The 144,179-nt window shown below is 37.7% G+C and overlaps 4 protein-coding genes and 1 pseudogene across 6 annotated transcripts; 2 read left to right on the top strand and 3 right to left on the bottom strand.

Annotated features, from left to right (window-relative positions):
- Positions 1 to 1,810: 1,810 nt before the first annotated feature.
- LOC138869403 (uncharacterized) lies at positions 1,811 to 3,370 on the bottom strand. Its single transcript, XM_070147019.1, has 2 exons — positions 3,292 to 3,370; positions 1,811 to 3,231 (listed from the first exon to the last, which is right to left on the bottom strand). The coding sequence occupies exons 1-2, from the start codon at positions 3,368 to 3,370 to the stop codon at positions 1,811 to 1,813; spliced, it is 1,500 nt and encodes a 499-aa protein (XP_070003120.1).
- Positions 3,371 to 40,898: 37,528 nt separating this feature from the next.
- LOC104214492 (putative late blight resistance protein homolog R1B-23) lies at positions 40,899 to 46,933 on the top strand (annotated as a pseudogene).
- A 10,036-nt stretch (positions 46,934 to 56,969) lies between these two features.
- Positions 56,970 to 64,900, bottom strand: LOC104214490 (shikimate kinase, chloroplastic). 3 transcript variants are annotated; one of them, XM_009764159.2, is made up of 11 exons: positions 64,761 to 64,900; positions 63,837 to 64,145; positions 61,045 to 61,103; positions 60,056 to 60,110; positions 59,829 to 59,901; positions 59,513 to 59,600; positions 58,162 to 58,244; positions 57,925 to 58,054; positions 57,753 to 57,831; positions 57,519 to 57,580; positions 56,970 to 57,282 (listed from the first exon to the last, which is right to left on the bottom strand). In XM_009764159.2, the coding sequence occupies exons 2-11, from the start codon at positions 64,042 to 64,044 to the stop codon at positions 57,229 to 57,231; spliced, it is 891 nt and encodes a 296-aa protein (XP_009762461.1). In that variant the 5' UTR covers positions 64,045 to 64,145; positions 64,761 to 64,900; the 3' UTR covers positions 56,970 to 57,228. The 3 variants fall into 3 exon arrangements, with proteins under 3 accessions (XP_009762461.1, XP_009762463.1, XP_070030756.1); XM_009764161.2 differs by having other exon boundaries at positions 64,803 to 64,893; XM_070174655.1 differs by having other exon boundaries at positions 61,045 to 61,097; positions 64,803 to 64,892.
- A 5,098-nt stretch (positions 64,901 to 69,998) lies between these two features.
- On the bottom strand, positions 69,999 to 76,055 carry LOC104214489 (protein YELLOW LEAF 1, choloroplastic-like). Its single transcript, XM_009764158.2, has 5 exons — positions 75,815 to 76,055; positions 73,162 to 73,257; positions 71,414 to 71,565; positions 70,727 to 70,802; positions 69,999 to 70,456 (listed from the first exon to the last, which is right to left on the bottom strand). The coding sequence occupies exons 2-5, from the start codon at positions 73,208 to 73,210 to the stop codon at positions 70,260 to 70,262; spliced, it is 474 nt and encodes a 157-aa protein (XP_009762460.1). The 5' UTR covers positions 73,211 to 73,257; positions 75,815 to 76,055; the 3' UTR covers positions 69,999 to 70,259.
- A 16,282-nt stretch (positions 76,056 to 92,337) lies between these two features.
- On the top strand, positions 92,338 to 92,793 carry LOC104214493 (auxin-responsive protein SAUR68-like). The gene has a single exon (XM_009764163.1). It carries the CDS (start codon positions 92,338 to 92,340, stop codon positions 92,791 to 92,793), a length of 456 nt encoding a protein of 151 aa, XP_009762465.1.
- Positions 92,794 to 144,179: the final 51,386 nt, after the last annotated feature.

Raw genomic sequence — 144,179 nt, forward strand, 5'->3', positions numbered from 1 at the left:
AGGCTTACAAAAGGAAGTCTGAAATCAGTCCCAAAATCAGAGGTTATTCTGAGTGGGAAATTCTACCTATAAAGAGTGCATAAGCTTTAAACATGTGAGGCTGGATTTCAATCAAAAATCAGTGAGTAGTGGACTATAGGCAAGAGGGAATATCAGAGAGCATGCAGAAGGTCAAGCAAAGATGAAACAACTTCAGGAACTCAGAAATTAGGGATTTGAAACCAAACAAGTTCAGAGATGGGAAGCAAACAAGTCACGTAACAAGTGGCCTCAAGAACTCGAATGAAACCCCCAAATTCTAGGGTTTTTACCATTAATCGAGTTGTAGAGACGAAAGCAAGTAAATCAGGCAGGAATAACAACAAAATAAGTTCAGAAAACCCAAAGGAACTTAAGACCTTACACATTTCATGAAAACATAATAAAAGAACAAGATACAGTAAAAGAAATCATAAGGAAACGGTAGAAGAAAGTATAGTCAAAGAAAAACACACAAGAATCACAGTAGAACAAATACAGTAAAAACACATGAGAGTCACAGTAGAGCAAGTAAAGCTAAAGAAACCCTAAGTCGAAGAAGATGAACGGTTTTGAAAGCAAAGTTTTGAAAGAAACTTCCAGAAATCGTTTGAAAACCTTAAAATAAACATAGATCTAGAATAGATCTAGAGAAATTAGGAGAATCTCAAAAGGCTAGGGTTTCAGAAGAACCCTAGAGGCGAGAAAAGCCTGGAAAAGGTCTGATCTGAGTCGGATGAGTCAGAGATAAGATCAGGACATGCCGGAGCAAAGCCGGAGATGGTCGTGAAACTTGAATCGGCGGAGATCTGAGCGAAAACCTTCAAGGTCAGACCTCGATTCTTCAAGCAGCAAGTACACAAGAGCACATAGAGGTGAGTACAGGTCACCCAGGGCTTGGGATTCCATGGGTTCTGGTGAAACAGGGTAGAAACCGGTGGGGAAGATTAGGGTTTTGGAGAAGGCTTAGAGAGAGTTTAAGAGGACGAGGGTTTAGAGGTGGCGTATCTAATAGAAGTGATTTAGGGTTAGTGTGTAAGTGGGAATTAAAAAGGAAAGAACTTATCGTGGCCGTTGATCAGAATGATCAACGGCCTGGATTAAAAGGGGAGGTCGGGCGGGTTAGGTTAGTTGGGTCAGGGGAGGGCTAAATTGAAATTGGATCGTTTGATTTGGTGATTGAAATTGGGTCGAATTGGGGTGCAATTTGGGTTGTAATTGAAATGCAACTGGGGCTAGGTTTTAAATAGCCACTTTTCCCCTTTCTATTTTATAAAAATAGTAATAACGATTTTAAAAGTAAATTAAAAATACTAGGTAGGCAAATATTATATAAATATTAATTTAAAAATATTGGAGCAAATTTTATTGTTATAAAATGCTATTAATTACAAAATAGGCTATAATATCAATTATGTGCAATTTAGCTTTTAAAATGCCAAATAAATTGGTAGAAATATGAAAAAATCACCTTAATTATATTTTGGTGTAAATATGAGAATGAAATAAGTTATTCATCAAAAATGATAATTTTGGGAATGATTTTAGATTTTTGTGGTATTAAAATAAACAGTAAATTGGTTTAAAAATCACAAAAATACCAAAACTCTTGGGTGTGCTTATATATGCACATCTATGCTATTTTGAAAATATTTTCGGTATAAAATACATAGGAAAAAATTGGGTATCAACACTCGTATCCGGTGGTGGCATTAATCATAAGCTCTAGAATGGGGAGCGGAAATTCGTCCTTAGGGCATGCATTATTGAGGTCTCTAAAATCGACACAAACTCAAATTTGGCCATTCTTCTTCTTCACAGGAACAATGCTTGAAATCCATGAAGGATATTTAACCTCCCGAATGAAACCAGCTTCGATAAGTTTATTGACCTCGGCTTCGATTGATGGGATCAATTCTGGCCTGAAGCGTCTTTGGGCTTGCTTAACAGGACGAGCTCCTTTCTTGGCTGCGAGATGATGAACTGCTACCTTAGGATCTAAACCAGGCATCTCTTTGTAGCTCCAAGAAAAGACATCTCTATATTCTTTGAGTAGCTCCACATAAGTGTTTTCTCCGTCTGTGGTTAATAGGGCACTTACATAGGTGGGCCTGGAGTCTTCTGCAGTGCCAAGGTTGACTTCTTTCAATGCATCAACAGTCATTTTAATTCCTTCTTCTAGTTTTGCAGGAGCGTCCTCGACATCTTCGTCTTTTTTAGGATCATCATCATTAAAAGATATATGGCCACACCAAGAGGCATCTCCCAAATATTCGTCAAATTTACTTAGGGATGAAGTGTGTTGCTCCTCATTCGTAGTAATGTGATATGAAGCTCCTACACTTTCTTCATCTTCGTTATGCTCTCTAGTGTGGACCACTGTGTGAGTCTTTACTTTGAGTACCTCTCCGCATGAAATCAAAAGTTCTGATTGTCGCCTCATTCTGGAAGGGACTAGGCTTTGACACTCTTTGGAGATACTTTGGACTCTAGATGGCAAAGGTTTTCTTATTTTTTCATAATTTCTTTGGGACTTGTTCTTCTTCCTTTTCAATGGCACAAACCTCTCAAATACAGAAATTCTTGTAGTTGGTTCTCCAAGTCGATCAAAGACAGAAGGCCTTTTATTAGGACCAGCGGGTTCATCTTCCGTCGTGATATAGTTAATACTTGCTCTTCTAATGGAGATGCGAATTGGTGGGGGTTGTTTGTAACCTAGACCCTCACGTGATTGCTTCACCACATGCTCATTATCCTTCATCGTGTTTGCTTTCCTAGTAGCTTCAAGTGGGAGCTTCCCTAGCTTAGATAGTTCATTGGGATCATATTCAGCCTTTGCGAACAACCTGTAAGCATTCGGATCAAAACCTTCATTTGTGCGTTTCGTAGGGAGTGCCTTATTTTGAGGCATATGAGGGGCCACAAAATTTTCCAGTAGCTTTGAAGATAACTTTATGGTATCAATCTGCTTGATAGGAAGGGTTAATTCTCTTAGTGCACCTTTTTGGAGGCTTGATGATTCTCCTTCATCTTTCTTCACTTTTGGGACGTAACGAAATAAAGGAGCTATTTTCTTGCCTTTGGCCTTCGTGATGTCATCAACTTTTACTCCCTTCATGATGTGGTTCTTCAAGTATAACTTTGCATCAGCGAAGTATGCCTCGGCTTCAGAGAACGGCTTGTCGTCAGCAACTATCTTCTTTTCGACTCTATCTTTATTATATTTCAAACATTAGTAGTAAGTTGATGGGACAACTTTGTTCTCGTGTATACACAGCATGCCAAGCAACAAATTGTATGAAGTCTTTGCATCGATCACATGCATCCATGCAGTTGATTGCATATCTCCCATGGTGATTTCTAGCTTGATAGCTCCATGGCCCTTTGTCCTCCTTGATTGAATCCTTGAATCATCAATCGGCTTTCAGAAAGTTCTTTAGTTGAGATGCTGAGTTCTTTCATTATGCGAATGGGAAGAATGTTAACTGCAGATCCGTCATCTATCAAGATTCTGTTTATCCTCCTCTCGAGTACATAACCCACCATAAACGAAGGGCGATTGTGTGGTGCCTTACCAAGTAGGAGATCGTCTTCAGTGAAGGTTATTTTTGTATTACAGACATCTTCTTCTTGGAAGGAAGACTCAACAAGACTATTAGACAGTGATGGTGAGAGTGTTGACTTGACTTCATTCTTTTCCTCTTCTTCTTTATCAGCATTACAGCACAAGGCCTTGTCATCATCATCAGAAATCCTCGAGCGAAACCAACTCGGCAAAAATTCTCCCAAAGTCATGGGTGGCGTGGCTTTTGGTGATGGTGTGTCTCTATCTCCACCTTCTTTGGGTTCTTAACAATTTGTAACTTCTTTAGTCTTCTCACCATCTTATTCCTCGTAGGTTGCTTCGTTGATCCTTTTTGCAGACTCAATTTACGGCGTCTTCGACGAGTCACCAGGGTCCATCCTTCTTCATCAGGTTGATCAACTCGGACTTTGTCATCCTCCAATAATTCTTCATCTTCATTCCCTTCACAGGTGCATATCTCAATCGGATCGAATGAGCCAAAGGTAATGGACACATGGTTTGTGCTTGCTTTTTCGTCTTCGAGCTCGATCTTCTTTTGACGAGCCAAATCCATAACTTTGTACTTGAAAACAAAGCACTTCTCAAAAGGGTGACCTACAAGCCGATGGTATTTGCAGTAATTCGGGTCATTGCTTTTTCCAGCTTTATCTGGTCGCTTCTTCTCTGGCAGCTCAATAAGCTTTAACTCAAGGAGTTCTTCAAATATTGCATGCACATCGGAGTCTAGAAATGGGTACTCCTTTTCTTGCATCTCTTTGAGAGTCAACTTCTGATTTGCATTGTCTTGAGAGGAAGTTGTTTTTATACTCTGTTTCTTGCTCGCCTTGGTAGTAAACTTCAAAGGAGAGTCATTGACGTTCATGGATTCTTTGCTTTCATTTTTGGGTACGAACTTGTTCCATTTCTTGACTTCTTGCTTATCTCTTCCCTTGTGAGGTTCGTAGATGGGCAGCCCTTCGTTTCCCGCAAAAGCCATGCTCAACTCCATATCATGAGCACGGGTGCCAAGTTCTTCAAATGTCATGGGCTTAATTCCTTGCAAGATGTAACGAAGTCCCCATGCACTCCTTGGATGCACATCTCTATGCCAGAAGCTTCGCTTAGCCTATCTTTGCAGTTAAGGCTGGCATTCCTCCATCGATTGATGAAGTCAATAACTGGTTCACCTTTTCGTTGGCGAGTGTTCGTAAGTTCTACCATGCTCACAGTACGCCTCGTGCTATAAAAGCGATTGAGAAACTCTTGCTCCAATTGGTCCCAACTATCAATGGATCCAGCCTCGAGGTCGGTGTACCAATCAAAAGCATTCCCCTTTAGTGAGTGGACGAACTACTTGACAAGGTAATCTCTATAAGTCCCTTCATTGTTGCATGTCTCAACAAAGTGCGCAATATGTTGCTTTGGATTTCCCTTGCCGTCGAACTGTTGAAAATTGGGAGGTTGATAGCCGCCAGGCATCTTCAGGCTATCGATTCTTGCAGTATACGGCTTTGCGTACGTGAGAGAAGACTTTGAAGCGACCTCATACTTATCCTTGATAGTTCCCATAATGAATTCCTTCAATTGTTTTATGGGAATTGATCCTTCATAGGAGACATGAAGTTCTTTGGCGGATGGCACTTGTTTTGTTGGAGGATCAGCCTTCTCGTGGACTTCAGGAAACTTTCCAGGTGCATGACTTGATTCTCCATCCATCATGCTTTCAACTATGCCTGTCAATTTTGCGATACAGACATCTTGATCTTGAGCATACTTTGTTAACCCATCAATCGCCTTTGTCAGGTTTGCAAGTTGCTCCTCCATTGTCGAAGTGTTAGTCATCATTGCCTCCATGATTATTGCAGATGATGAAGAATAACCGAGACCTCCCATGGATTGAACTCAGTTTGGAACATGTCATGTGGCGAGATTGGCGTAAAGCCAACACTTAAGACTTCATCATCAGGTTGGGTAAGCTGACTCTTGGTATTGTATAAAGTAAGTTGAGCAAGAGCTTTCTCCACAACTTCTGCAATATTATCCTCTCTCTCTGACTTGCTAGCAGAGGACCTTTCTTCTTCGAATGATGAAGATCTCAAAGCATGTATTGGTGCAGACGAACACTTGGAGTGCTTGTTGCCCCAAGACGGTCGCCTTGCTCCTGGTGATTGGCCCAAGACTCCCCATAGTAACGTTCAGGATACTTTCAACGTCAGAAGAAAACTTGGAGTCAGCAACTTCGATCTTCTTTGAAGCCATCTTAGTGATCTTGAATGTTGAGAGTTGAGAAGAGATGAGAGGTAGAGATGGTCCCACTGGGCGTGCCAAAATTTGTAACAACTAAATTTTGCTCCTGAAAAATAATAATCAAGACAAGAAATATAGCGACAAATATTATATTTAATTTCAAGTGATGGGGTTACAATTACTAAAATATTTCTAAATCTAAAGAGATGTAGTCCTCTGATTCTTCTCATCACGGATGATGGTTCAAGAGCTTGAAAGCTTGATCTTGAACTTGACGGATTTCAGATTTGTAGTACGTCATGAACGATTTGAAGCTCGTCACGAACCAGGATTTGGTGTTGGGTTATCACGAACGGAAGATTTGAAGCCGTTCGCCTATGACTTGAGTTCACCTTTGGAATTTGACCAAAGACGACGATTGCAGATATGGATGGAGACCTTGATGCTATTCTTCAGAGTCTCTTTAGCCTTTCCTTCTGCTTACTTGCTTGTTTCTTAGTCTTCTCCTTTGACCCCTTTATATAGGTGTGGGGTGGAGTAATCTCCAAGAAAACCCTAGTGGATCATTGGGCTTGAGGCTTATGGGCCGACTCATTTGATAGAAGACCAATTTGCATGCTAGCCCAATAATATATTGGACTTTTGTTTAAATCAATTCATTTTAGATTTAAATAATCGACCCGATTATACTAGCTCATAGTATCATTTGGACTAATATATATTTAATACATGATTAAATCCAAATTACTTGTGGATTTAATTTTAATAAAATTTTATTTGTCTACAAGTATATGTTTCATCATGCATATACACATTGCATTTTATTTTTTGTAAAATCAAAAGGAACAATACAATAAACACACATGAAAATTGAAACATAGTGTATATACAAATGAATCGAGCAAGCTTTGCTACTTGACAACTAAAACTACAATATCATCAGATCTAGTCCATTTATTAATCTTATTATTTCACTAAGAAATTAATGAAGTTCCTTATAAATAATGATAATATTTACACAACAAATTATTAATGTTTATATAGATTCGATGTTCATCAAAATTAAACGTACAAAATATATTGACAATATGGAATTAGTTACGAAATTACATTAATTTTTTTTCTTAGTTAAATTGGAACATTACTTTACAAAATAGAGCTACTAAAGCTTCAATAACCGAATAAACAATGTCTTAACCCTTTTTGTTAAGAGCATACAACGTGGACATCATGCACAAGAAATAGTAAGACTATGCTAGTGATGACACATCAAATAAGGTATAGATATGAAGCTAAAAGTGTAATGTGGGACCCACTTTTTAGCAAGTGCTAAGGGATAGGAATGGAATTAATGGAAATTGCTAAAAAAAATTGAAGGACATAACCGTCTGCACGGGTAAGATTTTATGTAGCAGCTACAGTAACACCAGTGTAGTAACCAATGAAAAAGGAAAGCACAAATGAAATTACTAAAGCACCCTTCAAAGCTTACACGACGACCAAGAGGAGCTTGGCTTTCCTTTATGTATAGTAGTAAAAGTATATCTGTCACCACCCGGATTTCCCATCCTCGGGAGTCGTGACGGCGCCTACTAGTGAAAGCTAGGCAAGCCAACTATTCCGATTAATTTACCTTTTTCATTTTTAATCTCTTAACAATTGTAAGTTAACATATTATAAACAGCGGAACTAATAATGCGGAATAACGAAATTTAATGATTAAGCTAATACCAATACGAATTCATAAACATAAACCATTCAGAACTGGTGTCACAATACCACGGACTATCTAAGAATACACAAATAGAGTCTGAACAAAATAAATACATGTATGTCTCTGAAATAGAAAAGAATAGAAAGAAACAAGATAGGAAGGGGACGACAAGGCCTGCAGACACCTGCAGGACTACCTCGGGTCTCCGATGGACTAAAGGCAGCAACTCCTAGCTAAAGTCTGTATGCTCCAGTACCGGGATCTATACAAAAGAGTGTAGAGTGTAGCATCAGTACAACCGACCCCATGTACTGAGTAAGTGTCGAGCCTAACCTCAGCGAAGTGGTGATGAGGCTAGGACACAACAAAGCAAATAACTTGCAGTTAAACAGTACCTAGCAGAATAACAGTAATAGAAGCAATTCAAAAGTAACGGGGAGGGATAACATGCTATAGGGGAATACCAACATAAAAAATCACAGTAATAACGGAAATAAACAATTAAGGTACTTGAACCGATAACAATGAGAAATCATAACAAACAGGCAATAAGTGCACGACATCACCCTTCGTGCTTTTATTCTCAATTCTCACCAATGCAAATCAAACAATGAAAATGTGCACGGCATCACCCTTCGTGCTTTATCTCTCTTCCTAACCATGTAAATATTAGAAATGTGCACGGCATCACCCTTCGTGCTTTATCTCTCTTCCTCACCATATGCATCAATATCAATGTAAATGTACACGGCATCACCATTCATGTTTTATCACTCTTTCCTAACCATATGCATAAGTATGAATGTGCACGGCATCACTCTTCGTGCTTTATCTCTCTTTCCTCGCCCAAACAATAGCAACAACAACATTCCGGCAAGGGAATCACAACAAGAATAAATACATCCCGGCAAAGGAATCAACAATAAGAATTAAATACGTCCCAACAAGGGAATCAACTATAACCAAACTTGTACCAACAATTAATTTCACAAATGAACCTCAATTGGAGCCAATGCTCAACAATAAACAAATACCAAGAAGATATTCATAAGTCTTGCTCAACATGGATAATCAACAATTTAGGCATTTGTAGTAATTATTAAGAAACACAACGATCACAATTTTAGACTCACGGGCATGCTTGACACCAACGTATAGATACTCATCACCGCACCTATACGTCATACACTACACTAGCACATAGCAAATAAGGCATAATACATATTCCCTCAAGCTAAGGTTAGACCAATCACTTACCTCGAACTTTCACAACCAACTCAAGCCTCAAACACCGCTTTCCCTTTAGAATTCGCCTCCAATTTACTTGTATCTAACCCAAATTAATTTAACAACATCAATAAATGCTAAAGAATTCATATCCAATGCTTAATTATAGATTTTCTATCATTTTTCCCAAAAAGTCAAAAATCGACCTCGGGCCCGCTTGATCAAAACTCGAAGTTCGGATCAAAACCCGATCACCCATTCACCCACGAGCCTGAATGTGTAATTAGTTTCGAAATTCGACCCCAAAACGAGGTCTAAATTCCAATTATTCAAAAGGCTCTAACTCTACCCAAATTCCCAATTTCTACCATAAAAGCCCTAGATTTTTGGATGAAGATTGATAAAATGCAAAGAGAAATCGAAAAAAAAAGGTTTAGAATAATATACCAATACTTTGGGGAAGAACTTGCTTCTTGAAAATCGCCTCAATGCTCTCTAGTTTTGAAAATATAAAAATGTGGGCTACATCCCGATTTTGCTACTGTTTTAAGTGTTGGGCGACAATGTTCATCGCGTTCGCGAAGAGCTGCTGGTTGTCGACTTACGTGAGCGCGAGTTCCTCTACGCGTTTGCGAAGGGTAAGCACCCCTGACCTTCGCGTTCGCAGACAAACGTACGCGTTCACGTAGAAGAATGATAAATTCCTAGTCCACCCCTATTTACTATACGCATTCGCGTGCCTCAGGTCGCGTTCGCGTAGAGCAACCCCCAGTGCTCCGCGTTCGCGATTCGGGTTTCGCGTTCGCATAGAACAAATTCCATCCCCAGCCTAGTTCCCTTCCGCAATCGCGATGCATAATGCATCAGACACCAGAAGCAGCAAAACCTGAAACTTTTCTAAGTATAAAAACATCTCGTGGCCTATCCGAAACTCACCCGAGCTCTCGGGGCTCCAAACCAAACGTGCACACAATCCTAAAAAATCATACGGACTTACTCGTAAAATCAAATCGCCAAAATAACGCCTCGAACTACGAGTTTAGCATCAAAATCAAAGAAAAATCTCAATAACTCTTAAGTTCAAATTTTCACAATCGAGGGTCCGATTCACGTCATATGAAGTCCGTTCCTTACAAAATTTTACAGGCATAACTTAAACACCATATAAGATACCAGGCTTCGGAACCAAAATACGGGCCTGATACCATCAAATTCAAACACATTTAAATTTCCAAAAACTCTTATAATTTCAGTTAAACAATTTTCTTCAAAAATTTATTTCTTGGGCTTGGGACCTCGGAATTCGATTCCGGGCATACGCCCGAGTCCCATATTTTTCTATAGACCCTTCGGGACCGTCAAATCACGGGTCCGGGTCTGTTTACCCAAAATATTGACCGAAGTCAACTTAAATTCAATTTTAAATGCAAAATTAGCATTTTTATCAAATTTTCACATAAAAGCTTTCTGGATTTACGCCCGGACCGCGCATGCAAATCGAGGTGAGACAAAAGGAGATTTTCAAGGCCTCGGAATACAGAATTGACTTTTAAAACAAGTGATGACCTTTTGGGTCATCACAATATGCTTAAGCAACTAAATTAATAGAGAAAAATAATAATTAGATAAATGAGGCAGATTAGATCATTAGAGTAAAACAACAAGGCTGGTAAGAACAAACCATGAAAAATAAGTTAATCTTTCCATCTGTTTGCAATAATAAACGGATTAAATTTCGAGAAAATCTACTCTCTTTTTTTAAATTTTATTTTCCATTTGACAAAAATAGTATTTAATTATTTTTCCAATACTTATAAAAAAATAAAATTTAGCTTACAAAATTATGTTTCATTAAATTATACTTAAGAATTCCTAACGTTTATGACTTAGAAATCATTTATATTTTATTTGTGTAAATTCTTTTCTCATTGAACACTTTAAGAATAAATTTTTTATTAACTAAAATTACAATTTGCTTATTAAATATGTTCTTATTTGAACGAATATGTAGGATTCCCTAACCTTTAATAGATTAAATATTATTTAATATTTCATGTTATATAAATTTTCTTATTTGAATACATTGAACATAAAAGTTTTTTTTTATAAAATTATAAATACACTTTAATATTTAAAATCTGAGATGATTTAAAGCTAAAGGTTTCAAAAATAAAATTTATTTTATAAAAGTACAAAACTACAATACAAAATATTTATCATCGACAAAATATGAGTGAAATCAATCCGAGAAAAGGACAAAGAATGAAAGTAAAGAGTAGAGCATGTTTTTAAACTTTTAATCTCTTTTGTTATAAAAGTAGCTTAACTTCATATTATATAAAATATTTATTATAGAATATTGATAAATTAAAATTAAATATAATTTTTTTATTTTCAGAAAAGTGAAATATGAATTTATTCCTTACACTATTTAATTAGCACAAAGTTTTTATACTCCATTTTATATCAACTGAAGAGATAGCTCTTAGTTCTGTTAAAAGATCGATTGCCCAAAATTTACAATTAATATTAAATTCTTCATTATTTTCTTATATTCATTAGTTGCCTTTTTAATTAATAAGAAATTAAATATCTTCTTATGTAATAACATGATGAATGTAGCCTTTTTGAAGAAATGTTACGCGAAATATAACAACAAACATATTTATTTTTGATATAATAAATTATTTATAATTACAAATACTATCTTTGCATGTTCAAAAGATATTGAAAGTAACAATCGTGTAATTATAAATTAATTTTTATTATTTTAACATATATTGCAAAAAGGACTAAAACCTTATATTTGTAACAATAATTTTTGGGGCCTAAATTTTGCTGGGCCTAAAACTAAGACAAATGCTTCAATTACTTAGGTTCAGTCGTCCCTGAAGGAATTTTTACCTCCTGTAGCAAAGGTTAACACCTTATTTATTTTAAATAAATACAATTTTAAAAAATTATATTCTATAGCTACCTTTTAATGTTTATAGCAAAATATCTATTTATGGTTACCTCCTACCCTTAAGCCAATATATACGCTATTTATTATTTTTCTCTCTCCTTTTTTAGATTTTTCTCTCATATAATTACCGTTTTTGATGTAAACTTCTCTCTCCACATTTTATCTCTCTCTAATTTGATACACGTCATTCTCTTCCCCCATTCCCATAAACCACGATTCTGCAACTGAAAATCTTTGTCACCCACATCGCCTAGCTCTTCCCCATTCTCAGTCACCACGCTAATTTCATACACGCCATCTGCATTGTCTCTCTCATCTTTCGTTATTTTTTGCTACAAATTGTTGTGGTAAGTATTTAACTTCTTAGAATTTTGCTTGTAATTTGTTTATTATGTTTATCTCTACTAATTTTTTATAAACAATAACAATTGTTATTGTATTCAATAGAAAACTTGAGATTTTCTCTCCAATGTCTGATTCAACATCCCAGAAGAGGGTTACCAGAGGTATGCCCACCAAAGTACTCAATTTCGATGGGTCCTCTTTCTCTTTGCAAATCACTCAAGCGGAATTGGAATTTGTAGGTTCAGCAGCAAATACAGCTGCAGAGAGGAGAACAAAAATACACAATGACACATTGAAAGAAGCCCAAGTTGAGAAATCTTTGAAAGAATCAATACTTTTCGTTGCGGAAAAGAGAAAAAAAACTATGGATGATGCTTCATATGTCAAGGGAAAGGAGGTCGATGCAAGAAATAGCTCGGATACACTGGACGAAAAGGTAATTGTTGATGTATCAATATGTATTTGAGTCCTCATACATTGAGTATTACCTTCTCCAATGGATTTCTATTATTGTATGTTATTGTATTTATATGTGTGCAATAGTGGATACATAGCTTCCTCTTCTTATTTTTGATTTGATTTATATGTATGTTGATGTATTCATAAGTATTCAAAATTGCCTTCATTATATTTATACTTATTACAATGACTTTTGTATATCGTATTTAGATGTATTCATAAGTATTCAAAAATTCCATCACTGATTTGTACTTGTTACAATGACTTTTGCATGTGTGTACGTAGATGTATTCATATGTATACAAAATTTGGCTTCACTGATTTGTACTTATTTAGTCTAGTATCTTTTGCAAGGCATAGATTGGTCTCATGACTTAGCATACCGTGACAAGGCACAAACTGATCCTTTTGATGTTGTTTTCATTTCAAATCTGTCTCAACAAAATCCAGGAGCATGTATATATTTAATCATATTGCTTGTATCATTTATAAATCTAATAATATGAATTGTTTTTAATTGTTTCAATCTACATTTTCAGGGATTGTGGGTTGCATATCGCGGCATATGCAGAGTTTCTGAGCACTTTTAGTTTGGTTCCACAAATAATATTTGATGCCAATTTACTCTGTCAAAGATATGGTGTCCTCATTTGGGACTATGCTATGCGGAAGATAGACGTTGATGCCATAAGCGAGAATGAAGCACCCTTAAAGATTGTTAGGCAAATCATGTATTCAGATACGTCGGTGAAGATAGTGTTAGAATAGTTTTAGGTGAATGTAGTTTTGGAAGGTAGTTTTATGTGAATACTGTTTTTTGAATATTGTTTTGGTAAAGATGGTGTTCAGTTAAGAAAAAATCATGTTTTCATTTTAATCACTGTATCCACAGTGTTTATATATGATCATTTCAAGTATTCAATCAATGTTTCAATGTTTTGTGCATCAGTATTCATACGTATTGTATTCGTATGTATTCAACAGGTTGTATTCATATGTATTCAACATGTTGTATTCGTAAGTATTCAACATATTGTATTCATATGTATTTAACAGGTTGTATTCGTATGCATACATATGTATTCGGTTGGATTGTATATTCAAGTCAGAAACAGTATTTAAACATATTTCACATTTATAAACAATATACAATTTCCCATCCAAACATGTTTTGTATTAGATTTATTTAGATGTATTCAAAAACATGAATGAGTTATGTATTGCTGAATGACATATGAATCTTTTTATATTATACTCATATTCATATGTATACAATAGGTTGTATTCGTATGTATTCAGATGTATTCGAATATATTCATATTATCCATAAGTATTCAAATGTTTCCAGATGGTATTGTTTGTGTAAGACATTTTGTATTGATATATATTCAGCATATTGTAATTATGTATTCATATTTAACTGCATATGTTAAATATTCATATTTATTCAAAATATAAATGCAATATGTATTCAGCAGTTTACTAAATTATACCCTGCATAATGTATTCACACAATAATCTAATACACCAACTAACTATATCCAGAATGTATTCACGTAAAAATCCAAAATGTATTATTTTAAAATGTCACTGGAATCTATGCCACATCGTTAAAACATTAATACAAGTCAGAATGTGAACTAAATACTACGTGGAGAATTTCTACAGCAAGAGTCTCCTAAAAAACTGGAGTAGTGGTAGTAGGCGTATCAGGTGCATGTGCTCTGGCTGGAACTGCCGGCGGTTCCTCTGTAACAGCTCGGGCGGGTGCTCTGGCTGCACCACGTGCGCGTCCTCGACCTCTATCCCTGCTCCGGCCTCTAGCGGCTCTGTAGGGGGTGCGGGTGCCTAGTCATCTCCGGTAGCACGTGTCTTCACCATCTGTGAGAGAATAGAAGACAAAAGTTTAGAATTTCAAAGTCAATAATCTCGCATGACAAGGAATCAAATGAAATGAAATTTTCTTAACAATTCCATAGCCTCTCGAAGATAAGTACAGACGTCTCTGTACTGATCCGTGAGACTAATAAACAGGCTTGTGATTCATGACTCCTATGAACCTAGAGCTCTGATACCAACTTTTCACGACCCAAGTCCTCCCTCCGTGAACTGTCGTGATGGCACCTAGTCTCTACGACTAGGTAAGCCTATCAACTTGCGGAATAATGAATTTAAGGATACAAACTAGCCAACTAACAAATAAGTATGATAAAAGAGTTTAAAATGCCGCTCGGCACATGCGATAATAACACTATCAACTGAACATAGCACTCCCAAAACCCGAAAATCTCATAAATTACAAGCTAAAGAAATACATAGTGCTCTAACTCTAGAAGTCTAAACAAAAGGAAATAAAAGAAGTCTACAACTGAAGGGAGAATAAAGAGGGACTTCTAGGTCTGCGGACGCGGCAGATATACCTCGAAGTCTCCTCGCTTCACGGATAGTATGGCTGAGCAGAAGAACCTGGATCTGCACATGAAAAGTATCGGTAGGAAAGGGCATGAGTACACTATAGCGGTACCCAGTAAGTACCAAGCCTAACATCGGTCGAGTAATGGCGAGATTAGGTCGAGGCCCTAGTGGTTTTAATATGATAAAATTTAACAGAAAGAAATATCGCAGTACAGAAGTAAATACCGAAGTTTAGAACAGGAAATAAGTATTGATGATCAACAACACAAAAACCCAGCAATAGCAGCAAGGGATCTCCCGGGACACCGTCCCATAGTCCCAAACGTAAATATGCAGTACAGGGGGGATCTCCCAGAATACCAATCTGTAGTCCCAAAGTAAATATGCAGTACAGGGGGATCTCTCGGAATATCGATCTGTAGTCCCAAAGTAAATATGCAGTACAAGGGGATCTCCCGGAATACCAAATCGTAGTCCCAAACTAAATATGTAGTACAGGGGAATCTTCCGGAATACCGATCCGTAGTCCCAAAATAAATATGCAGTACATGAGGATCTCCCGGAATATCGATCCGTAATCCCAAAGTAAATATCAATGCAACAGTGGAAGCATAATTTACAACTAGAAAATCTTACAGTTTTAAACTAAGTGCAAGTCAAGAAGGAAGCATAGAGTTCACTAAACATGCTGCATAGAATTCAAATAGACAGTTAAGGCAAATAAGACAGTTAAGTCACGTAAACATGCTTTCCTAACTAAACAAGATAGTTATATGTACATATAAATGTTGCTAAATTAAAGGAAAATAGATATTTGAGTAATGAAAACGGAGTTTCTCAAAAATTATAGTCCGTGTACGTACTCGTCACCTCACATACACGGCGCTCAGATAACAAACAGTACCAAATCCTAAGGGGGTCCCCCCCACAAGGTTTGGCAAGCCACTTACCTCGACTTGCTCCGATTTAATCCACTAGTAGGCCTTTTCCTCGATTATTTCAACTCTGAATGGATCGAATCTAGCCAAAAATAATTCAATACAGTCAACAAAGATTATAGAATCAATTTCATAAGAAAATACTACATTTTTCAATACAAATCCAAAATTAACTAAAAATTTGCCTGCGGGGCCCACGTCTCGGAATCCGACAAAAGTCGCGAAATATAAAAGCCCATCAAACCACGGGTCTATCCATACCAAAATTATTAAATTCCGACAACAACTCGGTCCCCAAATCATCAAATCTTATTTTCAAATCCCTAGGCCCAAATTCCATATTACACCTCAAAAACATGTAATCTACATGGGATATTCAATGATAATTCAATAATATTGACTGACAATGATCACAAGGGAGTTACCTCAAGTTTTCCCGTGATTTTTCGCTCAAAATCACCTCAACCCGTGTTTGGAAGTGCCAAAAATGGCTAAAATCTCGGACCCTTTTGTTTTTGTACACAGACCAGCGTGTTCGCACCTACGACCCACTTGGCCGCATATGCGGTCTCGCAGGTGCGAGAGGCTTAACGCTTCTACGGTACGCGTGTCGCTTCTGCAGTCGCGCTTCTGCGATGCCTGGTCCGCTTCTGCGGTCCTTGTGCTTCTGCGAGCTCGCACCCGCGAGCCAAGTTCCGTAGGTGCGGTTGCACCAGAAGGCAGGAGCTTCAGCTTGGCCTAAGTACAAATTTGATCTATTTAACCATCTAAAACTCACCCGAGGCCCTCGGGACCTCAACCAAATGCACCAACCAATCCTAAAACATCATACGAACTTAGTCGAACCCTCAAATTATATCAAACAACACTAAAATCACGAATCACTCTCCAATCCAAACTTAATGAACTTGAAATTTCCAAATTCTACAACCGATGCCGAAACTAACCAAATCATGTTCGATTGACCCCAAATTTTGCACACAAGTCATATTCAACACTACGGACCTACTCGAACTTCCGGAATCGGATTCTAACCCCGATATCAAAATTTCACTATCGGCTCGAAACTTCAAAAATTCAACTTTTGCCAATTCAAGCCTAAATGAGCTACGGACCTCCAAAACACAATCCGAACACGCCCCTAAGCCCAAAATCACCCAGCGGAGCTAACAGAATTGACAAAATTCCATTCCAGAGCCGTCTCCATACTGTTCCGACTACGGTCCAAATTTTAAGACTTAAACTCTCATTTAGAGACTAAGGGGTTGTTTGGTAGGGTGCATAAGAATAATACTGAATAGGGTGTATTAGTAATGCTGGTATTAGTTATGCTTGCATTAGTTATGCTGGTATTAGTTATGCTGACATATTTCTTATCCATTATTTGGTTTGATGTATTAAAGCATTGTACAATTTCTAAAAGAATTGTTTGTTTACAAAAATGCCCTCAGAACTAGTCCACACTCTAACTTTTTAAAAGAAACATATGTTGAGAAATGTTTTTATATGAAAAAGTTTTAAAAAAATTATTTTATTTGTCTACCTATATTGTAAATAAAATTAAATATTTATTTATAAAAAAGAAAATATGCTAAGTATTTATTTATTTACTAGGGATATAAATTTATTTCTCACTATTTGGATTATTTTGAATTTGCATTAATATACTAACTAGTATATTTTACTCAAGCATAAATTTTGAAGGACAATTTTATCTTTAACTAAGCTAATGCATGCATTAAAACCCATTGCATTACTAATACCATTGTTTTCTATGCATTAGTTATGCATAGGATAATATCAAATAGGATGTATAACTAATGCATAGGTTCAAAATGTCTACCAAACAATGTATTATTAATACACAAAGGGGTCGTTTGGTAGGATGTATAAGAATAGTGCGGAATAATGTGTATTAGTAATGCATATATTAGTAATGCGTGTATTAGTAATGCAAGCATTAGTTATGCAAATATTATTTCTTATCTATTGTTTGGTGTGGTGTATTAAAATTATAATGCATTGCATAACTTTTTTTTTAAAAATAGTTGCTTACAAAAATGCCCTCTATATTCTCTAGCTTTAAGGGACTTTAAGGACAATTTTGTCTTTAACCATGCTAATGCATGCATTAAAGCCTTGGTATTACTAATGCCATAGTTTTTTATGCATTACTTATGCATAAGATAATGCCAAGTATGATGTATAACTAATACAAGTATTAGTTATACACAAGTTGAAAAAAGGTACCAAACAAGGTATTAATAATGCATAGAGCTAATGCTTGCATTATTTTCTCTAATACCTCATACCAAACGACCCCAAAGTTAATGCATGCATTAGCTTATCTAATGAATCCTACCAAATGACCCATAAGTGTCTCAAAACACTCCGAAACTCAAGGTGAACCATCCCGGCAATTCACAATAACAGAAATAGACAAGGGAAAAACAGTTAATAGGGGATCGAGGCGTAAATTTTCAAAATGACCGGCTGGGTCGTTACAACCTCACAGTTACAAGACCAGACATCAGTAATGCATTGCAAACTCTAAGTCAGTTTATGCAGACATTAAAGAAGTCTCATATGGATGTAGCCATTCGTGTAGTGAGATATCTCAAATATGCACCAGGAATGGGGGTGATTATGAGATGAGGGTCAGTGGATGCCTTAGTTGGTTTTTGTGATTCAAAATGGGCGGCATGTCCTATAAGCAGAATGTCCGTTAGTGGTTATCTTGTTAAGTTTGGTGACTCTTTAATCTCTTGGAAGTCCAAGAACAACACACAATATCTTGTAGCAGTGCTAAAGTTGAATATAGAAGCATGGCATCTACTGTAGTTGAGATAGTATAGCTGCGAGGCTTATTTGCAGAGCTAGGGACTCCAATTCATCAGCTAGTTACTTTGTTCTCAGACAACAAAGCACTAATGCAAATAGCTGCTAATCCTATCTTTCATGAGCGTACAAAGCACATCGAGATAGACTGCCCCATCATTCGGGAGAAACTCAAACAAGGGATCTTGCAGACACAGTATGTTTCTGCTAAAAATCAGCAAGCTGACATCCTCACTAAAGGCTTGGTATCACCTCAACATCAGTTCCTCCTTGGCAAGTTGGGCGTGTTAAACATCCTACACCCTCCAGCTTGAGAGGGAGTATTGGTGTTTACAAATGTTATTTAGTTAGTTAGTAGTATGGACCTTAGTGTACGTATTGAAAGTTGTGGTATATTATATTTATTTCATAAAGTTAGTATCTAATTGTTAGTTAGGACTATATATAGTCAGTTTTTATGTTTTAGACAAATTTGTTGAGCTAATTCCAAATTACTGATTCTTGTCACACCTCCTTTTTCCGTGCCCGCGAGGGTACAAGGGAGTTTTTCCAATTAAAGGACAATCGAAACGGGATTGGTTTAATTATTTCAGAGTCACCACTTGGGAGATTTAGGGTGTCCCAAGTCACCAATTTTAATCCCGAATCGAGGAAAATAATGACTCTATATTATAGTCTGCGTACCAGAAATCCGGATAAGGAATTCTGTTAACCCGGGAGAAGGTGTTAGGCATTCCCGAGTTCCGTGGTTCTAGCACGGTCGCTCAACTGTTATATTCGGCTTGATTATCTGATTTTATACAAGTATGAACTTATGTGCAAATTTTAACTTTTAACCGCTTTATTATTATTGTTTTTTTTTACAAGAATGTGAACATCGCTTAAAACACGTCTTTGGACTGCGTCACATGAAATGCACCCACAATCCGGAACGCATTTTATTTGATGTTTTGGGATCGGATTTGGGTCGCATGAAATGCACACCCGAGCTTAAGAAAGTAAATTATTAAACACGCGCCTAAAGAGACTATCGCGTTATTATTTTGGGAAGGCCACGAAATTCACTAAGCGGCCCTCCTGAATTCTAAGTAATTTAAAACAAGTATTTACTGAGGGCCCCGCAATTTGTATTTTTATTCGGCGAGGCTCATCTCATTCTTATTTTTAAAAGGAATTTGCAACGTCATGGAAATGCATCTCGGGCCACGCCACAATCAATGCGCCCGTGACTAGAGACACATTTCGACTCCGTTGAGATTTGGATTTGGGTCACATAAATGTGCACCCGAGTTTAGGGAGATAACATTATTAAAGGCGCGCCTAAAGCAACTAGCGCATTATTATTTTAGGTGGGGCCGTGAAATTTTCTAAACGGCCCGTCCCGAAATCTAAGTGTTTAATACATACATTTTGTGAGGGCCCCGCAATTTGTCACTTTTATTCGGTGAGGCTCGTCTCATTTTATTTTTTATTATCATTTATTTTTTATTTATTTTATTATTATTATTATTTTTATATATATTTTAAAAGGATGCCATTTTTACGCCTTAAGCAGTACTAAATCTTACGGCTTCTTTACAATTAAAATCTTATAGCTTGTCAAAATTTAATAAAATGAGTCTAGTGAATGGGTGTTTCGGGCGTAGTAACAACATGTACTAATACTAATTTTGTCCAAATAAACTGAGACAACGAAGGGACGAGCGAATCAACGTCAAACTGTGTCTTAGGACTACTAATACAACTAAATCAAATGATATCGAGCAAACAACAATAACATAACACAAAAATGAACTAAAAATGCATACGGTGAAACATAAGCAAAAAATCATCATATCAATTTATATATTGCATCTTCGAACATTTAATGTAAAGTTCTTTTATCTAATACATCGAGGTTTACTAACCTTTGAACCTCGGCCAACTCAGGGCGACAAACACGATTCCGACGGAACTCAAGCGGACCTCTCTGAACGAAGAACAACGATGGAACCTCGGACAGCAACTCAACGTACCGGACCTCGACGAACCAAAGTCGACCTCGACGGAAAACAGAAAACTCGACCAAGGCCGAATTGCAGCCACCAACAGCTGCTCACGATAAGATGAACAATGTCGACAGTAGTAAGGTCGACGCAAGGAGGCTGCTGACGGGCTTGTTGTGCCAGCGGTCGAGGGCTGTTTGTTGGTGGTTTCGCGACGGGGGAGCAGCTGTGGGGGCTGTGACGAGCTGTTTAGGCAGTGGCTCAGGTTGGTCGTGGGTAGGGGAGCTGGGAAGCTGGTTTTTTGGTTTCGTTGATGGAGGTGTCTATGGAGGGGTCGTTTGGTAATGGTGAGACGGAGAGGGAGCAGTCCGGGGCGGGTTGAAGGTGGAACGATGGTGGGTTTCCTGTTTGCTAGGGTTTTCGTTGGTTTTGGTGGTGGTTTTACGGTAGGTGACGGGGTGGTCGACGGGGTTAGGAGGAGCCAGGGTGGACAACAATGGTGGTTTGTTGATGGTTTTGGACGTGAGGCTGGTGGCGTTAATGGAGGTGGGCGTTTTGGTGCTGGGGGAAGTCCGGAAATGGAGTCTCTTTTGGGTAGGGCTTTCTGCTTCTTCTTCTAAAGAAGAAGGAGCGTGAACAGTGTTCCCCTCCAAAATTCCAAAAATCCCCCCCTAAAAGTCCTGTCCGTTCCTCTTCTCTGCAAGTTTCCTTTCTTTCTTCTTTATGAAGAAGAAAGAGGAACAGTACCCTTTTTGCCAATTTTTTAAAAGTCCCCCTGCCTTTGTCTTTCATCCGTGCATTTAGCATGGGTTTTTCCCCAGAAAAATGAGCCCACGCGTGGTGGGGTTCGAGGCATATGTCCCCCACGCGTGGTGGGGTTCCCCACGTGTCCTGGACACGGTTTATTATGGGCTAGGTCCGAAAATTAGGCCTAGAACCGGGTAGTTTGAACCCGAATATTATTCTTTTGCCCGGACCCGAGAAATAGGAACACGTTGTTTAACTAGTCTTATGTAAGCAAAATAACTACCAAAAATAAGACTAGTATTTAAACAAAATTACATATTTTTAAATATTTTCAAGATTTTAAAATAGCTACAAAAATATTAATAAAACTATTTTTTTGTAATTTTCGTTTTTAAATATTAAGATAAAATATGAGGTAATATTTTTGTATTTTTCAAAGTTAAAAATGACTATAAAACCTTAATAGAACTATATTTTTTTTGTAATTTTCGAAATTACATAAAGTACAAAAATAAAGTGCAATTTTTGTATTTTTCAAGTTTATGAGAAATACATAAACTAAAATTTATATATATATTTTTTGAAATTTTCTTTTTGCAACGAAATAAAGTAAAATAGTTAAAATAGCTATACTAGACCCAATTTCACATATTCACGCTAAAAATGTGAAAATTCTCGGGGAGGGTCAAAAATCACGTGCTTACAGCTGCCCCTCTTTGACTGGAAACACGAAGAGTTTTCCGACAAAGAACGACTAGACGTGTTTTTGACCCGACCATTACTTGGACGGACTACACTTAAGGAAAGGGAGGGAATGTGACCGAGCCCTGGTATCTGAGCTGCCTACATATCCTTGGTTATACAGGAATCAGGCCACGTGTAGTTCGGAAATGAGAGAGATAGTGAAGTGTACCGAGGTGAAGAGCCGATCGAGGTGCCGTTCCGTTGAGGTTCCGGTCCGCGGTCCTGTCATTACAACAAAAATGAAAACTGAAAAAGACTAACTAAGCCTATCAGCTACTAGTTACAAGGATTCCTATCTCTTAAGTCTTCTGAAACTTGGTCTTGAGTCTTGAATGGTGCTTCATACAGACTTTGGATCTGAACCTTGATACTTGCTAGTTGTAGGTGCTAGTTCTTGAGCAGACCACATTTGTTCTCCACTTCCGTATTTTGGATTCATTCATTTTTCTTCTTTTCTTTTTTTTTTCTTTTTTTTTTTGTTTTTGTGACTAGCTCTTGTTGACCCTCTCAGACTGTTGACTCGCATTCTTGGGGCGAGCTTCTTGTTGCTTCTATCTTGGATTGAGTGCTGGGGATTTTTGTTGTAGCCTTCTGCCTTCCAATGGGTTACGGCTTGACTTTGAACGATCCCGCTGTTCTACAGGCGGACCCCTAACTTCTTCAATCTTTGACATATAACAATCTTCTGCTCTACAGGCAGGCCCCTGACAATCAAAACAAACAAAACAAACAAAATTTCCTAACCCAGTTTGCACTGGGAAGGTTTGTGAGTCGTTAGCAAAATCGTAGCCCACTGATACTACTGATGCAGTGTTGAGAGTGAACTAAATACTAGATTAGGATGTATTCCCTTGTTATACAGGTGGGCGCCTAACTTCAATGCTTGAAATGTAAGGACTGAAATGTATTCCTCTGTTCTATGGGCGGGCTCCCAATTTCAACACTTGAAAGTAAGAACTGAATGTATGCCTCTGTTATTATGGGCGGGCTCCCAATTTCAACACTTGAAAGTAAAAACTGGAATGTATTCCTCTCGTTATACAGGTGGGCGCCTGGGTTTAGGAAAATGACTCTTTTTTTCTTTCTTTCTTTTTTTTTTTTTTTTATTAGCATCTTAGGAGAAAGATTCATCGGACTAAGATTTGGATCCTAGGAGAAGGTTCGTCAGACTAGGTCTTTATCTTAGGAGAAAAATTCGTCAGACTAAGATTTTGATCCTAGGAGAAGGTTCATCAGACTAGGTCTTTTCTTTTTGGTATCTCAGGAGAAAGATTCATCAGACTGAGATTTTGATCCTAGGAGAAGGTTCGTCAGACTAGGTCTCTATCTCAGGAGAAAAATTCGTCGGACTAAGATTTTGATCCTAGGAGAAAGGTTCATCAGACTAGGTCATTTTTCATTTTTTTTTTTTGGTTATCTTAGGAGAAAGATTCATCAGACTAAGATTTTTATCCTAGGAGAAGGTTCGTCAGACTAGGTCTCTATCTCAGAAGAAAAATTCATCGGACTAAGATTTTGATCCTAGGAGAAGGTTCATCAGACTAGGTCATTTTCATTTTTTGTTTGTTATCTTTAACAACCACTTAGGAGGAAATGCGTCTCCTACGGGTGAAACTAAAACTTAAACTTAGGAGGAAATGCGTCTCCTATGGGTAAAACTTAAACTTAGGAGGAAATGCGTCTCCTATGGGTAAACTTAAACTTAGGAGGAAATGCATCTCCTATGGGTAAACTTAAACTTAGGAGGAAATGCATCTCCTATGGGTAAAACTAAAACAAAACGAGGAGGAAATGCGTCTCCTATGGGTGAACTCTAACGATTTCAAACTAGGAAGTGCGTCTTCTATTAATGAAACCTTTGCTTTCTCTTTTTTTTATTTTTTATTTTGAATTATTTACTTACGTGTGTTGTCCTCCCTCGAAACTGTTGGGGATTATTTAGATGGGGATGGCTTTTACCTTTTTAACTTTTTTCATTATTATCTTTTTATTCCTCTTTTTCTTTGATTTTTTTTTTTTTTAACAACCACTTAGGAGGAAATGCATCTCCTACGGGTGAAACTAAAATGAACTTAGGAGGAAATGCGTCTCCTAGGGGGTAAACTTAAACTTAGGAGGAAATGCGTCTCCTATGGGTAAAACTAAAACAAACTTAGGAGGAAATGCATCTCCTATGGGTAAAGACACAAAATGTATTCCCTTATTATACAGGTGGGCGCCTAATGGTAAAGACACAAAATGTATTCCCTTATTATACAGGTGGGTGCCTAAAATATGAAATGCGCAGACAAAAGTATTCCTCTCGTTATTCAGGTGGGCGCCTGTCAAAAAATTTAAAGACTGAAATGTATTCCTCTCGTTATTCAGGTGGGCGCCTGTCAAGAAATTTAAAGACTGAAATGTATTCCTCTCGTTATTCAGGTGGGCGCCTGTCTTTAACAATAACTTTGAAAATAAAATCCTATTCGAGGGCGGATGAACCCAAAATATCCTATTCGAGGGCGGATGAACCCGACAGATCCTATTTGAGGGCGGATGAACCCAACAGATCCTATTTGAGGGCGGATGAACCCAACATATCCTATTTGAGGGCGGATGAACCCGACATATCCTATTTGAGGGCGGATGAACCCAACATATCCTATTTGAGGGCGGATGAACCCGACATATCCTATTTGAGGGCGGATGAACCCAAAATATCCATAAGACTTGAAGATGTCTTACCTCGAATACTTGCTGGGGATTGGGATGAATTTTCATTTTCTACCTTCCCCATTTTTTATTATTTATTCTTTTTTTTATTTATTTATTATTATTATTATTATTATTATTAGCTTCCTCCTTTGAAGTCTAACCGCTGAGGATACCGACTTTCCAACCTTGTGTTGGACCCCTCGCAACCGCTAGGGATAACACTGTTGAGGAATTATTTACTTACCTGCTAGGGATAACACTGTTGGGTAAAATGTTATCAGCTGGGGGTACCTGACTTCCAGAAAATTTTCTAAATGGAAGGAAAATTTTCTGCCCCAGTTTGATAATATCCCTTGTGGCATGCAGTTCTGGCATCAATGCCATTTCCTTTACCTGTTTCAAATCAAACAAAATTGTTAGTTTAAAACATGGTGGTTGGTTGTGATACTCCCAACGGGATGGCTTTTCCTCTTTTCCTTCCTTGCTTTGCGTTGCACAACTTGTTGGGGACGATTTTATTTGCTGGGTACAATCCCTTTCTGATGGGGATATCCCTCTTCTTTTGTGGCATAGCTCGGAAACTGGCATTTCCCCGACCTTTTAGTCTAGTATGGATTTCGCCAAATCATGCTCACTGCTTTCCTTGCTTTGTCCATGGGCCTTGGCCTTGAGGTTTATAACGCTTGTCAATCCTTCTGTCAATTCCCTTTTGCTGGGGATATCTGTATTGACACTGGCCTCGCGTTTGTTCCCTGCTGACTATACCATTTGGATATACTAGTCAGATCTCATCTTGGAAAGCTGATGGCATATTTTGAAGTCATTTCATACTTGTTCTGACCGGACAGACTCTATTGGGGAAATTTTTTATGAAAGGAGAAAGATAACAGAAACAAAATAAAAGACAAAGGAAACGATGACTCTTTTACAAAAGAAACTATAAATAAAAACCTATCAAACGCAGATACCGACTCTAATGGCCATGACATGCGTATGTGGCCTATCCTCTGCCGTCAATCATCTTTTAAGATCTTCCATTGGCGATTCCCCCTCTGATTCTCAATCTTATTCGACTTGTAGTGCCCGAAGGGTTTTCACTATCAAGTCTCTCTCATTTTGGTTTTCTCTCAGCTTTCATCGCCTTATGGTGCCTGTGAAGGTTTTCACCAATAAGACTCTCTCGTTTTATATCTCTCTCCAGCTGGGGATTTTGGAGTGTTTCTGGTATGACTCTTTCTGTTGGAGATTAGAGTCCTTTCTGCTGTGGAACAGAATGTTATGTTCGCCGGTAAGACTCTTCATTTGTCTGACTTGGCATCTTTTGAAGACTGATCGGAAGGTCTTTCTTTGGACCGTAATGTGGGTTTTGGATAGGCTAGAAAGAAAAGGGTATTAAAAGGCTCAAAAATACATTAATTTTTTGGGTTATTAGTTACAACCTTCGGAATTAGATTTATTTACAACGACCGCAACCTCTGCCCCAGTTTCTTGCTTGGGGATATTTTAATTGATTTTTTTTTCATTTTTCAAAACTATGACCGAGCCGTGAAGCGCCTACGTATCCTCTTTGAGGAATCAGGTCAAACGTAGTTCCCAATTCCTCTTCTCCATTTGACTTTCTTTTTTTCTTTTTTTTTGAATCACTTTGCTTTTCTTTTCTCTTTTCTTTTCCCATTTCTCCTTTCTTTTTGTCGTTTTTCTTTCTCTCTTTTTCTTTTATTTTTCTTTTTCCATTTTGTTGTTTTCTTTTCTTTCTTTTCTCTTACCCGCCATGCTTGCGTATTTTATTCGTTGCTCTTAATTCCGAACGAGGGGTATGAAAGAAAATAAATAAGGCTCAAAAGGGGTAACAAAGGATAAAATGTTTGGGTAGCAGAACAAAATGCCTTCGTCATTCCAGTCTTCAAAACATGCAAGTGCAAACAACACACTTTAAATTTGTGTCTCTTCTGATGGTGCTGGACTTGACAATTATGTTAAACATTTTATTTTCCTTTGTCATTTCTAAGTACCGTTGGGCGACACTCTCATTATCATGACCGACCCTCATGCCAATTTGGCGAATTTTGCTTTTAACGGTTTTCTTTGTGCTTAACTTGCCCCAGTTCCACATGACTCGAGCTCTGAATAATCTCAAACCGTCCTTATTTTCTTTAAATGGTCTGATCACCTTTTCGGGGTTTTATGATTAACTTTAAATGCTAGGCCCAAACTGTGTGCACATGTCATGTCCCTAGAATCGGCATTGAACGAAATGATAAAAGGACTAAACAAAAAGACAACTGGAACTATCAAAAGACCGGCTTTGTATTAGACTACCGGCGAAATGGTTTGAATAACAAAACAAACAAAACAACCAGAATAAAATCTTAACACAAGCTAGACAAAATTTAAACAAACTGCTATGACAAAATGGAAAGATAAGGAGGTTTGACACAGGACAAAATCCAAATTACAACCTTAATAATCCGGACAACAGAAATGACAACAAAATAAGCCACCAACTGCTTCTTTCTTGTTAACCAAGGAACGGAGCGTCCTCCCATTTTATCAAACTTGGCATCGTAGCCACTGAGCTTTGCCTTAGTATTGCAATGACCATCGCCAACTTCCTTATCATTACCCTTAGTCAACAAGTTCCCAATAGGACTCGAATGCTTCCGTCATCAGGCCTGATCCCCGCAGAGTGTGCATCAGGAGGTGCAAGTAAAGGATTCTAGGTGTCATTGTCCGGCTTACCACAAACCAACCACCTTAACTTATTTGCAAAACAAACAGGTTAGAATGGACTCAGTCGGTCCTCATTATTGACAACATCTTTTCTTTCTTTTTTTTTCTTCTTTCTTTTTTTTCGTTTTTCCATTCCATTTTTTCATTTTTTTTATTTCGTTTTTTTCATTCTTTTTTTTTCATTCTCTTTTTTTTTTTCATTCTTTTTTCTTTTGTTGTGGTCGAATCTTATGGAGATTGCCTACGTATCATGACCCCGCATGAATCAGACCTTGCGTAGTTCGTGCAATAAAAGATAAACAATAATGAACACATTTTCTTTTTAAGATTTAAAACAAACTGGGTTTCAAGGATTTAAAGATTACCCACAAGCTTGAAAATTAAACAACCCGCATGTTCTAATCAAAAGATTGGTAGACTTAAAAACAAAATTCCAGCTCCCTTTCTCTGTTCGACAAATGCAACCAAATGGTTATTTTTTGCAAATGTGGCCCCTTCCAATTTTCACATGAATTTTGAGGCCGGGGAGGATTATTTTGACACTTTAAAACTTGTCCATTCTTTTACGAAAATAACCTTTCGACAACTGAAAGATACTCTAAGGCTATTTCGGCAAGAACGGTTTAAGACGCGGCCGAAGCTGGCTCGGCTTATTATGGCAAAAGACGGTATTCACATGACCGCTGACTCTTTGATTTTTTTCTTTTCAAATTACAATAAAAGACTTGGCGTTGTAAACACGGCCTTCAGCGCCTCGGGGACGAAGATTTATAAGGCTGTGTGGGTCCACATCTCAAAATGACCCAAAGGTGGCTGTTTATGCCAAGTCAGCCTTCCGGCGTTCCTTTCGGGAACATTCGACCCCTTTTATGACAAAACAGCATCACCTGACTTATTTATAACTCTTTTTATCGTTTTTCAAATGAGAAAAGTCAATATTGCAAACACGGCCTTTCAACGTCTCGGGGACGAAGATTTTTAGGCCGTGGGGGTCAACTGGACCAAGTCTTAAAAATGACCCAAAAGTGGCTGTTTATGCAAGTCAGCCTTCCGGCGTTCCTTTCGGGAACATTCGGCTATGTCTTGATAAAACACCGTCACCTGACTTTCTTTATGACAAAATTAAAATTTGACATACATTTTTTATTTATTTGTTTTTTTGGCTATTTTAGCAAAAGGTGGGTTGGACATCACCCGACTTATTTATGACAAGATTAAATTTTTTGATTTTAGCTATTTTAGCAAAAGGTGGGGTTGGACCCGATGAGGGTTGCCTACGTATCTCACATCCGGTGAGAATCAAACCCGCGTAGTTCGGGCAAATAAACTATTATTGAGAAGACCCTTTTCCATTTTCTATATATATATTTTTTTTATTATTTTCACAACAATCAAATAGACTATTATTCTATTATTTTTCATTTATAACAAACAAACGAATTAACGAAAAACATAAAACATTCCTTCTTTTTGAGAAGGTGGGGTTGGACCCGATGAGGGCTGCCTACGTATCTCACATCCGGTGAGAATCAAACCCGCGTAGTTCGGTCAATCAAGGATAAGTAGATGAACTAACTTTTTTTTTTGAATTTTCGTTTAAAAGAACTACTTTAAAAGAAGCAAGGAAATATTATTTTTTGATTGATTTTCTTTTTAAAAGAAAGACTAATATTTTTGAATTTTCATTTGCTCTTTTTTCTTTATTCTAGAGAAGAAGAGGAAAATATTTTTCGGAATTTTTCTTTTAATAAAAGAAATGCTTCTCAAAATGTTTTTTTTTGAATTTTGAATTTTCTTTTCAATTTCGAAAAAAGAATCAAAATATTTTCGGATTTGTTTTTCTATTTTATTTTTTGAATTTTGAACTTTCTTTTGATTTTTTTTTTGGATTATATATATACTTATTTTTGGAACAAATAATAAAATCACATTCAACGCCGGACTCTTTTTTATTTTACTATTTTCATTTTTATTTTGACATTTTCATAAACAGATAAACAAATAAAAACCCATTTTAAAACAAAACCTTTTTTTTTCATTTTTATGGCAAAACAAATATTTTCTTTTCTATATTTTTTTTTTAAAAACAAGACAGAACAATGATGATTTTTTTTCCTTTTCTTTAAATATAACAAACTAACAAGACATTTTTTCATTTTCAAAATTTCGGCAGAGTTTCGACTCTACTTGGACTTCTATGCTGTTATTTTCTCCTTTTTTCACGATTTTCTTATATGCGGAAAATGATGACAACATACAAAATCTTTTTGAATTTTCATGCTTTGTTTTTTATTTGTATTTTTATTTTTTATATTTATTATTTCTTTCAAAAATGTGGCATGGGAGACATAATGATTTCCAAGACTTCTTGGACTCCGCAAATGCTCCCCATGCGCTTTTCCCAACATATGAAGCGTGGGGGACATATGGGAATTCCAAGACTTCTTGGATTCCACAAATGTTCCCCATGTGCTTTCCCAAAAAGCAAGCGTGGGGGACATAGGGAATTCCAAGGCTTCTTGGATTCCACAAATGTTCCCCATGCTTTGATTAAAATAACATCATGCTGGAAATGACCAAATGACCCATACGCCCTTGACTAAATACAACATGTAGCACATAGGATGCCGAAAGATTGTCTATTATTTTCAGGTTGCTTGTCCTAGACGGACCCAACCCCTATGTTGAGTCCCCTAAGTCAAATGCACATGATGCAAATAAACGTTCCTACTAGGGATCCGGCATGAGGCTTTGTTATACTAGGTTCAAAAACCTGGGTCGGTGTTCTAGACAGTGTACCCGAGCGGACAACTCGAGCTGAGGAAGGAGCTCCTTTCCGGGAACCAAAAGGCCAGCCGGCTTAGAAACTTTCCGAGCCTCTTTTATTTAGGGTATGACACTAACAGAATAGGGAGTCTCAACCAGTAAGCACATCCCCGGAGGTAAGAAGAGAAAGGTTTAGGCACAGTTTATATACAGTTCAAATAATATCAAAGCGGTAAAAGCAGCATTTAGCACATTAGGCTCAAAACATGTAATAATCAGATAATAAATAAAGCCAAATAATAATAATTACTCTGAGCTCGAATTCTTAACCCTGAACCAGTGGTTCTGGGTTTTTATTCCCCAGCAGAGTCACCAGAGCTGTCACACCTCCTTTTTCCGTGCCCGCGAGGGTACAAGGGAGTTTTTCCAATTAAAGGACAATCGAAACGGGATTGGTTTAATTATTTCAGAGTCGCCACTTGGGAGATTTAGGGTGTCCCAAGTCACCAATTTTAATCCCGAATCGAGGAAAATAATGACTCTATATTATAGTCTGCGTACCAGAAATCCGGATAAGGAATTCTGTTAACCCGGGAGAAGGTGTTAGGCATTCCCGAGTTCCGTGGTTCTAGCACGGTCGCTCAACTGTTATATTCGGCTTGATTATCTGATTTTATACAAGTATGAACTTATGTGCAAATTTTAACTTTTAACCGCTTTATTATTATTGTTTTTTTTACAAGAATGTGAACATCGCTTAAAACACGTCTTTGGACTGCGTCACATGAAATGCACCCACAATCCGGAACGCATTTTATTTGATGTTTTGGGATCGGATTTGGGTCGCATGAAATGCACACCCGAGCTTAAGAAAGTAAATTATTAAACACGCGCCTAAAGAGACTATCGCGTTATTATTTTGGGAAGGCCACGAAATTCACTAAGCGGCCCTCCTGAATTCTAAGTAATTTAAAACAAGTATTTACTGAGGGCCCCGCAATTTGTATTTTTATTCGGCGAGGCTCATCTCATTCTTATTTTTAAAAGGAATTTGCAACGTCATGGAAATGCATCTCGGGCCACGCCACAATCAATGCGCCCGTGACTAGAGACACATTTCGACTCCGTTGAGATTTGGATTTGGGTCACATAAATGTGCACCCGAGTTTAGGGAGATAACATTATTAAAGGCGCGCCTAAAGCAACTAGCGCATTATTATTTTAGGTGGGGCCGTGAAATTTTCTAAACGGCCCGTCCCGGAATCTAAGTGTTTAATACATACATTTTGTGAGGGCCCCGCAATTTTTCACTTTTATTCGGCGAGGCTCGTCTCATTTTATTTTTTATTATCATTTATTTTTTATTTATTTTATTATTATTATTTTTTTTATATATATTTTAAAAGGATGCCATTTTTACGCCTTTAGCAGTACTAAATCTTACGGCTTCTTTACAATTAAAATCTTATAGCTTGTCAAAATTTAATAAAATGAGTCTAGTGAATGGGTGTTTCGGGCGTAGTAACAACATGTACTAATACTAATTTTGTCCAAATAAACTGAGACAACGAAGGGACGAGCGAATCAACGTCAAACTGTGTCTTAGGACTACTAATACAACTAAATCAAATGATATCGAGCAAACAACAATAACATAACACAAAAATGAACTAAAAATGCATACGGTGAAACATAAGCAAAAAATCATTATATCAATTTATATATTGCATCTTCGAACATTTAATGTAAAGTTCCTTTATCTAATACATCGAGGTTTACTAACCTTTGAACCTCGGCCAACTCAGGGCGACAAACACGATTCCGACGGAACTCAAGCGGACCTCTCTGAACGAAGAACAACGATGGAACCTCGGACAGCAACTCGACGTACCGGACCTCGACGAACCAAAGTCGACCTCGACGGAAAACAGAAAACTCGGCCAAGGCCGAATTACAGCCACCAACAGCTGCTCACGATAAGATGAACAATGTCGACAGTAGTAAGGTCGACGCAAGGAGGCTGCTGACGGGCTTGTTGTGCCAGCGGTCGAGGGCTGTTTGTTGGTGGTTTCGCGACGGGGGAGCAGCTGTGGGGGCTGTGACGAGCTGTTTAGGCAGTGGCTCAGGTTGGTCGTGGGTAGGGGAGCTGGGAAGCTGGTTTTTTGGTTTCGTTGATGGAGGTGTCTATGGAGGGGTCGTTTGGTAATGGTGAGACGGAGAGGGAGCAGTCCGGGGCGGGTTGAAGGTGGAACGATGGTGGGTTTCCTGTTTGCTAGGGTTTTCGTTGGTTTTGGTGGTGGTTTTACGGTAGGTGACGGGGTGGTCGACGGGGTTAGGAGGAGCCGGGGTGGACAACAATGGTGGTTTGTTGATGGTTTTGGACGTGAGGCTGGTGGCGTTAATGGAGGTGGGCGTTTTGGTGCTGGGGGAAGTCCGGAAATGGAGTCTCTTTTGGGTAGGGCTTTCTGCTTCTTCTTCTAAAGAAGAAGGAGCGTGAACAGTGTTCCCCTCCAAAATTCCAAAAATCCCCCCCCCAAAAGTCCTGTCCGTTCCTCTTCTCTGCAAGTTTCCTTTCTTTCTTCTTTATGAAGAAGAAAGAGGAACAGTACCCTTTTTGCCAATTTTTTAAAAGTCCCCCTGCCTTTGTCTTTCATCAGTGCATTTAGCATGGGTTTTTCCCCAGAAAAATGAGCCCACGCGTGGTGGGGTTCGAGGCATATGTCCCCCACGCGTGGTGGGGTTCCCCACGTGTCCTGGACACGGTTTATTATGGGCTAGGTCCGAAAATTAGGCCTAGAACCGGGTAGTTTGAACCCGAATATTATTCTTTTGCCCGGACCCGAGAAATAGGAACACGTTGTTTAACTAGTCTTATGTAAGCAAAATAACTACCAAAAATAAGACTAGTATTTAAACAAAATTACATATTTTTAAATATTTTCAAGATTTTAAAATAGCTACAAAAATATTAATAAAACTATTTTTTTGTAATTTTCGTTTTTAAATATTAAGATAAAATATGAGGTAATATTTTTGTATTTTTCAAAGTTAAAAATGACTATAAAACCTTAATAGAACTATATTTTTTTTTGTAATTTTCGAAATTACATAAAGTACAAAAATAAAGTGCAATTTTTGTATTTTTCAAGTTTATGAGATTCATAAACTAAAATTTATATATATATTTTTTGAAATTTTCTTTTTGCAACGAAATAAAGTAAAATAGTTAAAATAGCTATACTAGACCCAATTTCACATATTCACGCTAAAAATGTGAAAATTCTCGGGGAGGGTCAAAAATCACGTGCTTACAGCTGCCCCTCTTTGACTGGAAACACGAAGAGTTTTCCGACAAAGAACGACTAGACGTGTTTTTGACCCATTTGTGTAAAGAATAGAAGAAGAAGAAGAAGAGTATTATTCGGAGACCTTCTGCTAGCCCAAGATCGTTAACCAAGATTGGAGGATTCAACTAAAGAAGAGGAAGCTTGAAAAAAGAAGAGAGATTTTAGATAGGAGAACTTATTTAGGAAAGAAGGATTTCTTGATTTTTTGGCTTCACTACAAATGCCTAAGGCTACTCCTATTTATACTTGTCTAGAGATGATTCTAGATACAAAAATAATTTAAATAATTCTATCACATTCTACTAATATCTTCCTTAAATATCCAAGACTCTAGAATATCTAGATATTTCTTAAGTACAACAAATATCCATGATATTACTCCATAACTTTCTAGAAACTTCTTCTAATTATAATTTTACTCTTCCAAAAAATCAACTTTATTTTTTCACACTCCCCCTTAAAGTAATTTTTTGGAAGCTATCCCAAGCTTGTCGCGGAAGAACTCAACCGATGCTTTAGAATGTGTCTTGATGAAGATCTCAATACTATTTTTCTGGATCGTCTTACTTTCCCAAATACTGAAGGTTCTTCAATTGGTCTTGCAAAGGAACATGAGTATGTGCTGACGAAATTTTCATCTCTGAAACGAGCTGGCTTGACAATAGTTCGTTTTGGCCTTCCCGAACCACTTGAATCATCTTCTTGTTGAGTTTCATGTTGTTGAGGTCCAGGACTCCCCCTTTCTCTTAACTCCTCGGCAACTGTATTATCTAGAGTAGCACCTGCAATGGGCAAGCTTGAATCTCCATTATTTAAGGTTTTTGAACTCGCTCCATCCAATGCAGCTCCATAATACAAAGACAATTCGTCAAATATGACATCCCTTGAGACAACAAAGAGATGAGTTTTAGGTTCCATGCACTTCCATCCCTTTTTCCTTTTATCATATCTGACAAAGATGCACTTCCTTGCCTTGGCATCTAACTTGCTCCTTTGAGAATCCGGAATGTGAACATAACAAATAGAGCCAAAAACCCTGAGGTGTTTCACGCTAGGCTTTTCTCCAAACATTAATTCATACGGAGACTTCATATTATTTGGATAAAGCGGCATCCTGTTAATCACGTACGCTACACATTTCATACCTTCAACCCACAAGGCTCTAGGTAAATTCTTGGCATGAAGCCAACTCTTACATGTCTCAGTTAAGTGTCGGATCTTCCTTTCAACCACTCCATTTTGTTGTGGCGTATCAGCGCATGTCAGCTCTCTTTTAATGCCATGCTGGCGACAAAAGGAAAGAAACTCATCTGATGTAAACTCACCGCTATTATCAGTTCGCAACCGCCTTATTCTGGAATCGAGTTCACCTTCAACTGTTTCTTTGAACTCCACAAACTTACTGAAAACTTCTGACTTGTGCTTCACAAAATAAACCCAAGTGAATCTAGTAATATCATCAATGAAAATTAGCATATAAGAGTAGCCTGAAAATGAAGGAGTTCTCGTTGGCCCCATCAAATCCCTGTGAATAAGTTCTAGTGGGGCATTGCACCTTGACAAGGATCTGTCAAATGGAAGACGATGTGCCTTTCTATATTGACATCCTTCACAAACCTCTCCTCCATCAAAATTTCTTAAGTTAGGCAAACCTTTTACTAGATTCAACTTTATTATGGCTTTTAATTTATCCATGCTTAGATGTCCAAGTCTAGCATGCCAAATATGTGTATTGTCATTGCTACTCATCTTCTCAATATATGAATTAGAGGCAGATAAGACATATAAATCGTTAACTCTCTTACCTGAGTGAACGATATCTGCCTTGAGTACCTTGATATTTCAGAGGAACTTCACATCACGTGGGCCAAATAGCAAATAGTTTCCAGCATCTACAATATTTGCAACTGAAAATAGATTTTTCTTCATACCTGAAACGTGAAAAACACTGTTGACGGTGATAATGTCTTTTTCCTTCTCGTTGATCATAATAGTGCCTTCCTTCTCCACATTATGGACTGTATTATCTGTTGTAACAATGACATCATGTCCGTTGTATTCGCGAAACGTGGAGAATTTGGATTGATCTCCAGTGAGATGGTGCCCACATACTGAATCCACGATCCAGTCTCTTTCAAAGTTTATGGAAGCTATGGAATTTATTGCTCAAGTCTCCGCTATGAAGCACTTTCCCCAGTCTTCTTCTTTTTCTTCTTCTTCAGCAACTTTCTTGATTTGAGCTATATTGCTCTCTTTGGCTCGACAGTATCTTTTTATGTGCCCGACTTTGCCACAACGGTAACATTTTAAAGGCTTTTTACCGTTGCTGGAAGACTCCGCCTTCTTTCCTGGCGAGCTCGAACCACTTGAGGATTGAAAGTGCATGTTATCTCTTTATTTCCCCTTAAAGTTCCTCTTATCGGCGACACAAGCATTTCCTTCCCCTTCTTTGATAGATACACCAGCCATCTGTTTGGCTAATAGCTCTTGTGACGATAGCAAATTCTCAAATTCTTCCAAAGATGGTTGTTGAACCCATCCTTGAATCGATGTAACAAAGGGAATATATTCTGGCTTTAAGCCACGAATAATAATTCTTCTTATTCGTGCTTCAGAGATAGCCTCGTCCGGATTCAATAGAGAAATTTCAGAACACAGATTTTTAACCTTCAAAAAATACTCGGCGATCGAGAGATTACCTTGAGTGGTGTTAGCTAACTCATTCTCCAAAATCTGTAGCCGAGCTTCATCCTTCTTGTTGAACAATTGATCGAAGGTCCTCCATATTAAATGAGATGATTTACACCTTATAATATGATCAAATAAATTAGGAGAGATGGACCTCTTTAGGATAAACTCCGCTTTAGCATTAATCTGCTTCCACTTCTTCCGTGCATTGCTATTTTTCGATGCGTCAATAGGAGGACTTGTGTTACTCTCATTGACAACTTCTCACAAATCCTCACCAACAAGGTATGACTCCATACAAGTCTTCCATACCTTGTAGTTGGACTGGTTCAATAACTCAATCCCAGTCCATTAGCACGACCACCCTAATCCATTTAGAGAAATCAGTTGAATCAACCACTAACCCGACCTTGAAATCCAGAAGCCGACTTGAGGCTCTGATACCATGTAAAGAATAGAAGAAGAAGAGTATTATTCGGAGACCTTCTGCTAGCCCAAGATCGTTAACTAAGATTGGAGGATTCAACTAAAGAAGTGGAAGCTTGAAAAGAGAACAGAGATTTTAGATAGGAGAACTTATTTAGGAAAGAAGGCTTTCTTGATTTTTTGGCTTCACTACAAATGCCTAAGGCTACTCTTATTTATACTTGTCTAGAGATGATTCTAGATACAAAAATAATCTAGATAATTCTATCACATTCTACTAATATCTTCCTTAAATATCCAAAACTCTAGAGTATCTAGATATTTCTTAAGTACAACAAATATCCATGATATTACTCTATAACTTTCTAAAAACTTCTTCTAATTATAATTTTACTCTTCCGAAAAATCAACTTTATTTTTTCACAATTTGTACTTTGAAGCTCCAGGAGAAGGCGGCGTTATATAACAGCTCCCCATTTCATGTATAAATATCTAAGGTGGCTCTTCTCTATCAAAGGTAATTGAATATTTTAAAGGGGTTATATAAGGGAGAGTGACCAAGACACCCGACCCACTATAAGAAAATGATTAAAGAAGTTTGTCTTACATTTCATTAGCTTCTTGGTATGCATAACTGGATGCAACTGCTCAGAGTAATCAATTATGACTATTATTTACTCGTAAAACGGTACAATTGAATTTGTAATGTGATTAATAGACACATGAATTAATTTGATCCAAGAATATCAAATAATCAAGAACAAAAATAAGTTAATGAAAATAAATTAAAAAGAAACACAAGCCTGATTATGGGCATTACATCTCCTAAAGCAATAACAAGAACAATATGAAGAACAAAGTAAAGAATATTATTTTCAGTAAGAGCTTGTTTTGCCTTTTTGTATACAGAATATTTCGTGTCATTCAATGAATATGAATTCTCCTATTTATAATTTAATTCAAGAAGACAAGATCCCCAAATCAAACTTTTCTTTAATATGAATAAAACCTCTCTTTATGATTCAATAACGGCTGAGTATTAATGCAAAGATTCTTTGTAACGACTGCTCATTAAATGTTGTATTTTCCAACCGATATCTTCCTTCAAATCTTCGTCCTCGATTTCAATGTCTTCGGAACTTATTCAGCAACGATCACATATTTATATCTGGTGCCAACTATTTGATGACTCATACTTACCTGTCTTTACTTATATAACAAATGTTAATGTTACATAAATTTTCAACTTTACCGAAATTACCGCAATTACTTATGTAACAAATGTTAATGTTACATACATTTGTAATGTGATTAACAAATATTAGAGAGGGGTTGTTCTGATGGTAAGCAACCTCCACTTTCAATCAAGAGGTTGTGAGTTCGAGTCACCCCAAAAACAAAGCGGGGAGTTCGTGGAGGGAATTATCCGCGCTTCGCGCGGTCCTAAAACATCAGCCAATCTACAGTTAGATGATGAAAAATTGTGAAACTTTCACGTAATAGATAATTGAGTAGCAATATATCGGATGAAATTGCACCATAAGAATTAACTCGAATAGCCGCACATCTAACTGCTTAAACTACTGCTTAAATTAAGAATAGCCAGTGGAGATATAATATATATATAATTTATGTATTATATGTGTACAATTATATATAATTGATGTATATGGCTAGAAAAAGTAAATAATAAATATGACCGACTGTTTATGTAAGGATCTTCTCTTCTCTTCTCCTCTTTCTATCAAGATCTTCGTCGCAAAACAGAATGGTTAAGAGAATGGCGTTTGCTTCTTAAAGCCAACTTTTAAGTTAGAATTAAAACAAAGGTTAGGAATACAATTACTTTATTACTTTTTCTTTTCTTTTATTTCTCTTCCTCCCTCCCTCTCTCCCTCCCTCCTACAGTTAGTCCAAAAAATAAAAAACTTTATTCCCTTCTTCATGGTAACAAATTTTTATGTTATTAACCTAATTCTCTGTCAAATATATAATTAATTTTACTTCTATGTCAGCATTTCTGTTTCTCCGTTTAAAGCATCAACCAAAGCACCAATTAAACTCCAATAGTTTATTATGTGTCCATATAATATAGATATGCAAATCCATCATAAGATCGCATGAACAATAACTTAATGAAATAAAGATGAAATTGTTTTAAGAAATTAGCAAGCAAAAAGTACCTGCACTGCATCAGATTGGCTGCATTGCGGCCCTCATTTTTTATCTGGATAAACAGCCGCATAAATCATCATGAAGTTTGTAACAAATTAAGGCCATGCCTGAAAGTGGAAATTTTTATATCCGTTTCATCCTAAAAAATTGATAACTTCTTTTGTTCTTGCATAGCGAAATACAAGATCCTGCTTTAATTTATTAAGCTCTCCGCCGGCAATCTGACCAGCCATGTGATGAGATGAACATTGAAAGACAGAATAAGGTGTCATATAATTACATATTAAGCATTTGGGAGTTATAAACATGAAAAGCCATGAGAGTTATGAATAATATTAATTAGAAAAGTTAAGGACATTAAGATATGTGAGTTATGGAAAACATATATCCAAGGGACGGTTCTTTTATAATGTCTTGGACTTCCCAATAAAAGACATAACGATCGTTTATTATTTAATACAGAATTTTAGACATTTTAATAGTATTAATAATTGAATGAAAAAGAAAGTAAAATGCAAAAAAGGGAGAAAAAAGATAATTATAATTGCTGGGCGGATAGAGGTGCCACATCACCTTACTAATTCCCAACTTTATATTTATATATAGATAACTGAGAGGTAAATACTTATCAACACCGGGTGTTTACACCAAACTATATTAACTTACTATGGTTAATTAATTTAATTAGATGAGAATGCATGTAATTTACAATGGTTAAATGATTGAAGTCCATATGCAAGACACATGTTATATATCTATTGGTTTGGTGTAAACACCCAGTGCGGGTAAGTTTTTACCTAACTTGAGAAATACAAACTTGTTCGAACACTGTCTTTACAGAAAAAGAAAAAAGAGTTAAACATAATCTGAAATATCTTTATTTTATAATCAGTTATGCGTTATGGCAATTCATAACCTTATTATTAGCAAATATCAAATGATTTTATATTTGTCCTTGACTTTAACGAGCTTCAGCCTGGACCTTAACCAAAGTATACAGGAGAGTAATTTTAAATCATAGTTAAAATCACAAATGTAACTTTAGATAATTTTGTAAAATATTTTGGCACGTAAATTCGCATAATTGGGGGTGTGCATTCGATTTTGACCCTTATCGATAATTACATATCGATTATCGATTTGTACATATGTTTATCGTTATTGTTTCAATAAGGTTTCGATTTTTTCGATTTCGATTTATCGATTTTTGGGGTTTATCGATTCGGTTATCGATTACACCAATAAGAAAATTTCCGGGATCCCACGAAAAGTATATCGCTATAAATACGCCTAATTAATATGGACAAAAAGAAGCTAAAATAAGACGAACACCGTTTATAACATAAAAATTGTGTCAACAAGCACATGCAACGAAACTAAAGTAAGGGATCAAACGTATGTCACCAACACTCCAATGGTATAAAAAGAACATCATCATGGCTGAGTTTGCAGTTCGCGAGAGAGAGGGAGAAAGGTAAAAGCGGCGCTGAAAAATGAGTAGACGAAATAATAGGGCTAGGGACTGAGGGTAAAGGAAATGGTATTATAAAATAAGGGTATATTTGTCTTTTTAGTATATCTTATCGGTTTATCGATAAACCGATAATTGAAGAGGACAAAATCGAAATCGAAATCGAAAACTCGAAAAATTTCAAAATCGAAAAAATAATTGATTCGATTTATCGATAAATCGATTCGAACGCGCACGCCAGCCATAATCCACGCCAAAACTTCGTTTAGCTCAAGAAATAAATACAAAACGAGTTACTAATAGCTAAAAGAATATACAGTATTTGGCCATCTCCTGGAAAAAGAAATTGCTCTTTTTGGTCCACCAACCCAGTAAGTCAACTGCAGCCCCCCCCCCCCCCTCCCAATTGATCTCTCTGCCATCTCCTCAAGCTCATTGTTCAGACAGAAGAATCCACTAGACCCATGATTTCAATTTATGTACTTTTTGGAGGAGGGAGAAATGAATCTGGAAAATCGCAGATACGTCCCTGAGCTGCACCAATTCAACCTTCTCCTCAACTGTTAAAAGCTTTTTTTCTGGTTTGTTCCCTATTCCTTTGTATTTTCACTCTCATTAATTTCTTTCCTGTAAGTCTCACTCACTTGGTCATAGAAATTCAATGAGGATCTCAATGACTTGATCAGATTTGAACTAAAATAAATCATATATAGAAATTCATTTAGGGTCTCTATAACTTTTCCTTGCTGTGTGTTTATTGGAAATAGTCTCTCTACATTCATTGTAGGGGTAATATCTGCATACACTCTATTCTTCTCGCAGAACACTTATGGGGTTATAATGGGTTTGCTGTTGTTGTTGATCTCTATAACTTGGAAAAGTCAAATATCTCATCCGGAATCATGCATGATCTTGTCATTAATTGGCCGATAAAATAATGAAGGAACTGAGGAGACCATCTTAATTTTGGTGTTGTTTCTATCAGAAAATGACTTGGTCAAATTTTGAAGTAACTACATATGGAGTAGTTAGATGACAGACTGAAACCATTAGTTTCCAGTTTACAACAGCTGTTGTTATCATAGGCGGACCTACGTGTATCGTAGGAGGGTCACCGGACCCGTAAACCTCAGAATTTTTTTTTGCATATTATATGTATATACTGTATATATACCTTGAGAGTCTCTTTATATTTTGTTAGGCACCCTGAAACACAAAGGTCAAGTGGGGGCACTGGTCAAAACCGTCGCTTAGCTTTGCTTTTGTGTGGGATGTCTTGGGTTCGAATCACGATTGCCTCTCCTTCTTCCCGGCATCCGGCAAGACCCAACAACTACCGGTAAAGTCCACACCTCTGAGGTATATTAAAGATAGTGGTGCCCCCGCCATCTTTAAATCCTGGGTCCGCCTCTAGCTAGTTATCACATTATTTGCAATGAGAAGAGGAGCTATGTCTTCAGACATACCTAATCCCCTTGAAATGCTGCAGCGTATTACACAGAAATGGAATTCCTATGCTCATATTCCTACAACTCTGAAACGGATTGCAGAGGAATGTCATTCATTCCGTATGGTTTTAGACGGATATCATTTTTCAGAGGGATCTTGTTCCCTTGACACACTGCACGGGATTGAAGAGGACTGGGGCTCATTCCTTGAGTTCTCAGATGAGTATCTGTCAAAGTTATCTCATCTACGTGAAACTCTGACGCAAACCGAAGATGAATGCAGCTCATTCCATATATTTCTTTCAGAGGAATCTGATTCCCTTGACACTCTGCAGTACAAGATACGTCGTCTCCAAGACAATCTTTGGCGGACTGTAGAGGAATGCGGTTCTTTACTTATATTTTCAGAGAAATATTTGGAATATTTCCCCTTTGAAACTCTGCAGAGGATCAAAGATGAATGTGATTATCTCGATCGGGACCTCTTTGCATTTGATGAATTTAAGCTCCTTGAAAGGAATTTCAACTTCCTTAAAAGGGATTTCAAGTTTTTGGATATCATTCTCAACTTGCAGATCTTCAGAGTTCAATCAGATCTCTTAAGAGAAGTCCGAGATCTGTTTAAAGTTGCTGTAGCTGATCTCATCCAGGTCTACAGAAGACAAGGGATCCACCAATTTTATGGCCGTGTCTCCGAATTGCAAAATAAGTTTTGGCAGACTAAGTTGGAAATCAGAAAAGCTAAATACTCTTTTTCCGAAGTATCATATGAACTTTTAGACGACAACGATGCTACTCTTATTTTCAATTTTGTTTTGGAATTCATTGATACCGTGATAGAGAATCTCAGTGATCTACTGAAACTTGATAATCCAAGTTCACCCCTTCATGTTGGGGGACTCGTGGATCAAGTTGAAAAGGCTTTAAAGGAGTTGAAGTTCATTAGAAGTTTTTTCTGCTTTGTTTCAGACAGATGCGTAGAGCCTCGTGTCAAGTATTTATTCTTTTCTCATTCTTTAGAAGTAGCGTTGCACACAACAATGGTTACTTGGTTGTATCTTCCAAGCAATGAAAAGATCTATCGAGACTTTGCTGCAGATAAAGGGTATCCCTTGTTTTCTGATCTAATGCGGAAAAAAATTCAACATATTGGGCCAAGCATCTATATTGAAGTCCTCCAAGCTATAAAGTTAGTGCAGTCACAATGGTATCCTGTTATCCAAATTAAGTATGCGGTAGATTGTGAAGTTGGATTTTTGAGGCTCTCCTACACATTTTGGAGGAGCTACAAATTTCTGGTTATTGCATAGCAAAAAAAGTAACCCTTCAGGAGACACTCAACTTCTTGAGAACCAATCTCATAGATCTACCAACAACGGTGCTTGAATTTCATCTTCAAGATATAGACTCTGTGATTGCTGATGCAGGAATTCTGGTTTACTCTGTGTTTGTTGATGCAGAAATTCTGCTTTACTTATTAAACGAAAAGGAGTAGGGTGATCTTGATTTCCGAGTCAAAATTCATAATCTCCTAGCAATGATTTATCTCATCACAAGAAAGACATTTCTCCTTCAGTCCAACTTGCCTGGAATTGACAGAGTGGGCTCTGCTGATTTTATTTTAGACAACAGGGAGAAGTTTCTAAGCCTCTATTCAAATTCAGTTGATTCTGTCAAGAGCCAACTTCAGACAATTCAGCAAGAACTCAAGTGCTTTCAAGCTGTTGTAGAAACACAAGACATACTTCAACATTTTGTAACACATACAAATGGTTTGGTGTATGAAGTAGAATATGTTTTGGATGCTTGTAAGAAAAAAGATTTTCCTGATTGGTGTCTTTTTCTCTGGATCTTGAACATTGGAGAGGATATTAGAGTGCTCATGGCAGAGGTAGCAGAGGTTCCAGAAATTACTGCGTTTGACTTGGTATTGCATAACATCACAGATGCTGCCCCTACACATACTTCTTCGCGATTTGCCAGCAATCCAAGCACAAATGAAGAGATGGTGGGCTTCAAGGATGTGATGAACGATCTAAGAGTCAAACTAATCAAAGGATCAGTAAATCTTGATGTCGTTTCAATTGTTGGAATGCCTGGATTAGGCAAGACAACTCGGGCAAACGAACTATATTTTGATGAGTTAGTTGTCTCTTATTTTGATATCTGTGCTCACTGCTGTGTCTCTCAAGAATATAAACGGAAGGACTTGTTACTATCCCTTCTACGTGATGTTACTGATGATACAACAAAACTTGATAGAGAGGCTGAAAATGAATTAGCAGACAAGTTTCAGAAACTTTTAAAGCCCAAGAGATACCTTATCCTCGTTAATGATGTCTGGAAAATGAGTGCATGGGATGATTTACTGTCATGCTTCCCTAAAAATAACAAAGGAAGTAGAATTATTCTAACAACTCGGCATTATGAAGTTGCATCTTATGCTAAACACGTTAGTGATCCCCATAAGCTTCGATTTTTCAATATTGATGAAAGTTGGACGCTATTACAAAACAAGGTGTTCAACAAAGAAAGATGTCCCCTGGTCTTAGAGGTTGTCGGCAAAAGCATAGCACAAAAGTGTGGAGGGCTTCCTCTTTCAATGGTTCTGGTAGCAGGTATCCTCACTAGAATGAAGAAGGAAAAACATTGCTGGGAACAAGTATCAACAAATTTAAGTCCAAATATTCAGGCTCAATCGGAGGGCACACTAGATCTGAGTTATCAGAATCTACCACATTATTTGAAACTGTGTTTTATATATATGGGAGTATTTTCCAGAGGACAGAGAGATTCAAGTCTCAAAATTAACATGGTTGTGGATAGCTGAGGGTTTCATTAACACGCACATGGAGAAGCTTTCTGAGGATATAGCAAAATTTTACTTGGAAAATCTTATAGGGAGAAACCTAGTGATGGTTGCTAAAAAGAGCTCTGATGGAAGGATCAAGACATGTCGCATTCATGACCTGGTGCTTGAATTTTGCAGGAAGAAAGCGAAGTTGGAGAACTTTTTAGAAAGGATAAGGTAATAAAAAACATTAATTAATTTTATCTTTTCAATCTATAAGGCTTCTTCTAATTATACCTATTTCTCCATTAACAGGGACAGAGGTTCAGATCCTTCTCAATTTTTCCCTCCAATGTGTAATACTTCACGCCGCTTATACCTTTATTCTCAAAGTGAAAATCTTCCAAAATGGTGTTTATTTTTCTCTCATGTGAAATCTTTCCAGTTCAGGGAGGCTAGAAATATTGCATTCTCTTCAATAGACTGTGTTTCAAACACTTTTAAAAATTTCAAATTTCTAAGGGTATTAGACTTTGAACTCACCATGATTGATTCTATTCCACAAGAATTAACCCTTTTGAAGTATCTTGCTTTTCGGACTGCAGAAGATGAATTATCACTCCCGGACAATCTTCGTAACCTTGAAACATTGATAGTTCAAGGACTTAAGAGGACGAGTATCATTATCAGATACCATTTGGAAGATGGTTAAGTTGCGGCATCTTCACATCTATGATCGAGCATTCTTCACTTTGAACAGTGGAGAAAAATTCTCAGAATGCCAATCGACAATGGTTAATTTGCAAACTGTTTCCTGAGCATGTTTTTTTTTGTGTGGACAATGCCGATAAGATCTTGGAGAAGACACCAAATCTTCGGAAACTGAGATGTGAAGTTTCCAAATTTGATGGCTCGTTTCCTTCATTTAGCAATATTACAAATCTTGAAATGCTCAAGGTTTCTCCCGGCACTACATTGACTTGGATCAATCAGTTGAAGTTACCATCAAGCTTGAAGAAGTTGACACTGTCCAATTTTCACATACGTCTTACTGAAGTTGCAAACCATCCAAAACTCGAGGTACTCAAGGTTGTTAGGAGTTACCCTTAGCTCCAATGTATGGGAAGTGAATGATGAGCAGTTCCTTCAACTCAAATTCTTGAAACTAGAAAATCATTCTTTTTCAGAATGGGATGCCTCAGATAATGCCTTTCCATGCCTTGAACACTTGGTATTAAGAAGATGTCGACATCTTAAGGCGATTGCTTCTTATTTTGGGAATGTCTCCTCCCTGAAATTAGTTGAGATAATATCGTGCAATGAAGAACTTGTCAAGTCAGCCGAGGCCATCAGGGAAGAATTAGAGGGAATGTCGGGAAATTCTGGTTTCGAGCTCTTCATCCCCAAGCAGCAAAAAAACAGGTGTGTTGTTGATCTAGTGCAACTGAAGTTAAACATGTTTATTTGTACACTAGCTCATTGAGTATTCGCTTTGACACCCTGTTACACGAACTTACGTTTTACTTTGAAATGGTAGAACCGTAGAACTATCAATCAAATTGTGATGATACTTTCAGCTCTACCTGTCAAAGGTAGAATAAATTTAAGAGTCCTTTTGTCAAATCTAAAACTAGGAAGCCCACGTTGCTATTAACTATTCTCTGCTCACGGCAGATCACAGATAATTTGATAATTTTATATAACGATATCCCAAATTAATCAACTTCATATATTCAATTCATGACAGAATACTGATGGTTGGAAGCTGAAATTCTAATGGTCATCTTTATAGTCCAGTCTTTCAAGAATAATGAATGTTTGTGTTTGTTATTATAGATAAAGAATAAGCAACTTCATTTCAACTCGAATTGAAATAGTATCAGTTTGTGCCATGAAGTTATGCTTTTTTTGAATGATCATATTTTCGTTTAAACCGTAACTTACGAGGTCGCCGCCTACTAATTTATTTATTTCCTTTACATATTTGAAGGAGTTTTATAAGCTGATCATGCAGTTGGTGAAACGGAGAAGCTTATATATTAGTTGAATTATTAGTGGTATCCTTACGGTATTCTGCAACTGATTTTAGTGCTTATTTAACATTCATGGATTGAATTTGTGTGAATGGGTGATAGATATTGTAATCTGTCAATTTGTCAATGTCAAGGTCTTTCACGGTATTTTTTATAATCGTCCATTATTCGTTTTCTTACGTGATTTATTTCTTCCTTATCATGTTGTGGCTAGTTTTGAGTTTCTTCAGACTCGAGTATTCACTAATAAAACCAAATCCATGTATAAGAGATTAGGTTCATTTAAATAAACATCAGAAAAGATACCAAATTACTATTCTTCCTTTATCTTTCTTCTTCCCACATTAATCAAATGAATGAATGCAATCACCAACCCAGATGTAGATGGCCCAGTTTAATAAGATGTTGCTTCTGTCTGGTTTCGAGGTCCAATTACAGGTACATCGTTGATCAATGCAACTGAAGTTAAATGTGTTTCTTTATACCCTAGCTTATTAAGTAATGGTTTCATCACCCTGTCTGAGCTTAAAACTTCTTCTTCAGTTGCACTCATTTACTCTTCAATGTGAAAAGGAAGAACTATTAATGAAATTGATGATGCGTTCAGCTTTACCAATCAAAAGTGGACTAAAGCAAATTCTTTCTAAATATAAAAACTAGGAAGCCGACATTGTTCATGACTGTTCCAAGGCAGATCACAGATAACTTTTAACGACGACATCCCAAATTAATTAGCTTCATATATTCAATTAGGCAAAGGACTGATGGTTGCAAGCTGAAATGCTGATATTCCATCCCCTGATCTTCATAGTCCACCCTTCGGGATAACTGAATGTATGTTATGATAGATAAAGAATAAAGGGCGGTGCACTAAGCTCCCGCTATGCGCGGGGTCTGGGGAAGGGCCGGACCACAAGGGTCTATTGTACGCAGCCTTACCCTGCATTTCTGCAAGAAGCACTAGATAAAAAATAAGAAACATTATTTGAAATGGGTGGTAAGACAACTTCCTCTGATATATGTGTTGGTATATTCCATTCATTTCGGTCCGGCAGCGGATACACGATACCTCGTATGTCATTGCAACAGACTTTGGTTTGTAATAGTCAGAGCAATAATCTTCCGGCATTAAAAACTTGCTCTTCAAGACAACCCAAGCGTGTGGGAATGGTAATTCGTCAACTTGGAACCACCCACAACTGCATTTTCTCTCTAAGAGGCACACGGTGTAATGCCTTCCTTCATCGTTCACCGTATGCAAGTATTCAGTCGATGGTACCACCTACATTTAAACATAGACCTATAAGTTTTAAACATTTTCAAAAAAAATCATTTATATACCAAAGAATAGACGTATTAATTACAATATCTATATACAATTAAAATATAATTTAAATATACAGCAGTATACTTTTATTTATCTTTCAGAATCATCATATATATTGAATTCAAACAAATATGTATTAAATACAAACAAATATGTATTAAATACAAACATATATGTATATATAAAATATAAAGACATAGAGCTGTATACAATGAAATATATTGAATACAATGGAATACATTCTATATGTAGGCTGGCAGAATATTAAAGATGATGACATCTTAACTGATGAATACAGTGATATACAGTAACTATCTGCTTATGAAATGCATATGGTTAGAAACAAAACCATTAAATTCAACTAACCATACAATGAGCATATGGACTGTATTTCGAATAGTAAAAATTGTATCAGAAATAAATACACCTTGTACTAGGGCTAAAAATTAAAATACACCTTTTTGTGTCATACTGTATGACATTAGAGTGTTACTCAGTGGTATCAACATGTTATCATGCTCAACCTGGGGACATTCTAGTGTTACATGGGCTTATAAACACAAGGCAGTTGGAATCTTCAAGCCTGGCTTTTGCCTTGCAAAGCCTGCTTAAAGCCAGCCCCAGCTACAATGTCGCTTTGAATTAAACTATCTCCTGCTACAACTTCTTTGTCAATTGTTGTTACGCATAAAGGATACATCCCGAATTCTCTGTTCATTTTTTTCAACTCTACATACACCCTATAACTCATGTCGTTATGTATTTCCATTGGCGTGTAAATTTCATCTACGTTGTATTCAATTTTGATTGACTTTGAGCGCAAATCTATGTCGAGTTGTTTAGAAATTTAAGCAACCAAATCATTGTACTACACATACTCCTTTCTTAGTATCACCTCAATCAAATAATCGACATAGTTGCTCTCACTGTCCCACTTGCCAGAATGACGCAGTAGCACGGTTAAACTTGTCATATGTATAATCGAATTATACCGATTTCTTTATATAATTATATGAAATCTGGAGTTTTATTGGTTGAAAATAGAAACACCCACGAACGATATCAACAGAAAAGGGAAGGATTAGAAACTCGGTGATTACTCTGTTTTGTTGTATTTATCGTCTGGAAAAAATATTCAGCATATTCGCGTCAAATACAGATTATGGGTGATGTAATTGAGTTATTTGAGTTATATTAGGAGTCTATTATGTTAATTGATTCACTTTCCGTTTAAAAACAGCTGAATAGACCATGAATTGTGATATTTACGTTACTGTATTCACAAATACGTACACTTTAAAAAATCTGGAAACATAACTATAGGAAGTAATATAGTAAATGATAGCTACAACTAGCTAACAACCACTAAACAATAGTGGTGTGTGAAAATTTCTCTATAAAATAATTTCTGAGTATAAAAGGACAGGAGGCAATTGGAATACATACATCATAACTTGATAGTTGGCCTGACCAGTAGTAACTCGAGGGGTAGTAATCTTTTATAGCAAGCCCAAGGTTCAGCAGTAATCTTTTACCACATAACAATTCATTTTTACAAGTGTGGTGATCTTCATTAGACATATACTTAACTTGTTGCTTTAATATATTGATTATATTACTTCAAATGAACCCTGGGCTAGCTATAAAATGTTCCATAAATAGAGCATATAAGACTTAATTAATATACAACAAGTAGATATAGCGATGGATTACTAAAACCCGTGTCTAAACCCTTTCGGGCAAGTTTCAGCAATGGATTAGCTACAGAAAAATTAACTAAGAAACGGGTTTCGTATTTAATTTCTTGTCAATTTCATTGTAAATAAAAATTAAACTGACCGTTTAAAAGTTCTTGTCGTTAATCGCTAGTATATGTTGTAAGTCTTTTCCACAAAAAATTCTGTCGAAAAATTGTTGTTATTTTCTAAATATTCCATAAAATAAACTTCCCTGCCCGAATGGGAAGAGGGTCCACCAAATTACGGTAGGATGCCCTTTAACGCCAATAAAAATTTGCGCAAAAACTTTTACCGTGTTATATAAATATCACATTATGGTGGATGTCTACTCTTCTTCCATGATCTTGATCTCAAGTGCTTAATGACATATTCAATGACATATTTTGTATGTTTAATGACATATTACATGACATATTTTCTTCACTTTTTATACCTATATAAAGGCCTTGTAATAGATAGAAAAATACACACAATTGAAGAAGAAAATCTCTTCCTTCTCTCTATCTCTATTTCTTGTTCATGTTTTACTAAATTGCTTTTATTTAATAACACGTTATCAGCACGAGTCTCTAACCAATTGTATATATATCTACAAAATATTTCCTACATCCGGAAAGATTGCAATTAGAAGTCATACATATCATCTCATGGTTAGATGTAAAGAGAAACTACATATGGTAAGTAATGGAACGTAAGAAGGTATAATTATGTTATACTTGTCATCCTTTAATATCTCATATGCACACAACTTCGTACCATACATGTATTGCATAAGCACATATTAATATTACATCATTCATATCACATGAATGGAATAAAATTTTCGAAGTTCTATATGTGAAAATCATAGTAGCAGTTACTTGTTGATATGAGGCATGTTATGGTAACCAAGGATATGTTATATAAGTTGTCTTATGCATATTTGTGTGTTAACTATCTTAAATCTGTCCTACCGCTTTTAACATTTTCTTTTACTTGGATGAATATTTTTTCCTTTTGGATTTTTGCACTTGCATATAGTAAAAAAAAAGGAGAATAAAAAAATTGTCCTACTGATTAGAAGAATAAATCATCTTGAAGAAAACAAGAAATACTTCACATCTTTATCTAGGTTGATTAATTACTTCTTTGAAATTTGAAAAACAAATCAGCTACTGAGAAAGTATACTTCATAATTTATGGTCGTATCATTTGAAAGCAAACAATGATTAGTATAACTACTAGAAGAGGTATTTTCGAGTATCCATGACCTACTTGATGCTTGCTACTGACTTACCATTTTCAAGTATTTTATATGAATGATGCAGAAGCTACAACTGGTAAGTTGTTACCTATAATGTCACTTTTCAAGTAATATAAATGCTGAATTTATGTATTAGTACTATATATGTGTTGTTACCTATATGATATACTTTTGATAAATTTATTCACTAATTGCTTGGTTGAATTGAGTGAAGGAAAGTCATGGCGTTAAATCAAATCCAAGAGGTAGGGTATACCCCGAAAACAACAATATTTTTGAGAGAGAGTCAATAAATATTATGACAATGATTTTATAATCCATTTAAACTCTAATAGAATTTAGAAGAAATATTCTGACTACAAAAGGTTGTATTTCATATAGATGCTACAAATAATTAATAAAGTTTTACGCTGATTTGAGATTTGTACACTTATTTAAGAAAGCAAATTTGATTTGCTAAGTTGCAAATTAGTTGTGTATAACTTTCTTGGCATGTGTTTGAAATTAAGGCTTGAGAATGAACCTCAATATTGTTTAGCCTATTATGCCACTGATTGAGGGTAAGACATCGAGATGCTCCATAATGATAAGAGTTGGGTTCTAGTCCCAATTTATTATGGCCTAACATGTCTTTATATTGGTAAGACATTGGGTTTGAGTCCCACTATACCATATTGACGATATAATGATGACTAAAGAAAAATAATATATTTTTCATTAAAGGCATGAAGATTGTCCCACTTGATTTGCTCCATTCTTGAAGTGAATGTGGTAGCAGTGCATAATAAGTTTAAATGAAGACAAGTGGTTGAACAACGAACGTGGGCATTCCAAAGATCAAAATAATAACAATCATCACTATGATTATAAAAGGAGAACAATAAGAGTTCTCAAAATAGTCCTTCAAAATGTGAAGGCAATGTTTACCATCAAATTGGTATGAAAATAATAAGCACGTTCCTGATTATGATCCATTCCTTGAAAAGAATGTGACTTGTGATAAACATTGAGAATGCAAACCCATTCCTAAAGTTGAATGTGACAACATGTGATAAAAGCAATGAATAAAGACATGAATTCATGATTATATGAATACAACACAACTCACCTCTAAGGGAGGTTTGAGTGAAATAAAGAGAATAAATATTATTGTGTGGTTACATGAATATGTCATTGGTCGCGTACATGTGATACGCCAAATATTATTTTGTCATGCCTTATAAAAGTTATTAATGGCAAAATTAAAGCAAGAAATGATTTTGCTTATGATAATTCTGACCATGACAATTTATTATGATATAAGTTTCTCCGTGAAGGAGACATTTACCATATGAATGGTATGATAAAGATCTTGTAGTACAAAAGTTGTTAAGAGCTCCGAAAAAACTAATTTGTTACTATCCGGATGAATAAAATTATTCATGATATTGATATTGTAAAGTCTCAAAAGAAACTTTTTGAATTTCAAATGTATAAGTCAAAGTGATTGGCCTATTGAGACTATAAATGAAAGGAAGATTGAATATCTTCATATTTCTATAATCATACCGGGTAAATATGAAAGATTACCCGATTTTCTTTCTATTTGTACTACACAAATATAAGCATGATGCTGGAATCATATGCCACAAGTAAACTAGAGGCTTACTAAAATAAATACTAGTTGGCATGACCGGTTGACCATCCCGGTTCAATTATGATGCGAAAAATTAATTAAGAATTATATTGACATATATTGAAGAATAGAAGATTCTTCAAGAATTCTCTTGTGCTGCTTATTCTCATGATATACCAGTTAAGGTTGGGATTGAATCCCTTGATTTATGGAACGAATAAAAGGTGATAAATATATGGGCCTAGTCACCTGCCATGTGGACCGTTTACTAATATATAATTTTTAATAGATGCATCTATTCTATGGTCACATGTGCATTTGTTATCAACTTGCAGTTTGGCTTTTGCAAGATTGCTTGCTCAAATTATTAGAGCACAATTCCAGAATATAAATGGTGATGATTTATCTTGATAATACTGGTTTAAATCCAAGTTGGTTTAGCAGAAATTGTATGCCTCCAATTATAGCTAAATCATTGGTTATGAGAACAAAACTCCAAAAAAAAAAAAATGAATTTTGGTATGAGATGTATTATTTAATATACAACAGCACTTGTACGCATCTAGCCAAGTTATGAAAATTTCTCCCTATCACAATCGGTTCAGGGTCAGAAACCAAATAATTTCTATATAGAAATATGGATGTGCTATATGATTTAATTATGCCACCATAATGCAAAGACATGGGTTCCCAAAGAAGGTTGGGAAATGTGTTGGTGATCCCAACATTAGGGGGAAAAATGGGCAGCTGAGAAAGTGATACGTCAAATGAATTATTATGAATACATATAAATCCTCGTACAAGAAAATATGAACTTGAAGTTCAAGTGATAATTCATTTACAAATTATTGTCCGACGCATTTGCTGACCCAAAGCTAAATGTCATATTTCAACTGCTAATGTTCCAAATAGAATAAAGTCCAGGGACAGAGTCTATGGCACGCATGAAGCGTAATAGACCAATTGGTTCCAAAGATAAAACTCCTTGAAGAAGGAGAGGGGCAAATGTTCAAGATGGTCATAATAAGGAGGCAAGTGCTCTAGAAGAGCACCACGACATAACACTTCGTAAGACCTCATGTGAGAGGCTCAGGTACCTGAAAATAATGAGATAAAGATATCTCACTAAGTTATGTTTTTATTAGGTAATAATGGAACCGACGTAGAGTGATCATCGATGATATTGTTAACATAATGTCGCGTTCAATATTATTAATATTGACGAGGATCTTGAGCTCAAATCTGTCATGAAATTTGAACCGATAAATGATTGGCCAAATGAAAAATACGCAATAAAAATTGAATTCACTTGAAAAAATGTGAAGTTGGGCGGATAGTCCCAACACCTGAAAGTATAAAGCCAATGGAGGTATAAATGTGTTCTTGTGCAAAAAGTTCAAGTCGATAGACATAAAGACGACTTGTGACACAAGAAAATTAGTAAATATCCTCACATTGATTATATGGAGACACGTGTCTCTTATGGTGGATATAATCATTTCAGGTTTTAATCTGGCAATACATGAAAACTTGATATGCGTATAATGGAAATCATTGAAGGATTAAAATTGTTCTGAAGTATATTAATGTTTCCAAGAAATTTATTAAATAAAGCTTCAAAAATCCTTATACGGATTGAAACAATCAGGGCGCATGTGGTATAAACGCCTGTGTGAGTACCTATTGAAAGAATGGTACAAGAATGATTCAATTTGTCCTTGTATCTTTATAAAAAGATCTGGATTTGAATTTGTTATAATCTCTGTGTATGTTGATGATTCAAATATCATTACAACTCCGAGACAACTTTCTAAAGCAGTAGACTGTTTAAAGAAAGAATTTGAAATAAAAGATCTTGGAAAGACTTTTTGTCTTGGTCTACAAATTGAGTATATGAAAGATAAATTTTTTATTAATCAATCAGCATACACTAAAAAGATTTTAAAGAGCTTCTATGTGGATAAAGCACATCCATTAAGTACCCCGATGGTTGTAAGATTACTCGATATAAATAAATATCCACTCCGACCTCATGAAAATAATGAAGAGCTTCTTAGTCCTAAAGTACCATATCTTAATGCAATTGGTGCGCTAATATATCTTGCTAACACTACAAGGCCTGACATAACTTTTTCAGCTAATGTCTTAGCAAGATATAGCTCCGCTCAAGGAAACCTTGGAATGAAATCAAGCACATATTGCGTTATCTAAGGGGGATTACCGATATAGGCTTATTTTATGGCAATGATTGCAATACCGATCTTGTTGATTATGCTGATGTGGGGTATTTATCTGACACACACACAAGGCTTGATCTCAAACATGCTATGTGTTTACATGTGGAGACACTGTCATATCTTGGCGATCGACTAAGCAATCAATTATGACTACTTCTTCTAATCATGCTGAGATAATTGCTATTCATGAAGCAAGTCGAGAATGTATTTGGTTGAGGTCTATAACATTTCACCAAAGTTATTTTTCACATATGATCTTCAAAAGAATGGTGATATCAATGTGCAACAGATTCGTTCAAGTGATAATATGGTTGATTTGTTCACCAAATCTCTACCGACGTCAACCTTCAGGAAACTAGTGTACAAGATTGAGATGTGAATGATCAAGGATGTGAATTGATGCTCTCATCAGGGGGGGTTAATACGCGTTGTACTCTTTTTCCCTTACAAGGTTTTGTCCCACTAGGTTTTTCCTTGCAAGGTTTTTAACGAGGCAACCAAAAGGCTATTTCTAAACATGTGTACTCTTTTTCCTTCACTAGGATTTTGTCCCATAGGGTTTTTTCCTAGTAAGGTTTTAACGTGGCACATTATCTATGGACATCCAAGGGGGAATGTTATGATAAATATCACATTATGGTGGATGTCTACTCTTCTTCCATGATCTTGATCTCAAATGTCTAATGACATATTCAATGACATATTTTGTATGTTCAATGACATATTCCATAACATATTTTTTTTCACTTTTTATGCCTATATAAAGGCCTTGTAATAGATAGGAAAATACACACAATTGAAGAAGAAAATCTCTTCCTTCTCTCTATCTCTATTTTTTGTTTATGTTTTACTAAATTGCTTTTATTTCTTATTCATGTTTTACTAAATTGCTTTTATTTCTTGTTCATGTTTTACTAAATTGCTTTTATTTCATAACATACCGGTAATAGTCGTTTGCTATACTACTGGTTGTGTTCGAATTGAGAACACTCTACTGGTTTCTTCCATTTGAATTTTGCATTTTATTACTTGTACCTTTTTTATTTTTGTTGAGAAAATAAATGGACTATAGACTTCCTTTTCTTTCTTTTTCTATTTTTCTGCTGCTTCATCCTAAAATTACGCATCAAACCTTGCTTATGAGGTATATGTTGAATAATTTTTACAATTTAGTATTACTCCTCCCCCTCCCTCACTCCAATATTTAGATCATTTAGTTTTATTATCACCTGGAAAAGAAACGGTTTCCAAGTTTTCTTAGTTTTTATGAGATAAATAATGTTAAGCATTATTACTAAGATAGTAGGAATAACTCATCTTATTTTTATATAATAATAATAATAATAATAATAATAATAATAATAATAATAATAATAATAATAATAATAATAATAATAATAAATAGTCACCATTCTAGTTCCACTTCACCTACCTCTTTTCTGGAATGAAAATTAAAAGTCGAAACTGCTGATTGATGAAATCCATTAGTTTAGATTATAAGTTTATAACAAATATAGTATTTTAGATAAGCGCAACTCTGATACAACGCATGGAGAACCACACCCCAAAAACTAGCTATTAAAGTGGGAGAGCCCAAGACTATTTAAACCCCACATCAGCACATTACAATACCGATATAGGACTCAAGTCTCATACGTTACAATGGACCATAGCAAGTTCATATTCATCACTCCAGCACATTATCCCCACCCAAAAGGAAAAAAAAAGGACTTTGTGCTCTAGTATAACGTGTAGGGTTTGCATTTCCAGCTCAGAGTAAATAAAGAAGAAATTAAAATGCCAAGGGAAAAGGAAAAAAGACAGAAAAAAAAGATTCTTTCAATAAAAAAATTTGCAGGAAAAAAAACTAAAAAAGAAACTAACATTTCCTTTACGAAGCCATGGTGTAAGCTGCAAAATGTAATAAAAATTAGTTCATTCAGCATTACGTCCTGCAAAATACACTTAAATGTGCTCATTCTCCCTATATATCGTGAATTATGGATACTTAATTCTGTTAGACACTTTAAAATAACAAATAAATTACTGCATTCTCGTTTTTAGTATACAACAATTGAAGGTTTAAGATACACTACAGTTCCACCTTCCAACAAATGGTTTTTGATTATGTACAATTAGATATCCAGTGCATAATAGAAAAACATTACTAATTCCTCAAAGTGTTTCAAACACCAAAAAACTTGGCCTTGTCTCCTCGTCAAGAAAGCAAACATCAAAGCAGAGCACCAAACCGCCTGCCTGGCTCGCCCCCATTTGGGAGGTAAAAAATCTTATAGCACAACTACGCTCTCTTGTTTCTTTAAGTTCTCAATTTGTATAAGAACCTGCACACGTGCATACTGGATATTGTTAGCAAGATGAATATCGAGTTTGGTCTGATATTTAGGTTTATTGGCAGTGTACATGAAGCAACGAGCACAGAATATCACCGGAAGAGGGAGGAAAATGTAAGTAGACAAGTATTGAAAATCACTTTAAGTATATCACGAAATACGTATTAGCATAAACATATATGCATGCAAAGAGATGCAGAGGCGGAGAGCCAAGAGAGAGTAGGGACCTCTAGAGTAATTTCAGTAGGTGTAATATGGCAGACATCTTTTCCCTTTTTCACTGCAATATCTGCAAAATTGAAACATCTATACTTCAACATACAGGCCACGAAAATGTATGATCAGTGTGTTTAATAGGTAACTATAGCATTAGGAAGAAGGATGTGTGATGCTTGGTCAGAAAACTGAATTCTCAAAATGTAGAAGTTATGGACAAGAAGCAGAGCACGAGGAGTTCATACTTTCTAGTGAAACCCTGGCACTTGCATTGGCATAATTTGCACCCCTTGTCTCCATTAAAGTAGTTAACCGCTTCAAAGTCTAACCAAAGTCAAAGAGGTATCAGCAGGACGAACACTACATGTCTGCGTCAAAACAGGAAATGATAAAACTAACTATTGGAAGGAAAACTACCTTATCATAAATGTCTCCTGATTCTTCATGTAATAGGGGGCGAGATTTAGTTCCTTCAGCAGTAATTCTCTTGGCCAAAGCATCTAAAGGAACATCTAACCAAACACTAATACCCTTGTGCATATGTCTCCTGAGAAAAGCATTAATAGCAGCCAAATAAGCATATGTCACCAGAAAACCACAGCGTACGATCCAGGAGTTACAAAAATGTTCATTAATCTAATCTGATTCACGTACCAATTAATGGGACGAACAACTGCACCTCCACCTGTTGAAACAACAAGCCGATGCATCGCAGACAACTTGTGCAATACCTCCGTCTAAATAGAAGATATGGAATGAAAAACCATTTAATATCAGGAATGAGAGGAAAGAAATTATCAGCACAATGATAACACCAATTAAAATTGCTCACCACACGGAGTAGCAGAGTGTTAGTATCAGCTAGACTTGGTAAAGTGATATAGAACTAAGACGTATTGTATCTCATGTGCCGATGAGACAGTCTAGAGCTTATGTATATACTTAGGTGCATCAGATCAATAAAATCTAAACCACAGAAGTTTTGGCATATCAGTAGATCGATATGACTGGTAATTTGGCCTGTAACTTATCTTTCAATGAAGACCTGAAGTGCACTTCAAACTCGGTGCAACTAATTGTTAGGGGAACTAGATCAATAGCCTATTGAAGTTATTCTCATAGAATTTGCCTCATTTGTAATTTAAAACACAAGATCCCTTTTTTCACAAAAATAGAAGTGGATACATTAAAATAAACACAAAACGTAATCAACAACAAGTGAGCACAATTTAGGTACAAACCTAAATAGAAAGAATTCTTCATACTGACAAATGGTAGTTCAGAATCCAGGCGAAACATCTCCCAATATGCCCTCTGTATTTATAAAAGCTTTAGATTTATTTTGGACAAATCTGATATGCACTAGATACTTTAGAATTCAATGAATTTGCCCACTCCTTCATTTTCCACAAATATGACCCAGTTCACATCCCCCACTTTCCCCATCTAACCAACACGCTATCAACTTCCTTCACCCCTGAAAGCTCATGTAGTTTTTCCATGTCCATTTTCCAAAAGGGAGAGAATTTCGTTTACTCAGCAATTTGCACTTTCTCACTTCAAAAATAGAAGGTACAGCAACTTGCAATCTTACTGGATATTTCACCAATTCTTTTTGCATTTATACAAGCATCACAAAAAAGATAAGAACACACACTTATTTGGCAAGAAAGCTAATATGAGAGTTTACATGCTCAATTTCACCTGACATGTCAAAGATGGAGGCTCACTCATCACTTAGTTCAATCTGGTCAAAGTTTCACTTCCCGTTCCCCTATCCGTAACACGTCATACTTAAGAGGTTAATCTAGCAATTTTCCGGCAATTCAATCTGTACTGAACGAGCATGTTACTAGACGGAAACAACGGCTACAAGAAATACTTCAAATTTTTAACACAATTGTAACACCTCCCGTCATGAATCAAGCACTTCGAGCACCTTCATTTCAATGTGTGGCAGCAAGAACAAGAAAAAACAAAAGAAGAAAGTTGCTTAGCTCCTAACCTCATTGTCCCTAAAGAAGCTCTCTCCATGGAGCTTGAAGATTTCAGCTACAGTAGTTCCACCAACAGCCTGCTCTATCAGCCTATCACTGAAAGATGGACAAAAGAGAATGACTCGCCTTTATTAGACGAAACAACAACCGCAATTGGAGTAGAGGGTGTCAAATGATAGTTAACGACAAGATTGGCAGCTGGTTATCGAGCTTCACTACTCATGCCAGTTACTTAGCCCTCAGAAACTGATGGAATGATATTTCTCATGAATCTACAATTTCCAGGGAACAGAAATAAAGAAAAAATATGCTACTTAAGCTCACCAGTCAAAAAAGGAATATCCCAGTGTTTCTGCCAAAATCCGGCCCACAGTTGTTTTGCCTGAGCCCATCATTCCTATATTTAGGAAAAAGCGTCGTATTACCATATCTAACAGGATAACCAGAAATGGTTAAGGATTTAAATAAAAGGCTGGCAAACAAACAAGCTCTAACAGGATTTGCATAAGTCGTAAGTATCTATTTAAACAGAAAAGTCATAGTCAACTGACCAACGAGGTAAATACATCGTCCATCTAGATATTCTTCAACCTCTTCTGATTTATTCTGCAATCAAAATGAAAACTGATACTATTAGAAGCCAGTCTAATAATACACAACGCAACTTCTTATTTATCCTTAACAATTTTCTTTGAAAACTGGAATGGAGGAAAAAAGAGGCGACCATACGTTTCCCTTCCCTTCTTTGGTAAAGCCAAAGGGGAAAGAGAATGAGAGAGATGAAAATGCATCCCTTAACTTGTTCTTATTCTCTATAGCAACTAAACGATAAGTTTTCTCCAACTATCACTTAAGGCCTGTTTGAAAGGTCATCTTGTAATTGGATTTGGGTGTAATTACGTAGTTTGACATGTTTTGTCTGGCCAAGTAATTACTTGGTCAGCCTGAAATAGGGTGTAATTGAGGAGCAAAGAATAGGTGGTAATTACATGTATGATTCCCAGTGACTTCTCAAATTCTTTCCTTTTTCATTTTTAAGTTCTTATATACACACATATTTGTCACGCATTAAAATTTATTGACAAGTTCATCTGAAAAATGTTTATTAATTTTTTTATACTTGGCTTTTATTTAAAACAAAGAATATCAAACTATCTAATTACACTTGTGAAACTAAACATTACACTAAGAATTACACTGTAATTACGTTATGACAAACAACAGATCATCGTAATAGCCATAGTGTGTAATTACTTGACCATAATTACTACCTTAGTAATTACACAGTGGTTTCCAAATAGGCCCTTAATCTTCTCTGTATTTACATTCCCCTTATTTCTTTCATTTCTTTTAGTTTGCTAGTTTCCAACTAAGGTAGACTTCCTACCGCAAGACTTCCAAATAAAATAAAAAAGGATTTCCTACCACAAGAGACATTGACTAGATAGGCAACATGAAAATTCTATGAACAGACATGAGAGTCCGTTACAAAGATAATATGAATGAAAAGGTAAGGAGGTGAAAGGACATATTATCATACCTTCAATGTCTCGATTTCATCAGTTGATGCAGTAATACATTCAGACTCCAGAACTGAAGCTATCAAACAAACATCGCAGTTCAATAAGAAATGGAATAACATATTATGTTTTAGTGCTAAATTTTCCTATCCTGCTCCTCATTTTTTGTGTGAATGGGGAGCTGTGGAAGAAACAACATCAGTTCTAATCTCGTGTTAACCATGCACATCGCTAGTAACAAAGTATACATGTGGTGGCCTCAATGTCAGTTTCCAGCTATTTAGAGCGGATATAATTTTAGGTGCATCCAGAAAACACCCATGTATGAAAGGTATATTAATGGTCATACAAATAAAAGCATGTAAATATTTCCTTCAACAACTAATATGGAGAGAAATAATGAATTTCTCTCTCGCTCTCTCTCCCTCCCTCCCTCTCCCTCGGTAGTCAAGATTTTGTAGGGAAGAAAACGAAGAGTAAAAGGTGCTGACCGCTTTGGTAGACAGCATAATGCTGCACTTTGCTGACCAACTATATAGGAAAAACAGAACTATCCACATGTTTAACTATGTAATGGCAGGTATCAAAAGTCTACTCAACTCCTCGTGGAGCCATATAATATAATTAAAGTTCAGAACCTCATCAAAAGCATGAGATCAAGATTCATGGCCCTTTTATTAAAAATTACACGCACGATTGTAGAAACAGAATCATCCTTGGTGAAAATTAATTCATATATTTGCTACCCACGAGGCAACTGGAACTTCATAGATGTAAAAATTATATATAAAAAATAAAATAAAAAAATAACTCATATTTTACTGACCAGGAAAAAAAGGAATAACACCAATGTGAGATTAGATCCTAATTAAGGTGCTAATCAAGTCTAAAATTTTTAGCAGATAAAACTTGAAAGGTAATATAATATGATGCTCCCAAAAGTCAGATTTGATACTGGCAAACGTGCCTGGCTTCCTATTCGAATATGTAAACTTCGTGCACGTTCTGCTTTCATGTGAACCAAATCTCAGGCAAAATTCCTAATCATCCATTCACGGCGCGTCGATTTCAAAAGAAGTATTTACATTTATGTCCTTGTTTTTTCATGGATTCCAGAAGGAATGAAGAGCACACCTCACATAAACTATTGTAGATAAACAGCGATACTAAGTGATTCAACATTCTCCTAAGAATGTCGGGAGGTTGACTTCTAATTTAAAGTTTTAAATTTGGGGTTTGTGAAAACCTGTTGGCAAACTTTTATTGATGATTCTGTGTCTTAATCTTCTAACAGATTAACACCTCGACATATGATAGCTGACTTAAGTGGATGTTAATTTATTCGTCTGAGTTAAGTTGGATAGAATTTGTGTTGCATAGCAACACTGCTTTCATTAAGATGTCAATAAAACTACGGTCAAGGCGCTTCATAAATTTTTGAAGATTTAAAAAACTTTATGTGCATTAGGATTAACGATCCAACAAAAATTGGAAACCACCACAAATCAGAGTGTCAAGGTGGTGGCAGCACATGAGACCAAAGAAGAAAATGAACTGCACATAGCAACTTACAGCCAGGAAAAGCTGTCTCAACGCTCCTAAATCTGAGAGAATATACGACTTGACATAACCGTGGAGAATAGAAGAAAGTGTGCACCAATCAACCTAGCAGCACCTTTTCAAGATGCACACACTCCACAAATCCGCTTAAGTCATGCTACATTCAGAAGTTTTCTTCCAATTGTAGGGGGGAAATCAAGTCAAATCACTTGATGCTTTTTGTGCGTATACATACTCAACATGATCAGCAATTGGTATCGAACCCAATATCTTTTTATATCAAGGTTCACCAACGCTACCAAGCACGTAACTTTACTTTGTCACTTCTAGGCCTAATGAGTTGTGACAAGTTTAAATTATTGACTAATCCAGGCTAGTCGCCTGAAGCTCCTTAGGAAGCAAAGCTTCGGTTAGGAATACTAAAAGGAACAGGAAATGGGAAGAGAAGAATTTTCATTATTACACCCTCCAAATTCTAATCAGAGGCATTTAAATTTTAAACAGAAGAAGGTATGATAGATAAGTTCCACATTTTCTAACATGAAGTCAGTTTTATATTTCCCTCTTTTTCTTTGGACTAACAAATGACCAAAAGAAATAGGTTGTCCTTGCAATCCTCTCTTTTGTCTGCATTTTTCAAGCATGACCGAGCGAAAAGGAGAAATAGATATACAAATGAATTGCACAAGGACGTGGAAAGGGGAATATCGTCACTAACAATGAGCTAGCTGCTCAAGGGGATATTCTAATTGCAGTAAAGGGTGATCTTAGTTAGAAAATCAACCATCACCCTCACCCAAAGAACAAAAATATAAATAAAAGACAAAAGAAACAAAGGGGGAAGGGAAGCTTAGGATTTCACCAGAAAATTTTCAGCCAAAATTCAAACCCATAGGTACAACGGGGCATAGGCTCACCAGAAAACATTATCCCCAACACTGTAAACTACTCAAAGTCTGCAACACTCAATTGCATGTGTCAAGCATAGCACACACAACTAAAAAAACTACTACTAGTAGTATCACTTAGTCCCAAGCTAGTTATGGTCTTTATATGAATCGTCCAAATCCATTTCACTCCATTCAGTCCCACTTCATTCAATTGAATATGTGTGTATGCCTTTGACATAAATACAAATGTATTTTCAAAACTCTGCATCAGTCGCATGTTTCAAGCATACAATGCACAACTACTATGTATTCTACTGAAGCGAATATTTACGGAATATGAGACTGCAAATACTGGTAAATACCTTGAACATTATGAGAAGAACATGAAACCTTCAATGCTACTCGTCTATTAGCTTTTCTAGGCTGTAAATGGCAGGATATGACTGTACGATGCATCAGTTTTTCATTCCATTTCACAGAGAAACGCAAGCAACCACCGGGTTTCCTTACTACCTTATCCGATTTAATCCATGACGACAACTGAAGGCTCTGCGAAACTCTAGCCTCCATTTACAGTTTCTACTCCACCAAACACCACAAGAAAAACTTTGTCCTTTTAAAATCAGAAAGAGCTGAAACAATACTCTATCTTGTCACCAAGCTTCTGTTGCCTGCAAAATCCAGAAAATCCCAGAAACCACATAATTAATTTTCCTCAAAAACTACAACAAAATTAGCAAGATTAAAACTTTTAAAGAGAAAGTCAAGATTTATTTCACCGAATTTCTAATAGGCAAAGAAAAATAAAAAAGGGCAAAAAAATAAAGCAAAAAGATGTCTTATTCTTAGTTCTCTCAACTTTTGAACAATCAAAACCTGAATAGCTCCAGAAAAAGAAAATAACTGAACAGCTCAATACTCCAAAGAAAACATATAAACACACGAAAGATCCAATCTTTGGGCGAAAATTCATTAGAAAGTGAGAATTTGTTGACTTGTTAAAAATATAATATACGAAAATTGACTTCTTTCAAAAAAATAAAAAAGCTTAATTGAAAGAATAGAACTGACACTAATTCAGCCTCTTTTAACAACCAACTTACCTAACTACACCCCAAAAAGAAGAAGGAAAAAAAATATTTACTTTATAAAAGAAAAGTAGATAGTTGAATTAACAGAAATCAAACTATTTTCTTAAAATTAATCTCTTCTAAAACCCAAAACAGAGCCCACAAAAAAGAATTATCAATTAAATCAAAGCGTTAATTAAAGGATTAAGAAGAGACCTTATTGAGCAGAAGAGCAACAAAAATTGGAAGAGAGATTACCATATACGTATGAATCAAGAAGATGAAGACGAAGAATTAGGTGAAGGGGGAAAATAGGGAAGCTGTTGTGAGATTTGAGAGAGAGGTAGGTGAGGGGTGTGTGTGTGTTTTAAAATGAATTTATATATATACGACGTGTGTAGCGGAAAGGGGACACGTTAGGTGAGGTGGATAATTTTTGGAAGAAAAAAAAATACTAGAAGAATGAGTAAAAAATTTCGATTTCATTAAAGACAATCTTTAAGAAAGGAAAATTAAAAATTAAGTTCTTGGACATAACAAATGTAAAATTTGAAAAAAAGTATAATTTTTAAAGTTAAATTGAGAATTGAAAATTTGGGTATCTATTTTACTTGAAAAATATTGTAGTATTATGAGTAAAAAATATTATTTATTTGAAAATGAGGTAAAAAAAATACTTTTTCAAATTTGAAACTCATCTTTAAAATTTTTTTAAATTCATCTTCAAAAATTCAAAGAATTGTATAACTAAGAAATATTATAAAGATAAACAACAACAACAACACTATAATCAAACATAGTGGGATTTGGGAAAGGTAATGTGTACGCAAACCTTATCTCTATCTTTGTGGAGGTAGAGAGGTTGTTTCCAATAGACCCTCGGCTCAGGCAAGCATAGGTACCACAAATATTTTTAAAAAAAAAAAAAAAAAAAAAAAAAAAATATATATATATATATATATATATATATATATATATATATTATTTTTTATTTTTTTTTACTGACAAATGGGTAAGTTTGCCTGGAATATTGTTAATGAATTTGGCTTTGTTTCTTTAGGTTTAAATTATGACCAAAATTTCCTACTTTATATTTGTGCATTTGCATAAATTTTACTGTGTCAACTTAAAAGGTTGGACCGCTGATAGGTAAGCCTCAACGTGTAAAAGAGTTTCATTATTCAATTTTAATTAACAATAAAAAGGAAATTTTAGTCTTTGATATGTGAAAAGATGGGTCGGAAATTCCCTTAACACCAAGCGAAAAAGGATTTTAATAACAAAGAAATCTCATATACGTGGTTGTCTGCATGTTTTTAGGCTTTAAGCCAAATAATTTATGAACATTATACACATAATCATTTGGTTTACTGTATTAAAAAAAATAATCCCAACACAAAATTTTGTATATGTTAACGTACTAATATTTGTTCGTACAAGAAAGATAACTGTTGCATTGACTTGACATAATGTTTGGCTGGCTTTATTAAATTTCGCGTTATTAGTATCTACATTAGTTATGCGTGATTCTTTATATTATTTTATGCATAATAGAATATAAATAAAAATATATAATAATAATAATAATAATAATAATAATAATAGGATTAAAGACCAAAAAAATCTTTTAAAGTAAGCAATCCCGCATAAGATATTAGTATTCACCATGGCCATATCCACATTATTATTCACCTTATGAATAATCATATATTATTATCCCTAATTTCGTACGTACTAATTAGCATGTAAACCGAATCTTCCTTATGTTTCTCAAACAGTACCAACATCAGGGGCGGATCCAACAGTTCAACTACGGGTTCAATTGAATTCAAACATTTTATCTTAGATATGGTTTTAAGTATAAAATTTATTAAAATTACTGAAAATTTTGAGCTATGAACTCACAATTCAACCAAGGTAATGATTTTTAGTGGTTGAAATTGAAATTTGGAACTCATAAAATTAAAATCGTGGATCTATCTTCTATCTCTGACCAACATGATTTTAAACCTAGGAACTTAATGCCTACTAGTTAAGTACTCCCTTTGGTGTAATTTAATTGATTTTTTTGACTATTTTCACGCATATAGAAATTAACCTTTTAACATTAATTAACAATGAAATTGATCATATTAACTTTAATTTGTTTATTAGAAATACAACAAATACTCCTTGGCTCTTTACTCCAAGGGCAACTTTGGAAAAGAGAAGTTAATTCATTTTTAATATCCGAAAAGATCAAATATTATGTACCACAGAAAAAAATCAATTAAAGTGGACCGAAGGGAGTAACTCCATTAAGCAAAGTACATCAAATTTGGAGTTGCATTTTTTTTTTCATTTGGTTTTGCAATTAGTCTTCACATAATTATATTTATAGATTAATTTTAGAATAATGAAAACTCATATTTATATTGGTACTACAAACTAACAACCCATTAAAAATGAACTGTCATAATTAGCAACCCAATAATATTTTTACACACATAATTATATTGGCATAAATTAAAATAATCAATTGCGCTTGCTTTTCTTCCATCCAACTGGCAGGCTCGTTGTCCTTACCAACTTCACACAATGGGTAGGTGACATTGGGATGGTCGTTGAGCTTTTCTTCAGCCTCGTTGAAGTTGAATTGTTGACCATTCGCTATAAAGTATTTCCAAAGCTTTTGGGTCCCTAAAAAGTACTACCATTTGCAATTACATGTGATATTGAAGCCCCCTCCGCCCCCCCCCCCCCAATATTTAAATGTAGCTCCATTTTCTCAACTGCATATATCATAAAGCACGTTTATTATTTGGGATTTTTTCCCCATAAGAGTTTGTTTGGAAGGACACGTTATAATTAGATTAGGTGTAATTGCTAATTAAGATAGTAATTACACAACCTATTAATTACAAAGACTTGTATATTTATCATAACATAACAATGAAAATATATGCGTCGTGTTTGGTAGCACAAGTGTAATTACATAGTTCTATATTTTTCAATTTTTACATTTTTAAATAAATATTAATTTTGAAAAGTTAAATAATCTTTTTTTCAAATGAATATGTAATTAAGTTTTAATGTGCAATAAATATTTTTGTATATAAGAAATATTAAATGTTATGTATTAGCAGGTATTTAAAATACAAATTTCTTTTTTTTGAAAAAGTTTGTTAAATAATTATGAATCGTAATTGATATAGTAAAAGGTACTCTGTATTTTCCAAGAAATAATATTTACAGTTGACTTAGTTAATAAAATACCAACAATGACTTCAAATTACCAATTGGCCAAATACCTATACGGCCCCTTAAATTTGGCTCCAATTTTCATTTTCACACTTTATGTAAGGCTAGTATCTATTGACCACTTAAACTTTATCTTACTTATACCTATTAAACACATTTTATATAACTCTAAACAGACTTCAAAGCGTGAAGCTACTTGCTATTGACCTAAGAAATGACACCAATAAGAAAAAGACAAGTCAGTAGAGAAATAAAAAGTAAAAAATCTAGAAAGAAAAGAAGAGAAAGAAATGGGTTTCAAACGCTGCGTATTGGGGAGAGTCTTCTATGGAATCTGATTTCTTTCAAGCTCTGCAGCAGATTGACGATGTATGAGCTTGGTCCATTGACTAAAAAAATAAATATCTGAAGACAAAAATAATTTGAAGTTCATGGAAAATTTGCAAAGCTTCATGGTCGGAAAATTTTCCATCGTCGTCTTCTTCGTCAATCTCATACTTCACCAATTTTCTTTGATCCAATTTCTGATCAATTTTAATTATCTCATCAATTCAACCTCTGAGTCAACTTGTTCCCCATCTCTGAATTTTTAAATCTCCGTTTCATGTAAGGAGGGAAGGGAAAGGATCGAGGGTGGTGGTGGCAGTGGTGAGTAGGGAGGAGGAAGAAGGGGACGGGTATAGGGTGGTGTGAGGAGAAAGAAGAACGAAGGAGAATGGGCACCTAGGGGTGTCAATGGATATTTAAAAACTGACTAAACCGAGCGCATCATACCGCATCGTACTGCACCGAACAGATTTTTAGGTTTCTTTTAATAAAATCGAAGGTTTTTATATAAATTTATAACCTTGCCGATAATTAGGGTAGGTTTTTTATTTTATAAAAATAAACCAAAAAAAAAAATGAACCGTACCGAATAAATTTACAAGGAAAAAATATATTTATATATTAAGTTTAAAAAATAATAAAACATTAACTTTTTTGGGGGCGTTGAAATTATGAAAACGGTTACAAGGCCAACAAGTAATTAAACTCAAAATCCTAATTCCCAAACTATTATATTATTATTGAAACTAAATTATTTCCAGCATATCACTAGTAAGACACAAGGTATTCTAGCGATTATGAGTAGCAGCCTACAATATATTGAATATTTTTTCTTTCGTATGCTTTAAATTTATATTCTCGAATATTTAATCTTCTATAAACTTTATTCTTGAGTCACAACTTACTTAATATCTTTTCACTAGTGTGATTTATATTTTCTTTGTCTTTTCTTAGTTTCTTTTACGCTGCTGTAGAATAGTTGATGGATCTATACTATGGTCATCTTTCATGTTTTCTTAATTCATCACCCTTTAATAGTAAAAATGTTTAGAGAGTTTTGATAAGTCCTATAAAAATACGTATGTTGTTTTATTCTGCTTCTATTAGTGACTTTTAAGTGATATTTAAAAAAAAAAAAATTAATCGAACCGTACCGATACCGAAGAGAAACCGACATGAATGGTACGGTATTTAAAAGTCTAATTTTGGTTATACATAATAGAATAACCGAAAAATTGATATGGTACAAATTTTATAAAATAACGACCGAACCGAACTATTGACACCCCTAGTCGCACCAATGGCGGAGGAGCGACAGTAATAGAGTTAATAAGGTGGTGATATGGTTGCTTTAGAAAAGGGGGTTTTTATTTAAATAAAATAGAAGGAAAAATATAATTTCAAATCCATTCACACGATTAAGAGCGGTGAAATACACATTTTTTTGCCATGTCAGCTATTGTGTTTAATAGGCACAAGTAAGACAAGGTTTGAGTTTCAATAGGTACTGGCTTAGTTAAACCTTAAGGGGATTTGGCCTTACCAATTCGAATTTCCAGTATGAAATTTAATCTAATTTCTACATGGGATTAGCTTCATATTTTAATAAAGGAAAAAGTAACAAAAATGACTATACTACATCTACATCCAATTATATAGTGACTTTCCGAACATGCTCTAAATTTGTTCATAAGTATTTTTTGTTGGAGGAGACGTGACTTCATAAATCATTTGAGGAAGGTTCATACCTACTCTTACTGCTTTATAACTACTCTTACTACAGACGCTTACATAGCCAACATTTAGATCCTGCGTAATTAGATCGCATTCACAACATTCTTTCCTTCCCCAACCCAGCTCCCAACCCCAAAGAAAAAGAACCAAACAAGAACGAAAAGTATGATACCATACCACTTGAACAAATTAAGACTAAGAGAGCAACTTATCCAACCATCCTAGGATATAGGAAGTGTTGAAAAGAAACATATTATTTCTAAATGCATTGTATTTTCTCTGAAACATAATGCTACACTCAAATACATAATTGACCCACTACAAATTGCTTGAAGCCATCACTGGAGAATAATGAGGGTGGACCAATTACAAATCCAATATTTTGATTTCTATGTATCAATATTCTGGTTTTCTTCATCTTCTCCGTTGATCCCGGTAGGGTCCTTCATCCTCCTGGTCCTTCAAGAACCCTAGGAAAGCAAGAAAACCGAAAAAGAAGAACCCACCTTTCCAATTGCCTCCGCCACCCCCACCTCCACCTCCGCCACCATCATCATCACGAGGGGGAAACCCAGACCCCCCATCATCCAGTGCAGGAGACTTTTCCTTACCTGCATCCAGTGTTGACATATTAGTGCCCACATGATAGTCTGCACTGGATCTTTATAAAATACAAGCATGGCTGTTGATTTTGTGTTGATAAACTTTCGGAAAACCATTGGTTAATTAAAGGCTAAACGGATGCTGTGATATTTTTACAGCAGCAGGACAGAATGCAGACACTACTAACCATAAGTATAACAGTCAAAATAACTAAAATGCACAATACTAATTGTTTCCACTTGTTCCACCGCTTGCTATAAAGAACATCAACAAATTACCTTGAACTGGTGCAACTGTAATTGTTGATTGTTCCCGTGTGACCGTCTGCGTCTGGCCTTCAGCACATCTGGCACTCTGCAGTGATGTGCAAGAAACAAGTGTTGAACAGAAATGCTAGTAGCAGTATAGTTCACTTCAATGATGCAGGAAAAGGAAACCAAATACCGAATGCAAGTAGTAGTAGGCGCAGCAGTACTAACTAATATACAAACATGCTAACTGCAGTAATAAACATACATACTAACTGAACGGAATACCTAATACTGAACTATATTAAAGTAATCAAATCCTCTTTTGGATTTTCTTGCCCGTAATGCGTTATAACCACTTTCAAGTAATAAACAAACATATGTCATCACATGTTAACCATCCATATCAATAAACAATGTGGCAAATAGAGAGGCTAATATATTTGTTGTAGTAAATGCAGTTGATTTTCAATATACTAACTGCAGAATCTTGCTTCGCATACTGAACTGCACATATGGAGACATAAGCCAATGTGATTACTATGTGCCATAAACAGCTACTTGCTGTAGCATTCTGAAGCTCTGAAGCTTCTCGCAGCAAAAATCACACAGAATTAATAAGAAATTACTGAACCACTAGAATCACTATAGGCGTGTAATTAGCTAAGCAGGCACTCCTAGCAATTACACAAACACAAGTACTCAAGAAACTGTTACCAAAGCAGCAGAACATATTATTGAGGCACGCTTTTCTTGGACACGACTTATCAAGCGTCTTCTGCTGTTAATGACTTGAGACTGCATGCAAAGCGGCTGGAGGCCAGCAGGAACAGATACTATTGGCTTGAATTGCTTATCCCCAGCTCTCACTGTGACAATGATATCCAATTATTAACAATTAAGATAGAACAAGCAACAGGATGAGCAGCAAATCTTCAAAAGTATTTTGCTAGCATTGGATTTTAAACTATCAAATGTTTTGATCACATCTTTGTCAATCCTTAAACGCAAATGTTAAATTAGCACTTCAAAAATACCATCACATTAAATTAACTACAAAATCAAAGACGAGATTTGTTTTACTTTTTATTTTTTTCTTTTGACAATTAGAACAAAGACAAAAGCTTTGACTTGGGGAAAAGGATGCATCTCAGACTTCCATGGTGTTAAGCAGCACAAAATTCAGAATGCTGGATGATAGATCAAACCAAAATTTTCACTTCTACCGATTTGCTGTATATGAAAGTATTATATATTTGACTGTGAGCGGGTGAGTGCAAATTGATGTTTTCATAGAGAGAAGAGAAAGCTAAGCTAAAACAGTCTAGTTGTATATGCAAAACAGCAACTGATATATTACAAGAGGATCATTACTTAATGTGCCTATCTGCCTTAATTCCTACAGCACTTACACAATAATGCTAATCAGATATTTTACATCTAATCCGGTTCCCTAACGTATTCAGAGTTTCGAATCAGAGAGAGTTGACAGTCCATCAGATTCGTAGGGAGCATGAGGGGAAAGTTCTATGGATCTCACGTTTAGAAGAAACCTGCAAGACGGGAGATAGAGGAGTTCTAAAGGTTGATGGCGTCACTCTAAGGGCAAACCAAGCCTCACCTTAAGTGACTCATGGAGATGGGCGTAGAGGAGTGATTGGTTTATTCACAATCAAATCTTTTTACCAAAGTTTGTTGGTGAGAGAGGAGACACATTTTCCGCATTTATCGATTTGGATTCCTAGAGCTCCTAGGAAGGTGTTTTTTTTTTGCATGGTTGGCAGCAAGGGGAACGATTCTGACAGCTGAGGATGTGAGGAAGAGAAGTATTACACATATCAGCTGGTGCTACTACATGTGCAAATGTTCGGGCGAAGAAGTTGATCATCTACTATTGCATGGTACAGTAGCATCGGGTCTGTGGAGGGTGGTACTTAATTTCTTTGGTGTTCAATGGGTGATGCCACGTACCGTTAAAGATATGTTGCATAGCCGGGCGAGTAGACGTAGGAGAAGAAGACAAACGGCATGGAAGGTTGCTCCGTTCGCTCTTATGTGGATCGTATGGAGAGAGAGTGAAACATGAGAGCTTTTGAGGGGATTGAAAATGATTTTGCACATTTGAGGAATAGCCTTTTGTCTGTGGTGCACCCATGAGATCACTACTTGTATAGATAATTGGGTATCTTTTGTAGAGAATCATGTTTTGTTGTAGATTCTCTACCTTTTGGTATACCTCTTGTATACGGGAGTTTTCCCTTTGTTAATAATATCATTAAACTTGTAACAAAAAAAGGGATTCTCAATGAGCTAACCAAGAGAAGTTGATCCATTAATGTTAAACTGGATCAAGCATCACTATGTGATCCTAATTACATGGATATTAATTATGACATCCCTTATCTAAAAAGACACACAGAGGTACTTAGTTAAAAGAATCAATAACGGGATATACACAAACATACCTATTGGCAAAGTAACTGCACTCATAGTGGTACTAGCGGTTGACAACATTTTTTTGCAATAATTCTGAGTCTCCCTTAGACCGAACTCCTATAATCCTGCAATCCAAAAGGAAAAGTAGATTATATGCAATCCATACGGAATAATAATTGCACTTTCAAGAGGATACCAACAACAAAATTGCTTGTCATGGAAATGGAAAGCCATTATCGCCTCAGGCGCACTACAAGTGTTCTCAGTTGGCAAAATGAAACTACCAACAAAAGGGCGGTGGTGTCCAATATCAGCAGTAAATGACTTCATTCGATCATCTGAGTTTCATGAGTGTTTGATAACACTAAGCAGTGAAGCTTTTGGTGTATCAAGAGCGAAAGGAACCGCATATATTTTGATGGAATCTCAACTCCAACTCACACTTTGAAGGCTTTTTGCTTAGTTAATCTTTACAGTTGGAATTATCTTAAGCCTGTACTTGGTCCAGTTAATTTTTTTGGATTTTGTTGGCTCACTGAACTTTAGCTGATCAATTGTCATGAGCTAACGTTATCATCTCTTTTGTACTCCCTTTTGCATCTACTTGATGCCATTTAATGATATTTACTTCATCAAAAAAATAAAACACTAAGCAGTGAAGCTTATACATATACAGAAAATCAGTCAATATTTTTTCAGTACACTATTAATCCTGAAAAGGTACAGTTACAGCTCAGTGAGGCAACTAAAGTTCTACATTACAAATTTCCAGATTGTATTTCCGAAGGTAACAAAATACCACAAAATTAGGAAATGCATTTAGAAGGTCAATTCTGTCTTAACTGCCCACAGCAAACCACATTTTCTCGTGCATTCCTTTTTCTATACATCCGGCTCTCTTAATAAGACATTAGAAATTTCATCTTGGGCACTATGAGAAAGTAGACAAGGAGGATAAGATGCATATGAGGGGAAATTAGCAATCAACATGTCCATCTTGACCTTTTATAACTCAGACATCTAGAAACAACCACCATTGAACCTAAACTTCACACTGAAGCAGATCAGTTAATAATTCAAAGCCTGACACACAAGAGCTTTATTCATCGAAAAGACGAAAAATTGGATCCAAACATTATTTGCCTTTTTCGCTGCTAGCCCCATAATCTGGAGGAAACAGTTATGCATCCCAAGGTCATATATCTTTAAAATAGCAGTAAAGTCAAACTAAAATAACAAACTTAATTGAACGTGTAGGTGACAATCTTATAAAAATGTAAATACAACTGACTCCAGATCAGATGCAACAAGCATTCTGTTGCACAACCAAATAGAAATCACCAAAGTATTACTTCTTAAAAGGAGGCTCATAATGACTCCAATAGGAGCATAGGGTCTACTAAGTTAATTAATCTGGATATTAGCGGCTTACACTGGATTTTACCAAACAGTGTCTATAATTCGTTAAACGTTCTTGAGTCGAGGGTCTTTCGGAAACAGCCTCTCTACCTTCATAAGGTAGGGATAAGATTTACGTACACACTACCCTCCCTAGACCCCACTTGTGGGATTTCACTGGGTTGTTGTTGTTGTAGTAGTGTCTATAATTCGCCTTGTAAGTAATTTTGGGTCTAAAATTTTGTTGGTTTTAAGGTTTTACTTCCTGTTTCAAATTGATATTTACTTAAGTATTATTTTCAGGCGCTGACAGCTTAAGCTTCTGTTCCATGACTTTTCATCTGCCTTGATGTACTCGTGTACAACAACAACAATAACAAAAAAAAATGTGAATTCCCACAAGCGGGGACGTACTTGTGTAAACAAAACAAAAAAAGGTCTGACGTGGTCCGTTCTTCCAGCAAATTCTTCAAAATAAAATAAAAACTAGTTAATATAGAACATACCAATACCAAATGCCAACTATAAGACATACCAATATTGAGGTAAATAGGTTTAGCATCCATAAAGCTCTAGTTTGTACTAAAACTTTCCTGGGGTTCACCCACAAAGTATGTCAAGAACAAACTCCATCTTCTACCATAGAAGACTCCTTATATTATACTCCCTCCGTTTCAATTTAGATGACACACTTTATTTATTAGTCCGTTCCAAAAAGAATGACGCATTTCTACAATTGAAAATAATTCAACTTTAAACTCTTCATTTTACACATTTTACCCTTAATGAGAACTTTTTATTACCACACAAATGTTATGGCCCCAAAAAGCTTTTATCTTTAAGCTTTTAAACCACAAGTTTCAAAAGTCTTCCTTTTTTTCTTAAACTCCATGCCGAGTCAAACTACCTCATCTAAATTGAATAGGTATAGCATAACAAAAGTAAGTGTCTATAATACCAACTACGGGTATTCAAATTGCAATTTTCATTACATCCAACAAGGGCCTAGGCACTTCCAAAAACAACAGTCAAAAAGTCCTATTGTACACTTTTTTTTCAATATAATATAATTAAAACATACCATAACATAATTTTTCCTCTAAATAAAGTTACAATCCTTCCCCCCAACAAAATAAGACACGACCAATACCATATAAACCCCACAAAACTTCACCCATATTCAATAGCAAGATCCAACCTTTTCAAATAATAATTCACATAAAAAAGAAAGACAAACTCAGCAAACGAAAAAGAAAAAGGTGAAAAATGGGTTAAAGTACGAACCTTTTTCAGATACCTAATAGAAGGAGAGTGAAATTAGACTCTGCCAATATTGAAGAAGAATGATATAAAGAGAGGAAAATGATTTGTTCTTTGTTGGGCTGATGGTTTATTGAAGGGGAAGGAATGACGAAGAGGGGAAAGAAGAGGTGATTACTTGGATAGGAGTTTTGTTTTTGGATGAAAAAGGTTATGGGTTCGGGTAAACCGCCTGTGCGGTAAGACCCGTTTAGCGAGTTGAGTTATTTTACACGATATTGTAAGTGGAAGACTTGAAACTCTTTCCTCTCTCTCTCTCTTTTTTTTTTTTTGATCTTGCTACTTTCTGTTTCTTGTCTTGCTATTTTATCTTATTTCAGCTTTCTTTACCTAGTTTGTAAGTATAAAGTTTAGAAATATTATATTTCTAACTACGTTATTCCATAATCAGGTTACGAAGATATGCAATATAAATTTATCGCAAAATTTTGGGAGTAGGTTTACAATGATATTATGATTTAAATCTATATGATTAACATCTGGTACACTATCTGATCCAAGCGACTAACCCATATAAGAATCCTCACTTATATGCCTCTTATATGCATGCGGAAATATTTTTGTAAACATAATCATTTTAAATTATTATAACTAATGCACGGATACAACCTTTAAATCAACACCTTTTCATTAAATACAAATTCATAAAAGTCGAATATTTCATTTTTGCATGCCATATAAGTAATCATAGAAATACTGTTTACCCTAAAATCTGAGTAACAACTAAACTTGTACGGTGGTTTTAAGAATATGTAATTTAATTCAATGTCAACTGATAAACAAGGAATTAAATAGATAAATTAAAGAATAAAATAGATCAAACCAGTATGTATACCAAATCTCGACCTCGACTTGTGATAGTCTCGAGGTATGATAATAGGAATAACAAATTATAAAGCAACTCTAATGAACAGTGAATGAAATAGAAAGAAAGTAATGAGCATATATTTTCTTATGAGTGAACCGTGTCAATACAAATGGGTGGGATTCCCCTTTATATAATAGGGGAGTTCTAAATAAGGTACCCTTCTAATTATAGTTGAAAATTGTATTTGACAATTGTCTAACTGCTGAAGAACAATCCATTCCGAAATTCACACTGTGATCTCCGTCCCGTTGCGGGTATTTCGCTCTTTCTGTTACTGAATCATAACGGCATTATCTCGAAGCATGCTTTCTTCTTACCTCGGTAAGCGATATCGACCCCGACCTTAGAAAAGAACTTCGACCCTGAACTCGACGTCTTGGTCTTCCGACTTGGTACAATTTTTTCCATCGAAGAAAGAAATTGGGTGGCCCCGATTTCCACCGTATACAAATAGTCCCCTCGTTTCTTAGAATAAAATGATAAGAAACAACTTGAACCTCGATTTTCTGGAGACCCCGATAATGACGTCATCCCCGTGATGTAAGCGCTCGAGGTGACCGAAACGTCCTGTCGGTTCGGTTCCCCAAACCATTAATGCTTGCCAATGACGGTCGGCCACTAGCGCCACCGAACCATTGTTGTGTACCTATAAATACAGGTTCTTTATTTGAATCAAAAACTTTACTTCCACCTTCAAATTTTCTAGATCTCTTCCTCTCTTCATCTCTTCCCATTCACTACCTGTTGATTCAACCTTTTTAGCATCAAAAATACCAAACTTCACCTCTTTCTGCTTCCTCCTACCTGAACCAATGGTGAAAACCTCCAAAACCGTCCCTCAAAAGGAGAAAGTTTCCTCCTCTTCTTCCCGACCGGCCGGTGATAAAGTGTCGACGGCACCGCTCCCTCACGAGTACGTTCCCGGCCCCTGTGTTTTAAAGAACGACTTCAAAGTCGAGAATCCTCCATCGATCCATGGCCTATGCGAGCACATGTCGAGATATATTTGCTCAGTAACGGAGAAATACCTTGAGGTTGTGAAGAGAGATTGTGGCTGGGGGGTCGAGGTCGTGGTATAGATCCCCGCTCTCGAGGAGAGTATCACCACTAACGTAGATGGGTTCCTAAGTGTTTACACTCACCCCTTCACACTGGATCCTATCGATCCAATCATTCGATTTCAGCAAGCGGTACCAGGTCACCTTCGGCTAGGTCCACCCCTCATTTTAGCGCATAGTGATCATGCTCTATTTCTTTTCCAGCAAAGCCAAGGGGCTGGAGTTCACCCTCAACCATCTCATTCGATTATATCGACCTCGGCTTTTTCTAGGGTTGATCCAGCTCCAATGCCGAGCGACCAAGGCCTTTTTTACGAGCAACGATGCGGATAAAGATCGGGGTTAAATGAGTCGGTTCGTGCGGGTGAGGACCTGCGACATCATCCTAGAGGAGAAATTGTCGCTCCCAGAGAAGTGGAACCCCGAACGTAAGTGACATTTTTTTACTCATTAGCCTTCGTACTCCGTTTTTGCTTTATGTAATTCCTTCATCTATTTTGCAGCGGTCGCTTGGATGCCTCATACGGTCCCCGATCTCAAAGACTGTGTCCGAAAATTGGCCTCGACTTCCACCCATGTCGAGCGCTACTGGCGTGACTTGACAAGGGGCACATGGGAAGCCAAATATCATGGTAAGTTTATCTTGTAAGCTTTTGATGCCTTCCCCCTCATTGGAGATTTCTCTTTACTTATACTTGACTCTCCTTAATGCAGGCATTGTAGACGTTTCTGAAATGAGGCCGGCCTTGCCTAGGGAAGAGACTGAGTCCCCGATTTCAAAATCGGGGAAAAATAATAAGAGGAAGAGGATTTCAGAGTCCGAGAACCCACCCCTAAGCTAAAAAGACTCCAGTTCGAAGACGTGAGAGAAATCTCATTCCTGTGGATATAGAATCGGTCCACTAGCTGGGTGAAGAAGAAAAAGATGAGGGTGATGACTTGGCGCTAGTGGCTCGAGCCAGGAAGCCGATCGAGGCTGCCCAGCCGGAGACCCTGGCTTGTGATGAGAAGGCTTCAAAGAAAGATTCGGGTAAAACCCCTGAATCACCTGAGGTCGAGATTGTTCCTCGGCTATCAACAAGCACGCTGGAGGGGGCCGGTTCTGAGATCCCCAGGGCTGAACAGAGTGCCCCGAACGATTTTCTCGGGGCCATGACAATAGGTCACTCTCCCTCTCTACTGGACTATTTTGAGGAGGCCATAAGGAAGGCTCGGGCTCTGTAAATGCCTGACTTAGGCGGAGTCCCCAGTGAAGAGGATCCCTTTCGGGATTGCTTTACCGGGGTTCATGACGCTGCTGATCTCAACGATGCACCCTTTTCGAAGAGGCCCAACGCCTTTTATCTCGAGTAAGTATTAATTCCCATTGTTGCAATTTTCTTTTCCTTCTTCTCCCTTTATCCTAACTTATATCTTTCTTTTTCCGTAGGCTTTCACTAAGTTTAGGGTCGACCTGAGCCAATGTGAGGCCGAGCTCCAGAAGACCTCGGAGGAGAGGAACATTTTGAAGCTCCTTTACGGTCAAAAGGAGGAGGAGCTCAGGGACCTTTGAGCAGACTTGGCCAAGGCTCATACGGATGAAGCATAGGTAGACAAGCAGGTAACTATCATTTTGAAAGAGTACGGTCTACTCGACCCAATTGTGGAGGCTAATACTTCAGTATTTGAGTTACAGCAAAAGCTAGAAAGGATTGAGTTGCTCCGAGGGGAAGTCGATCAAATCAAAGCTGAATGTGATCGATAGAAGGAGAACATGGACCGCCTTGCTACGGAGAAAGAGGCTGCTTTGGCCAAACTATCATCGGCCGAGGTCCAACTTCGGGGCGCTAAAGAGAAAAGTTCAGTCCAGGCAAAAAGGATCGAGGAGATCAAAGACAAGCTTGCTGAGGCCAAGGCAGAGGCCGGGGAGACGAAGATCGCGGCTGATAAATCCATAGCCGTATACTTGGCTGATGCCGAGGATACTCAAATGCAGCAAAAGGAGTCTTTCGATCGAGAGCGACGGAGCAATGATTTGGTGAAATGCCAATCCCGGAGGGAGACCCTCGAGGAAATCCACGCTCGAGGTTACGACCTCTCTAAAGAGATAGCTCAAGCTAAGGCGCTTGAAGCTGATGCCAGATTTCTTGTCTCCTCTGATGACAATGATGATGATGAAGGCAGCCAAGGCGGGTCCGACAACGACGAGGGGCCCGAAGGAGAAGCTACCCCCGAGGGAAAAACCAACCCCGGGCATAGTTAGGATTTTTTATTTTCCATTTTCTTTTTGTAAGACCCCCGTCGGTCCTTTGTACATATTTTTGGTCGTACATATATAAAGGAAAGTTTCTCTTGAATGTCTTCTCAATCTTTATAAACATGATTTTTGCCTTGTAAAACTTATTGCACACTCTTATGTTTTGAACTGTGCGTTCAAGATTTTGGTTTTGGGTGGCTTCCTCGAAATCATCATAATAGAATTCGAATAAGGTTCAAACTTGAGGCATACGACCTTTAGGATTTGTGTTGGATAATGGTGAGTCCCGAGCCATGGTCAATTTATTCTTTATTTGGGATCGGGATTGTAACGACCCGGCCGATCATTTTAAGAATTTACGCCCCGATCCCCTATTAACTACTTTTCCTGTGTTTATTTCTGCTATTTTGATTTGCCGGGATGTTCGGTTTTGAGTTTCGGAGAGTTTTGGGACACTTAGTCCCTAAGTGAGAGCTTAAGTTTTGGAAATTTGACCGTAGTCAGAACAATGTGAAGACAACCTCAGAATGAAATTTTGATGGTTCCATTAGCTCTGTTGGGTGATTTCGGGTTTAGGAGCGTGTTCGGATGGTGTTTTGGAGGTCTGTAGCTAATTTAGGCTTGAAATATCGAAAGTTGAATTTTTGAAGTTTCTGGTTAGATAGTGAGATTTTGATCCGAGAGTCGCAATGGAATTCCAGAAGTTGGAGTAGCTTCGTAGTGTTGAATGTGACATGTGTGCAAAATTTCAGGTCATTCGGACGAGGTTTGATAGACTTTTTGATCGAAAGCGTAAATTTAGAGTTTTGGAGTTCTTAGGCTTGGATCCATGGTTGATTCGTTGTTTTAATGTTGTTTTAGGAGTTCTAAGGATTAGTATAAGTTTGGATAGTGGTGTATGACTTGTTCGTGCTTTTTGTTGAGGTCCCGGGGGCCTCAGGACGATTTCGGGTGGTTAGCGGGAAGCATGTCGCAGAAGCAGAAATGTTGATTTAATGAAAAGTCGCAGATGCGACCTTGGCTCCGCAGAAACGAGACCGCAGATGCGGTTTCACTGGTCAGAAAATAGGGATTTCGAGGGTTTAGTTTCAAAACTTGAAAAAGTCAAATTAGAGCTCGGGAGAGGGCAAATTTGCGAGGAAGTTGAAGAGGAAATCATTGTGTAACAATTCTTTAACCCTTTCTATTTATATTCCATCAATCTATGGCTAGTTTTATCATTTGATTTCGGATTGGAGATGAAAATTGGGGAAAAGTTGGGAGAAAGTTCTTCGACTTAGAATTCGATTTTTGATTGGGAATCTGGCCTTGGATTTTGGTACTTTTGGTATGACTGAACTCGTGAGAGTGTGGGGATTCTGAAAATGTAAATTTTACCCGATTTCGAGACGTGGGCCCGAGGAGCATTTTGGTCATTTTACCTAATTTCGCGTATTAACTTAGAATTTCTTTGTAGAATCAGTTACTTGACGTGTTATATATATTATGAAATTGAATTGAATAGATTTGGGCTATTTGGAGTCGAGTACTCATGGCAAGAGCGTGGTTTCAGATTGATTTGAGCTAGTTTGAGGTAAGTGGCTTGCCTAACCTTGTATGGGGGACATTCCCCTTAGAATTTGGTATTGTGGTAATTGATATGCCTTGTACGTGAGGTAACGAGTCCGTACTTGTGCTAATTGTTGAAAGACCTTTTTTTACTAAAGTAGCTTTAATTGTGTTTTCCTTTCCTGCTTACTCTACTTGAAATTTTAGCCGGTTGTTAGCTTAGAAAAGCATATTTAGTTGACTTAATTGCTTCATTGCTTAAACTACCTTGATTGTATTATGTGATGTATTTTAGGTTAGAATTACTTGTTTTACTTGGTACGAAATTGAGCTTAGTTGAGTATTCTTTGTATTGTTGCTGTGTGTTTTTACTTTGGGACTACGAGATGGCATCCCGGGAGATTCCTTGTACGCATTTATGATTTGAGCTGAGGTGTGGGATACTGAGAGATCCCTAGCACATATATTGAGGATACCAAGAGATCCTCGGGATACCAAAAGATCCCTAACATATATTGAGGATACCAAGAGTTTCTCGGGATACTAAAAGATCCTTATTATATATTGAGGATACCAAGGGATCCTCAGGATACCAAGAGATCCCTAGCATATATTGAGGGTACTAAGAAATCCTCGGGATACTAAGAGATCCCCGGTTAGTTACTTTGTGAAGAGTGGTATTCCTTGTGATTGTTTTTGCCTCTGTTTCAGTTGTAGTTATCTTTATTACCATGTTTTAATTAGTATCATTATCTTTCAACTGTACTGCTTTATCTTATACCGTCACACCGTATATTTTATTTAATCTCAGTAGGGCCCTGACCTTCCTTGTCACTACCAGACCGAGGTTAGGCTTGACACTTACTGAGTACTGCTGTGGTGTACTCATGCCCTTTTTGTGCATGTTTTTCATGTGCAGATCCAGGTAACTCCACACAGACTTATCACGCTTGAGACGAGGCGTTTGTAGAGACTCAGAGGTATATCTGCCGCATCCGCAGACCGAAGAGTCCCTTCTGTATTTTTCTTTCCTTACTAGATATTCTGGAGTTAGATACTGGTAGACATTCAAAGGCTTGTGTTCATGAGATTCCGGGTTTTGGGAAATGTTTTAGTTTTTGAGAGTTGATATGGTGTATGCCGAGCGACACTTTTTAACGCTGTTTTATTTCACTATTTTAGTTTTTATTCGTTTTCTTCCGCAAATTGGTTTATTTTCTGCATTGTTAGGCTTACCTGATCGTAGAGACTAGGTGCCGTCACAATGGTTCACGGAGTGCGAATCGGGGTCGTGATAGGGATAGTCGAGCCCTTGAGTTCGGATGGAGTGAGAACAAGATCTCAAACTCTAAGTGTATTGGTCATTAGGCTCTTTAGATTGGGCTGATATGGCCTATAAAGTATGGCTATTGTTCCCTTCTTTCGGCTTAAAATACTTAGTAAAAGTTTCTTTATGCCTTAGCATATATTTTTTACCTATTGGGTTTTTTATGGTTCGATGTTGACTGAAACCCCTCTGTTTTTTGTGCCTTAGCACGTTTGTGTTAAGATAATTTGATACCTCTTAAGATTTTTCGAGGGCTGATTTTATCTAAGCCCTTTTTATTATTTGCCGAGGGTAGCCTTTTTTAATCGATTTTTCAAAGAATTCGAAGGCCTATTTTGATTGCGGGGTTCGGACGTCTCCGAGCCGCATTAATTTGGCCGTAGCCTTTGGATATGCCTGTTGGGATTATTCCCTAATAGCACTTCGAACTTGTTCAAGGTGTTAGTCCCCTAGAAAGATGGCCTTGGCCTATAAATCGAGGGGCACCTCTATGAGCTCTTATGAATTCGAGTTTAGATAACTCGAATATGTTGATTGTCGATGACTGTCCCCGAGTGTTCGAGGTATATTTGCACTTGGCCCTTGAGCCATTTCTCACAAAATCATAAGTATGGAGCTCGTACACAAAGTGTTTGATATAGAAAGAATGCTTCTTTGAATAATTTATACATGCAGACATATTTTGCCGTCGGGGCTCGACTAATCTATGTGGACACGGTTCATTCTACCATTTGGCCCACTATAAAGTTTCCCTATCGAGACCCTTTGACATGAAATATTTTTCTCAAAAATATAGCATCCGAGGGTGATGCCCCCCAGTATTCAAGGTTGATTGTAAAGAAACCTTGGATACTGTTGAATTTTCCTCAGGTAGCACATAATTATTGACTCGTTAAACCTCGCTGGAAAAACCCATTTGGGATAAAAAACAATCTGAGGGAAAAAGAGTGCAACGCGTGCTTTAAAACCTAAGGTCTTCGTGTTGAAGAGTTTTTTCGACGTCTCCGATCGAACACCTGCAATGAGTTAATATTAAATACAAATGGAAAAGGGGGAAAGTCATACCTTAGCAATAATACCGTTTGAGGAGTGATACATTCCAATTGTTTGCCAATTGTTCGCCTTCCATTGTGCCAAGTCTGTAAGATCCCTTTCCGATGATACTGAGGACCCGATATGGTCCTTCCCAATTTGGGCCTTGTTTCCCTTCGTTTGGGTCTCGAGTATTGAGGGTGACTTTCCTTAGAACTACGTCCCCTATTCCGAAGTGGCAAAGGTTGGCTCTTCTATTATAATATCTCTCGATTCTTTGCTTTTGTGCAGCCATTCGAACAAGTGCAGCTTCTCGTTTTTCATCCAATAGTTCGAGTCTGGTATTCATAGTCTCGTGATTTGACTCCTCCGTTGCATGTTGAAATCTAGCGCTAGGTTCCCCGACTTCGACTGAAGTCAAGGCCTCGGAGCCATATACTAAGGAGAACGAGGTTGCCCCCATGCTGGACTTCGATGTCGTTCGATACGCCCAAAGGACTTCGGGTATAATTTCTCTCCATTTTCCCTTAGCGTCGTTCAACCTTTTCTCTAAGTTTTGAATCATAGTCTTGTTCGTTGATTTGGCCTGTCCGTTCCCACTTGGGTGATACGGCATCGATAAGATCCTTTTTATTTTATGTTCTTCGAGAAACATCATTACCTTGCTGCCGATGAATTGCTTTCCGTTGTCTCATACGATTTCGGCAGGTATCCCGAATCGGTTCACGATGTGATCCAAGATGAAGTCTACAACTTCATTTTCTCTAACCTTTTCGAAGGCCTGTGCTTCCACCCATTTAGAAAAGTAGTCAGTCATAAACAAAATGAATTTAGCTTTACGTGGAGCCGATGGCAGAGGGCCGACGATATCTATCCCCCATTTCATGAATGGCCATGGGGACAAAATTTAATGAAGTTGTTCTCCAGGTTGGTGGATCATCTGTGCAAACCTTTGACATTTATCACATTTTCGAACAAACTCCTTAGTGTCTTTTTCCAAGCTATCCCTGTAGTACCTTGCTCTAATGATTTTGCAAATCAAAGATTCGGCACTGGAGCGGTTCCCACAAGTGCCTTCATGGACCTCTCGTAAAACATAATCGTTGTCTCCTGGTCCTAAACATACTGCCAATGGTCCATCTAATGTTCTTCTGTATAACGTTCCATCTTCACCCAATGTGAATCGAGTAACTTTGGTTCGTAGGGCCTTCGACTCTTTAAGGTCCGATGGGAGCTTTTTGTTCTTCAAGTATTCAATATATTTATTCCTCCAATCCCAGGTCAAGCTTGTAGAGTTTATCTCAACATGACCTTCCTCGATCACAGGTCTCGATAGTTGGACGACAGTCCCCGGCTGATCTCGTCTTCCTTGATCGATGATCCTAAATTTGCAAGTGTATCGGCCTCACTGTTTTGTTCTCGAGGTACATGGTCTAAAGTCCACTCCTTGAAGCGGTGCAAAGTTACCTACAACTTGTCCAAATACCTTTGCATTCTATCCTCTCGAACTTCGAAACTTTTGTTTACTTGGTTCACCATCAATAAAGAGTCACACTTGGCTTCAATAACTTCTGCTCCCAAGCTTTTAGCTAGCTCAAGACCTGCAATCATGGCCTCGTACTTGGCCTCATTGTTAGTCAACCTAGAAGTTTTGATAGACTGCCTAATAATGCTACCTGTGGGCGGTTTCAAAACAATGCCTAGCCTGGGCCCCTTCACATTGGAAGCACTGTCTGTGAAAAGAGTCCATACTCCCGATGATGTGCCCAATTTTAACAAGAGTTCCTTTTAAACTTTGGCTATGAGGGTTGGTGTGAAATCGGCCACGAAGTTCGCTAAAATTTGAGACTTGATGGCCGTGCGGGGTTGATACTCGATATTGTACCCCGCTGAGCCCGATGGTCTATTCGGCCAATCGGCCCGATAGCTCGGGCTTGTGAAAAATATTACGAAGTGGGTAAGTGGTTAACACACAAATAGGGTGACATTCAAAGCATGGTTATAACTTTCTAGAAGCACTTATCAGTGCAAGTACCAATTTCTCTAAGTGTGGATATCTAGTTTCTGCTTCTCCTAATGTTTGACTTACATAATAAACAAGAAATTGCGTACCTTGCTCTTCTCGAACTAGGACACCACTTATCGCGATTTTTGATACCGCCAAGTACAAGTAAAGTTTCTCATCTGCCTTTGGAGTGTGAAGTAGTGGTGGGCTCGATAGGTATCGCTTTAATTCCTCTAATGCTTGTTAGCAATCTGGGGTCCAGGTGAAATCGTTCTTCTTTTTGAGTAAAGAGAAAAATATGTGGCTTCGATCCGATGACCTCGAGATAAATCGGCCTAAAGCAGCTATCCGTCCAGTTAGCCTCTGCACGGATTTTACACTGTCCACGATGGTGATGTCTTCGATGGCCCTGATTTTATCGGGGTTGATCTTGATCCCTTGATTCGACACCATAAAGCCTAGGAATTTGCCCGAACCGACCTCGAAAGCACATTTCTCGGGGTTAAGTTTCATGTTATATTTCCTCAAAATCTCGAACGTTTCCTGCAAATGAGCCATATGGTCCTCTGCGCGCAGGGACTTAACTAGCATATCATCAATATAAACTTCCATTGACTTACCTATTTGTTCTTCTAACATCTTATTTACTAGGCATTGGTAAGTAGCTCCTACATTTTTTAGACCAAAGGGCATTACATTATAATAATATGTTCCATATTTGGCGATAAATGAAGTCTTTTCCTGATCTTCCGGGTTCATTTGAATTTGATTACACCTAGAATAGGCATCAAGAAAGGTAAGGATCTCGTGGCCAGCCGTGGTGTCGATCATGCGATCGATGTTAGGCAGTGGAAAGGAATCTTTGGGGAATGCCTTGTTTAAATCCTCATAATCTACGCACATTCTAAGTTTGTTCCCTTTTTTAGGGACTGCGACTATATTAGCTAACCATTTGGGGTATTTTACCTCCCGAATGGACCCTATTTTGAGAAGTTTTGTTACCTCGTCCTTTATGAATGCGTGCTTTACCTCGGACTGGGGTCTTCTTTTCTGCTTCACTGGTTTGAACCTAGGGTCCAGGCTTAGTTGATGCGTCGTTATCTCCGGTGGGATCCCTGTCATGTCTAAATGGAACCAAGCAAAACAATCAATGTTATCAATAAGAAATTGAATAAGCTTTTTCCTGAGCTCGGGGGTTAACCATGTTCCCAGGTATACATTTCGCTCGGGCAGGTACTCGATTAACATAACATGTTCCAGCTCTTCGACAGTTGATTTGGTGGCTCGGAGTCTTCCGAAACAATAAAGGTTCGAGGGGTCAGAAAATCCTCTTCTTCTTCTTCTATCTCCTACTTTCCTGATTCGGTCGAGGCTGGTGGCTGTGATTGCTATTTGGTTTCCTGTTTACCTTTGATACTCGACCTTTCCGAAGTTGATAACGTCGATACCGGTATTACCTCATCGACTGCAAATATTTCCTTTGCAGTATGCTGCTCCCCGTACACTATTTTCACACCGTCTAACGTTGGGAATTTTATCATTTGGTGGAGAGTCGAAGGAACTGCCCTCATGTTGTGGATCCAAGGCCTCCAGAGTAAGGCATTGTACCTTATATCGCCCTCGATCACGTGGAACTTGGTATCTTGAATGGTTCCAACCACATTCACCGGTAGAGTAATCTCCCCTTTAGTTGTTTCACTGGCCATATTGAAGCCGTTTAAGACTCGAGCTGCGGGCATGATTTTATCTTGTAGGCCGAGCTGCTCCACAACCCTCGATCGAATGATATTCGCCGAGCTATCTGGATCCACTAAAACACGCTTAACTTGAACTTTATTAAATAAGATAGAAATTACCAGGGCGTCATTGTGGGGCTAAGAAATGCCTTCTGCTTATTCGTCGTTGAATGATAAGGAACCCCCGGGCACATAATCTTGGGTCCGTTTCTCCTTGGTAATCGATAACTTAGTGCGTTTGAATACGGGCCCTTGTGGAATATCGACCCCGCCGACGATCATATGAATGACATGTTGATGTTCCTCCTATTTATTTTTCCTATTGGCATCTCTGTCTCTGAAATGATTCTTGGCTTGATCGCTGAGGAACTCTCGAAGGTGGCCCTCATTGAATAGACGGGCTACCTCCTCCCTTAATTGCCTGCAATCTTTGGTCTTGTAACCATGCATGCCATGATACTTGCACATCAAATTTGGGTTTCTTTAGGAAGGATCAGTTTGTATGGGTCTGGGCCATCTAGTATCTTTGATCCTTCTGATTGCCGATACAATGCCTGATGTGTTGATGCTAAAGTAATATTCAGATAGCCGAGCTGCCTCTATGGTATTGGCATGCTTGTCAAAACCACTTTTGCTCATAAGTCCCCGAGAATTCTGCCCTCGATCGCTTCTTCGATCATTCTGGGAGGGATTGCATCCTGAACTATTGTTCCTTCGATCTGCGGTATATGGTTGATATCATTCTTTGTTCGACCTTGGCTCGCTGTCGACGTCTCTCGGGGTTTTAACTGCCAACCTGCTTGGATGTACTAAACCGGAAGGGGATCTTAATTGGTTGTCCTCAACCTTGATCTTCGATTGATATCGATTGTGCACATTCGCCCAAGTTACAGCTAGATACTCGACCAAATTTTGTTTCAACTTCGTGATGCTATCGAACTCCGCTCGTTCAACCCTTGGGTGAAAGCTTGAACGGCCCAATCATCTGTGACCGGTGGCAACTCCATGCGTTCCATTTGAAATCGGGATACAAACTCCCTCAACATTTCATTATCCCTTTGTCTTATCTTGAAAACGTCTGATTTTCTTGTTGCAACCTTTATGGACCCGGTGTGTGCCTTCACAAAAGAATTTGCTAACATGGCAAATGAGTCGATGGATTTGGTGGCAGGTTGCGATACCAAATCATTGCTCCCTTTGACAAAGTTTTCCCAAATTTTTTCAACAAAACAGACTCGATCTCATCATCTTCTAGGTTATTTCCCTTTATTCCGCACGTGTACGAAGTGATGTGTTCATTAGGATCGGTGGTCCCATTGTATTTAGGTATATCCGGCTTACAGAACTTCTTAGGAATGGGCTTCAGAGCCTCACTCTGAGGAAACGGTTTTTGCATGAACTTTTTCGAATCCAAACCCTTTAAGAACGGGGGTGCCCCCGGTATCTGATCAATTCAGGAGTTGTATGTTTCTACTTTTTTATCATTATCTTCGATTTTCTTCTCTCCCGACTCAATTCTTTTGCTGAGCTCCTCGAGCATTTTCATAATTGTTGGATCAGTCCCTGATCCGTTACCATTCGACCTCTCAGGCACTGGCTCGATACGGCGAGTGATTTTCGGCTCAACCAAACTCGGAGTTCTATGTTGACTTTGAAGCTGAGCAACAACGACCTGTTGAGCCTGTAGCATCTCGAATATTACCTGGAGACTAATTCCCCCGTCTCCTATGCCATGTGTTCCTTGGCCACCAGATCAGCCTTCCCTACGCACTCACCCTTCGGGGTCCGCGCCTAAGTCCGCATCAATATGCAAACTGACATCGACTGGATCAGTAACCGGTACTCCACCAAGGTAAACCAGTGGCCCCCAGCTCCTGAAGCAATTACATTGTCATTTTCCGCATGAAACCCGAGACCATCATCACTATGTACGGGTGCATTTTGTGAGTTTGACATGTTTTAACCTGAAAGAAATTTTTTTGACAAGAACAAGTGTGAAATAATATGTGTTATTAGAATCAGCACTGAACAATCGCTATTATCTTTAGCCCCACGGTGGGTGCTAAACTGTTTACCCTGAAATCCGAGTGACAATTAAACTTGTATTGTGGTTTTAAGGATATGTGATTTAATTCAGTGCCAACTGATAAACAAGGAATTAAATAGATAAATTAAAGAATAAAATAAATCAAACCAATATGTAAACCAAATCTCGACCTCGACTTGTGATATTCTCGAGGTATGATAATAAGAATAGCAAATTATAAAGCAACTCTGATGAACAGTGAATGAAATAGCAAGAAAATAATGAGCATATATTTTCTTATTAGTGAACCGTATCCATACAAATGGATGGGATACCCCTTTATATAATAGGGGAGTCCTAAATAGGGTACCCTTCTAATTACAGTAGGAAATCGTATTTGACAACTGTCTAACTGCTGAAGACCAATCCATTCCGAAACTCACGCTATGATCTCCGGCCCGTTGCGAGTATCTCGCTCTTTCCGTTACTGAATCATAACGGCATCATCTCGAAGCATGCTTTCTTCTAACCTCGGTAAGTGATATCGACCCCGACCTTGAAAAAGAACTTTGTCCCCGAACTCGACGTCTTGGTCTTCCAAACGTGGTACCATTTTTTCCATCGAAGAACAAAATCGGGTGGCCCCGATTTCCACCGTATACCCTTACAACCTCAAAAAATAAATTATTGTCTATGGATCTTTTTGACACAGAATTAAATACCCAATGGAGACAAGCCACAACGACTCAGAAGAATAAAGTAAATATCTCTCCATTATGAAAAAGTGTGGAGTCTCACCAAAAGCATAAGCAGAAGATGTGGAGATGTCCTATCCACGGTGCTCGTGCTGCTTAGGACCATTTTATAAAAATAAAAATAAAAATTTGGTCAACTAGACTAAGCTCCATATATATAATATGTACCATAAATCGTTTTCCCAAGAAGTAGGACAAGATGTAAAGCATTGATAAGAAAGAAATATTTATATCAATTCAAGTTATACAATGTAATGAAACAACAAAGTATAACACATTTCAAAGTCCTCTTTTAGCTTTACAGTTTAATCTAAACCATGTGAGATTGTTACCTTTAACGGGAGTACTATATTATTATCGATAGAATAAAATTAACACTAGCTGATCAACCTAACAATAGGTATTTAATCCTACTTCTCCAGGCGATTTCTCTTAGTACCATACGAGTCGAATTATTTGCTCCCATAATGAAGGATTTTATCCCACAAAGTTTAGCTTAACCTCGGAATGCTTCTCTATATCAATTCGTGTAGTTCCATAGTAATGAACACATTATTCTATTTTGATTTTTGACAAATCAAATAGAAATCCTTTCTCAGTTCATGTTAAAGCAATTAATAAGATGAGTGTTTACCTTTTTATCTAACATGTGTTATTTCAACGTGTAAAGGTTTTCAAAATATTTTGTTAATCCTGGAACTGAAGTTTACAGTGATGTTTTATGCTTGTACAATAATCTGCCATTGACAGTAAGCAAGTAAGCATTTTATGAAGGAATGGACTACTCATTAAAAAGAAGTAGAACTTCTGCTACTCATAAATTTACATCAGACATATTTCCTACAAAGGTTATTGTGGTTCTGAACTATACAATGAACTCACAATCTCCTCTTTCTCATCTCTAGTCTTATTTCCTTACAAAATTTCAATGGCTGAAGAATTTACGTCACAGTCCTACTCATGATCTCCTCAAGCGGGAAGTGAGATCAATGAACACATCCTCTTTGATAGATATTGTGAGACCGCCCATTAGATGATCAAATCCAAACTCTTCTTCAGCTTGAGCTAACAAGTCATGGAATAAAGGTCGGCTCAGGTATGATATTGGCACGACGAATCGTTTCTTCTGGCTCTCTCCTACATATACTGCACAGTGTCCTTTTGGAACACCTCCGCATGTTGTAGATCTCCTTAGGATTCGATTAGCCTGAATAAATGGACTCAATTTGATACCCATTGTCTCAAGGAGTATTTGGTAACTCTAATTGGTAAAGGAAAACAAAGAACAAGAATTTGAGAAATGTATAGAAAATGGAAGTTTTTTTTTGTAATCTGGATACTTGTGTTTAGCTCAAACTTTTTTTATTTGAGTATATATAAGTTAATGGCAAGTTTTATAACCAACTGGTGATAGACAACAACACATGAAGTTTCACATGGTTTTGCTTACTCTATTATTTTCAAAATATTTAGTCCATCAATTTGCTGAAGAAAAACACTAGGCCCTACTGCTTCTCAGATTAGGAACAAAAGACACCCTTAAAATAAAAGCCACAAGAATGGATGAAGTTGATGATTTAGTATCACATGATAGTGCTGATATCATTACTAATAGGCCCCGGTTGTCGATCAAAGTAAAAAAAGAAACTTAGCTTCATCCACAAATTTAAGGCCCCATATCAACATAACCAACAGGCATCAACATATGGCTTTGCCTTTGGTTGTTAGTATCAAACTTCAGCTCCAACTCAAAGCCTGTTTAAAACCTCTTGTTATATAACCCACTTTTCTATGGACCTTTTTCATCATCAAGTAAATCATTATCTATTCAGCCATCAAAAGTTTCTAAATTTCTAGTTTACTTTCTTTCTTCCTAACTATCAAAAAAAAAAAAAAATGGAAAGAAAGACAATGCCCAGTTCTAAGAAGCTCATCAAAATGGCAAGGAAATGGCAAAAGTTCGCGATCAAGCAGAGGAAGAGGATTTCACTTCCAAGAAATGGTAGTGATGCAGACAATTGTAGTACATCTTCGTCCTCTATCGCTGAGAAAGGCCATTTTGTAGTCTATACAATTGATCAAAGGCATTTCGTCATTCCCATGGCCTACCTTGAAAATGAGGTCATAAGGCAACTCTTGAGCATGTCTGAAGAAGAGTTTGGACTACCAAGTGGCGGTCCTATTACATTACCCTGTGATTCAGCGTTCATGGACAACATCATGTCACTGATCAAGAAAGGTATAACTGCTGGAGATCTTCATAAAGCATTGTTCCTCTCAATTCCTTCATGTTGTTGTTCAACTTCTTCTTTTCACCAAGAAAGTGAAAATCAAGAGATTCTCGTTTATTGAGACATGAAATGGTCATATTTTGTAAATGATAGCTCAAAACAGATTGTATAGCACATGAAAAATAGGCAACTGAAAGTTGTATTATTACAGATGGAATAGAGCTTCATTCTCATCTTGTAGTCAGAGGGGAAGCCAGAATTTCAATTCTTTGGGTTCTGTATTCTAGAACAATGATTTCTATTGGGTTCTAAATTTAATATGTATACATATATAATAATTTCTTAACACAAATATACTATTTGAGCAAAAGCTATTTGGTTAGTCCGAACCCATAAATCGGCTTCTCCCTCTGCCCCTGCTTGGAGTAGCAATATTATTTTATTACAGGCAATCAACTATTGTCTATCGAAACTTAAAGATGTAAGAATTAAAACAGCGCAAGTTTAAATGACATGGAAAATTAATCGTAACGAGTTTAAATGAAGTGAAATCATTAACTGTTCCTTTTCGACACTTCCTTGACAGTTAAATTTCATACTTGATCAATATAGGTTGAAAGGAAGCTGCAAATTACAGAAACCATTTAGAAAGTAATAACAAAGCTTAGCGGTTATTCCTACGTCATCCTAATTGCCGCCACTTTGAGTATTGTTTCTGGTAATAGGTCATTCATATCCAGATGTAAAAATAGATCTTACAAGTTTTCCTCGGGCCATAACACCAGAGATCAGGTCTTAAGAGATGGTGACATGCTCACAAATATGTCAAGATATTTGCATTTGTAATTTCAAATAAGTAAGATCAACGAACACATCCTCTTTGCAAGGTATTGTGAGACCGCCCATTGGGTGATTAAATCCAAACTATTCTTCAGCTTGAGCTAACAAGTCTTGGAATAAAGGCTGGCTCAGGTATGATATTGGCACGATGAATCTCTTCTTCTGGCTCTCTCCTACATATACTGCACAATGTCCTTTTGGAACGCTTCCTGTTGTTGAAGACGTCCTTAGGATTCGACTAGCCTGAATAAATGGATTCACTTTGATACCCATTGTCTCAAGGAATAGGATGTAACTTGTAAATGATGAAGGAAAATAAAGAATAAGAACTTTGAGAATTGCACAAAAATGAATGTTTTTTGAATATCAGGATACTTGTGTTTTGCTCAAATGTTGTGTGTCTGATTATTTATAAGTTTATGACAAGTTTCATATCCAAATGTCTAGTGGTTAAGAGAAATTCGTGGCTACTAGTGAAGGACACTAGAACATGCAATATATTCAGGCCATAAGTTTCACTAGGCCCTACTGCTTCTTATGATTTGGAACAGAAAAAGACACCCTTAGGACACCGTCTTCTAACTCTTTGAGAAGCACTTAGAAGAAAATGCCATATTTGTGGTATGGCAACAAAATTCTCATAATCCGATTAAATAAACTTGTATACTATTTTCATCCATTAAATAAGAAAGAACCATTATATGACTCATTCTTTTTAGTCCACAATTCATTAGATCCCATATTCAACGGCAGCACATGATTCTGCCGTCTTGCCTACCTAACTCAGGTTGACAACTTTAGCTACAATTCAAATTCATTCTCTAGCCTCAACTATAAATGAACTGATTCCATAAGCCATTTTGATCATCAAGCAAATAGCAATTACTCAAACCTTTTGAAAAGTAACCAACCTTTTTTTTCTTTCCTATTTTCCAAAGAAATCAATATGGTCAGTTCTAAGAAACTAATAAAAATGGCAAGGAGATGGCAGAAGTTTGTAGCCAATTAGCAAAGGAAGAGAATTTCTTTTCCAAGATCAAGTTACAATGATGCAGAAAGTTGTAACACATCATCTTCTAAAATTAACAAAGGGAATTTTGTGGTTTTTACAACTGATCAGAAGCGATTTGTGTTCCTTTGGCTTATCTTCAACATGAGGTAATCAGACAAATGTTGCATATGTCTGAAGAAGAGTTTGGACTTCCGAGTGATAGATCTATCACTTTATACCATGTGAGGCCTTATTCATGAACTACATCATATCACTCGTCAGAAGAGGTATAACTGTAGATCTTCAGAATGCTTTGTTTGTATCACTCGCTTCCAGTCGATGCTCATCAGCTTCATACCTTCAAGAACCAAGTGTACAAAATGTTAACATCTAATTGTTCATGAAAACTCCATATTCTTATCCAAACTATTTTATTTTTTAGAAATTGGAAAATCTGATTGCATATCCATTGCTCTCTAGTAGTCTTGCACCTAGAATATATCGCCTGTGGCTTTCACAATCACCGGGTAAGCTAATAAGCTCAATTCAAAGAACGTAATGTCAAAAACTTCATTAAATCTGTCACGACCTGAACTCGGGGAGCGCGACTGGCGCTCAACTGAGTGAACTTGGTCGAGCAAGCCTATTAAATTTCCTTCTATCCAAATTCATCCATGAGTAAAGAGAAAATATATCTCATTAATTAAACACTGAGGGGATTTCATTAATAACCCCAATTTCCATTTCCATTATTTACTTCACTTTTAAGCCTCAAAATTCATACATTTTCATAGCGGACATGGAGCAAGTGATTCAAATACATCATGACAATTTGAATTTTCCAACACCAATACGCAACCCACACTATGTCTAAGGAGCCTCTAACAGATACAACAGAGAACTATGATAGTGCCGGCAACAAGGCCCCGGCTATACCTCAAACACAATACATGAGGAAAAAAAAGATACATGACCCCGAAATGAAGTGGGGCTCACCAAGTCAGCTTGAAGGAGAGTGTACCTCTATCATTGATCAATACCGCCTACTGTGGAACCACCTACATCTATTAAAGATGCAGTGCCCCGACAAAAGGGACGTTAGTACCGTCGAATAGCACTAGTATGTATGACTAAATGTCCTCTTTCAAAATAGAATGCCAATATAAGAAAGGGACAACCATGTAAACAACAAGCAACAATCAGTGATATCAAAGGTCACATTAAAACATAACAATTTTCAAAATACAAAAATAATGCGGTGAATATGATAATCGAAATACGAAGATAATAGTATTTTTGGTTAGAAGATCTTTAGCACAGATTCATCACAATTCACAATACCACTATTTACAATACCATTGTTCATAATACCATTGTTCACAATATACACATCATGACCAACCTCACAATACCACCGTGAATTTAGCACGAAGTTCGATCACAACCCGATCGGCTAGGTCGTCTTATTTGAAGACATCAACCACAATTAAATCTTAAGCACAATCACAATCTTTGTGCAAATATACTACCGTGAATCTAGCACGGAGTTCGATCACGATCCGATCGACTAGGCCTTCTTATTTGAAGACATCAACCACAATCACAATTTCAATTACAATTTCCAGCACAATCACCACAATGTGTGTGGCATGGCGTCCGATCACGACCCGATCGGTTAGGCCGTCACATGTGATGTTACATCTCGCATTTTCGTATATTAAAGTTTCATCTTCAGTTAATTGACATAGACTTAGGGATGAGATTATCTTGAGGTTAACGTATTTATTCTATTTATAACAAGCGATAAGCAAGTGTCAAGAAGGATAAAGGGTACACGAATTAAAGAAAACGAGTTTCGTTAAAGGTTGCCGATTTAGGATAAAATACGGGTCGAGCGATAATACCCGATATTTATGGACTGGTACCATAGGACCACGATAGTATGATGTATAAAGTATATTAAAAATAAGTAGTATTTTAAGTAGTTAAGATAATTTTTAATTATGCGGGTAATTGGTTAATTATCGGGTAACTGGACATTACCTAGTTAATTAATAACTTATGAGATAAGACTAACCCCCAACCCCCCCCCCCTCCCCCCAAATAACGTGGCAGCAATGCCACCTTCCAAAAGATGACTCTTAAGTCACCTTTAATTAGGTGGTAAGATACTACAACAAAAATTGAATTGATAGTAAGAAGCTATGTCTTATATACACAATCAACATAATTAGCCATCCTCATCCCCACAATCTGCCATTTTCAAAAGCTTTTAACAAAGCTTCATTTCCTATGTTAGTCATTTCCTAGCTTTTAACAAAGCTCTATCAAGAAATGTTAGTCATTCTTAATACCAAGAAACGTTAGTCATTTCCTACAAATTAGAACTTAGGAATACAAAAACATAACGTTCAATTCTTATGAAATCTTCAACAAAGTTCTGGTCTAAACACTTCATTAGCAACGCGATTTCTTGCAATCAAATTTTCCTACAAGAATATTATACGGATTTTTCCCTACTCCAGGTATGTTAAGACCATCCCTTCTCTCTTTTTTTTGGCATGATCCAAATTATACGGAAGAAACGAGCAAATGCACAACTTTCATAAATTATTCTATTCGTAGAAATGCTAGAGATGTATATATTCTTATTCTCCCATAAGTCTTATTATTCTATCGTCTGTTTATGAGTCCCAGAAAAATATGTATTTGATTAAGTTTATCCGAAAGGCATATTGGGTTTTATGGCATTCCGAGAAAATCTTATTAACGTATTTCTTTTGCATTTCATGCATTTATACATGTACATTGACCCATGAACAAATGGCGTTATATACGCGTATATATATATATGTATATATATATGTATATATATATATATATATATATATTGTATTATATGGGATAGAGGAAAAAAGTTACGACGTTATATATGCACCACCACCTAATCAGCTGGTATATATTGATGATTTTGCCTACAGTGACCGAGATGATATGATGGGATGCACTCAGAGGCTTGATGATGTTATGTACACCTATACCTATGCATGCCACGATATTTACACACATGTGCATGACACTATAAATGTTTTAGGATTTACAAACTTATTTAGATTTACAAGCAGAATTCCTTATCCATATTTCATCTATGTCTTTTATGTACTGATTTTCATGCCTTACATAATCAGTACATTATTCGTACTGACGCCCTATTTCTCGGGGCCTGCATTTCATGCCCGCAAGTGCAGGTAGGCAAGCTGATGGTCCCCCTTCTTAGGATCCTTGATCAGCGAGAGTTGACGTGCTCCACTTGATCCGAAGCTGCTTTTGATTTTGGTACGATATGCTTATATACATATATGAGTATGATATGGCTCAGTCCCGTCTTTGTACAGTTGTATTTCTATTAGAGGTCTGTAGACAATATGTCTAGTTGAATAGTATGTGGTGTCGAGCCCCCTTTTTCTCACGAAATGAGTTTATGACATTTGGAAGGACAACTCGTTCCTTTTGGAAACTGGGTTTGAATTTTGAAGAGTCATCACCTAATGATTTAGGACACCATTAGGAAGGTGTTAGGACACCAAAAGAGTTTGATTTGAATAACCAGAGATAGGGTAAGAGCTTGAATTTATTCTAAGGGGAAGGTGTTAGGCACCCCTCAGAATCCACTAGTGTGGTTCCCGGCCAGACAATTATTGTGAATTTGGTGCAATTAACATGTAGACAAATAAGGCTCAAATAAGAGGGGATTTCACATAATGGTTTGAAAGTAAACAAAGTTTGAAAGAACAAATAGAAAGGTTGATTTTTTTAAAAGAAAGAATTGAAATGCTAAAGAATAAAGGGGTGGGTGGGTCCTAGGTTTATTAAAAATATGGATCACCCCATAAAATGTCCAGTAATCACTCCTCAATGAGGGGCTACACGTGACATTATCACGTGGTCATCATATCCATATCTACCCTTCCCACCCCGTTAAGGTATTAAAGCGCGGATTGGTCTCGATTACTTATTGCATGCTATTACCCGTCCCATTCCTATCAGTCCCAGAAGCACTTAGGACTACTAATTCTAAAAGGGAGGGATGTTAGGCTTATTTGGAGTTTCAAAGGTAAAAATTCTAAAGCGACATACAAAACACATATGCATGTTTTGGGGAAACATATAAACAAATAGAGGCTCACGTATACCTCCTCAAAACACATAAAATAGCATGGCACGTACTGTTTAGGTCGGATTTAAAAACATTAAAGACGAGGGAGATGAGATTGTTGAGGCAGTTTTAGTTTATTGCATAACTCAGATAAGAAGTCTGAATCAGACCTGCCTGCTGGTTGTAATAATTAACAAAAGCAGATTCAGTTTCAATTATTGCTCTAAGGATTGCCTAAGTGTTTAGACGGGGTCCTATAGGTATGATATCTACTGAATTCAGAAGGTAATGAGACAGTAAAACTTGGAATGAATTATTTGAAATCCTATATGCATACTTGTTAAACTAGCTAAGTGAGGGACTCAGATTATTAAAAGAGATGCAGAATGCACAAAATTAAATAAATTGGTTGCAGTTTCTGCAGGTGATAGCATCTACCATTACTGATTTTATAGCTAACATCGAGTGCAGCGAATCAGATTCATTTAGAAACTTCTATAGGCATGCTTTCTATGCATTGCTGATTTTAAAGCCTTATAGACGTAGTGTGGAAATGCAGAAAACCTTGTAGACATGGTATCTATATGTAGAAGCCTTATAGACATGGTATCTATATGTAGTTGAATATGCAGAATTAGAACATTCTATAGGCATGATTTCTATATGGAGTTGAATTAAAACAACCCTATAGGCATGATTTCCATATGTAGTTGAGTATGCAGAAATTAAAACATTCCTATAGGCATGGTTACTATATGTAGTTGAGTATGCAGAAATTAAAACATTCCTATAGGCGTGGTTTCTATATGTTGTTGAATATGCAGAATTAGAACAGTCCTATAGGCATGATTTATACCCTTTGCATGCATAGTCACCCACCCTTTTTCACTAGCCAGCCCCAAGTATTTATTACAACTTATTACAAACCAGAATAAATTACATCAGAAAGAAACAAATACAAAGAAAGTACAACCGGAGGAGGCCTGATTCTTGACTTCCTCTCTGAGTTACAAGATAAACCAACTCAAAGACCATTGATCCAAAGCCTTTCTCCAATTTGAGTGTGTCAGAGTTCCCTAAGAGCCTCAATGGGACTCCGGGTAGTGCTCACACCCAAATTGTATTACCAGAATAGGGACAAGTGCAGTGTGGAAGGGCCAACCCTCAAGTGTCCAAGTTCAGAGGGAGCTCAGAGGGTCCCAAGGCAAGGCTCACAAGAGGGGGCAGAACTTAAATCTAAGAGAGAGTGCAAGTGAAGAAACAGAGTTCTGAGGGAATAAAGGAGAGGAAAAGAGGTGTCGGGAAACATACATAAACAAGTTGATAATTTCATACAAAAGGGATTCAGGGGTTGGGAACTTGCAGAGAGCCTATGTACTTAGGCATTAGTTAATTCTGGGCATGCACAACAATAAGAAGTGTTGTTATGCTTACAAAATCAACCAGAATACACAACACATAATGATAACACAGAGGTTATGATGCCAGGGGAATTAAGTTTCAGTCATAGATAGTAATGCTCAATACTGTCGTACCTTAAACAAGCCATCAATATCAAACATATTGGGGTAGGGATTTAGGACACATAATAGATTCAAAACAGGTAGAAGGAGATTACAACATGCTAAAATAAGTACTGAATTGATCACAAGCAGTAGGCAGACAAGAAGGCAAAAGTATTAAGTAAACATATTGTTGTTGATGCTGAAATATTAATCAGAACATACCAGTTTAGAGAAGCAAAATATAGTAAAAGCAGGTAGCAGGACTTTGAAGATAGGCCACAATACAAGTAGTAAAGCAAGAGAATGTTTTTGAATGCAAGTGATTTCAGAACTAAGTGTGTTCGTGTATGTCTATATTAATGAAAGAGCAGGGTATTTATAGTGTGAAAACAGGCAGAAAAATAAGGCAAGAAAATAATTATGGAACTGCGTACCAATTAAAATCAATCAATATAAGAGCTTCCTTTAATTAATAAGTTAAAATTAAACGGTAACATGTAAATACTAAATAAGGAAAGCAATCACATAAGGCTGAATATGACCAATAAGGAAGTAACTTCAGCACAATATAAGTACACAATAGGTAATAGAGACTAGGTTCATCAGATTTTAATCAAGGAAAGGTCTGTAATAATCAAATACCAATGTAATCAAGGTAAGGGAATTAATCAAATTGAGTAGAAAAGATATGGATCGAAAGTTTAAAGGAAAGTGTTCAAATTGGTCCAAGAAACAGAGAAATCAGTAAAACAAGGAAAGAATCAATCAGAATTAAACAAGGAGGTTTGAAATCAGTCCACAATTGAAGGTCATTTCAGAGGGAAATTCAACATATAAAGAGTGCATAAACATTAGGCATGCAAGGCTGAATCTATGACAAAGAGAAGTGTCACGCAATCAAAAAATCAGTAAGTAGTGGACTACCAAAACATGGTAGTCACATAGGCGAATTTCAGTAACTCAGTAATAGAGAAAAGAGAGAGTATCAAATAGCATGCAAAAGGGGTCAAGTAAAAGACCTTATAGAATCATATAAAGAAACAAAAGATTTTGAAATACAATCGAGCAACAGGTGAAGCAACTTCAGAAACTTGAATAGGTTCAAAGGAATTAGGGTTTTGAAACCCATCGAATTCAGAGTATGACGAACAAGTAAATCACATAGCAAATAGTCTCAAGACTCGAATGAACACCAAATTTTAGGGTTTTCACCATCACTCGAGTATAGATATGAAAAACAAGTAAATCAGGCAAAACTATCAACAGAATAAAATCAGAAAACTCAAGAAGGAACTAAGACTTTTAAGCATGCACACTCCAGTAGAAGAAAAACATAAAGAAATACAGTAGAACATGCTAAAGATCAGAAAAAGCTTCTAAATAACTTAACCAAACCCTAAATCGAAAAAGATAAAGGTTCTGAAGGTAAATTTTTGAAAGAAACTTTGAGAAAACATTTAGAAGTTTAGAGTAAACACAGATCTACAACGGATCTAAAAGAATCGGAAGAACCTCGAAGGTTAGGGTTTCAGAAGAACCCAGATGGTGAGAAAGGCTTGGAAAGTCATTGATCTAAGCAAGAGAAGTCAAGATCAGGCTCGAATAGCCATGGCTGGCCGGAGCAAGGTCGGAGACAGCCATAGAACTGAAATCAACCCAGGTCTGGACCAAAACTTCTTCAAGGCCTAGCCTTGAAAACATGATAATCAGGCAGGTAGAAGTCATAGGAGGTAGATACAGGCCTTTAATGGCTTTGGAAGCCATTGATTCAGATGATTTTAGGGTGGTGGTTGAAGGTGGCGGCCAAGGTTTGAGAGGGAGTTTGAGAGAGAATTGGGAGATAAGGGGGGTTCGAAGGCGGTTGCAGATGAGAAATGACTAGGGTTTGGGGGTAATGGGGAATTAAAAAGGAAAGGTTAAATGGTGGCCGTTGATCAAATGATCAACGGCCTGGATTGAATGGGGATCCGGGCGGGTTGTTTAAAAAGGGTCGTGGGTCTGGTAGATTAGGATTTGGGTCAGGGTAATTGGGCCTTAGGTTGGGTTTAATTAGGGTGCCAAATCTTGACTAAATTGAAATGAAAATGGGCTAACATTTAAATAGCCACTTTTCCCTTATTTACTTTATAAAAAATAGTAAAAATAATTTCTGGAAATAAATTAAAAGTACTAAAATGATTAAAAGTACATAATTATTAAATTAAAAATATTGGCCCTAATTTTTATGGACATAAACGTAATTAAATCTAAATGGGGCTAATATTTCAATTATATGTAATTTAGCTTTAAAAAATACTAAATAAATTTGTAAAAATATGCAAAAATTATATTAACTATATTTTAGTATAAATATGCGAATTAAATAAATGAATCACCAAAAATAATAATTTTGGAATAATTATTGTGTTTTTCTTGGTAAAAATAGGCAATAAATTGATTTAAAATTATCTAAAAATTAAGGAAAAATCATAAAATGTTTGAATATGCTTACATATGCATATATATGCTATTGTGAAGGTATTTTGCATATGAAAAAAATATACAAGGAAAAATTGGGTATCAACATGTGGCCTTGCCGACTTCTAGTTTTGAGGTATATAGTTGTCTATAGTAGCCTTATCGGCTCGCCCTACGTATGTTGCACGTATACGTACATATGCCTTTTGGGCAGGTTTCTTTCATGTATATTATTTTCATAATTCAGCAGATGTTAGTCAGGTTTATATCTTAGATGCATGCTTAGGGATGTTTGACAGGTAGGACTCAGACACCCATCGCGGCCCATCGGTTTGGGTCGCGACAAAAGTGGTATCAGAGCAGTTTTGTCCTAGGGTTGTCTACATACCGTGTCTAGTAGAGTCTTGTTTATGGGTGTGTTGTGCACCACACTTATGACAGGAGGCTACTAGATATTTAGGATGGTTACTTTTCTTTCTAATCCAGATTGTGCGATAGAACTGAGCCATAAGTATCCACTCCTAATCTTTACCTTATTTATGTTATCCACTCCTAATATTTACCTTATTTATGTTTTTAGTAATGCCTGTTATACTAGACAACAGCCGCAAGCTGCTAGCATGGGTCAGAAGGCTACGAAAGTGTTAGAAATATATATAATTTACACTATGGAGTCAGACCCATCGGAGATCATGGGTTCTATTAAGGAGGATCAATCTGAGGATCCATATGAGTCATCCGTTCAAGCTGTTTCGACCACCCCGACAACAGATGGGGTGAGAGGAGTTTCGACCTCACCAAGGCCCTTAGTTTCATTATCACAGCCCGTTGATTAGGGTATAAGGGGAGTAGTGCATGGAATGGCACAGCCGGGTTTCCCTCAGGCTCAAAACTATGTTAGGGTATTCGCGGACACCAACTCTTATGAGGTTCCAGATAGTCCACAGTCTTGGGAATCCGCCAATCAAGGTTCATCTGTGTATGTTATGGGATACTTAGAGGAAGAGGATAGTAGTCAGGCCAATAGGAGGAAGGTAACTGATAATGATATGAAGATTCCTCTTCGAAGAGTGTCTGATCGAGGTTCTCATATAGGACGAGGCAAGGACCCTCTACTGTAGACCTCCTCCAGGTGTTAGCTTTTGATTGGTGAGTTCCACCTCTTCTTGGAGTACTACCAAGCCAGGATTCTGAATGTGTTAGGTTGTTTTATGAGGATGTAGGCAGCCCTATCCTAACTTGTATATATTATGGTTATGTTTTTTTTAAAAAGGTTCTGTAGACAGTATCCTGTATATAGTTTTGGGTATGACATGCCTACGGCCCTGTCGGCCCTTATGTATCCATATAAACCTCCTTTTTTGGATGAGTTCTGCGAGTTAAGTCCTAATGTTGTTAAGTATATATATAGAGGTACCCGTAATGGCCCGTGATAAGTTTGATAATAAATAAGGATAAGGTACGTGGCGCTTGGTTGGGTAGAATTGATGTTATAATGTGTATGCATTGGTTGGCTTCTTGTTATGCTAATGTTGATTAAAGAACAAAGGTGGTTCGATTCTAATTTCCAAGAAAGCCTGTTTTTGGAGTAGGAAGGTAATACGACATCGCTGAGAGGTAGATTTATTTCCTGTCATAAGGCAAGAAGGATGATCATAAAAGGTTATGATTATCACTTAGTTCGGGTAAAGACTGTGAAAGTAGAGTCACCAACCGTTCAATCTATCCCTATGGTTAATTAATTTCCCGATGTTTTTTTCATAAGTTTCTAGGTCTTCCGCCAGAGCAAAGAATTAAGTTTGCTATTAACCTACTACCAGCTACTCAACCAATATCTATTCCTCCTTATAGAATGGCCCCCGCAGAGCTGAAAGAGTTGAAGGAACGACTAAAGGACTTACATGAAAAAGGCTTTATCAGACCTAATACATCACCGTGGGGAGCACCGGTTTTATTTGTGAGGAAGAAAGATGGTTACTTACGGATATGTATTGATTATAGACAGTCGAATAAGGTGACGATCAAGAATAAGTACCCCCTCTCGAGGATCGATGATTTATTTGATCAGTTGCAAGGTGACAAGTGTTTTCCAAAATAGACTTGAGGTTCGGGTACCATCGGGTAAGGGTTAAGGAGAATTATATCCCGAAGATAGCATTCAGGACAAGATATGAGAACTCTGAGTTTCATGTTATGTCGTTCGGTTTGACCAATGCCCCAGCAATATTCATGAATTTGATGAACCGTGTGTTCAGGCCCTTTTTTGATATGTTCGTAATTGTATTTATCGACGAGATATTGGTGCATTCTCGTTCAGAGGTGGAGCATGTAGATCATTTACGTATTGTGCTCTGAGTCCTAAAAAAGGGAAGTTATATGCAAAATTTTCTAAATGTGAATTCAGGTTGAACTCTGTAGCTTTCCTTGGGCATATCATTTCGGGTGAAGGCATCGGGGTGGATACATAAAAGATTGAGGTAGTAAAGACTTGACCTAGACCGCTGACACCGACGGAGGTTCGTAGCTTCTCCATTTGGCAGGTTATTACAGGAAACTTGTAATGGAATTCTCTTCTCTTTTAGCACCTTTGACCAAAGTGATATGTGGTGTCTCGCTTGATGTTCCAGAATAACATAAGGAAATCTATGGTGCAAGTAAGTTGAAGGAAGGTTGCAAATAAGTGTAAATAGATATGTGTAGGTCGCAAGCTAAAGTATGGTAAAGAGACAAGGTTTTAGGAAAACACAAGGAAGGATAAGAAAAGATGAGTGAAAAGGTGACGAGAATGGATAAGTCCTTGGGGTTAAGCTAATAAGAGAGCTGATGGTTTCTCTAAGTTATAGAAGGCTCAGTATAGCCTGAGTGAACTCAAAGGAGTCTATGACTAGTAACATTTTGAATAGATGAAATACTGCCCTGGTAGTGACATAACGGTGAAATTGTGATAGATAAAGGATGAAGTTTGGGCCTTCGAAGAGGGGAATTTCATGAATTTTAAAAGATTAGAATACCCATGTAAGTTAACTCAGAAGGGAGCTAAGTTTCAATGGACCGATGCTTGCGAACGGAGTTTCCAGGCATTGAAGGACAGATTAACTTCAGCACTGGTTCTAATGCTTCCAGAAGGGACCTATGGTTATGTTATCTATTATGACGCTTCGGGCGTTGGATTGGGTTGTGTGCTGATGCAGCATGGTAAGGTTGTAGCTTATGCTTCTAGACAACTAAGAAAGCACGAGAAGAATTAACCGAACCACTATTTAGAGTTAGCCGCAGTGATTCATGCACTAAAGATGTGGAGACACTACTTTTAGGGCATTCATGTGGATATCTATACGGATCATAAAATCCTCCAGTATATCTTCAAGCAAAAGGAATTAAATTTACGTCAAAGGAGATGGTTGGAGCTACTTAAGACTATGACGTTGATATTTTATACCATATGGGGAAGGCGAACGTAGTAGCCGATGCCCTCAGCCGTAGATCTATGGGTAACCTTTCATATTTACAGCCAGAACACAAGTGAATAACCCATGAGAATCATCAGCTAGCTAGTCTTGGAGTTCAGTTACTAGAATTAGGTGATATTTGAATTATTATTCAGGATACGTCAACATCCTCTTTAGTAACTGAAGTAAAGGAACGCCATTATGAGGATCATGTGTTAGTTCATTATAGGCATACCACCACTCAGAAGGAGAAGCCACCATTTGAAATTACAGTATATGGGGTCCTTAAATATCGAGGACGATTATGCATCCCTAATGTTGCAGGGCTGTGTCGGCAAGTTATGGGAGAAACTCACTATTCTCATTATTCTATCCATCTAGGAGCGACAAAGATGTATCATAATATCAGGGAAGTATATTGATGGGATGGAATGAAAAAGGATATAGGGTTAAGATTGAACATTAAAAACCCGGTAGATTATTGCAGGCTATGGAGATCCCGACTTGGAAATGGGAAGTAATCAATATGGATTTCATCGTAGGCTTACCTCATACCCATCGTAAATTCGATTCGATATGGGTGATTGTTGATAGGCTTACAAAGTCAGCCCATTTTCTGCCCTTTAAGAGTACATATTCCGCAGAGGATTATCAAGGCTTTATATTAAGGAGATAGTACGACTGCATGGCGTCCCTGTATCTATTATCTCGGATAGAGGAGCTCAATTTGCAGCTAACTTCTGAAGGTCCTTCCAAAAAGGATTGGGGACTCAGGTAAGTCTTAGTACGACATTCCATCCCCAGACAGACGAACATGTTGAGCGTGCTATTAAAACACTTGAGGATATGTTACGAGCTTGTGTGATAGACTTTAAGGGTAGCTGGGATGATCATCTGCCGCTTATTGAGTTTGCACATAATAATAGCTACCATTCCAGTATTCAAGTGGCTCCATACGAAGCTCCTTATGGACGGAAGTGTAGATCTCCTATAGGGTAGTTTAGTAGGACCAGAATTAGTACCGTACGTAATCAAGAAAATCAAGCTTATACAGGAAAGGCTATTAGCATTTCAAAGTCGTTAGAAGTCTTATGTGGGTAATCGATGGCGAGACTTGGAGCTTCAAGTTGAAGACTGGGTATTCCTAAAGGTATCACCGATGAAAGGTGTCATGAGGTTCGGAAATAAAGGAAAACTTAGCACTCAGTACATTGGACCATATAAGATCATATGCAAGGTAGGCCAGGTAGCACATGAGTTAAACTTGCCTTCGGACTTAGAGTCTGTACATCCATTTTTTCATATGTCTATGCTTCATAAATGTATCAGAGATTCTTCCAGAATCGTGTCAGTTGACGACGTTCACGTCACATAGCAGCTATCGTATGAAGAAACTCCCATTGTTATACTAGACAGACAGGTTTGGAGATTGAGAACTAAAGACGTAGCTTCGATGAAAGTACTTTGGAGAAACAACAATCTGGAAGAAATGACTTGGGAGGCCGAAGAAGACATGAAGTCTAGATATCCCTACTTATTTCCTCCTCCAGAGAAAGGTTGGACTGAGACATCATAACCTTAAGGTACGTATATGGATTCTTGTGTCAGTTATTGTCATTGATCGTGTGAGGTCATTGTCATTATTAATGATTGTGGTCCTATGTGACGTAGAATTATTGAGTTTCTATAGAAAGAATTGGTAGTAGTATTGTTACAAAGGCGACTCTGCCAGGATTATATAGATACCGGAGAGCTAAACATTCGAGGACGAATGTTTCTAAGGGAGGGGGGGGGGAGGATGTTACATCTTGTGTTTTTGTACGTTAAAGTTTCGTCTTTAGTTAATCGATGTAGAGGGATGAAATTATCTTGAGATTAACGTATTTATGCTATTTATAACAAGCGATAAGTAAGTTTCAAGAAGGATAAAGGGTACACAAATTAAAGAAAATGCGTTTTGTTGAAGGTTGCCGATTTAGGATAAAATACGGGTCAAGCGATAATACCCGATATTAATAGACTAGTACCACACAAGGTACCATAGGACCACGATAGTATGATGTATAAAGTACATTAAAAATAAGTAGTATTTTAAGTAATTGAGATAATTCTTAATTATGCGGATAATTTGTTAATTATCGAGTAACAGGACATTACCTAGTTAATTAATAACTTATGAGATAAGACTAACCCCCCCCCCCAAATAACATGGTAGAAATGCCACCTTCCAAAAGATGACTCTTAAGTCACTTTTAATTAGGTGGCAAGATACTACAACAAAAAGTGAATTGATAGTAAGAAGCTATGTCTTATATACACAATCAAGATAATTAGCCATCCTCATCCCCACAATCTGCCATTTTCAAAAGCTTTTAACAAAGCTTCATTTCCTATGTTAGTCATTTCCTAGCTTTTAACAAAGCTTTATCGAGAAATTTTAGCCACTCTTAACACCAAGAAACGTTAGTCATTTACTACAAATTAGAACTTAGGAATACAAAAACAGAACGTGCAATTCTTATGAAATCTTCAACAAAGTTCTGGTCTAAACACTTCATTAGCAACGAGATCTCTTGCAATCAAATTCTCCTACAAGAATATTATACGGATTTTTCCCTACTCCAGGTATGTTAAGGCCATCCCTTCTTTCTTTTTTTGGCATGATCCAAATTATGCGAAAGGAACGAGAAAATGCACAACTTCCATAAAGTACTCTATTCATAGAAATGTTAGAGATGTGTATATTCTTATTCTCCCATAAGTCTTATTATTCTATTGTCTGTTCATGGGTTCTAGAAAAATATGTATTTGATTAAGTTTATCTGAAAGGCATATTGAGTTTTATGGCATTCTGAGAAAATCTTATTAACGTATTTCTTATGCATTTCATGCATTTATACATGTACATTGACCCATGACCAAATGGCGTTATATACGCGTATATATGTATATTATATTATATGGGATACGGGAAAAAGGTTACGGCATTATATATGCACCACCACCTAATCAGCTGGTATATGTTGATGATTTTGCCCACAGTGGCCGAGATGATATGATGGGATGCCCTCAGAGGCTTGATGATGTTATGTACACCTATACCTGTGCATGCCATGTCATTTACACACATGTAAATGACACTATAAATGTTTCAGGATTTACAAATTTAGACTTACAGGCAGAATTCCTTATCCAATGTTTCATCTATGTCTTTTATGTACTGATTTTCATGCCTTACATACTCAGTACATTATTTGTACTGACAGCCTATTTCTCGCCGCCTGTATTTCATGCCCGTAGGTGCAGGTAGGCAAGCTGACGGTCCCCCTTCTTAGGATCCTTGATCAGCAAGAGTTGACATGCTCCACTTGATCCGGAGCTGCTTTTGATTTTGGTACGATATGCTTATATACATATATGGGTATGACGTGGCTCAGTCCCGTCTTTGTACAATTATATTTCTATTAGAGGTCTGTAGATAGTATGTTTAGTTGGATAGTATGTGGCCTTACCTGCTTCTAGTTTTGAGGTATATAGTTATCTATAGCAGCCTTGTCGGCTCGCCCTACGTGTGTTGCACATATACGTACATATGCCTTTTGTGCAGGTTTCCTTCATGTATATTATTCTCGTAATTCAGCAGATGTTATTCAGGTTTATATCTTAGACACATGCTTAGGGATATTTGACAGGTAGGGCTTGGGCACCCGTCGCGGCCCATCGATTTGGGTCGTGACATGTGAGACATCAACTGCAATCACAATTTCAATTATAATTTCCAATACAGTCACCACCATGTCTGTGACATGGCATCCGATCGGCTAGGCCGTCTCATGAAGAGACCATCCTTTTCTATCATCAATCTCATCCTAAATAAGGGAAATAACTTTATCACATCAATCTCATCCCAAATATAGGGAAAAACATTTTTGATTTGCATGCAAAGGAAACATAAATACAAATTTTATTTACCTCATGACCTTTCATATCATATATAGCTTCATTGGTACTTTTAATCACTTGCAACATCATTATTTCATTGGCTCTCTAGCCCATATTTATGATTCTTCTTTCATGGCACAATAGCCGTATTTCATATTCCACACTTTCATTTCTTTCCTTTCATATGTCATCATCATAAATATCAATATATAGAATATTCCGAAATCACAACTTTAAGTTCATTAGAAATGAAGACTTTAAAAATAATAGATTTATTTCCAATAAATGGAGTAAAATGAATGGCAATCGAAGCGCAAGTTAAGATCATAAACAAGTAACACATCATTTATTCTTGAAATACTTTTTCCAAAGAGGGCAACACATAATTTCAACTCATGAATATGTAAGAGCTCAAAACACATTGGGAATACTTACAAGACATATCATTAGTTAAAACAACCACATTTGGGCATGACTTGAGTACATAAGCTTTTAGGCAAATCTATTTTCGAAGTCATTTAAAACACTTGAATCAAAGCTCATTTCATAACCTTTCTCACATCAATCATCTCATTTCATCGGCACCGTTAGCCACAAGTATATCTTTCTTTCTTGGCACGTTGGCCACACTTTATATCCCCAGTTCGCTTATTTTACTTCCAAACATCTTTATATTTTATCAACAATAAGACATTTCCAATCAAGACTTTAGGTACACATATGAGCAATTAAGAGACTTAAGCATATTGATATTTTCTCACACAATTTGGCATCATAACCTTCATTTGAAACACGATTCAAAGACATAGCATTGTAATACACATATCATTCTTGAACACATTCCCAAAAGATAACATAACACGATAGGAACATTCGGAACACGTTTTGAATACATAACGCTCGACACTTTTCTTATTTGGAATACATATTGAACATATATCTTTCAACACTAGCTTATTCGGAACAACCAATTTTATAATAAACAACTAAAGGCTTACATAAATTTCATGAACACCGTGGGTTTCAATTCTTAGAGAGAAGTTTAGCCAACATATCTTTCTTGAGCTTTTCTTACATTACTACGATATTCCAAAAATTCTAGCATCTTCAATCTATTTAGAAACATAATAAAGTAAACCATAATTAGGGAGATATTCATGGTTTCACCTCATTTAAGCATTTCATCAAACACTAGGTGTGCAAATTGGTTACAAGGTTCTTCCACAAGATTTCCTTCACTTTACAACCCAATCTTTACCCATTTGAGCTCAACAATCTTCCCACAAACCTTATTTGTACATACATGTAAACATGATACTCTCACACCCAAGAATCATACTTCTCATGACCTACTTTTAATCCAAATCCCTAAATTTAGGGCTAGGGAGTAGAATCTTACTTATTAGATGAAGATCTTGTGAAATCTTCAAGCCTTGAGCAAGAATTGATGAACAAAATAGCTAGGTCTTCTCTTTCTCTCTCTAAGTAGCTCTCTCCTCTCTCCAAAAAGTCACATTTTACCTTCTAGAATGACCCCCTAAGTCCTTGTATCAAAATTTGATCGGATATGATAATTTCCAAAAATGACTTCCAAAGTTAATTATGTGGTGCAATTGTGCTATAACAGAAATATTTTGTGGGTAGCAAAAATATTTTGTGGGTAGCAGAATTAATTTTGCTATAGCAGAATCATTATGCGACCAATTGTGCGATAGCATAATCACTTTTGCGATAGCAAAATCATTCTGCGGCCGCAGAATGGTGTTTTAAAGTTGCCAATTCTCTGCTTCACTCCGCGACGGATATGCGGTCCACAGAGTGATTTTGCGGTCAGAAATGGACCGTAGAAAGGACATTTTCTGCAACAACAAACCTCTAACTCTCCAATGCATTGTACGACCCAAAATTTTTGTACCGTGGCTCGTTTTTCAAACACATGAGCCTACCTCGACACCATGAAACCTTAAATTCTTTTGCAAAATTTTCCGGGGCCTTACATTCTCCCCCGCTTAGGATCATTCTTCCTCGAATGAGAAGTAGAGTCCACCCCAAAGACTTAGCATAATTTATCTCTTTTTTCACATACTTCAAGCCCCCAAATTGTGACTAACTCCCAAATTTTTCAAAAATTTCGGCAGAGTCTCCTCTGTAGTTGGGCCTATCCACCTGCAAGAGAATCACCAAAACCACCATAACAACACATCCACAACTCGACAAAGCATCACAATATATATCAACATCACTAATCTCAGCATTACAGGCACTGCATTATCAAAATGATATCTAGACATGAACTGCACATTTTGAAATCATAACACATAGAAAATATTTTTCAAATCACAACCATTTTCTATACAATCAAGCGAAAATATTTTGTTTCCACAACACTTTCAGCCTTCAAGGTGACCTTCTCGACTCACAGACTTCGCCATAATACTTGGCAGAGGAAATCTCTTTATTCCTCAACTTTCAGACTTGTTTAATCAAGGATTACAATTAGGTACCTCTCATAAGCTAACTATCCATTAATTTCACCTTCCGTAGTTTCCACCGAAGCCAAAGATTTCTATTAACCTTCTTATACATAGCCACATAAAACACTGGGTACAGAGAGGGCAATGATGGGAAAACATCATTCTTATAGTTTGGCCTATTTCCTTCAAGATTCCTTAAGGCCTAATGTAAACTACACCTACTTCACCTTCCTTAACAATTCACCTAACATTTCCATGGAGAAAGTCTTGAGAACAACCCGTTCGCCCTTTTCAACTCCAAATCTCTACGCGAACACCAAAACAAAAACTTTGGCGACCTTCAACAATTACTCTAGGATGTGCTAGCATGAATATGACGATAAAATTTCCTATCCAATATATTTGATCATGGAATGATGCTTCTTCTTTGACATGTTTGAACTTTCAACCCCCATAGATTTAATACAAGGAGGAACAACGAGGTTTGAGATTTGGCTAGAATTATTCAAGAATCCATCAATGTACTGAATAGAGTGTTTCATGAGGTTATATATCCAAAAAGACATGAAGCTTACTACTGATAACGCTGACATGGTTAATCATTATGATGACACCAGTTTCCTCCTTGAGTGTAGGGGACAATCAGTTTAACTCGAAATGAGAATATTCCAGCACCCTGAATGTGATATGGGTTTCAAAATGCATGAAATTTTGTTACGCTCTTAACATAAACTGACATAAGGAATCTATGCCACAAGCCCATGAGGATAAAAAATAAGTCAAACAATTGTGAGATTATTGTCATTTATGCAGCTTAACCCTGTTCGATAGTTGATCCTATTGAGAGAACTAGAGATGCGACAAACTTGTCTTTCAAATCAATATGCTCATGATATGTGCCAAAATCTGGAAGCATCTAATTTCAACCTTCCACGAGTGAAACCACATAGCTAAGACATCTTAATATTGGGATGAAATCATGTGTTAGTTAGAGAGGATGAACATTTTGCTATGTGCTAGACATGTTTCTACCATAATAACTCTAAAGTTGTAATACCAGGCCACTCCACGGGAAACTACAATACTAGGAACAAAGTGAGCTACTTACTGTGAGACGATTTAGTAGGACAAGAAAGCCATATTGGGATGGGCAAACAACAAGATCTTCATGTGACAAATTTGTGATAAATCTCAAATTTCTTAGAAACTTTATGCGGACTAGTGACCCCTTTCAATTGACATGTACACATATGATAGGTGTTGAGATATGCTCTCATGTTACTAGACAGTAAAAATACTTCATGATAATAATCACAAAGAAGTAAAGTGACTGTTCAAACCATATGAGTCACATACACCGGAGAGAGAAAGAGTGGTTTAAGAAGGATCTCAACACTAGGCTGCCTTACATTGGATTTGATACCACATAGGTAAAATTTTTGATGGTTCATGCATAGGCACAAGTGAGCATATGTTATTCTTTCGTATTAAAAGGTTCTGTAAGAAATTAATCAGGTATAGTCCTTTGTTGAGAATTTAGGAAAGCAAGTGGAGAGTATTAATCCTAGAGTTATAACTCAATTCAAGGACATAATTATAGAACTCAATTCCACAAGAGGACGTAAATAAGAGAATTGTGATCAAGAGGCTTCACGAGTACTGTTTCTCGTTCAAAAAGTAGGCACATGCAATGTTTTGTAATTCAGCATTTTGGTTAAGACCATGTTCATGAAGGCTCTTCAATATGGATGTACATATACATAAAAATTTTGCATTGTTTATAATGATGTACTAAGGAGTGACTTATTTGGTGACTTTAGGTTGACAGGGCAAAATAAGATTAAAAAAACTCAGGTTAGGTGATGAGTCTATTAGGGAGGTTGAACTACATCAGCGTAATTCCTATAATCTTTCTTGAAGGTCTCTAGGAAGAAGGTGAATAGTAATTCCGTCACTATTCATCGGGCCATAACTCCGGCATCCGGCAAGATAAGATCACAAGTTTGGTTTCAAAAGAACCCCCTTCTCTTAGAGAACAATCCCCAGTTGGTTTCATCCTCAAATCCATAACAAATTTTTCCAGATCTTAAATTTTATTTCGCGATCTACTGTAGCACACAGGATTTTTTCCAGAAATTTTGAGCGCTACTACCTTCTTTGGATTTCTTCTGTTTCTTCTACATCAATGGGGTTTGAGTCTTCCCATTGCTTCTCCATACTCTCCCCAGCCTTTGGCTGTGGGAGAGAGGAACTCAACATATGCATCGCTACTGGAAAACAAACAATCTGGACAGTTTCCGGCAAAAATCGAGCTAAAACAGGTGGAGTTCGTCCATGGTGAAGCTACGATCAAATTTACAATGGAGGAAGTACATCAATATGCTAAAGAGGAAGGGTTACATCAAGATTTGGTGATTAAATTCTCACAAGATCAATATGATATGCAAGATATTCGAAAACTGCTGCCTAAACAATTTGGAACTCAAGGTCGCTGCCTCGTCGGATGGCTTGTAAGAAGACATGTTTTGATCAGGTTTGATAGACATGACGATTATGTTCTCGCTGCTGCAAAATCTGTTAATTACTTAGCAGTTAATGGACAAGAATTACAGATGCAAATTTTTCCATGGACTATTGTCACACCTCCTTTTTACCTGCGTCCGCAGGGCGTAGAGGGAGTTTTTCCAATTAAAGGACAATCGAAACGGGATTTGTTTATTTATTTTAGAGTTGCCACTTGGGAGATTTATGGTGTCCCAAGTCACCGGTTTAATCCCGAATCGAGGAAAAGAATGACTCTGTATTACAGTCCGCGAACCAGAAATCCGGATAAGGAATTCTGTTAACCCGGGAGAAGGTGTTAGGCATTCCCGAGTTCCGTGGTTCTAGCACGGTCGCTCAACTGTCATATTCGGCTTGTTTATCTGATTTTATACAATTATGAGCTAATGTGCAAGTTTTAACTTTTAACCGCTTTCGTCATTATTTATATATTTTTTCAAGAATTGCAACATCATGGAAATACATCTCCAACCACGTCACATCAATGCACCCGTGGTTGTTGGCACATTTCAACTCTGTTGAGATTTGGATTTGGGTCACATAAATGTGCACCCGAGTTTTAAGAAAATTAAATTATTAAAAGGCGTGCCTAAAGCGACTAGCGTATCATTTACTTTGGGTAGGGCCGTGAAATTTTGCTAAACGGTCCCGTCCTGAAATCTAAGTATTTTAATATATACATTTAACGAGGGCCCCGCGATCTTTGTATTTTTTATTTGGCGAGGCTCGTCTCGTTTTATTATTAAAGGAAAACCTAAAGTAAACTACGATTTTCTATTTAGTTTTATTGTCTCTAAATAATAAAAAAACTTAGTTAATTTATGAACTACTATATTTAAAAACCTGCGTGTTTAAATAAAACGCCCAATTTTGGGGCCTTTGATCAAAGCATCGGGCTAGCAAGCATATTAGTGGCCTAAAGGGAGGTGGGCTTGTTACCAAATTTGAATGATCCATACAATTGGGCAACGGTATAGCCCAGACTGCTCATATTAACTTAAACGATCCTGAATGAAGTTTCTAAGCCACTAGTTTAATACCAATTCACTAATTCATTACCTATTGTAATTAAAACGAATTAATAATGAACTAAAAGCAGGTAAACAACTCGCAAAATGATTTTGTATTTCCAAAACATGCAATTGACACTCCAACTCTGTTTTTAACTAACGGATCAGCCAAAGTCTTATGCCACTGCCATACTAACATCTAGTTCGACATTTACATGACTGCTATTACCAATTTGAGCAACGGCCATTAATGCAAGCACAATATCACAGGTTCCAAAATAGAATGCTAACTCCAGTTATTTTCTAGATTTAAGTGTTTAAATTGAACAAAACACACTAAACTAACTATAGCTAATGCCTACAGTCAATGCTTTAACCAAATTCCAATACTATTTACATTTTACACTTTCCTTTTCCTTTCAATTGATAAAGTACTTTCCTGAATTAGCAATTAGCATAAACAACTAATATTCAGAACTAGTCGAATATAATCCAACGATCCAGTAATCTAACAATCACAGTCCAGATTAATTTAACAATCCAACAAGCTTATTTTTAACTACAGGAATAAGTTACCAGATGCTAACATGTTTCAGTATGAATTATATTAAAAAAAAATCTCTCATACAACTCCATTTCAGTCCACTTACTACATACTAACAGGGATCATCTTCGCTATCGTGCCTCCTCCTTGTACCTGTTGATGCTACCTATCATCAGTGACTGAAGAATTTAAATACACAAGTCATATAGAAACCAAAGCAGAATTTCAACTCTTCACGTATATTCAAACTTCATGTTTTCAGCTTACAAATGCCAAAGTTACAGCTATGTACCTGGATTGGAGTGAACAGAAGAATAAAGAGGAAGTCAGCAGCAGTACAACACAGCAAACAACAACAGCAACAAATAACACCAGCAGACAGTCAATTGGAATTCAGAAACAACTCCAAACCCAGTTTCAAATCAGAAAAAAAACACTTGCCCACAACTCATAACCAGTTGTGAGACCAAACAACAACAACAAATAACTCCGGGAAACTAATTGGACCTCAAACTCAACAAGAAAAACCAACCAGTGAACCTCAAACACTCCAGTAAACAGGCTGGAAACTGGAAACTACCCCCAACAATTGAAAATCAGGCACTTTACTTCAAGCTTGCAATGCTCTTTTTTACTGATTAAAGAAGGATCAAATGCAGAACCTAAGAGAACTAATTGCAATATATTTTGGTTTTCTGTTCTTAAACTCTCCCCAACTCTAAAAGCTGAATGCCTTCTTTCAAAATGCTGTCTAAAACTGCCCTTAAAAAAAACTCTCCAAAACTTCCTCTCCTTTCAGATTGTTTTTTCCCAAATCCCCCCTTAACTCTGTCCTAAGTCCCTCCACTTATACCCAAACACTGACCTTGTCAGCTCTCAAGAGCACTCAAGCAGAATTAAGAAACTAATTTTGCCCATGATCTTCTTTAAACTCCACTAGAGTATGTTTTTTTTTCCATTATCCCTTGTCTTTTCCTTATTTAATGTTCAAGCAGGTATGGACAACATATTTTAATCAATTCCTTTTAAGCCTCCCTATACCATTATGTTTTGTTCCCCACTAATTATTAAACAAATGCCTTATTTTAATGGTACACTAGTGCTTAGTGGACAGAACACTCAGACTACCTATTTCTTCAAGTTTTCAATTCCCAAATTATCCCTGAAACCCCTGTAATTACTACCCATCATCTATAACCAATCCAGCCTATCAAATGCCTAGCAACTGAATGACTAAAGCTGAAACTGAATCAAAATCACGTTGATACAGGGATTAAGCTAACACACTTCTAAGTCAAATTTGTACAAAATGCAGGATCACTATCAGTATATTGACAATGAGCCCTGAAGCTAAGTGTCGAAGGATCAGTACATACAACACTAGACATCAAACCATTTGACAAAACTACTGGTCTACAAACAAGAATGAATTAATCGACGAAACTATTTATAGCATATGTTATTAATTGACAGAAGAAAACTGGACTAAGTAAATGGCCTGATGGAGAAGGGGAAAAACTTCTTGACAAGAATGATGAATTAATCAGTCAAAATAAAACAACAACAAAATAAAAAGGAAAACAAAAGAGATACCTCGAAATTTCAGACCAAACCCAATCCATTTCAGTCGACACTTCGTCTTGAAATTTTGAAACCAAAACGAACCTTAATCGAGAGTCGGTTAAAACCTCAAAATTTTAACTCCGTACACAGTCTGAAGTTTAGTTCTTTTAGGGTTTGCCTTTGATTTGAAATTCGAAAGGCTCTAACAAGATTCGGACAGAACTGGGGTGGGATTTGGGACGAGGGTAGCTAGGTGGTTCAATGGTGTAACTTTGGGACTGGTTGGGTAGATTTAGGGTTTTGCTCGAATCTTCGATTGAAGATTCGAAACAAACCGGGATGATTCGAGGTTAAGGGGGTAGGGATTTGTGTTGAGGGTGGTTAGAAGGTTCAGGGGTATGAATTTGGTAGTTATCGGAGAAGGTGAGGTTTTTGGCTGATTCTTTGATTGAAGATTCGAGAAGATCGGGGATGATTCGAAGGTATTGGTTTTAGGGGTTGGGGTGGGGAGGTTGAGGGGAAGCTATGGTTTGAAATTGGGGGTCATTGGACCAACGGAACCGCCGTGAGGCGATTTCCGGTGGGCGGAGCACGGTGGTAAGGGGCAGAGGGTTCCTTTGGTCTCTAAGGCTTAGAGACGAAGAGGTGAGGGGGGGGTGTTCTGAGGTAGGGGTGAGGGTTTAGGGTATATGAAATTGGCGAATTAATTTGGGTCGTTGGATAATTGAAATCCAATGGCTCAGATTAATTCATAAGACAAAACGGGGTCGTTTGTAGTAGTACTGGGGCGGTCCAGGTATTGGAGTGACGGGTCGGGGTCGGGTTGGGTCAAGGCTTTGGGACCGTTTGATCAAGTTAATTTTAACGGTCCAGATTGAAACGCCTGAAACGACGTCGTTTGGTTGAGGCTGGAGACGGGTCTGGGCTAGTTGGGCCAGTCTCGAACGGGTTTGGACGGTTTTCTGATGGGTTTGGACTGGTTTTGTGTTTAGGCTGGGGATTTTTGGCCCAGATCTTGTTTCCTCTCTTTTATTAATTCTCTTTTTTTTTTCTTTTCTTTTCTTCCTTTTTCTTTCAATAATTAGGACTTAAAAATCCTAAATTAAGCTATAAAAACCCAAATTACCTTAAAATACTAATTATCTCTAAATAATAATTATCACACATAACTAATACCAAATTAAAAGAAAATCGCAAAATTTGACATTAAACACTAAAATGCAAAAATACGTTATTATTTTTATTTTTGTGAATTTTGTAAAACAGTATTTTACTAAATTAACCAAAAAATGTAAAATCAAATCCTAAGTGCATATGCTATATTTTTGTATTTTCATTAATTTAAAAAACGAATATGCACACACAAATGCAAACAATTACAGAAAATATCAAGAAAATTCACAAAATTACACACAAAAAGAAAGATTTATTTTATTTTGAATTTTTAGGAGGGGTTCGTGTGAGGCAAAAATCACGTGCTCACAACTGCCCTCTTTGCTCGCAAACACGAAGAGTTTTCGTGCAAAGACCAAGTGAGCGGACATGCACGATTTTTTGCCCGTTTGAGTACTCCATGTGAAGCATTTTTGAAAGATTTAACCGAACCTCTGCTTCAAAGGTTTCCTACATATCCTTGGCTGAAAAGGAATCAGGTCAATGTAGTTCAGGAAGTTTCGGTAGCTGGGACTACCATGAACTGTGGTTTCACTGTTACTGCTGCTGCTGCTGATACTGCTTACTGAACTCCTTATTACACCTTGATAAAAAATAAAGAAGTTATGCTAAGCTATGGTCTATGAATTACAAAGATTTATTCTCAAACTTGGTCATGTGACTGTTGTTGCCTTGTTGACTTGCTGTCTTGTTGCCTTGTGTTTCCTCTGATGTTTCTTTACTTCTGACTTGAATTGTATTCTCTCTTGATTGCCGAATTTGAACTGCTTATTTCCTTCTTGTGAGCTTCGAATTATTTTTCCTTCGAAGCTTGAACTCCCTTCTTCTGACTAGTGTTGTCTTCCTTCCGACTTCTGAACTTTAATTTATGCTGGGGATCTTTGTTGTAACCCTCCACTTTACTGACTTCAAACTTCAATGTATTCCTCTGTTATACGGGCGGGCCCCCGACTACAAACTTGAAATGTAAAGACTGAAATGTATTCCTCTGTTATATGGCCGGGCTGCCAACTTCAAAACTTGAAATGTAAAGACTGAAATGTATTCTTCTGTTATATGGGCAGGCTCCCAACTTCAAGACTTGAAAATAAAACTCCATTCCTCTCTTTAGGCGGGATCCTGATTTCAACAACAACTTAAAAAATAAAACGCCATTCCTCTCTTCAGGCGGGCTCTTGACTTCAACAACAACTTAAAAATAAAACGTCATTCCTCTCTTCAGGCGGGCTCCTGACTTCAACAACAACTTAGAAAATAAAACGCCATTCCTCTCTTCAGGCGGGATCCTGATTTCAACAACAACTTAAAAAATAAAACGCCATTCCTCTCTTCAGGCGGGCTCTTGACTTCAACAACAACTTAAAAATAAAACGTCATTCCTCTCTTCAGGCGGGCTCCTGACTTCAACAACAATTTAGAAAATAAAACGCCATTCCTCTCTTCAGGCGGGCTCCTAACTTCAACAACAACTTCGAAAATAAAACGCCATTCCTCTCTTCAGGCGGGCTCCTGACTTCAACAACAACTTAGAAAATAAAACGCCATTCCTCTCTTCAGGCGGGCTCCTGACTTCAACAACAACTTCGAAAATAAAACGCCATTCCTCTCTTCAAGCGGGCTCCTGACTTTAACAACAACTTAGAAAATAAAACGCCATTCCTCTCTTTAGGCGGGCTCCTGACTTCAACAACAACTTCGAAAATAAAACGCCATTCCTCTCTTCAGGCGGGCTCCTGACTTCAACAACAACTTAAAAATAAAACGCCATTTCTCTCTTCAGGCGGGCTCCTGACTTCAACAACAACTTCGAAAATAAAATGTCATTCCTCTCTTCAGGCGGGCTCCTGACTTCAACAAAAACTTAGAAAATAAAACGCCATTCCTCTCTTCAGGCAGGCTCCTGACTTCAACAACAACTTCGAAAATAAAACGCCATTCCTCTCTTCAGGCGGGCTCCTGACTTCAACAACAACTTAGAAAATAAAACGTCATTCCTCTCTTCAGGCGGGCTCCTGACTTCAACAACAACTTCGAAAATAAAACGCCATTCCTCTCTTCAGGCAGGCTCCTGACTTCAACAACAACTTATAAAATAAAATGCCATTCCTCTCTTCCGGCGGGCTCCTGACTTCAACAACAACTTCAAAAATAAAATGCCATTCCTCTCTTCAGGTGGGCTCCTGACTTCAACAACAACTTAGAAAATAAAACGCCATTCCTCTCTTCAGGCGGGCTCCTAACTTCAACAACAACTTCGAAAATAAAACGCCATTCCTCTCTTCAGGCGGGCTCCTGACTTCAACAACAACTTAGAAAATAAAATGCCATTCCTCTCTTCAGGCGGGCTCCTGACTTCAACAACAATTTCGAAAATAAAATGCCATTCCTCTCTTCAGGCGGGCTCCTGACTTCAACAATAACTTAGAAAATAAAATGCCATTCCTCTCTTCAGGCGAGCTCCTGACTTCAACAACAACTTTGAAAATAAAACGCCATTCCTCTCTTCAGGTGGGCTCCTGACTTCAACAACAACTTAAAAATAAAACGCCATTCCTCTCTTCAGGCGGGCTCCTGACTTCAACAACAACATCGAAAATAAAACGGCATTCCTCTCTTCAGGCGGGCTCCTGACTTCAACAACAACTTAGAAAATAAAATGCCATTCCTCTCTTCAGGCGGGCTCCTGACTTCAACAACAACTTCGAAAATAAAACGTCATTCCTCTCTTCAGGCGGGCTCCTGACTTCAAGAAAATTTTCAAAAATGAACGAAAATTTTTCTGCCCTTATTTGATAACTTTCCTTATATCATACCTTTCCGTCATCAATAGCATTTCCTGTCTCTATTTCAAATCAGAGAAAGAATTTGGTCAGTTTAAAACGTGGTGGTTGGTTGTGATACTCCTGCTGGGGATGGGTTTCCTTTTTTTTTTCATGCTATGCGTTGTTCGACCATCTTGAAACTTGGCTGATACCTTCTGACCTTCTTGACGATTCGTTATTCACAAACCTCTCAACCATTTTCCCAGTCTCCTTATCTGACCCCATGTATTTTTCATGACAGCTGATTTCACTTGAAGATCTTGCATGTTTATTGATTAACCACTTTCTTCATCGTCTGTGTTACTGAAATACCTTTTTCCCGTGCAGACCCAATATCTTATTTTGTGGTACTATTCGTGAACTGGCATTTCCCCAACCTTTGAGTCTCCTATGAATTTCCAAATTATGTCCATCGCTTTCCGCGTTGTTCTTTCTTGATTTTTCCGCTGACCTTGGCCTTATAACCTTCGATTTCTGCTGGGAATATCCTTCTTGACACTGGTCCACCCTTTTGTTAATCTCATCATCGAATATACCCTTGGATCAATCCCCCTGGCCCTCCTTTTGTTGCACTGTCCCTGAATTGATATGGACCAATCTTGGGTATTTTGCGCGAACCTCAAAGCATGTTGACTATTACCAGCTCATTGTGCTTGTTCTTTCCTGACTTATACACTTTGATGTACTAGTCAGATCTCATCTTGCATAATTGGAAAGCTGATGGCAAATTTTGAAATCATTTCTCACTTGTTCTGACCAAAGAGACTCAAGAAGAGGAAATGACAAAGGTAAAAGGAACGGGGTAAAAGACAAAAGAAAGAGATGACTCCTAACAAGAAAAACTACAAAGTAAAACCTATCAGATGTGGATGCCAACTCTATTGGCCATGACATGCACATGTGGCCTATCCTCCGTCGTTAATCGCCTTTCACAATCTTCGTCTGGTGCTTTCCTATCTGATTCTCAATCTTTATTCGACTTGTAGTGCCCGAAGGGTTTTCACTATCAAGCCTCTCTCATTTTGGTTTTTCTCTTAACTTATAGCCGCCTCAAGGTGCCCGTGAAGGTTTTCACCGATAAGACTCTCTCATTTTATTACTTTTCTGCCGGGGATCAGAGTGTTATTCTCAACTTCTATTTGCATGACTTGACATCTTTCGAAGACTGGTCAAAAAGTCTTTTTTTTGGACCGTAACGTGGGATTTTGGATAGGGCTAGAAAGAAAGGGTATTAGCGGCTCAAAACGAATCAATTTGGGTTCAAAATTTACAACCTTCGGAACCAGATTTCTTTACATCAAACACAACTTCTGCCCCAGTTTCTTGCTTGGGGATTTTTGATTTTGTTACACTATGACCGAGCCGTGAAGCGCCTACGTATCCTCTTTGAGGAATCAGGTCAAACGTAGTTCCCAATTCCTTTTTTGTTTTCCTTTTCACTTATTTATTATTTTCTTTTCTTTTTCTTTTTCTTTCTCTTTTCTCATTTCTCCGTTCTCTTTTGTTGTTTTGTTGTTTATGTTGTTTTCTTTTCCTTTTTCTTTTTCTTTTTCTTTATCTTCCATGCTTGTGTTTTCTAATCTTTGCTACGGATTCCGAACGAGGGGTATGAAAGAAAACCAATAAGGCTCAAAGGGTTAACGAAGGATAAAGTGTTTAGATAGAAGAATAAAATGTCTTCGTCATTCCAATCTTCAAAACATGCCAAGCACAAATAACACAATTAATCATTCGCCACATCTTCTGATTGTGCCAGACTTGATAACCATATCCACACATTCGCCTTTTCATTTGTCATTTTTAAAGCACCATTGGGCAACACTCTCACTTTCGTTACCATGAATGACCCCCTTGTCAATATGGCTAACTTGCTTTTATGGTTTTCTTTATGTTTTACTTGCCCCAGTTTCACGTGGCTCGGGCTTCAAATGACCTCAAGCTGTTCCTATTTCCCTTAAGTGTCCCGATTATCTCCCAATGGCTTTATAATTAACTTTTAAGATTAGGCCTAAAATGTGCGTGCATGTCATGTCACTAGAATCGACGTTTGAACAAAAGAAAACACAAAAGGATAAAAAAAAAGAACTAAACAAAGAAGATGACTGGAGGTAACAAAAGACTAGAATTTGCATTAGACAATCGGTGAAACGGTTCGAACAACAAGACAAGTAAAGCAACTAGAGTACAATCTTGGAACAAACCTGGACAAAACTAAGCAAACCGCTATGATAAAATGGAAGGATAAGAGGGTTTGACACAAGACAATATCCGTATCACAACCCTAGAATAACCCGGATGACAACAAAATAAACCACCAAAAGCTCTACTCCGACTGACCAAGGAATGGAGCGTCTTCCCACTTACCAAGCACGACATCTTAGCCACTGAGCTTTGCATCAATATTGCCAAGACCACTATCTGCTTCAACATCTTCAGCTTTAGTCAATATCCCAAGCGGGTTCACATACTCTTTATTACTGTCGTCGATCGCAATCACTCCTTCGTGAATCATTCTTTCTATTTCCCTTTTCAACGAATGACAACTCTCAATGCTATACCCTGGGACATTGGAGTGGTATGCGCATCGTGCAGTAGGATCAAAGCTTCTTGCACGTGGATCTGGAGTATATTCGGGGAGCGGCTCAATCAGGCCAGCATGCTTTAGCCTTTCAAACAGACTTGCATAAGATTCTCCGATAGGGGTGAGTGCCTTTTCTCGTTTCAGCAACTTCTTATTCCTAAATGCCTGATTTGGCCTAAAACCTGATCCAGGGGTGTTCTGGTATGCTCGTGGGGGTGGATAGGCATTTTGGGGAGCTGGGTACTTGGAAAGTGAAGCATGTCTTTGGGTGTCCCGTGGAGAGAAGTAGCATTGGGGAGGGGAGTAGCGTTGGAAAAATATAGCTGGACGACGAGTGATGGAGCTAATTGGGTGGCTGGGAAAGCTGTCATAAGTGGGTAGATATGGAGAGTATGGAGGATCATCCGTTATTGTGTTAGGTGTTTGGGTAAGGACAGAGTTCAGGAAGCTAGGCGGTGGCGGGGGTGGTGCTTTCCCAGTCATCCATGCCCGATACATGTCTGCCACATACTGTCTCAACATTTTTACCTCTTCTACCAACCCGTAGTCTTGTTTAACCAACTGTTTTCGGGTATCGGTACCAACCCACTTAGTTCTGTTGTTCTCTACCATTGTCTTTTGCCTTTGTGTTGCAGGGAAGCGTTACTTTAGAACAACAACCAACTACCTTTCTGGATTGAAAGAGAACAAAATGGGAGCAACCTGTTAGCGTTAGGGTTTTCAACAGATAGGAAAACACACATTGAGGATGCAATGCAACTAGGCAGTTAACCCTTTCTATCATGCATTTGCTTCAGTTACGTGCGTCTTTCCGACTTCTTATAATTGTGCTCCTTTTGAACGCCTTCCTTTATTTTCTTTGTTTTCTCCTTTTTTCTCTTTTTTAGCGGTGGTCGAATCCTATAGAGATTGCCTACGTATCACGTCCCCGCATGAATCAGACCGTGCGTAGTTCTGTCAGATAAGTGTGCAAGTAAATAAAACATTTTTAGGTTTTTTAGCTTTTATAAAAACAGATGCTTCGATTACAAAGACTCAATATCAACAAATTTCAAAAGACTAACAGACTCTGATGCAAAGACGACAAACAGACTCCGAAATTAAGTTAGCATACTCTAAAGAAATACAGACTCAAAACAGAAAGAAAATACAAACCTAACATGACTCACAGACTCTGACAGAAAAGGAAATACAAATTCAAACGGAAAATCATGAGTACATCAATGCTCCTGGTGTCCGTGGGATATCATTCGGTCTTGCCACGGGCCTATGGGCAAGATCCCTTTGAAGTCGGTCCAAGTTGTTCATTATTTGTTTAACAAAGGTCATCACCACTGCAAAGAATGTAGTGCGAGCCATATCCTCACAAATGTGGCACTTCATAACGATGTAGTCAGCGATGTTTCTAATTCTCTCTCTTATGACGCCCTTTTCTTGTAACAAACGCCCAATCTGCTGGGCCCTGGCCTCCAAAGTTTGCTTGGCTGCATAGTTTTGTTCCTGAAGTTGTTACAAGTCTATTTCTAACTGCGCCAACGTCGTGTAACAGTGTTCCCTTTCAACCTTGAAGTCTTTTGCTTGCTTGATCATTTTGTTTCTCGTGGCGATAACCCTTTTCTTCAACCCCGCGACCTCATCGTCATACCTTTCTCTCAACTGCTTAACCAGGCATACCCGTTTGTCTACATTTTTAGCCAATTGTTTTTTAGCCCCGGCCAGTTCACTTTTTGCTTTGTTCAAATAGAAACTATAGTTACTCACTTTCTGCCTTAGGTTAGCTACGAGCTTTTCATCTCTGTTACTTCGGACTGGATTTTCTGCCGCTACTTTCAGTTTCTGAATTTGAGCTCGGAGGGCCTCATTTTCTTTGGCTAGCCTTTTCTTTTCACCCTCATCCGCCGCTGCTTGTAAGCCATTCTCGAATTGAAGGTCTTTGACTTGCTTTTCCAACTTTCCTATTGTGGCCCTGTACTCGTTTTCTTTGGCCAACCAAGCCCACGGTTCTTGCGATGCCTCGATGAATTTCTGAATGTGTGGTTTTTTTGCCGGTCTTTCTGATTCGGCCCTTGCAGCGTTCTTCTTTCTATACCAGGCAAGGTAGGCGGGTGAGACCTCGCCTTTAGATAGGTTCCGCACTCGGGTTCTTACCGTCAAATACTGGCACTCGTTCCAAATAGAACGAACTGTTTCTTCGTGAAATTGACCGTCGGAACTAATCTCAACCGCGTGGATACTGAGATCTTCATCTGGATGCATCACCTGACACCTTCCTAATTGTCTCATCACTCGATAGGGAGTGTAAGGCTGAATACCTCGAAGACCCATTAGGAGGAAGCAAGGACCTGTGGCGGGTATATACATAATTTCTTCAACAGGAAGCCAACCTAGTGTCCATTCTATTTGTCCCGTAGTGATGGCGCGAAGGCGGGCTATCCATTCTCCAAACCCCTCCGGTAACTTGAACCCTGAAACCCTTGTCTTGAATTCTTCAATGCAGTTTTTCTCTGCGGATCCATAACTCATATACTAAGGGTGGTGGCACAAGTGCTCGATCATCCACATTTGTAATAGCAAATTGCATCCCTCGAAGAAGTCTGCCCTAGCTTTACAAGCTGTGAGAGCTCGGTATATCTCAGACACTATCATAGGGGCGAGAGTGCTCTTGGCGTTGGTAACCAAGACCTTGACGACTCCAGCCACCCGCAAATCGATATTCACATCTTTTCGGGGAACTCCACAAGGCCTAAGAATGCTACCATGAAAGCGAAACGCCTATGCTCATCCCATTTTGTTCGATTCCCTTTATTGCAAACCCCGCTTTCTGGATCATTTAACCCTCCTATATGCCCGTACTTCTGGTATATAAAACGTAGAGTGGAAAAACCCCCTTCCAACTCGGAATATGGGATTCCCTTGCTTATCTTTAGCAAATCCATGAATTTGTGAGAGTTAACGGCCCTTGGAGCGATAAGATACTTATGCCTCAAACCTGCAGTACTTTTCATATAACCTGCTATCTCTTCCAAGGTCGGGGTGAGTTCAAAATCCGAGAAGTGAAATACGTTATGGGCCGGGTCCCAGAACGTAACCAAAGCCTTTATGATGTCTCCTCTAGGTCTGATCTTTAATAACCCAGTGAGACCCCCCAAATATAGATTGACCTTATCCTGCTCTGACTTGCCCAGATCTTCCCACCACATACGCAACTCCAAAGGGATTTTGTTACTGTTACCGGCAAATTCTGACTCGTGCTCATTCTGCATGTTTATTGGGGTGTTTAAAATTTAAGACTTATTTGACTCAAAATAAAATTAACACACATTTTTTCAAAAATAAAATAAAAACCCGATTTCGCAAATACGACCTTTCAGCACTTCGAGAACGAAGATTTTAAGGCTGTGTTGGCTCACTGGTGAAAGCCTTGCAAAAAAAATGACCACATGTGGCTGTTCTTGCAAAATCGGCCTTCCGACGCCCTTTTTAAGAACATTCGGCTATTTCTGACAAGAATGACATCACTCTAACTATTTTTCAAATAAAAGTAAAATTTTGTTCTTTTGGCTATTTTTGCGAAAAGGAAGTTGGACCCTATGAGGGTTGCCTACGTATCTCACACCCTGTGAGAATCAAACTGGCGTAGTTCGGGCAAAGAAAATAAACTAATTTTGAAAACAAGACTTCTTTCTTTTGTTTTTTTTCAAGTAAATCACACTAAAAACATTTTTTTTCATTTTCTCAAAATTTTGGCAGAGTTTCGACGCTATTTGGGCACTGGTTTTTTCTAAAAATAGGTAATTATCTCTCTACACTGCTATTTTTCTTTTTCTCTTTTTCCCACTTTTTCCGATATTCCCGTATTTTCAGAAGCCGGTCAACATGCAAATTTGAAGCAAATAAATGCGTAAAACAAATAGGATGCAGCAGGATGGTCATTTCATTTCAGGTTGCTTGTCCTAGACGGACCCAACCCCTGTGTTGAGTCCCCTAAGTCAAAAAATGCATATGATGCACACAAACGTTCCTACTAGGGATCCAGCATGAGGTTTTGTTATACTAGGTTTAATGCCTGGGTGTATTGTTCTAGACCTGGCTTACCCAAGCGGATAACTCGAGCCGAGGATGGGAGCTGTGTACCGGTAACCAAAAGATCATCCAGTTTTGCAACTCCTCTGAATCCTCGTTCTATTTTGGGATATGACACTAACAGAAAAAAGTCACGACCAGCGTGCACTCCTCAGGAGAGAGAAGAGAGGGGTTACGTAGCAGTTTATATATACAGTTCAAATAATATCAAAGCGGTAAAAGCAACCTTTAGCACATTAGGCCTAAACAGGTAATAAAATCAGATAATAAATAAAGCCAATTATAACAATTATTCTAAGCTCGAATTCTGGAACCCTGAACCAGAATTTCTGGGTTCTCGTCCCCAGCAGAGTCGCCAGAGCTGTCACACCTCCTTTTTACCTGCGCCCGCAGGGCGTAGAGGGTGTTTTTCCAATTAAAGGACAATAGAAACGGGATTTGTTTATTTATTTTAGAGTCGCCACTTGGGAGATTTATGGTGTCCCAAGTCACCGGTTTAATCCTGAATCGAGGAAAAGAATGACTCTGTATTACAGTCCGCAAACCAGAAATCCAGATAAGGAATTCTGTTAACCCGGGAGAAGGTGTTAGGCATTCCCGAGTTCCGTGGTTCTAGCACGGTCGCTCAACTGTCATATTCGGCTTATTTATCTGATTTTTATACATGTTGAACCTGTGTGCAAATTTTACTTTTACTGCTTTTATTATTATTATTTTTAACGAGAATTGCAACGTCGTGAAAACACATCTCGAACCACATTATATCAACACATCCATGGTTATTGACACATTTCGACTCCGTTGAGATTTGGATTTGGGTCACATAAATGTGCACCCGAGTTTAAGAAAGTAAATTATTAAAAAGCGCGCCTAAAGTGGCTAGCACATTATTATTTTGGGGAAAACCGTGAAATTCGCTAAACGGCCCGTCCTGAAATCTAAGTATTTTAATATATACATTTAACGAGGGCCCCACGATCTTTGTATTTTTTATTTGGCGAGGCTCGTCTCGTTTTATTATTAAAGGAAAACCTAAATTAAACTACGATTTGCTATTTAGTTTTATTGTCTCTAAATAATAAAGAAACTTAGTTAATTTATGAACTACTATATTTAAAAACCTGCGTGTTTAAAAAAAACGCCCAATTTTGGGGCCTTTGATCAAAGCATCGGGCTAGCATGCATGTTAGTGGCCTAAAGGGAGGTGGGCTTGTTACCAAATTTGAATGATCCATACAATTGGGCAACGGTGTAGCCCAGACTGCTCATATTAACTTAAACGATCCTGAATGAAGTTTCTAAGCCACTAGTTTAATACCAATTCACTAATTCATTACCTATTGTAATAAAAACGAATTAATAATGAACTGAAAGCAGGTAAACAACTCGCAAAATGATTTTGTATTTCTAAAACATGCAATTGACACTCCAACTCTGTTTTTAACTAACGGATCAGCCAACGTCTTATGCCACTGCCATACTAACATCTAGTTCGACATTTACATGACTGCTATTACCAATTTGAACAACGACCATTAATGCAAGCACAATATCATAGGTTCCAAAATAGAATGCTAACTCTAGTTATTTTCTAGCTTTAAGTGTTTAAATTGAACAAAACACACTAAACTAACTATAGCTAATGCCTACAGTCAATGCTTTTACCAAATTCCAATACTATTTACATTTTACACCTTCTTTTTCCTTTCAATTGATGTAGTACTTTCCTGAATTAGCAATTGGCATAAACAACTGATAATCAGAACTAGTCGAACATAATCCAACAATCCAGTAATCTAACAGTCACAGTCCAGATTAATTTAACAATCCAACAAGCTCATTTTTAACTACAAGAATCAGTTACCAGATGCTAACATGTTTCAGTATGAATTATATTAAAAAAAATCTCTCATACAACTCCATTTCAGTCCACTTACTACATACTAACAGGGATCTACCTATCATCAGTGACTGAAGAATTGAAATACACAAGTCATATAGAAACCAAAGCAGAATTTCAACTCTTCACGTATATTCAAACTTCATGTTTTTAGCTTACAAATGCCAAAGTTACAGCTGTGTACCTGGATTGGAGTGAACAAAAGAATAAAGAGGAAGTCAGCAGCAGTACAACACAGCAAACAACAACAGCAGCAAATAACACCAGCAGACAGTCAATTGGAATTCAGAAATAGCTCCAAACCCAGTTTCAAATCAGAAAAAAACACTTGACCACAGCTCATAACCTATTGTGAGACCAAACAGCAACAACAAATAACTCCGGGCAACTAATTGGACCTCAAACTCAACAAGAAAAACCAACCAGTGAACCTCAAACACTCCAGTAAATAGGCCGGAAACTGGAAACTACCCCCAACAATTGAAAATCAGGCACTTTACTTCAAGCTTGCAATGCACTTTTTTACTGATTAAAGAAGGATCAAATGCAGAACCTAAGAGAACTAATTGCAATATATTTTGGTTTTCTGTTCTTAAACTCTCCCCAACTCTAAAAAGCTGAATGCCTTCTTTCAAAATGCTGTCTAAAACTGCCCTTAAAAAAACTCTCCAAAACTTCTTCTCTTTTCAGATTGCTTTTTCCCAAATCCCCCCCTTAACTCTGTCCTAAGTCCCTCCACTTATACCCAAACACTGATCTTGCCAGCTCTCAAGAGCACTCAGGCAGAATTAAGAAACTAATTCTGCCCATGATCTTCTTTAGAACTCCACTAGAGTATGTTTTTTTTCCATTATCCCTTGTCTTTTCCTTATTTAATGTTCAAGCAGGTATGTGCAACATATTTTAATCAATTCCTTTTAAGCCTCCCTATACCATTATATTTTGTTCCCCACTAATTATTAAACAAATACCTTATTTTAATGGTACACTAGTGCTTAGTGGACAGAACACTCAGACTACCCATTTCTTCAAGTTTTCAATTCCCAAATTACCCCTGAAACCCCTGTAATTACTACCCATCATCTATAACCAATCCAGCCTATCAAATGCCTAGCAACTGAATGACTAAAGCTGAAACTGAATCAAAATCATGTTGATACAGGGATTAAGCTAACACACTTCTAAGTCAAATCTGTACAAAATGCAGGATCACTATCAGTATATTGACAATGGCCCTGAAGCTAAGTGTCTAAGGATTAGTACATACAACACTCAACATCAAACCATTTGACAAAACTACTGGTCTACAAACAAGAATGAATTAATGATGAAACTATTTATAGCATATGTTATTAATTGACAGAAGAAAACTGGACTAAGTAAATGGTCTGATGGAGAAGGGGAAAAAACTACTTGACAAGAATGACGAATTAATCAGTCAAAATAAAACAACAACAAAAGAAAAAGGAAAAAAAAGAGATACCTCAAAAATTCAGACCAAACCCAATCCGTTCCAGTCGACACTTCGTCTTGAAATTTTGAAGCCAAAATAGACCTTAATCGAGTGTTCTCGATTTAGAACACTCGACCAAAGTCGGTTGAAACCTCAAAATTTTAACTCCGTACACTGTCTGAAGTTTAGTTCTTTTAGGGTTTGCCTTCGATTTGAAATTCGAAAGGCTCTAACAAGATTCAGACAGAATTGGGGTGGAATTTGGGACGAGGGTAGCTAGGTGGTTCAATGGTGTAACTTTGGGACTGGTTGGGTAGATTTTGGGTTTTGCTCGAATCTTCGATTGAAGATTCAAAACAAACCGGGATGATTCGAGGTTAAGGGGGTAGGGATTTGTGTTGAGGGTGGTTAGAAGGTTCAGGGGTGTGAATTTGGTTGTTATCGGAGAAGGTGAGGTTTTTGGCTGATTCTTTGATTGAAGATTCGAGAAGATCGGGGATGATTCGAAGGTATTGGTTTGAGGGGTTGGGGTGGGGAGGTTGAGGGGAAGCTATGGTATGAAATTTGGGGTCATTGGACCACCGGAACCGCCGTGAGATGATTTCCGGTGGGCGGAGCACGGTGGTAAGGGGCGGAGGGTTCCTTTGGTCTCTAAGGCTTAGAGACGAAGAGGTGGGGGGGGGTGTTCTGAGGTAGGGGTGAGGGTTTAGGGTATATGAAATTGGCGAATTAATTTGGGCCGTTGGATAATTGGAATCCAATGGCTCAGATTAATTCATAAGACAAAACGGTGTCGTTTGGAGTAGTACTGGGGCGGTCCGGGTATTGGAGTGACGGGTCGGGGTCGGGTTGGGTCAAGGCTTTGGGACTGTTTGATTAAGTTAATTTCAATGGTCCAGATTGAAACGCCTGAAACGACGTCGTTTGGTTGAAGCTGGAGACGAGTCTGGGCTAGTTGGGCCAGTCTCGAACGGGTTTGGACGGTTTTCTGATGGGTTTGGACTGGTTGTGTTTGGGCTGAGGATTTTTGGCCCAGATCTTGTTTCCTCTCTTTTATTAATTCTCTCCTTTTTTTCTTTTCTTTTCTTCCTTTTTCTTTCAATAATTAGGACTTAAAAATCCTAAATTAAGCTATAAAAAACCAAATTACCTTAAAATGCTAATTATCTCTAAATAATAATTATCACACATAACTAATACCAAATTAAAAGAAAATCGCAAAATTTGACATTAAACACTAAAATGCAAAAATACGTTATTATTTTTTTTTGTGAATTTTGTAAAACAGTATTTTACTAAATTAACCAAAAAATGTAAAATCAAATCATAAGTACATATGCTATATTTTGTGTTTTCATTAATTTAAAAAATGAGTATGCACACACAAATGCAAACAATTACAGAACATATCACGAAAATTCACAAAATTGCACACAAAAAAAAAATCTGGTAAAGAAAATCCTAACCTGCCTCCTATGTTATTTGCAAAACAATCATTGATGTCTATAGCTTCAGCAGCAGGTAAGCCATTGGCAATAGATAAAGCAACACAAGAGAAGTCACGACCTAGCACAGCTAGGGTCAAGGTCGAGCTTGATATTTTAGGTAAGCTGCCGCAGAATTTGAGGATCAAATTTGTGGATGAAAATCTGGTAAGGTGATCGAGCATCTTCAGAAATTTGTTTATGATAATTTGCCCCTGTATTGCACATGTTGTAAGCGTCTTGGTCATGATGTAAATACATGTCGTTCGATCTCGACAAATAATCGGGATAGTGGATTGAATGGTGATATTGAGGAAGCTGATGATCCCACGATTGTGGAAAAATTTCAAGGAGATTTGAGACAGATGCTTAATGAAAAGAGACGACTACATGGTGTAATTGAGGCAGCAAGAACAGCTGGACCAAAAGCAGTGTTAACTGATGCTAATATCCACGATGATCTTAACAAGTCAGGGATCTCAAAGAATTTGGCTATTGTCCCTGTTGATCGTGCCTTAACTAGGTTGTCTCAAGCTATGGCTGAAGAAGCAAGAAATAGAGTGTTGAAAATTCGAGGGAATGTCAATGATACAGTGACAGTAGTAGGAGGTATTGATGCATTGGAGTGTGAAGAGATTGCAGCTACTACTATTGCAGCTCCCACTGTTGCAGCTGCTACTATTTCGAACTTGGCTGACACTTTTGCATTGAATGTTATAAGTGATCGAGCTGTCAGTGTGGGTTCATCTGATGCAATTGGATTTGTTGGTGTGCAGGCTGGTAAGGAGATTGATCGAGTTGCCTCAGTGGTGGATGGAAAAGGGCAGACTCTGGTGCAACAAGCAACTACTGCTGATTCTAAATTTGGTACTGTTTCATTGGCAGTAGATGGACAATCTGTCTCACCAACAACTGCTGTTTCATTTCTTGGGGATCAACATATTGGTGGGGATCCTAATTCTACTGCTGCACTTGTTGATTTAATTGAAACACTAGTAGGTGACAAGCATATACCAGTTGAAGGTCATGAACCAGTGGAGAAATCAGCTGCAGCAGGTACAACTGCTACAAATTGAGCACCAAGGCAGGAAAATACAAGTTTTCGACGAAAGGACACTGACATTGTGCCCATCTCAAACGTGTTTGAGATTCTTGCAACTGATGAGAGTGGTGGAACTGATGCAATAAGCCTAAATGAAGATGTGATGAACAAGCAACTTGTTCCATGCTCTACCCGTGGAAAAAATCGTCAAGGAACTGATACTTTAGTCGACAATTTCGATTGCCGCCTAAATGCCTCATTGAATACAGGCCAAGCACATAGCGCAACTACTCCAACCTTGCACTTCTCCAGTCGACAAGTGGAATAGATAATTAAAGAGACCTAGGCAGCTATGGGAATGCAAACCAACATGTTTAAACAACCACTAGTGACTTTGAACAAATCAGTTTTTGAAGTTCCTACACAATCTATAGAGGAGTTTCTGAGCAACTCATGATATCTACTGGAAACAACAACGAAATTGTAAGATCAAATGTAAAAGAAATGGCCATCAAATCCAAAGCTCCTGATTTCATTCCCAACACTAAGCAACAACATAAAGGGAAAAATAACAACAAAGATAGGTCGATTGGTGAGGCAACATCAATGCAATCTGGGCAGAAGCAACATACAACAACTGCAGTTGATGTTAACACAAATCCTGGGCAGCAACAGTCCAATGCAAACATGACTGGGCAGAAGCAGTCCAATGCAAACACGACTGGGCAACAGTAGTATAACGCAAACATAACTGGAGCTGTAGTAATGGTAACTGATATACCTGCTATTTCGTTGGAGGACAGAAAGTTGTTGGATGCTTTGGGCAGTCCAAAACCACACAAAAGTGCATACTCATCATTCTAAAAAATAACCGGACTGAAGCGGAAATTTTCAGTGACAAACAGACATGAACCATGTAGTGCAAAGACACTGAAGAGGCATGAACCATTGTGGATGGTTATACAAGATGAAGCTAATCAAAAACTTGAGGCCAACTTACGTGTTGCCAGCTCCGACGAAGCAAAAGAAGATGAATTGATTGAATCTTGTCCGGAGGAGGCGGCTACAACCAGAGATTTCTCTCCAAAGAATAGTGAAAAAAAGAAGGTGACTCAAGAAATAACACTCAGGCAACTACCAATAAGAGCTGCAAAGCAAAAGGGGGTTGCCACCTCCACATCTACGAGGTCCAATATATAAGAAGAAATGAAGAATTTTAAAGATTATTTGAAGACAATTAAAGAGGATTTTAAGGAAGTTCAAATTGAAGAACTCACAAGTTTGATAAATGAGGGGCAAAACTCTAATTTTTACGTTGTTTTAGTTTATTATTTTCAAAGCATCATGATTTGTATTAGCGTCATAGAGTGTGTTATAAACTCTATGGCGATCATAGAGTACTTGGTACTTTCAAGTTCCTATTTTTTACATGCTCGCTAGAAGATGAGGCCTTTTCTCTGCCTCAATAGGATTAGTGAGGTAAGGTTTAGCCCGGTTTGTGTTGCCTTGCACCTATGCCTTTGGAAAAATATCCACACAGCTATGAGATTATATGCCCTCGTGAGACTTTTGCCCGCAGCTACACCATGAATCCTCTACATGAGGCTGCAATCATGAGGCAATGTGAGGCGCAGAGGAGTCATATAGCTAAGGCATATGGGTAATAAAACCGGTGCTAGTATCCCCCTTATTTGTACTTTTCCTAATTGTTGTATTTTTCCTTTCTTTTATTAATAAAAAACTAGCCCTAGGCGCTTTCCAAAAAAAAAAGGTTGACAGGGCAATAACTTAATCGATGCCCCTCAACTCTGCATCCATAACGTATATGTGACGACCCGACTAGTAGTCTCATGAGTTATCGCTCCATTTCCCCCATTTCTGCTTCTTATTGCTTTGTTTAACCATGTTATGTGGTATCGGGCCGGTCGGATCGAGTTCGGAAAGGATTTGGTAAGATTTGAGACACTTAGTCTCTTTAGAGTGAGTTTAAGTTGGAAAAGTCAACCGGATGTTGACGTGTGTGTTAGAGGACTCGGATGTGAGTTCTGATGGTTCGATTAGCTTTGGGAGGTGATTTGGGATGTAGGAGCATAATCAGAATGATTTTTGGAGGTTCGGAGTAGATTTAGGCTTGAATTGGCAAAATCAGATTTTTGGTGATTTCTGGTTGATAGGTAAGATTTTGATATAGGAGTCGGAATGAAATTTTGAGAGTTGAAATAGTTCCGTTGTGTCATTTGGGACGTGTGTGCAAAATTTCAGGTCATTCAGACGTGGTTTGGTCAGGTTTTTGATCAAAAGCAAAATTTAGAAGTTTTTGGAAACATAGGCTTGAATACGATGTGTTTTGGTCGATTTGATGTTGTTTGAGGTATTTTGAAGATTGGTAAAAGTTTGAATAAGGTTTTGGGATATGTTGGTGCATTTTGTTGAGGTCCCGGGGGGCCTCGGGTGAGTTTTGGAGGGTTGAACAGACCATTTTGAGTTAAAGAAAAGTTGCAGATTTCTGTTCAGCTGTTGCAGGTATTTTACTCTTCGTGTTCGCGAGTGGACCCTCGTATTTGCGAAGAGTCAGTTGAGGAAGGTGGAATTTAAGCCTTCACGTTCGTGAGGATGGCTATGCATTCACGAAGGGCTAAGTGTTTGTGCATCGCGCTCACGGGGTAGTATCGCGCTCGCATAGAAGAAAATGAGCGGCTAAGCTTCAGTGGATTTAATTCATCGCAATCGCGATAGGTGTAACACGATCGCGAAGGCCTATCTGAGTGAAGCATCGCGTTCACGATGTGGTGGCCGCATTTTCTAGACTTATGTTGTATCGGACAGTTAGTTATGTAGTAGAGGCTCTAGACTCGTGACACCAGATATTTGGGGCTGTGTAGTTTTCATGTTTATTTGACTTCCGCATATGAAATTGTGTTTTAAACGTTTATTATGAAAATTTGGCATTTAAAACATGTATTAGAAAATGGTTTACTATAAGGAAAAAGGGTTGTGATTAGATGATTGAGTTGGCTTGCCTAGTAATATGATAGGCGCTATCATGAACGGTATTTGGGGTGACAAGTTGGTATCAGAGCCTAGGTTACATAGGTCTCGCGAGTCATGAGCCGATTTAGTAGAGTCTCGCGGATCGGTACGGAGACGTCTGTATTTATCCTCGAGAGGCTGCAGAACCTTTAGGAAAATCTTCATATTCTTGAAATTCTTGTCGTGCGAACTTGTTTATTCGAATACTAAACTTATGTTATTCCATTCTCTCACAGATGGTGAGGACACGTGCTACCGGGCAGGGTAGACGACTACTAGTTCCACCAGTTTGGGCCACCAGAGGTCGAGGACGCGGTCGAGGCTGTGGTAGGGGCAAAGCAGCTAGGGAAGCACCTGCAGATCCACCAGCTGCCCCAGTTCAGGATCAGGTCCCAGTTGTGGACGCTACAACAGCACTAGTTGTGCCCATTGTGATTCCAAGCCTTCAGGAGGCTTTAGCTCAGATCTTATCAGTGTGTATCAGTTTGGCTCAGGCAGTTTCAGTTACTACGACCGTAGCTACTTCTCAGGTCGGGGAAGGCACCCAGACTCCCATTGCTCGCACACCTGAGCAGGTTATGCAGGGACTCCAAACACCGGGGGCACCTCTAGCCCAGCCAGTTGCCCCAGCTCAGGAGTTTGTGGTACCAGTTATGCCGGATGATGAGCAGCGTCGACTAGAGAGGTTTGGTAGACTCAAGCCTCCGACTTTTAGAGTTTCAGAGGGCGAGGATGCCCAGGGGTTCTTGGATAAGTTCCAGATGATGCTTTGTACAGCGGGTATTCTAGAGACCAGTGGTGTGGCTTTTGCCACCTTTCAGTTTTTTGGGGCTGCCTTCACTTGGTGGGAGGTGTATGAGAGGCGTAGGCCTGTTGGTGCAACGCCCCTTACTTGGCAGCAGTTCTCTGTTCTCTTCCTGGAGAAGTATGTGCCATAGTCTCGCCAAGAGGATCTGCGTAGGCAGTTCAAGCAGTTGCGTCAAGGAGATATAACTGTGACACAGTATAAGATGCGGTTCTCTGAGTTAGCCCGTCATGCGATTTGGTTGGTTACCATAGATCGAGAGAGGATTATGAGGTTTGTTGATGGTCTCACATATCATCTTTATATTCTCATGACTAGGGAGAGGGTGACAAGTGCTACTTTCGAGGAGGTTGTTGACATCGCCTATGAGATTGAGTCGGTTCATTGCTAGGAGCGAGAGGAGAGGGAGGCCAAGAGGCCTCGGGGATTTGGTAGCTTTAGTGGTGCTCCTTCAAGGGGTCAGTTTCAGCAAGGTAGAGGCCTCCCATTCAGACAGGCTCATTCAGCTTGCCCAGGGTATCGTGGGGAATTATCAGGTCATTGTTCTCACAATGCTCATTAGGGCCACTCGTCACTCAGCACCCTCCCAGCCCAGAGTTCGTCCCGTGCTCCATCAAAGTAGGGTTCTTCCATGCCAGGTCCTTCTACTGGTCATTTCGGTGCTAGGGGTACCCTTCAGTCCCCATCTCCAACACCGGGGAGTTGTTATGAGTGTGGAGAGTTTGGGCATATGATGAGGCAGTGTCCTCGTCTTCATGATGGTTAGTCTCAACAGAGGGGTCAGCCCTCGACTTCTGCTCCAGTTACTTCACCACCCGCCCAACCAGCTAGGGGTGGAGGTCAGTAAGCCAGGGGTCGCCCTAGAGGGGGAGGTCGATCAAGTGGTGGTCAGGCCCGTTTCTATGCTTTTCCGAGTAGACCAGATGTTGCTACTTTAGATGCCATGATTTCAAGTATTGTTTCAGTCTGCCATAGAGATGCCTATGTATTATTTAATCCCGGTTCCACCTTTTCTTATGTGTAATCATACTTTGCCCGTTATCTGGATACGCCCCGTGAGTCTCTTATTTCACATGTTCATGTATCTACTCTAGTGGGCGATACTATTGTTGTAGACCATGTGTATCGGTCGTGTGTGGTGACTATTGGGGGTCTGGAAACCCGGGTGGATCTTTATTACTATGTATTGTGGATTTCGATATCATTTTAGGCATGGACTAGTTATCTCTGTGTCGTGCTATCCTAGACTGTCATGCCAAGACATTCACATTGGCTACACCGGGTGTGCCACAAATTGAGTGGCGAGGTTTGACTGATTATATTCCCAGTAGAGTGATCTCATTCTTGAAGGCCCAGCGTATAGTTAGGAAAGGATGTCTTTCGTATCTAGCCTTTGTGAGGGATTTCGGAGATGAGACTCCCAGTATTGATTCTGTTCCAGTTGTGAGGGATTTTCCCGATGTGTTTCCTGCAGACCTGTCGGGCATGCCACCGAACAGGGATGTTGATTTTGCTATTGACTTGGTGTCGGGCACTCAACCCATTTCTATTCCGTTGTATCGTATGGCACCAACGGAGTTGAAGGAATTAAAAGAGCAACTTCATGAACTCCTCGATAAGGGGTTCATTTGGCCTAGTGTGTCACCTTGGGGTGTGTCGGTTATTTGTGAAGAAGAAGGATGGCACTATAAGGATGTGCATTGATTATAGGCAATTGAACAAAGTAACAATTAAGAACAAGTGTCCTTTGCCTCGCATTGATGATTTATTCGACCAGCTTCAAGGAGCGAGAGTGTTCTCCAAGATCGATCTCTGTTCGGGTTATCACCAGTTGAAGATCAGGGACTCGGATATTCTTAAGACAGCTTGTAGGACCCGATATGGTCATCACGAGTTCTTGGTGATGTCTTTTGGGCTAACCAATGCCCCAGCAGCATTCATGCATTTGATGAACAGCGTGTTCCGGCCTTATCTCGATTCGTTTGTCATAATCTTCATTAACGATATTCTGGTGTATTCGCGTAGTCAGGAGAAGCACTTAGAGCATTTGAGAGTTGTGTTGTAGAGTTTGAGAGAGGAGAAGCTATATGCAAAATTCTCCAAGTGTGAGTTTTGGCTCAGTTCAGTGGCCTTCTTGGGGCACGTGGTGTCCAGCGAGGGTATTCAGGTTGATCTGAAGAAGATAGAGGCGGTTCAGAATTGGCCTAGACCGTCCTTAGCCAAAGAGATTCATAGCATTCTTGGTTTGGCAAGCTATTATCATCGGTTTGTTCAGGGATTCTCATCTATTGCATCGCCCTTGACCAAGTTGACTCAGAAGGGTGCTTCATTTGTATGGTCGGACGAGTGCAAGGAGAGCTTTTAGAAGCTCAAGACAGCTTTGACCAAAGCTCCAGTGTTAGTTTTGCCATCAGCTTCAGGTTCATATACTATGTATTGTGATGCTTCTAGAGTTGGTATTGGTTGTGTGTTGATACAGGAGGGTAGAGTTATTGCTTATGCTTCTCGTCAGTTGAAGCCCCATGAGAAGAACTACCCCGTTCATGATTTGGAGTTGGCTGCCATAGTTCACACGTTGAAGATTTGGAGGCATAACTTGTATGGTGTGTCTTATGAGGTGTTTACTGATCATCGTAGCCTCCAACACTTGTTCAAATAGAAGGATCTCAATTATGAGGCAGCGGAGGTGGTTGGAGTTGCTTAAGGATTATGATATCACTATATTGTACCATCCAGGGAAGGCCAATGTGGTGACCGATGCTTTGAGCTGAAAGGCGATGAGTATGAGGAGTTTGGCATATGTTCTAGTTGGGGAGAGACCTCTTTCAGTTGATGTCCAGGCCTTGGCCAATCGGTTCGTGAGGTTAGATGTTTCGGAGCCCAGTCGGGTTTTGGCTTGTGTGGTTTCTCGGTCTTCCTTATATGATCGCATCAGAGAGCGCCAAAATGATGATATGCATTTGCTTGTCCTTAAGGATAAAGTTCAGCATGATGATGCCAGAGATGTGACCATTGGTGATGATGGGGTGTTGAGGATGTAAAACCGGATTTGTGTGCCCAATGTGGATGGGCTTCGGGAGTTGATCCTCGAGGAGGCCCATAGCTCGCGGTATTCCATTCATCTGAGTGCCGCGAAGATGTATCAGGATCTGAGACAGCACTATTAGTGGCAGAGAATGAAGAAAGACATTATGGGATTTGTGGCTCGGTATCTCAATTGTCAGCAGGTGAAATATGAGCATCAGAGACCGGGTGGCTTGCTTCAGTGGATGGATATTCCTGAGTGGAAGTGGGAGAGGATCACTATGGACTTTGTTGTTGGACTTCCACGGAATTTCAGAAAGTTCGATGCTATTTGGGCGATTGTGGATTGTTGCGACCAAAAGCACTCACGCAAGTGCACGTGATCGTCAAGTAATAGAGTAGTGAGTAGAGTATCGTTCCCACGAAGACTTATGATTAACTATTGACTACTTCAAACACAAATTAATTTGTCTACTCAAGAGGTTTTCCACAAAATAGAGATGTAATTGTCTTACTACTTAACTACCAAGCAATAATTTAACTAGAGCAATTAACAAAACAAATAACAATTCGAGTAACAAACAGTAGGAGAGGATATTCCAGGGTCACGGGATAATTAACAATCGTGTTGTGTTCTTGGCTTAAAATGACTAATCAATTTATCTGGGTTATTGACTGACATGGTTGATGTTACTCATAAGAATCTGTCGAGTTCTTACTCGCCTATTCAAGTTAACTCAATGCCTATATGTCTATGGAATTAAAATTAACAAAAATGCATTTACAATTCCCGTATTTCAACCAAACAAGGCAATTGGGTATATGTCTATCCCAATTGCTAATTCGCTCCCCGAGGCCCGGGTTCAAGAACTTGCTCTATGTAATTCTATATGCAATCTAAAGTTCCCACTTTCGAGTTCAACTAAACATTCGTAGATAGTATTTCACTGTTAGCTACTCAGCAAAATAATTAAAAGCAGAATTAAATAAACAACCCAATAAGATAAACCAACTTTATCAAATTAAACTTCAAACAACAACATTCATGTTTCACCCATGACCCCAGAACTATGGGTTTTAGCCACTCATACTAGTGTTCATCACAAATAGGTTCAGTTTCATCACAAATAGCAAAACAAAGAGAAGAAAAGAAGAACTTGATGGTCAAATCTCCTCCTTGCCTCTTGCCTCTTTTTTTCTTGCACTAGACTATAAAAAAAAACACTTCTCCTTCCTTGGGTGAGCTTGACTTTATATAGGTTAAGTGGGTTTCCTCCAGATTTCCAATTTTGCCCCTAAATAATTCTTCCCGAAATTTGGACTAGCGCGACCGCGCACCTGGACGCGCATCTGGCCGCGCTAGTTGGCTGAGGATTCTGTCTTGAAGGCGCTAAAAATAGCGCCGGCACGCACCTGGGCGCGCATGTCCAGTTTTCTGTTTCATCTTTTCTTTTCCTCGTCTTCAAGCGTACTCCGATCCGAGGAGTCTTTCTTTTTCCAGAATGATTCCAATCACACTTTTAAAGCATCACATAGGCTACTCAACCTGAAATGTATACAATTGACAATTAGAGCCTCTTTTTCATCAATTAACCATATTATGATATAGGAATATAATCAAGTGGAAGCATAAACAATCGTCAAATTACCTAGATTTAGCCTATTATCAACACCCCACACTTAATTCATTGCTAGTCATCGAGAAATCAAACTATGCATTCTAAAGGTTTCTCCACTCAATCATCTCCCCTAACGCTTTACACCCAGAACAATTTACATACATTGTGCCTAGCAGTGAACAATCCTAGCCTCAAAGGTCGACTCTCAAGTGCCATGCAATATTCATACTTCCTCAGCATACTCTACACAGAAGTCAAGACTTGCTTTCCCGTCTCGAATCATATGCCCTCACAATCAAATCAATGCAAATTGAAATCAATCCACACATTCGAGTCATATACTCATATATATCAAAGAAATCACTCACCCTCACAAAAGAAGTCACATGCATGCAATTGGTACCATAAGCTTGCCCTTAATGTAAATCTCTACTAATGTAGGCTTGCTTGACCCAAAATCAATTAGGACTTTTGCAGGGTTGTAATGTGGGCTAAGGGACGGGTCAAATATATTTAGGAATAGTGACTAACCCTCCTAAGCACTTTAACATATCACAAGAGCAATTTTTGCGCAAATTCTTCAACCCATTTCACAACAATGTCACCCTACAAATACTCCCTTCTTCTGTAAGCACTATATTAATTCATACCCACTAGCTGGAACAAGACACAATGTATTCATCTTTTTTTTAAAGATAATCTTCTGGTTCTTTTCACTTTCCGCTAGTGGTGTATTATTCTACTAAACAAGTGCATCTTTCTTCCTATTATTGGTTCCACTCAAAAGCCACCCACACTTATTTCCTTCTTACTTCTTTTAGCGCTCACCTCACAATTAAAGTGCTTTAAGAGGTAAAAGGATCAAAACAATGTCAATTAAGAACAAAGGATATAGGCTTGTAATGTGGGTGCCAAACAAAAGTCTATATGCTCAAAAGGGTTAACTAGGATAAATTTTATTTGTGATAAGCAATTAAGCTCACAAAGGTCAAAGAAAG

This window comes from Nicotiana sylvestris, chromosome 5 (genome assembly GCF_000393655.2).
Source record: "Nicotiana sylvestris chromosome 5, ASM39365v2, whole genome shotgun sequence".
Taxonomy (NCBI): Eukaryota; Viridiplantae; Streptophyta; class Magnoliopsida; order Solanales; family Solanaceae; genus Nicotiana; species Nicotiana sylvestris.

What these genes read in the sequence shown, in the direction of transcription:
- LOC138869403 (XM_070147019.1), bottom strand. Translation starts at nt 3,370, where the DNA reads ATGGGAGATATGCAATCAACTGCATGGATGCATGTGATCGATGCAAAG. An exon ending in TTTGTTGCTTGGCATGCTGT is followed by an intron (nt 3,232 to 3,291) that starts GTATACACGAGA and finishes AATATAATAAAG; the next exon opens with ATAGAGTCGAAAAGAAGATA.
- LOC104214490 (XM_009764159.2), bottom strand. Translation starts at nt 64,044, where the DNA reads ATGGAGGCTAGAGTTTCGCAGAGCCTTCAGTTGTCGTCATGGATTAAA. An exon ending in ATGAAATCGAGACATTGAAG is followed by an intron (nt 60,111 to 61,044) that starts GTATGATAATAT and finishes TTTTGATTGCAG; the next exon opens with AATAAATCAGAAGAGGTTGA. An exon ending in GTTGTTCGTCCCATTAATTG is followed by an intron (nt 58,055 to 58,161) that starts GTACGTGAATCA and finishes TGCTTTTCTCAG; the next exon opens with GAGACATATGCACAAGGGTA.
- LOC104214489 (XM_009764158.2), bottom strand. Translation starts at nt 73,210, where the DNA reads ATGTTGTCAACCGCTAGTACCACTATGAGTGCAGTTACTTTGCCAATA. An exon ending in TGCAGTTACTTTGCCAATAG is followed by an intron (nt 71,566 to 73,161) that starts GTATGTTTGTGT and finishes TCATTGTCACAG; the next exon opens with TGAGAGCTGGGGATAAGCAA. An exon ending in TACAGTTGCACCAGTTCAAG is followed by an intron (nt 70,457 to 70,726) that starts GTAATTTGTTGA and finishes CACTGGATGCAG; the next exon opens with GTAAGGAAAAGTCTCCTGCA.
- LOC104214493 (XM_009764163.1), top strand. Translation starts at nt 92,338, where the DNA reads ATGGAAAGAAAGACAATGCCCAGTTCTAAGAAGCTCATCAAAATGGCA.